Source organism: Bubalus kerabau, chromosome 15 (assembly GCF_029407905.1).
Source record: "Bubalus kerabau isolate K-KA32 ecotype Philippines breed swamp buffalo chromosome 15, PCC_UOA_SB_1v2, whole genome shotgun sequence".
NCBI lineage: Eukaryota > Metazoa > Chordata > Mammalia > Artiodactyla > Bovidae > Bubalus > Bubalus kerabau.
The window spans coordinates 78,099,595-78,201,343 of NC_073638.1; the positions used below are offsets into that span (position 1 = coordinate 78,099,595).

Here is a 101,749-nt window from a genome sequence, read left to right on the forward strand (position 1 = left end):
TCTGTTGTTCCATGTCCAATTCTAACTGTTGCTTCCTGACCTGCATACAGATTTCTCAGGAGGCACGTCAGATGGTCTGGTATTCCCATCTCTTTCAGAATTTTCCAGTTTGTTGTGATCCACACAGTCAAAGGCTTTGGCATAGTCAATAAAGCAAAAATAGATGTTTGTTTGGAACTCTCTCGCTTTTTCGATGATCCAATGGATGTTGGCAATTTGATCTCTGGTTCCTCTGCGTTTTCTAAAACCAGCTTGAACATGTGGAGGTTCACGGTTCATGTATTATTGAAGCCTGGCTTGGAGAATTTTGAGCATTACTTTACTGGCGTGTGAGATGAGTGCAACTGTGTGGTAGTTTGAGCATTCTTTGGCATTGCCTTTCTTTACTACTGGAATGAAAACTGACCTTTTCCGGTCCTGTGGCCACTGCTGAGTTTTCCAAATTTGCTGACATATTGAGTGCAGCACTTTCACAGCATCATCTTTTAGGACTTGAAATAGCTCAACTGGAATTCCATCACCTCCACTAGCTTTGTTTGTAGTGATGCTTCCTAAAGCCCACTTGATCACATTCCAGGATGTCTGGCTCTAATGAGTGGTCACACCATCATGATTATCTGGGTCATGAAGATCATTTTTATACAGTTCTTCTGTGTATTCTTGCCACTTCTTCTTAATATCTTCTGCTTCTGTTTGGTCCATACCATTTCTGTCCTTTATTGAACCCATCATTGCATGAAATATTCCCTGATAGCTCTAATTTTCTTCAAGAGATCTTTAGTCTTTCCCATTCTCTTGTTTTCCTCTATTTCTTTGCACTAATTACTAAGGAAGGCTTTCTTATCTCTCCTTGCTATGCTTTGGAACTCTGCATTCAAATGGGTATATCTTTCCTTTTCTCCTTTGCCTTTCACTTCTCTTCACAGGTATTTGTAAGGCCTCCTCAGACAGCCATTTTGGTTTTTTGCATTTCTTTTCCATGGGGATGGTCTTGATCCCTGTCTCCTGTACAGTGTCATGAACCTCTGCCCATAGTTCATCAGGCACTCTGTCTATCAGATCTAGTCCCTTAAATCTGTTTCTCACTTATACTGTATAATCATAAGGGATTTGATTTAGGTCATACCTGAATGGTCTAGTGGTTTTCCCTACTTTCTTCAATTTAAGTCTGAATTTGGCAATAAGGAGTTCATGATCTGAGCCACAGTCAGCTCCCAGTCTTGTTTTGCTGACTGTATAGAGCTTCTCCATCTATGGCTGCAAAGAATATAATCAATCTGATTTCGGTGTTGGCCATCTGGTGATGTCCATGTTTAGAGTCTTCTCTTGTGTTGTTGGAAGAGGGTGTTTGCTATGACCAGTGTGTCCTCTTGGCAAAACTCTATTAGACTTTGTTCTGCTTCATTCTGTACTCCAAGGCCAAATTTGCCTGTTACTCCAGGTGTTTCTTGACTTCCTACTTTTTCATTCCAGTCCCCTATAATGAAAAGGACATCTTTTTTGGGTGTTAGTTCTAGAAGGTCTTGTAGGTCTTCAACTTCAGTTTCTTCAGCATTACTGGTCAGGGCATAGACTTGGATTACCTTGATATTGAATTGAATGGTTTGCGTTGGAAACGAACAGAGATCATTCTGTCATTTTTGAGATTGCATCCAAGTACTGCATTTTGAACTCTTGTTGACTATGATGGCTACTCCATTTCTTCTAAGGGATTCTTGCCCACAGTAGTAGATATAATCGTCATCTGAGTTAAATTCACCCATTCCAGTCCATTTTAGTTCGCTGATTCCTAGAATGTCGATGTTCACTCTTGCCATCTCCTGTTTGACCACTTCCAATTTGCCTTGATTCATGGACCTAACATTCCAGGTTTCTATGCAATATTGCTCTTTAAAGCATCGGACCTTGCTTCTATCACCAGTCACATCCACAGCTGGGTATCGTTTTTGCTTTGGCTCCATCCCTTCATTCTTTCTGGAGTTATTTCTCCACTGATCTCCGGCAGCATACTGGGCACCTACCGACCTGGGAGTTCCTCTTTCAGGGTCCTATCTTCTTGCCTTTTCACACTGTTCATGGGGTTCTCAAGGCGAGAGTACTGAAGTGGTTTGCCATTCCCTTCTCCAGTGGACCACATTTTGTCAGAACTGTCCACCATGGGTGGCACCACAGGGCATGGCTCATAGTTTCATTGAGTTAGACAAGGCTGTGGTCCATGTGATTAGATTGGTTAGTTTTCTGTGATTGTGGTTTTCAGTCTGTCTGCCCTCTGATGGAAGAGGATAAGAGGCTTATGGAAGCTTCCTGATGGGAAAGACTGACTGAGGGAGAAACTGGATCTTATTCTGATGGGCGGGGCCATGCTCAGTAAATCTTTAATCCAATTTTCTGTTGATGGGTGTAGCTGTGGTGTTCCCTCTCTGCTATTTATCTGGAGCCGGGAGCTGGCTAAGCACGCCGTGTCCGAGGGCACTAAGGCTGTCACCAAGTATACCAGCTCCAAGTAAATATAATATGCCTAGCCGCTGTTAACGGAGAAGGCAATGGCACCCCACTCCAGTACTCTTGCCTGGAAAATCCCATGGATGGAGGGCCTGGTGGGCTGTAGTCCATGGGGTCGCTAAGAGTTGGACACGACTGAGCGAGTTCACTTTCACCAAACTATGGTGGAGGTAAAGAAGATAATGGCGACCTCCTTCAAAAGATCCTATGCATGCACTGCTACACTCAGTGCCCCCAACCCTGCAGCAGGCCACCGCCAGAGACTCCCGGACACCCACAGGCAAGTCCGGGTCAGTCTCCTGTGGGGTCACTGCTCCTTTCTCCTGGGTCCTTGTGCACAAGGTTCTGTTGTGCCCTCCAAGAGTCTATTTCCCAGTCCTGTGTAAGTTCTGGCAGCTCTATGGTGGGGTTAATGGCGACCTCCTCTAAGAGGGCTTTTTCCATACACAAGTCTGCTGCACCCAAAGCCCCTGTCCCTGCGGCAGACCACCGCCGGCCCGTACCTCCGCAGGAGATGCTCAAACACAGTTCTGTGCCAGTCTCTGTGCGCATAGGGTTTGTTTGAGCTCTCTGAGCATCTCTGGTGGTATCTGAGGTGGCGCTGCTCCACCATAGTTTGGCCCCAGGTAAACAGCAGGGAGGGAACACAGCTCCACCCCTCAACAGAAAATTGGATTAAGGACTTACTGAGCATGGCCCCGCCCATCAGAACAAGACCCAGTTTCCCCTCAGCCCTGCACCCTACCATGAGCTAAATGGGAGCAGCGGCCACACCTGTCCTGCTAACCTCTTCTCTCTCTGGTTCTCAAAGTGTCCAGCTCGATAGATAGTTCTGGACGGGCAACCAGAAACTTTCCCCTTCTATCTGCCGCTGGACGTTTGGCCAGTCCTTGCCGGACGCTAGTGTCACTCTTGAATCTAATTACCACTAAGCCCAGAGTTGGGCGGCAGAACAGTTACATGAGGGCTACAGATTCAACTTCAAAGGGCTTCACAATATAGACAAAAACACTCAGCAGCCCAAATGCAAAAAAAGCCTGGTGTGAGGTAAACAAGGATGAGAAGTTCCCATTTAATTTTTTGCCTTCCAAATTGATGAAGATTTGTTTTTAAAAATGTTAATGAGGGTTCAGGGAAGCAAGCCTTTTTCCACGTGCTGGTGGGAGTAAAATTCAGATAGTCTGTCTGGAGGAATCTGAAGGTTTACATATCTTTCTAGGAGCATTTCCTGAGAAAATAATCAGGATAAGAGCAGCGATGGATCATAACATTGTTGGAATTGCATAAAATTTGACACAAAAACAGAGTGATAAAGTATGATATATCCATAGCCTAGAATATTATATATACATATAATATATATATATGCTTTTTCAAATAATAGTACAGAAAAACGTTTAATTGTGAGCAAATGTTCATGACACATAGTGAATGAAACAGGTGATAGGACTTCCCTGGTAGTCCAGTGGTTAAGAACCTGCCTCGCAATGCAGGGGACTTGGGTTCAATCCCTAGTCAGGGAACTAGGAATCCCACCTGCTGTGGAGCAACTAAGCCTGAGTGTGTATCACAACTACCGATGCCACAACTAGGGAGTCCATTCACGGCAATGAAAATTCTGGCATGATGCAACGAAGATCTTGGGTGCCACAACTAAGATCCAACACAATCAAATCAATAAATAAAACAGGTGACAAATTAATAGGTACAGTAAGATCCCATTTTTGCTAAACAGCATGCTTGTTGAGAGAAAGAGATAAAACCCAGAAAGAGGGCTTCTCTGGCGGTCTAATTATTAAGAAAGTGAAAGTGAAGTCGCTCAGTCGTGTCTGACTCTTTGTGTCCCCATGGACTGTAGCCTACCAGGCTCCTCTGTCCATGGGATTTTCCAGGCAAGAATACTGGGGTGGGGTGCCATTTCCTTCTCCAGGGGATCTTCCCAACCCAGGGATTGAACCCGGGTCTCCCTCACTGTAGACAGACACTTTACCATCTGAGCTATCAGGGAAGTTATTAAGAACCACCTGCCAATGCAGGGAACATGGGTTCGATCCCAGGAAGAACCCACATGCCTTGGAGCAGCTAAGCCTGTGAGCTGAACCTACTGAGCCTAAGTGTTCCAACTACTGACTTGAAGCCAAAAATACATTTTTTTTAAAAAAAGATGATCATACCAAGTGAGGAATAGGAGGCTCGGTTAAATATTTTAATAAATACTTTTTCAGTGTTTTTTTAAATTAAGATTTATTATTATTATTATTTTCATTGTCCTGGTCGTTCTTGTTGGCGAATGGGCTTTCCCTAGTTTCCTTGAGCGAGGGCCACTCATTGCAGTGGCTTCTCTTCCTGCGCAGCTCGGGCTCAGCAGCGCTCCAGCTCAGTTGCTCTGAGGCATGTGGGATCTTCCCAGACCAGGGATCAAACCAGCGTCCCCTCCATTGGCACGTGGATTTTTCAACCACTCTGCTACCAGGGAAGCCCCTTTCAAATCCTTTAATTTTAGTCATTCTGATGCAAGTGGAGTGATATTTTATTGTGGTTTAATTTTTTTTCCCCCTAATGGCTACTTTACAAACACATAATTCTTATTGACCATTTGGATATTTTTGTGTGTGTGTGAATCGCCTATTCAATCTTTTTTTCTCTCTTTTCTCTCTCTCTTTTTTTTTTGTTTTGGTTTGGAGGTGTTCTTTACATATTTTGAATACAAGTTTCTTGTCAAATATATGGGCTTCCCAGGTGGCTCAGTGGTAAACAATCGGCCTGTGATGTAGACGCAGGAGACCTGGGTTCAATCCCTGAGTTGGGAAGATCCCCTGGAGACGGGAAAGGCTACCCAATCCAGTATTCTGGCCTGGAGAATTCCATGGACTGTATGGTCCATGGGGTCGCAAAGAGTCGGACAGGACTGAGCGACTTTCACTTTCACTAAACTCAAGGAACAAAGGTTCTTCTAGTCAAGGCTATGGTTTTTCCTGTGGTCATGTATGGATGTGAGAGTTGGACTGTGAAGAAGGCTGAGCACCGAAGAATTGATGCTTTTGAACTGTGGTGTTGGAGAAGACTCTTGAGAGTCCCTTGGACTGCAAGGAGATCCAACCAGTCCATTCTGAAGGAGATCAGCCCTGGGATTTCTTTGGAAGGAATGATGCTAAAGCTGAAACTCCAGTACTTTGGCCACCTCATGTGAAGAGTTGACTCATTGGAAAAGACTCTGATGCTGGGAGGGATTGGGGGCAGGAGGAGAAGGGGACGACAGAGGATGAGATGGCTGGACGGCATCACTGACTCGATGGACGTGAGTCTGAGTAAACTCCAGGAGTTGGTGATGGACAGGGAGGCCTGGTGTGCTGCGATTCATGGGGTTGCAAAGAGTCAGACAGGACTGAGCAACTGATCTGATCTGAAACTGAAGGAGTTAAATGACCTTGTACCCCATGTCATGGGCAGTTCTACTCCCAGTACAAGTGAATACTTATTCCCACCCCCCCAAAAAAAATGGTTTGTAGTACCCTTATTAATAATAGCCCAAACTGGAAATGATACATAAATAAATTATGGAATATACTTACAACAGGCTATTTATATAGCAATGAAAAGGAACAAACTACAACTGTATATAATATGGATGAACTGCACAGACATAAAATGGAGCAAAACAAGTCATAAGAAAAGAGCATATGTTGTATGAGTTTATTCAACTGAAATTTGAATATGGGCAAAAAAAAGAAGAAAAGTCAGAATAGAGGTTATCTTTGCTAGGGAGAGAACATTGACTATTGATTGGAGGGAGCTCCAGGGAGTTTTCTGGAGTATTGGAATGTTTTATGTCTTATTCTGGGTGGAGTTTACATGGGTGTGTAGATATGTACAATTTATCAAGCCATACACTTAGAATCTGTACAGGTTCTGTGGCCAGGGAGAGTAACAACAAAAAGCCATTAGCCAGACCTGCAAAAGAAATAAACACGCAGTGCATAGGAAGCATAGGAATAGTGACAAAGGTAAGGTGTTCAAACTTGACTCGTGAATAATTAAGGGATTCTAATTAAAACAATGTGCACTTTTTTTTACTGTCAGAATGGGAAACTAAGTAATTTTTTTTAGAAAACTTCTTGGCCACACCGCAGGGCATGTAGGAATCTTAAGTTTCTTAAGTTTCAAACCCAACTCCCCTGCCATAGAAACTCAGAGTCTTAACCACTGGACTGCCAGGTAAGTCCTCTAAATTAAATAATTAAATTTAGAAGGTTGTTAAAATTGTGAAAAAACGTACAACAGGTACTCAATGTATACAGATATAGTGATGTTAGAAGAAAATTTAACAGTAGTTATTAAAATTAAAAATAGTCTCTCAGGCTTCCCTGGTGGCTCAGTGGTAAAGAATTCCCCTGCAGGGAAAACAGATTCAGTCCTTGATCCAGGAAGATCCCACATGCCTCGGGACAAGTAAGTCCAGGCTGCAACTACTGAGCCAGAGTTCTAGAGCCTGTGAGCAGCAAGAGAAAGCACTGCAATGAGAAGCCTGAGCACTGCAAAGAGAGAATAGCCCCACTTGCTGCAACTGGAGACGGCTTGTGCACTGCAGTGAGGACCCATCGGTTCAGTTCAGTCGCTCAATCGTGTCCGACTCTTTGCCATTGCCAACTCCCAGAGCTTACTCAAACTCATGTCCACTGAGTCACTGATGGCATCCACCCATCTCATCTTCTGTCGTCTGCTTCTCCTCCTGCCTTCAATCTTTCCCAGCATCAGGGTCTTTTCCAATGAGTCAGTTCTTCGCATCAGGTGGCCAAAGTATTGGTGTTTCAGCTTCAGAATCAGTCCTTCCAATGAATATTCAGGACTGATTTCCTTTGGGATGGAATGGTTGAATCTCCTTGCAGTCCAAAGGACTCTCAAGAGTCTTCTCCAACACCACAGCCATAAATATTGAAAAAGAAAAAGAAAATTTCAATAGCTTTTTGCCCAAGCTAATTAAGGGCTGGGATTCACAACCCAAGGGATGAATGGATAAACAAAATGTGACCAGGCTCCTCTGTCCATGGGATTCTCCGGGCAAGAATACTGGAGTGGGTTGCTGTGTCCTCCTCCAGGGGATATTCCCGACCCAGGGATCGAACCCGAACCTGTATTTCTTAAGTCTCCTGCATTGGCAGGCAGGCTCTTTGCCACAAGAGCCACCTGGGAAGCCTATATATATATGTATATATGTATAGTATGTATATATATGTAAGAGTACTATTCAGCATTGAAAAGGAAGGAAGTTTTGACAGCTGCTGCAGCATAGGTGAAACTTCAGGGAAGTAAGCCTGTCACAAAAGGACAAATGCTGTATGATTCTACTTATATGAGGGACCTAGAGTACTCAGGGTCATACATAGAGACAGAAGCTACAGCCGTGTTTACAAAGAGCTGAGGGGAGGGAGACATGGGGAGTTTGTTCAATGGGTATGGAGTTTCAGTTTGGGAAGATGAGAAAAGTTCTGGAAATGGATGGTGGTGATGGCTTAACAACAATGTGAAAATACTTAATGAACTGTACACTTAAACATGGTTTAAATGGCGTATTTTATAGTATGTATATTTGGTATAGTAAAAAGAAAAAAAAAGTTGGACTTCACATTGCAACTGAGTAATGCGTTCTTGCCTGGAGAATCCCAGGGATAGGGCAGCCTGGTGGGCTTCCATCTATGGGGTCGCACAGAGTCGGACACGTCTGAGCGACTTAGCAGCAGCAGCAGCAGCAATGCACATACATTAGGATAGGTTAAGCTGTTGGAACAATTAGACCTAAAATAAATAGCTGAAACAAATTAGAAATTTATTTCTCTCTCCCTTAACAGATGAGAGCAGATACTCCCAGTTAGTGGGAGGATGAAGACAGGTGGTTTCTACTCTAAGTCGTTCTTAGTGACCCAGATTAATGAGGACTCTGCCGCCTGTAACTGCTTCCTGGCATGGTGATTCTAGCCATCACCATTGCTATTTCATCTCACAAGAAGAGAAAGAGGGTACGGGAGAGGTTTGTGGAGGATTTATGGACCAGATCCGCTGGTCCTCGTCCTTGCGTACATTACTGGTGCTCACATCCCATTGGAGATAGAACTGAGTCCTATATCACTTCCCATTCTAAGGGACATTGGGCATATGACTGCTCAGACATTGTAAAAAAAGTGAATAAAGTATTTTGGGGACTTCCCTGGAGGTACAGTGGTGAAGACTCTGGGTTCCCAATGTAGTGGGCATGGGTTAATCCCTAGTCAGGTGAGATCTCAAATGCTACATCGCTCAGCCAAAAAAAAAAAAGAATTTTGGTGGACAGTTCCTAAAAAGGAAAAAAAAAAATCACTGGGGGATATGCATATAAGAGTGGTTTTCTCTGGAGCTGAGATTGCAGCAGACATTTACTTTTTATACTATGTAATTTTGAAGTGCTTGCATTTTTTATAAGCATGTGTTATTATAATCAGAAACTAAAAAGCAAATCCAGGGTGGAGAGAATAACAACAAAAAAAATATTTGACTACGTAAAAGGTGAAACTGCTTACTGATACATTCTTCATTAATAAAAATGGAAACCAATCTAAATTTCCATCACAGGAGAATGGGGAGGTAAATGATGGTATAACCATATAATGGATTATTAGAAAGCAGGAAAATTTAATGAATAGCACCTACACACAACAATGCGGTTGAATCTTTAATGAAAAAGTCATACAAGATTATCTGCTGTACCTATCATTTTCATTAAGCCACATTGATGTGCTAAAAACCCTATTTAAAATTTTTAGCTTGAAAATACTTTTTTAAAAAATAGGCAGGAGGGCATCATGAACCCCCAGAGAACATCATTCTGGGGCTTCCCTGGCGGCTCAGTGGTAAAGAATCCACCTGCTGATGCAGGAGACATGTGTTCGATCCCTGGTCCGGAAGGATCCCACGTGCCTAGAAGCAAGTAGGCCCGTGTGTCACAACCACTGAGAGTGTGCTCTAGAGCTCGGCAGCTGCAGCTGCTGAAGCCCTAAAGCCCATGCTCTGCAACAGGAGAAGACCGCACACCACAGCTGGAGAGTAACCCCCACTCGTCACAACCAGAGAAGAGCCCGGGCAGCAGAGAAGACCCAGTACAGACCAAAATAAACAAAAACTAATAAAATTTTAAAGAACGTTACTCTGACTCAACAATGGTTCATATTTTGCCATATTTGTCTAATCCGTCTTTTTTCCTTGGTGCAGTATTTTGAGGCAAGTCCCACATGTGTCATCTATTTCTACTTACTTTAGTAAGCATGTAGTCAATATATTTAGAGACATTTTCTTACATTGTAACAATGCCATGATGACATTAACAAGTTAGCAGTCATTCTTTGGTATTATTTCAGTCCATAATCAATTGTCTTGTCATTTAGAAAAATGACTTTTAATAGCTGATTCATTTGAATTAGGATCTAAATGGCTTAAGTGTTTACTTCTGGTTGTCTTGCCTCTAGGACTCCTAATCTGAGGTAGCTGCTTTCTCATTCTTTTTTTTTTTTTAATTTTCATTGGAGTATAGTTGATTCACAAACATATTATTTTCAGGTATACAGCAAAGTGAGTCCGTTATACTCCCCTCTCCCCCTTTTTTTCATGTTTTTGACTTGTTGTAGAACTGAGTCAGCTGTTCCTGCCAAGTGTCCCAAATTCTGGATTTGTCTGTTGCTCCCCTATAATTACATCACTTACCCTTCTACCACCTAGGGCTTCCCTGATAGCTCAGTTGGTCAAGAATCTGCCTGCAATGCAGGAGACCCTGGTTCGATTCCTGGGTGGGGAAGATCTGCTGGAGAAGGGATAGGCTACCCACTCCAGTGCTTCACTTGTGACTCAGCTGGTAAAGAATCTGCCTGCAATTTGGGAGACCTGGGTTAGATCCCTGAGTTGGGAAGATTCCGCTGGAGAAGGGAAAGGCTACTTAGTCCAGTATTCTGGCCTGGAGAATTCCATGGACTGTAGAGACCATGGCGTCAGAGTCAGACAGGACTGAGCAACTTTCTTTTTTTTTTTTTTTGCTGACAAAGCAAGAGACTTTATTGGGAAAGGGCACCGGGGTGGAGAGCAGTAGGGTAAGTGAACCCAGGAGAACTGCTCTGCCACGTGGCTTGCAGTCTTGGGTTTTATGGTGATGGGATTAGTTTCCAGGTGGTCTTTGGCCAATCACTCTAATTCAGAGTCTTTCCTGGTGGCCCACGCATCACTCAGCCAAGATGGATGCTAGTGAGAGGGATTCTGGGGAGTGGAAGAACATGTGGTGTCTCCTTTAGACCTTTCCCGAACTCTTCCAGTTGGTGGTGGCTTATTAGTTCAGTATTCCTTATCAGGATCTCCTGGCGTTCCTCAGGTGTACTTAGGATGAGAGCTTGTGTGAGGACCCCCGGGCATCTTCAGTCCTGTTTGTCTTGAGAGTCTGACCCCTGAAACCTACACCTCAGCGGGCGATCTCTCTTCCATTGTGGTCTTTTGCAGACCGGACATGGAGCCGGGACGGTTTAGATCTGAGCAACTTTCACTTTCACTTTTCTATCACCTGTGTGTATGTATGTGTGTGTGTGTGTGTGTGTGTGTGTTTGTGTGTGTGTGCGCGCACTCAGTCATGTCTGACTCTTTGTGATCCCATGGACTATAGCCCACCAGGCTCCTCTGTCCATGGAATTTTCCAGGCAAGAACACTTGAGTCGAGGGGATCTTTCTGATTCTGGGATCAAAGGAGCGTCTTTTGGGTCTCCTGCATTGTGGGCGGATTCTTCACCACTGTGCAACCTGGGAAGGTCTTATCACCTACATCTCCTATAAATGAACTTTAGCCCTAGAGGCCTCGTAAAAGTCAGGCTTGACATTTTTGAGGTTGGTGGTGTGAGCATCACACTGCATTACATCTGGAAATGTGATGTTCAGGTAGGTTGTCCTGATTTCAGCAATGCAGAGATGTATCTGTGGTTCAGGTAAATCAGCCTGATCTGTCCATGGTAAAGTTTCCTATCATCACCTTATCTCATGCTTTTATACATTGGTGACCATTGACAGTATCAATTATTTCACTAGAAATTGCAAAATGCTGTCTTTCTAATCCTATCTTTCCTTCCACATTTATTGGCTGAAATGCACAATCCTGAGTTTCTAATTTCATTATTCCTTCCATATGCATTTACAGGAAGTCTGCTGTAAATAACTTTCCCTCACCAACTGGAGGTATTTGGTTACTCCAAAATATAGTTCATACAGGAAAGGCAAGAGAGAACAGAAATCTTCACTGATATTGTCCACTGACATATCCTAAGTATTGGAATATTGTTTGGAATATATAGAACATTCAATAAATATTTTTTAATTGAATGGGAATTCATATATTGGAATACGATGTGCGTCTGAAAAGAATGAAGAAAATGTACATCTTGACATAATACTTATAAATAATGTTGAGTGTAAAAAGCGGGAAATAGAACAATAGGTATAGGATGAGTCAATTTTTATAAAAATATATATAGTCTCAATGTAGCAAAAATAGGATTAGTGGATGAATGTGATAAAACAAACAATAAAATGCTAATTGTTGAGTTTGGATAGTGATTATATGAATTTTCCCTGTTGAATCTATTTAATTTTTTATTATGAAAAGGTTCATCACAAAATGTTAGAAAAAGATATGCATGTAAAAATCTGTATTTCTGAAGAGTGGGTTTGGGGGTAAGGATGAAACTTTTCAGGTTATATACTTTATATAGAGCAAAACTTGTAAACTATCTTTTGACACAGTAATTCCACTTTTAGGAACCTATCCTAATATAGTAATTCTAAATATTAAAAAAAGTAGAAAAAAATTTCATGTTGAAAATGTTTTATAATACAAATGTGGAATTATCCTGAATATCTAAGACTAGAATGATCACATTATGGTGTAATAATTAGGTTCGTTATAAATGATAAAAATAATGTAGTAATATTGAAAGTGCTTATGGGGACTTCCCTGGTGGCCCAGTGCTTGACTCCGGGCTTCCACTGCAGTGAGGCGTGGGCTCCATCTCTGGTCAAGGAAATAAGATCCCACACACCCCATGGCAGCAGCCAAAACGAACGAACGAACAAACACCGTGACACAAAATTTTACCAAAATGACACCATCGATTTTTTAAATGGTGTACATAAATCACATAGCACTATTATATGACTCCAAAATTCTGTGCTTGCATAGAAAAATGTGTATACAGAAACAGAAAGTAAACGAATGACTACCAAGGCCTGGTGGGTTGAGGGAAAACAGGGAGTGATTATTCTAATGGGCATAGGGCTGCTTTGGGGGATGATGAAAGCATTCTACAATTGACTGCGGTGATGGCTGTACAGCGCTGCAAATATACTAAAAGCCATTGAGCTGTGCACTTTAAATGCGTAATTTGTAAGGTATGTGAATTATATCTCAATAAAACTGTTATTAAAAAATTTAATGATAATACATGAAAAGAAAGTTGGAAGAAAAAAATGTGTTTGAGGTGGTAGGATTATGGGTGATTAAATTCTGCTTTCCTGTATGTTCTAGTTGTTATTCATATGTGTCCTTTGTACTAGGAGATAAGCTGTTTTAAAAAGCACAAGATGTGGAGAAGGAAATGCCAACCCACTCCAGTATTCTTGCCTGGAGAATGCCATGGATGGAGAAGCCTGGCGGGCTACAGTCCACAGGTCGCAAAGAGTGGGACACGACTGAGTGAGAAAAAAAAGCACAAGATGTACTTTTCAGAGTGCTATTTAACTATAAATAATCAGTGTGACAACTATTCCTCTTGCTTATTTGCAGGTTGTAGGTTTTATGTTTATCATAATATATATATTTTTAAACCTCTATTTATTTAATTTTTGGTCTAGCCTATTCAAGGCTGTGGGATCTTATTTCCCTGACAGGGATGGAACTGGTGCTCCTTGCCTGGGAGCACAGAGTCTTAACCACTAGATCGCCAGAAAAGTACCTACGATAATATTTTTAATATTAATATATTTTCATAAACAGAGCAGATATCACTTATATCTATTTTTCATTTGAAAAGACCCTGATGCTGGGAATGACTGAAGGCGGGAGGAGAAGGGGACGACAGAGGATGAGATGGTTGGATGGCATCACCGACTCCATGGACATGAGTTTGAGTAAATTCTGGGAGTTGAGGATGGACAGGGAGGCCTGGCGGGCTGCAGTCCATGGGGTCGCAGAGGGTTGAACACGACTGAGCGACTGAACTCAACTGATATCTATTTTTCACTATGTACATATACACACACACACATACTTACTGCAGTTTAGTTAGGAGGCGGGAGCCAGGACTTCAGGCAGATGTGGGAATGGGGTGGGAAGGGCCGGACGAACCCAGGTCCCCTATTTGTCCGGGATCAGGCCCCTCTCCTTACTATCCCTTCGGCTCTGAGCTCTGGACTCCCTGGCAGAGAGCCTCTTCCCGGTCCTGTCCCGCCCTTCGGTGGGGTCACCGTCGCCTCGGTCTGGCCGGTGGTTGGCGAAGGTGCCCCAGGTTCACTGGCCGGGGTCACAGTTCCACCCGCAGGGGTCAGGGCCCCCCACCCCCCCACTGGAGTCACAGCCCCTCCCTCGGGAGGCGGGGGCTCACTAGCCACAGGCCGGGGTCACAGTTCCCCACACGCGGTAGACTCACAACCTTGGGTCCACGGGACGGGCCCTCCCTCGGCCCGGGGCCCCCTTTCCCGCCCGGGAAGCCCGGGTCCCTCCCCCTGGCGGCCGGCGGCCCCTCCTCCCGAGCCACGGTGTGGGTCCCGGGGGCCCCCGGCGGTCCCGGCGACTCCCCGGGGGCCGGGCCCGAGGTCGCGACGCTCGAGAGGCCCGCGCCGGCCGGGTCGTCCTCACTGGGGGCCGCGGCCGCCTCGCCGCCCCCCTGGCCCGGCCCGCGGTCGCCCGCCTCCTGCCCGACGGTGGGCGGGTCGCCGCTGCGCCGCGCCGGCTGGGCAGGGATGGCGGCCGGCACGTTGCTGGAGGCCGGTCTGGCCCGGGTGCTCTACTACCCGACGCTGCTCTACACAGTGTTCCGCGGGAAGATGCCCGGCCGGGCGCACCGCGACTGGTACCACCGCATCGATTCCACCGTGCTGCTGGGCGCGCTGCCGCTGCGGAGCATGACGCGCCGGGTGAGCCGGGCCGGGCCGGGCCGCGGCGGGGCCTGCGAGCCCGGCGAGCGCCGCCCGGGCCTCGGCCGCCCTCCCCTTTCTGAGCTCCCCCTTTGCCTCGGCAGCTGGTCCAGGACGAGAACGTGCGCGGGGTGATCACCATGAACGAGGAGTATGAGACGAGGTTCCTGTGCAACTCCTCCAAGGTGAGGCTCCGGGGCCCGGCGCCCCGCCCGCCACCCCTCTACCTTGCCCCAGACACGGGCGTCCCAGGCTTTTTTTTTTTTGCCTCTGAGGAGCTAGTCTTGCGGCTGGATGGGGGTAGAATCTAATTTGTGAATTAGAAAATTGATGTGAAAGGTATTTCACAGTAGAGTTGCCCAACTTTGATTACTCCTTTCTGCACACGTGTATTCTCGGTTTTGGTAACTCACATCAGTAACCAAACTTGAAAGGCAACGTTTCTTTTTCGGCTACGCCTCGCAGCCTGTGGGATATTAGTTTCCCAATCAGGGATCAAACCTGCGACCCCTGCAGTTGGAAGAGCAGAGTGCTAACCATTGGACCACGAGGGAAGTCCTGAAAGGCAACTTTTCTCTGCCTTGCTTTCATTCATTCAGCACTTAATGAGCACTAAGTATGGATCGGACACTGTTAGATATTCAAGACGAAGGCCCTATAAACTGTAAAAAGGAAAGCTACCCCCAATCCCTGATAACTGTATCATAAAACTCTTTGTAAAAACTGCATAGAATTCATTTGGTTTTTATTCGAGAGAATTTCATTTATATGTTAGAGATGATAGTGGAACTCCAAAGCATGGTCATAAATGAAGTTCAAGCCTAAAACCTAGTTTTCATTAGATGTGAGTGGTTTTTTGGTGGAACTCTTCATGATGGTTATTAGGTGTTGCCCTGTCTTTCTAGTGTTTGACTTCTATTAGCACTGCACAATTATCTTCCCTGTTTACGGTACTGATAGAGCCTAATGAACATGCAGTTATTTCAAACCATAGATCTTTTTTGAAATCTAAAAAAATAATTGTGACTCACATTTTAAATCTATTGATCAGTGATGGCATACATTTTTAAAGAATAGATAGCAGTTCCTTGGATTTCCCACAGAATTTTGCCACAGAATCTCAGGAGTTATTAGCCAAAATGTGTTATTAGCCTCAGTGTGGTTGGTCCTGTGGAGCAAGCCACAGAAAGTGCTTGGTCTCTGGGTGTGAGGCATCAAGATCTGCTATCTTATCTCACTAGCCTAGAGAAAAGAAATCTCCAAGGCAATGGTTCTGATGTTTTAATATGGCTAAGCATTATCTAGTGGTAGTGGTGTTAGTCACTCAGTCATGCCCAACTCTTTGTAATCTCGTGGACTATAGCCCACTGGGCTCCTCTGTCCATGGAATTCTCCAGGCAAGAAGACTGGAGTTGTTTGCCGTTCCCTTCTGCAGGGAATTTTCCTGACCGGGGGATTGAACCCGGGTCTCCTGCATTGCCACCTGATGCAAAGAACTGACTCACTGGAAAAGACCTGATGCTGGGAAAGATTGAAGGCAGGAGAAGGAGGGGATGACAGAGGATGAGATGGTTGGATGGCATCACTGACTAGATGGACATAAGTTTGAGCAAGCTCCAGGAGTTGGTGATGGACAGGGAGGCCTGGCGTGCTGCAGTCCACGGGGTTGCAAAGAGACACGACTGAGCGACTGAACTGAACTGACTGACTCCTGTATTGCAGCAGATTCATTACCGTCTGAGCCCCAGGGAAGCCCAGGGAAGCATTATCCGGCTGTCTGTTAAGACAGCACATTCCTAGGTACAACCCCTAAGAGATTCTGACTCAGGAACTTCAAATCACGGCCTAAGAACGTGACTATCTGATCTGATCTGATCTGATGTAGCAGGCTCCCCAAGTGTTTGATGTAATTGATGTGTAAACACACACTGCCAGATTTAGCTGTTTTTGGTTAATTTCGTTAGCTGTATAATATGTTGACCTTCATTCAGAGTCATGTGTCTGATTTGCTAAAGAGATTAATAACAAAAAGTCTACCTCAAGTCTTAAGGCAAAAAATAAAAAAGTTACCCAGTTTGCCAGAGGCCTTATTTCTTCTGTTGATTCTTTTCTTTCTTCTAAGCAAAAACAAAAGTAGGTATGTTATTTTAATTTTAAAATAACTCTTATTTTCTACCACATACCCCTCTCCAAAAAAGTGGTAAAAAAGAGAATACTTACGGGCAGAGAAATAGAAGGCCTTGCAAAATGTAGTAGTCGAACCCTGCAGCTGGATCACCGCACAAGCACCAAGGTCATGCAAAAAAACTGTTTACGCAGCTTTCGTCAATGAATTTTATACAGTTTGTGTTTTGTCACTAAAGATTCAAATACTAAGAACGCTGTAAATCTTGGACATAATTCTAACTCAGAAGCATTGCTGTTGTTTGATGAAAGACCATGTAAGTCAGTCATTTTAAAGACATTTCTGAAAGAAGTTTCTTTTTAGGCCAACAGTATACCGCATATATTACCATACACCGTGAACCTTCCTTGTTGCTTTGCTGCCTCACTGGAGTCCCTCTTCCTGCCACTCACATCAGGCGTTTTTCCTTTTCTTTTCTGTGCTGGCGGACCTGGCCCCAGGAGTGGGAGAAAGCAGGAGTGGAGCAGCTGCGGCTCAGCACGGTAGACATGACTGGGGTCCCAACCCTGGCTAACCTCCAGAAAGGAGTCCAGTTTACCATCAAGTACCAGTCGCTAGGCCAGTCTGTCTACGTGCACTGTAAGGCCGGGCGTTCCAGGAGTGCCACTATGGTGGCCGCGTATCTCATTCAGGTAGGAAAGGGCTTTCTGGACTGGCGCCCTCTTCTCCCCCAGATTGTTCCTAAAAGCAATCTGATTTTTATTTTACTTTATTATTTTTAAATTTTTATCTTTTGGTTGCACTGGGTCCTCGCTGCTGACTGCCGGCTTTCTCTAGTTGCTGTGAGCGGGGGCTACTCTTCATCGAGGTGCACACGTTTCTCACTGTGGGGGCCTCTTTTTTATTGCCGAGTAAGGCACTGGACACTGTACACTGTACTTGGGTTTCACAGGTGGCGCTAGTGGTAAAGAACGCACCTGTCAATGCAGGAGACATTAAGAGACCTGGGTTCCATCCCTGGGTCGGGAAGATCCCGTGGAGAAGGGCATGGCAATCCACTCCAGTATTCTTGCCTGGAGAATTCCATGGTCAGAGGAGCGTGGCGGGCTACAGTCATGGGGTCGCAAAGAGTTGGACACGACTGAAGCGACTTAGCCCACATGCACAGGCACTAGGGCTCGGGGGCTTCGGTAGTTGTAGCTCCTGGGCTCTAGAGCGCAGGCTCAATAGCTCTTGGGCTCTTGGGCTTAGTTGCTCTGCATCACGTGGAATCTTCCTGAACTAGGGATCAAACCCATGTCCCCAGCATTGTCAGGTGGATTCTTAACCACTGTACCCCCAAGGAAGTCCCTCTTTTTATTTTGGCTGTGCTGGGTCTACATTGTAGTTCACGAGCTTCTCTTGTTGCAGGGTGGGCATAGTTGCCCTGCAGCATGTGGGATCTTAGTTCCCCAAGTGGGAGCGCATCCACATTGCCTACATTGGAAGGCGGATTCTTTACCACTGGGCCACCAGGGAATGGACTGGTCCCCTGTACAGCAGCTCTCCAATCTACTGGCGGACCTTGCTGGAAGGAGTCGCGTTCCCAATTTTAGGCCGTTGGGAGGTGGAAAACATCTGAAATTTGCAGACAGGCTGCAACTTGCCACCTGTGTGACCTTAGGCAAAAGTGGGTTACCCTCTCCAATGCTCAGTTTCCTCAAATTAAATGTGTTACAAAACTCAAATAAGAACTATGTCAAACACTGACCTAGAGCAGGCAAAGAATGGAATTGCAAAGGATGTTAATACAAGCGAAAGGCTAGAAACATTTGTTATAAACGGTCCGTCAGGAAATACATTGCTGTAGAGAACAGTGTTGATCATGGCTCTAAAGGACTCACATCTTGTTAAGTATTTCAGAGCACAGTCCTGGTTATTAGTTTCTAGAAACAGTGGCTCCAGCAGAATTTTGCCTATCAGTTTGATGACTGGCAGCAGGGATGCTTTTAAAAACATTTAGAAGCCAGCACTCTCTAGTCCGTCATTTCCTGTTACACACCCCAGCTCATTTTTGTTACCTGTGAGGCCCCTGAAGAGCACTGACTAAGTAATTTAGATAGTTTAAGGTAAAAGGAAATGTAAAGATAAACGGCCTGGCCTTGTGTTACTGTGGCCTGGTGAATATATGATTTAACAATACTAAAGCTTGGGTCATTAGGAGTCTGTTTTGCTGGAAACTGGGTGTCAGGAGATATTTTGGGCCAAGTGAGAAATGAACCAGCAGACTAAAAATCTACTTTCTTGGTTCTGTTGAGTTCTAAACAAATAAGTATCTTGAGGACACGAAGATAGCCCTCCTCAAAAAATTTTAAAAGTACTCTTTTCTAGCCACAGTGACAAGTTATGATATCAATTGTGTACTCTTTCCAGGAAACTCTCGTAACCAACAGCCTAGCTCAGAGAGGGTATCTAGTAGGCCTAGGCCCGTGTGAATTTAGGACCTGAGCTTCACGTGTTGAACCTCCTATTTTTCCAGGGTTTGGCAGAACAAGAATTAGGTAGAAAGACTGACTTGTGTCCCCTTCAACCCACCAGCCTGCTGCACAGAATTGTGGGACTGGCTGGCTGAGGGGGCTAAAGTGTTCTCCAACTTAAAATATGTGGGTCATGGTTTTCTGTTTTTGCTTTTAAAGAAAGACTGAGAGCCCTTGAGCACTGGTTATCAGGTCAAGGACCCCTTAACACCTGCTCCTTCCTTTCTCTGACTTCCCAACCCTGCGCTTCAGGTGTACAACTGGACTCCAGAGGAGGCCATAAGAGCCATCAGCAAGATCCGGTCCCACATCTACATCAGACCTGGCCAGCTAGAAGTTCTCAAAGAGTTCCACAAGGTGACCACTGCAGGGGCGGCCAAGAAGGAGATTCATCACACATCCCTGACATGACACAGGTGGATTGGGAAGAATGCGACACAGCGCTGCTTCCTACAGAATGAAAGTGCTTAACAGGACCAAGGGGGCTTAAGCCCAGACTTGACATAATGAATGTGCTAAGTGGGGGTTAATTTTGCTCCCTTTGTCTTGTTTCATTTTCCTGAAATAACGCTGTTGTGTGGCTAGATTTCGTGTGGCTCTGTTCATGGGGCATGGGGAAATGGGACCGAGCTGAGGGTTTATAAGATCAAAGAAACCTGTCGTGCACCTGATGTTGTGCCTAATATTTAGCCCCATAACTCAAAGACGTTTAACACTAGGAGAAGGGCAGAGAAATATGCAGCCCCAGCTCTTTCCCACCGTCAGAACCCTAACCCACTGGCCTTACGTGGCTGTCCTCGCGTTGGAGCAGTCGTCCTGTGTGTAGCAAAGGAAGCGCGGGATTCGGTCATTGTTGCGACTTAGAAGTGTGTGGGGATGTAGTCAGTTCCCCTTAGGAAGTCACCCCTTGAGAATTCAAAACACACACATATGCCTTCAAAAACTTTTATTTGTATGAACAGTTCCTAGCTCTTGATTTACCTTAGAGCTTTTAAAAGAGTAGTGACCTTATATATTTGAGTTTGAAAAAAGTTTCTGCTATTAACCAGAAATAATCCTTTCTACTTCTTTCTGGCTTACTCCTTGGAATAAGCCAAAAATAAAACCAAAGTGTACATTTTCTGACGGAGAGATGAAAAACAATGGACGGCACATCCTGAATTCTAGGGTAGACTCTTGCTGGTGAAGGACACCTTCGGTTTAGTCCATTTTTTCCAAGCAACACCTGAAGGAGAACTCTAACACCTAATTCTTTGTGGGAAAATGACCAACGAGCCACTTTGCAGGCTACAAAAAAAAAAAACAAAAAAAAAACCAGAGACTGGGCATCTTTCCTTCTGTCCTGGGATCAGGGGTGCTTCTATTTAACATTGATCAGGTAGAGAGGGGAGGCTGTGCCTAGGGGTGGAGAAGAGGCTGGCTCTAAGCGATCTGAAGTGAGTGAGGCTCAAGATTACAAGGGGGTGGCGAACAGGCTGGCCTACTCTCAGTTCTAGCAGCCGGCTGAGCAGCAGCAGTCTAAAAACCCCAGACAGAACTCTCTTGTAGGAGTTCAGGGAAGGGCTGGGGTGCTGCTTTTCTAACATGTATCAGAAAGTAACATAATAGCCGAGTTGGGGGGCCTCGGGGGACTTTTGAGTTTGGATGGGGAGGTGCTGGAAGGAGGGAGGGCAAACGCCAGCTGCTCCTGTCCTCAACAGCCTTAGGCCAACACGAACTGCAAATTGGTCAGCAGCACCTTAATGCCTCTGGTGACCGTTACAGCTGAAGTGGCAGGGTCAAGCTTGTAGGTGTGGGCATCCCCTTTTTTATACGGGTCCCGGAAAACATAGATGCTCCCGTTGCAGCTGGCGATCTTCCAGAGGGACGGGGCAGAGCTCCAGGCCTGGGGAAGGCAAAGCCGGGTGAAGCTGTCTAGCAGGGGGTTGTAGCACACCAGGGAGTCCCCCTCAGCCACGATGAACACCAGGTCCTTATGCACAGCCGCGTGCATGCGGCCCGCGAAGGGCAGCACGTAGGGCTTCACGTGGCACTTGTCTGTCTCTGTGTCAAAGCACTGGATGAGTCGGGACGGTTTGGTAAAGAAGTCCAGGTCATTCTCCTCCCCCCCCAGTAAGTAGATGATCCCGTTGAGGTTGGCACCAGCGGCTCCTGACACAGCCACCTCCAGCTGGGTGGTCTCAGTCCAGACATTATCACCCACCCGATAATAGATGACTGCGTTGGAGAGGGTGTCCTGCAGCGTCTTCCCACCCAGGGAATATATGGCGTCCTTCCCAGGCACAGACACCAGGGTGTGCTGGAGTCGGTCTCGGGGCAAAGGTGCACACCACTCCCAGTCCACGGTGGCGTTGTTGCACTTCCACATGCGCCGAGGGATGGACCCTCCCACCACGTACAAGTCTCCGCCATGCTTGCAGGCTGCTGTGATCTGGTGGCACAGGCTGTTTTGGCCACTTACACTGATGGAGTCATCTTCCGCACAGTGTAAGGACACAGCCAACGAGTGGGTACGAGAGGACTCTTTCCCGATCAGGTAAATGTGTACATTCTCCCCAATTTCCTATTGGCGAAATTAAAGTTATAAACGGTGTCTATCAGCTCGAGGCTAAAGGCGCAGCTGAGACGCACACCCTTGCGTCCTGGGCCACGCCCTGGATCCTGCTCTGACCCACCCTTCTAGCTACCGTGTGTCACCCTGACTCTCCTCTGACCACTGTCTTTCAGGCACCTTATGTTGGGACAGAAAACCTGTTACACTCATCCTCCCAGCTTTCTTTATAACTATGACGAGTTGGTACTTTGGTCATTAATGCAATGATGAAAGTAGTTCTCTCAAGGAGCTTTGGAGCCCAGAGGCTGCTGGCTTCTAGGCTCACATACATATCCTCCACCCCAGCTCTTATCAGCTTTAAGCCAGAGACTTACTTGCCAGCCATCAAAGAGGCCAAGCTGATAGATGGCTGGAATGCATGGATAGTATGGTGTCCCAACCCTAAAGAAATCTGCCTTACCTTCAAGCTAGTCCTGAGTGACTCTGAAAAAGCCTCTCTTTCTTCTTTATTAAAATTGATCCAGGATTCTATTGCCTCTGTTGGGTTCTGGGAACATGGAACTCCATCTGCAAGAGTCAGAGGAAAGGTATGGTCAACGGCAGTCTAAGGATCCACAAGGGAAATTTAGAGTCAGTGGCTTTAAAAATGTGAATCTCTTTGTTAGACTACCACCATGTATATATATGTATGTGTGTGTATGAGAAATTAACCTAAAATTGCCCTGTTTTTTTTCCTTAATCAAAATGGATGACTTGATATTCTCCTATTTGCCATGGAAGCAATCTACTGGGCTACAAAGCTCACACTTGAAGTACAGTTATACCTCATTTGCAGGGTTAGCATTGTTACCTAAAAGTTGGCCAGTCACTTGAGAAGCTTCTTATTTAGGTGTCTGACTCTTTGCAACCCTATGGACTGTAATCCGCCAGGCTCCTCTGTCCACGGGATTTTCCAGGCAAGAATACTGGAGTGGGTTGCCATTTCCTACTCCAGGGGATATTCCCAGCTCAGGGATCAAATCCATGTCTCTTGCGTCTCCTGCATTGGTAGGTGGATTTTTTTTTTTTAAACCACTGTGCCACCTGGGAAGCCCCTAACTATCTTGACTCACTGTCAGTTTACTCAGGTAACCAGTCCCACAAACACATGCCAAGTATAGAATGGAAGAGAACACTGATGCACAAGAAAGGTGAGAATACAAATGCAGGTAGCTCCTCACTACCTTTCGTGGCTAAGTGCAGCTTTTTTTTAAATTCAATATTTGCATATAATGTGAAACGCTGCTTTGGTTTCCTAAGCTCTTCCTCTAGAAGGACCTCTGTCTCTGACATTAACTACTAAATGTCAACTCAAGCTCTCTCTCAGAAGGTATCTAAGTAAACTCTTATCAAGAATAATAACGTAAACTAGCACCAGGAGTCTGAGGGTACCCTTGTCCTAAAGGAGAACTTTCAGCGGATGTCACACACCTGTGCAGCTGGGCATGACGTTCCCCCTCCCTCTGCTTACCCGAGATGATATCGGTGAGTAGATGGTGGGGCAAGTGAAGAAATTCCTCTGTGCTCTGCAGCTGGGCCAGATGGGCCTTGGCACAGTGCTTGGCAGCGGTGTAGAGCTCAGGATCACTGTGTCGATCTGCCAGCCACATCACCTGCAGGCAGTTGCCCACCTGCACTGTGCGGGCCAGAAACCGAGAACATTCCTCAAAGAGAGACGTCAGCTGATACATGTCTGACACCTCATAAATCTCCTGCAGCTCCTCCGCTCGGAGTTTCACGGTCCCGTGGTAGATATAATCAACCAGGAGCTGGAAGACAGACTCGCTGACATCCTGCAGTACAATCACCCGGTTGTGGGCCTCCTTCAGGTTGGAAGTGAACATGGACCGGAAGAAGCAGCTCTGAGCCGAGAGGACCAATCGGTGGAGCTGAAACTCCCGGCCTTCCACGGAGATGGTGACATCAGCAAAGAGCTCTTCCTCCAAACACAGTTTCATGATGCCCTGGGCCACACGGCCTGAGTGTGACCTATCTTTGAAAGTGTAGTTCACAAAGTAGTTCTCATCCATGGATGCTCCAGGTTCCTCTGGTGATTCCATGGTGGTAGCCAACTTCTCTCTCTGCCAGCTGTCTGTAAAACAACACCACCTTGAGTAACTGAAGGAAGCCACAGTCTATGAATCTAACTGTCCAATTCAGGGAGAGAGAAGGGAAAAGGGAGGAGGGCACGGTCAGCCCAGATTAGCCTTAGTCCTGGCCCTGCTAATGACAACTCTGATGATCCCCCTGAACCAAAGCTGGGCTCATTCTCTCACAGTGACATCACATACCTAATAAAATCAAGATTTCCTACGTGAGGTATTTCCCTGAGAAAACACAGAAAACTCCTTTTCCATGATGTAACAAAAGGCTTGGTATTCAGATCAACGTATGAGAGCAAGGGACTGGAGGAAGTCCGTGATTTTAAAAAGTCCAACCAAATAACCCCTGGACGTAAAACTTGTGGAGGCTCCCGGCAGCAGAACCCGACAAGAAGACCCCTATGTCCTTGCAGCCAGGCTCCTCTTCCCTGGCGCAGGGAATCCAGACCTTACAATATGAGATTCAGCCTGGGACATCTCTCAGCTCCCCATCTGCTCTTTTCTGAGCCTCTCCCTGGCACTCCCCTGCTCGCCCTAATGACTCCCCAAGGCTTCGTCCAGAACGCGAGACTGAGCTCGATCCTTCTCCGGCAAGGGGCCAGAGGCGGCCCATCGCCACCTGCAGTGTCCCTGCTCCACCTGGAGTCGCCCGGGAAACGGTCGCCAGGGAAACCGTTCTTCTCTTCCCCTCCCTCTAGCCTGGCCCGCCGGCCCTCAGCAAAAGCTTAGCTCTGGGAGCGGGGGAGGGGTGTGGAATGTGGAACCCAGACTTCTCGTCCCTTCTTCTCCTCTCATCCGACTGGTTCTTTAGGATCCTTGCCTTCTCTCCAGCCTCTGTCACACCAAGCTAGGGCCGCATTCGCCTCACGGTCTCCCCACCTGCGGGCTTTGCTTTCTCACCTGCCTTCCCTCCTTTCATTCCGAAGCCCGGAACCTGGAACCTCTGCTTCTGGCCCCGCGTCCGCCCGGAAGAACGTCTGATGCACACTTCCGCTTCCGGTCCGTGCCCTTGGGGGGTCCGTGTCCTACGGGCCTGGCCTCGGCTGCCTGGTGTACATCCGGGAAACATGGCGGCGGCGGCGGCTCGGGGTTGTTGGCAGAGGCTCGTGGGGTCCGCGGCGCCGGCCAGAGGTGACCAGTGGGCAGCCGGCTGAGGCCCGGGGCAGGAGCGGCGACGCGCCCAGCGGAGGGAGTCCCTCAGGCCTCATCCTGCGCCTCAGTGTCTCTGTCTTCCCATGCAGTGGCCGGGAGACCCTCGGTGCTGTTGCTGCCCGTGAGGCGGGAAAGCTCTGCGGCCGACACGCGCCGTGAGTATGTGCGAGACCGGGCCCTTCTCGGGACTGCAGGCGGGGCCGTGTTCATTCCTTTTGTCAGATGTTTGCTTTGCCCTTGTCCTGGCCCGTCCTTCTCTGCGTCCTCCCGGCAAGCCTTTGCTTGTCCTTGGAGAGCTGACTGCACGCGTCCTTCTTGTGTCCTTGGGCCTGTTACGGCCCTGTTGCCGCTTGTCCATTTCTGTCTGTCTGATTAAACTGTAAGCTCTTTAAAATGAGAAGCATAAACTCTGGGCCTCTGAGCCCTATTATAATAGTAGCTCACGTTAATTGAGTGCTTATTGTATGCCAGGCACCTTGCTAAGCGATTAATGAATGATCATAGTTCCCACAACAATCTTAGGAGGTAGATAGTATTATGCTCTTCTACAGTAGAGTAGGAAACAGTTCAGAGAGGTTGACCAGGATCACAGCACTAGTAAGTGATAGAGCAGGCCTGCCTGCTGCCAAAGGCGCAGAAAACAATTACTCTGCAGCCTATGATTTGTAGTTGCTCCAGTGATTTAGTGTGGCACGAATGAGCGTATGGAGATAAGTTCCAGTCAACATAAGCCGCCTGAGAATCAGGAGACCTGGTATTTCCCCCTTTCTGGGCCTCAGTTTCCTGGTCTGTGCCAAAAAAAAAAAAAAAAAAAAAAGGTTTCAACTACATAATCTGTGAGGACTTTTCAGCCCTGAAGTTCTTAGTTTGAGAACCTACTATGAGCCAGATGTTAAGGAGATACAGAGAATCATAAAAGTTCTAGTTCTCACACTGAAAGAGCTCCTGGTGTGGTAAGAGAACTGAGACCCATGCTGCTTTAGCAGAATTGCAGGCATTGAAAAGAACTATGGAGTAGTTTTGAGAAGAAGCAAACACCCCAGCTGTAATAATAGGTGAGTCTTTATGGATCGTGCAGGTAGCATTTCCCCAGAGTTTTCATCACTTCCTGTTCCGTGGAAGAGGAGCTTTCTATCTTCACCTTTCTCAGGGTTCTACAGGGAGTCCTGACTGGGGAACAGCGTGCCTCACAAGCTCAAGAGACTAAGCAGGCTCAGTCTGCAGGGCTGCCTGCTGCCTTCTACTTTCCTTTTCAAAATACGCCTTCTCCTTCCAGCCACTGTCAGACCACGGAATGATGTGGCCCACAAGCAGCTCTCAGCTTTTGGAGAGTATGTGGCTGAAATCCTGCCCAAGTATGTCCAGCAAGTTCAGGTAATATTCACTACTGGTGTTTGGATTTGGATCAAGAAAGAGCCATGTTCTCAGGGCATGTGGGAGTGGGCAGCCTGGAATCAAAGCGCAGACTCCTGCATCCCATCTTGGTCTTCTCTCTCTGCCTTAAACCAGGAGATTCCAGCTGAAGTTGTCTGCTCCGTCTGTAGCTTTGTTCCCTCTCCTCTCCTGTTCTGTGTCGTCAGGTGTCTTGCTTCAATGAGTTAGAGATCTGTATCCATCCTGATGGGGTCATCCCAGTGCTGACTTTCCTCAGGGATCACAGCAACGCACAATTCAAATCCTTGGCTGACTTGACGGCGGTGGACATCCCCACCCGGCAGAACCGTTTTGAGGTCAGTCAGGAGATTTGAGGTTTGGAGCATGAAGGAGGGAAGGGGACAGAACAGTTTCAGGGTGACAGCTGCCTGTGGGAACCGTAGCCGCCTTAGTTTCAGTTCAGGTTAAACAAATACAACACAGCAGTTAACGCGGGGTCTCTAAATCAGGGAGACCTTGAGTTTTAGTTGTAGCTTTGCCATTAATAAGCCGTGTGACTTCAAACATTTTGTTTGGTCTTTCTGAGCTTTAGTTTTTCTTATGTGCGAAATAAGTATTTTTAAAAAGTGTGAAACCACCCTACCTCACAGGGTGGTTGTGAGTATTCACTGAGATAGTTCAGGTAGGTTGCTAGCACACAGTACATTCTCAGTACATTTAGCTGTTGTTGTTTACTCGTCACCTACTCTTTTTGCCAGATCCTGGGATCGAAAGAGAAGTAACACCCGATACCTGCCGCCCTCCAGAAGTCCCCCACACTCTAGTGAGGGAGAAGGACACGTAGAACAGTGTACTGTTGGGGGAGGGAATAGCAGCCCGCTCCAGTGCTCTTGCCTGGGAAACCCCACGGACAGAGGAGCCTGGGAAACTGCAGTCCACGGGGCCGCAAGGGTCAGACACGACCGAGCAACTAAACCACCGCCACAAAGTAGATACAGTGACCGTTACTTACACTCCAGAAAAGCCTATGAAAACAAAACAGATTCAACATATTGATATGTATTTTTTTACAGTTTACTGTAATCACGTAATTCATGGGATGTTGTAAGGACACAGGAGGAGCACTTAGCCCATTCTAGAAGGCTTTTATGAAGGGAGAGAGAGAGTTTGTGCTGACTCTTGATGATAATTCGGAGAGCAGGTATTAGTCCCACGGAGGGTGGGGTGGCGGGGAGGAGTTGAGAGACGTCCAGTAGTGTGAGCAGAGATAAGCGTGCTGACAGGCTGAGCTAGTGTTGCTTAGGCGTCTGCAAGGAGTTGTGAGTCTTGGAGCATCTTGGGGTTTTGAGCTTCAGGACAGAAGGCAGGTTCACAAGGTGGAACTTTATCCCCTCATTATGGTCCCACTCAAGGACTTCGGTCCCAGACCCCTCAGCCTGTGGTCATCTTGGTCCTCCAGCTCCCTCCATTCTCCCTAGATCGTTTACAACCTGCTCTCTCTGCGCTTCAACTCGCGGATCCGTGTGAAGACCTATACGGACGAGCTAACGCCCATTGAGTCTTCTGTGCCTGTGTACAAGGCCGCCAACTGGTACGAGAGGGAGGTGAGTTTCCGCACGTGGTGGACCCGCACCTGGGCCAGCTGCGAATCGGGCTGGGTTCAGTGGGTGCAGTGCAGCCCTCACCTCTGTGATGGCCAGTCGCCTCTTTCTTCTAGATCTGGGACATGTTTGGAGTCTTCTTTGCTAACCACCCTGATCTAAGAAGAATCCTAACAGACTATGGCTTTGAGGGACATCCTTTCCGGAAAGACTTCCCCTTGTCTGGCTATGTTGAGGTAGGAGCCTTGGAAGTATGAGAGGGAGGGACTGGTAGGGATGCTGGGCAGGAATTATGGCCAGTGGATTGTGGTAGGTTAAGAGCATCGATGCTGCACTCTATCCAAGCTCCACTCTGACCCAGTTTTCTTATATGCAAAATGGGAACAAGAGTAGTACTTAACAACAGTAGATTTGTAGTAAACTAATTGGTGTTTTTAAAACTTGTTTAAAACTGGTGTATTGTAAATGCTCAGCTGTTGTCACCCGTTATTTTAATGGTTTTAATGGTCATTTTAATGACCGAGGCAGATTTCAGGACACAGCTTGTCACCAAGGTCTGAAAGTGGAGTGTCTCTTTACCCTGCCTGGATCTCTTGAGAAGGCAAGACACTAAATCTTCAGCCCTTGAATTCAGTGCTTCACTCACCACTGCAGCGTGTTGCAGCTTACTAGCAGGAAGGTGGTTTATTGTATATAGACATACATGGTTTCGTAGCAAAGTAACTTTAGAAATGTTGAGGTAGTGGCAATCTGGCCTTTTCTCTTCGGTGCCCAGATGCTTCTGTTTTCTTAATGTTCAGCATGGTCCCATGTGCAGCAGCTGATTGTCCTCGCCTTATCCAGCTGCTGATTTTCCAGGAACAGGAAGAGTCGTGCCAAGTTTACTACCTTGCATCTTGGCAGTGATAATGCCAAGGCCACCGGGCCTCAACTTGAGTGCTTGTCGGCTTAGGTTTATTTTTTTAAGCCACTGACTTGCTCCCTCATCCTGGGCAAATGCTTACCATCAACTTATAGGGTGTGTGGAGGGAATTCCCTGGCGGTCCAGTGGTTAGGCTTCCATGCTTTCACTGCCATGGGCCCGGGTTTGATCCCTGGTCAGAGAACGAAGGTCTCACCAAAAGGAGTATGTGGATAGGTGGGCAAGGTCAGTTCTGGTGGAAGAAGAGCTCAGAGCACAGGATGTAGGGTAACGGGCTGGGAAGCCTGCCTGGGTGATGGCAGAGCTTGAGGTAGAGGCCGTTTTAGATGGTGGTTGGGTTGTGACCTAATGGGTACCATAGATGAGGATGGAGACTTAAAAGAGGCTGGGACAGGAGTCCAGGGCAGAGGAGTAAGGGGCCTGAGGAAAGCTTTGGGAAAGTGGGCCTTTAGTGGCTGTCACAGGCTTTCCTCAATGCTCAAGCCTGCCTTTTTCTTCTCCAGTTACGCTATGACGATGAGGTGAAGCGGGTGGTGGCCGAGCCGGTGGAGTTGGCTCAAGAGTTCCGCAAGTTTGATCTGAACAGCCCATGGGAGGTTTTCCCTGCCTATCGCCAGCCCCCCGAGAGTCTCAAGCTTGAAGCCGGAGACAAGAAACCTGAAGCCAAGTAGTTTCAGGGAAGGCATGTGGATCCTAGAAAGCACCTTACCTATAATTGAGTGTCCTGTAAATAAAATCCTACTAGACTCACCACTTTCTGCGTGCTTACCATAAGTAGAAGTGAAGCTTGGACTCAGGAGAGGAGAGAGGTGCAGGCAGGGGTTTTGCTGACTCCCTTAGAGAGACTTCCAAACCGGGAATCTATTTCGATGGGGCTTAACTTGCACGCCTAGATATACTTCTGAGAGATCCTGGAACTGAAATGGAAAGTTCTCACAGTTCACAGGGCTTAGGACGGGTGTGGGGTGGAGTCTCGGCCACTGCTGGAGAAAGCCCTTTGTCACAGCAGACTATCTCGTGGCAGCTGATGGGTCCAGAGAGCCTGTGAAAATAGGGCAACCCTCACCCACCCTCATCCTGTTCAAGCCACAAGGTTCCCAGAACCAGGACGAGCTGCAGCCCATTCTGAACCTTGTGTCCTGCACCCTGACAGCGCATCAGGCCTGGGCTAAGGGAATCTTCCTGGACTCTGGTCTGAGCGGAGAATGTTGTAAACAAGCAAAGGAGGGTCCCAGTCGGGCCAAAGACAATCAGGAGCTGCTGATCTGTCTCCAGGAAACAGTACTCCCCATTCCAGCCAGTCTGGGGTCTGTTCAGCCAGCGGCTGAGTGCCTGAGGGGGAAGAGTTCTCGACCTGTCCAGGGGCCACTCAGCCAGCCCACCAGCAGCTGGAAGATCAGGCTTTGTGGCTGCTGTTCTTGGCTACTGAGGGGCTTCCTGGAGGCTGGGCCAGGCTGTACTGGGCCAGACTGAGTGTCAGGCTAGAGTCAGTTGCAGAGTGTTTTGGGGGTGAGGACAGATAGTAAGGCAGTCTTACTGCCTGGGGTCTTGCCTACCTCTTTGGGAGGGCCAAGCCTGAGCTGTTTGCTACCAAATGCCTTTTTCTATTAACTAAGCATCCCGCCCATCTGGGCAGGAATAGGCTTAGGGCCTGACAAGCTGGGAGCCAGGCTTCTACTGCCAACAACCAGATTCCACATTTCTCTGGGATGGAAAGAGCCCCTAGGAAGCCAGAGCCAGCCCCTCCCTGTTGAGCTCTGAAGACCGACACGCAACGCAGGGAGCAGCTGGAGCAGCCTAGTGGAAAGTTGGAGCCCCAGTGTGTGCCAGGCAGATGGAGGTGCAGAGAGACACCGCGAAGAACAAGACTCAGAGGGCCTGGTGGGGCATGGCCGGGACAATGCAGTTCCTGGCTTGGCTGACGGTAGCCATTTGCCTCCTCCCCGGGGTGACTACAACCTACCACCATGCAGGTACCCGGGCCTTAGGGTGGGGTGGAGGGAGCTAAGGAAGGCTGCTGGCTGACAGCAGTCACACTTGGTCCTCTCTGAGTCCAGCAGGGCTTAGGAACTGTGGGTGTGATAGCTGCCAGGCTGCCCTGTGCTGCGGAGTGGGGGACGGAATGATGTGGGCCTCACTCAGAACCAGAAAGGTCCAGGTGAAGTGAGGGTGGTTCGCCCTCGGTGCTCTCAACGGGCCTTGGGCTTCTTCCGGCTGATGTGCAAAGCAGGACCTCCTGAACTGCCCTGGGCTTAGGGCAGACATTCCAAGGGTTAGGCAGCACCGCAGAGAGATGCGGAAGCTGCGGCAGGCATCCTGCTTTGCCTGGCCTCCTGTCTTGCACACAGTCCCTTACTGAGGAGCAGGAAAGGACTAGGTCCTTCTCAAAGGAGTCTTCGCCTTTGGGGAGGGTCACTGGCACTGTTTCAGGTCACGCTGTCCCCAGATGATGATAGGGAGGGGTAATGGGAAGTGAAGTGTCTTGTGACTCGTTGGGCTGGAGCTCTTGGCCAGGGGAACTGTAGAAGTTCGAGGAGGAGTCATGGACATTTGCCGAGATGGTATCTGGGTTTGGGATGATGCCTGGGAGAGTGAATGTCTATGTGCATGTGTGTAGGGGGAGGTGGACATGGGGTGGCATTCCTCTTCTTTTGTAGTTGGAAGAACTGGGCACCCCTACCAGGCAGCTCAGGGGCACTCTGGGGATGCTGGGGTGTTCAGGGTAGAGCTTGGCAGGGCCCTGACTCCTCTCTGCTGCCCCAGGGCAGCCCATGGACAGCACCAGCGTGGGAGGTGGCCCGAAGGAGCCAGAGGCCCCGGAAGTGATGTTCGAGGTCTTTCCTCCAGCCTGGGACGTGGGGGTGGGAGTACCAGTGGTCCCCGAGCTCAGGGTCGGGAAGGGGGATGCCTCAAGCTGGGGCTGCTGGGGGAGGGGCAACCCAGCATGGGTCCTACTGCCTGCTTGGGGCCCCCGGCGCACTACTGCTCGCTGACCTGCTCCCTAGGCCCCAGCCTGCCCCTTACGTGGCTCCCCTTGCAGCTGCTCTGGGCGGGGCTGGAGCTGGATATCGTGGGACAGCTGCACCTCCAGGACGAGGAACTGGCATCCACACGTCCAGGTCGCCGGCTCAGGCTCCTCCTGCAGCACCAGGTGCCCAGGGACTTGGAGGGCGCTGAGCAGCGGCTGCAGCAGCTCCAGGACCTGCGGAAGGGACCTCCTCTTGGCCCTTGGGACTTTGAACATCTGCTCCTCACAGGCGTGTCCTGTGTCTACCGGCTCCATGTGGCTAGCGAGGCCGAGGAGAGAGGCCGCTGGTTCCAGGTCTTCACCCTCCTGGCACAGGAAACACTCTGGGACCTGTGCAAGGGCTTCTGCCCCCAGGGCCAGCCCCCTTCTCTAGGGCCCTGGGCCTCCATCGTTGACTCCTTCCCCTAACCCTCCCCTTTTGCTTGCCATCCTTCCTTCCTCCTCTCCCCCCATCCCCAACCTGAGCCAGACCCACCTTAGGCAGGGGCTTCCATCTGGCACCGGGTTCTTCCCACTGTGTTCGGGTCTCTGGGCTTGCCTTGTATAACCGGACCCCAGTCTACCCCTCCCCTATCTTCTTTCTCGGGCCCAGGTTCTGGGTCCCAGACCGGCAGGCACAGACCTAAGGGCAGGACTTGCAGGCAGTGTGTGTGTGTGTGTGTGTGTTTGAAAAGTGTGTTTAAGAGATGCTGAAAAGGAAGCTCCCAAGTAAGGCCAGGTCAGACCCTCCAACTCCTACCCCGGCAGCCCAGGTAACTTCTAAGTGCCCAGTGCCCAGTGCCCAGTCTTATGTCGATACCTCTTTTAAACCCAACCGAGGCTCTGGGGGTCCCTAAGTTGCCCAAGTATCCCATCTGGGCTAGGAGAATAGACTGGACATTTTTAGTTCAGTCTATTGGAAGAATGAGGGGAAGCAGGTGGAGGAACATTATCTCTTGGGGGGCAGGGAAGTGAGAAATGTTGTTTTGGTCCATCTCAACAAGGCTCAGAGAAGGGGGTGAGATTGGAAGGAGATTGAGGCTGGCTGGAGTGTTTCTGATCCTGTGTAGCTCATCCCATAAAATGTTCTGTTCTGGCCTCCTGGAGCCCTGTGTCGTTCTGTGTCAGATAAGTTTGTTAACCGCGACTCTGAGCAAACCCCCCTCCCCATCCTGGGAAGGCAGGAATCAGGGCAACCAGATACCAGCTGCCTTTCCCATTCACCACCGCCCGTTCCGGGAGCCAGAATGTACCGTTTCCTTGAACCCCATACACCCAGTGAGGCCGCGGGGTGTTGTCCCTTGCCACAAAAAAGGAACTAGATGGGCCCTAAAAATCACATCGGAGTTCAACGGGGAAGGACTACAGGGACCGACTGGAGACGGACATGGAGGGGAGACCCACGCGGAGTTAGACAAGAAGGGTCCAATCAAATTCTCACCTCCTCGCTCGCCCAGGGAGAATCCTGCCCTCGGCCTGCCGACCCCCCACCGGGGTGGTCCCTCTTCTCCCGCCCCGCCCCAAGACAACAGCGTCGCAGTGAGGACAAAGCGCAGGACCCCGGCAGACAGGAGCCGGCACAGGCCCACTTTATTGGCAGAGTCCGCCACGCTCGGCGGGCCGTCATGCTCGCGCCGGCGGGGCGTTCGGGCCGCGGGTCCGGCCTCGGCATGCACGCCCCCGACCCGACCCCACCCCACCCCACCCCGAGCGGCTCTCCGGGTTGGGGTTCAGAGCTCGGGCGGCCCAAGGCCCGGTGGGCCGGCGGGCGGGAGGTCGGGGTACACCAGGAAGCCGGAGAAGGTGATGTACTTGCCGTGGTTGCTGTAGGCGCCGTAGCCGTCGCGGTCGTGGCTGAGCAGCCAGACGGCGTCGCCACGCCGCAGCGCCAGCATCACGCTCTGGCTCTGCATCTCGCGGCGCCGCGACGCGCCGTCGTCGTAGATCATGGCCTGCACCTCGTCGCGGTTCTTCATCAGCTTCACCGACAGCGTCTTGCGCGGCAGCTTGCCCAGCGTGAAGGAGAAGAAGTAGGCGCCGGGCAGGCGGCAGCGGAACACGCCGGCCGCTGCGTCGAAGTCGCCGCCGATGTTGACCAGCTCGGTGTCGAAGGCCAGCGGCCGGTGGCGCGGCCCGGGGCCCGCGTCCGAGCCCACCAGGCTGCGCGTGCGCGCCGCCGAGAAGGCCGAGCGCGGCTCCGCGGGCGCGGGCGGGCCCCCGCGCGCGGGCGCGTCGGCGTCGGCGTACACCAGGTAGCCGCTGAAGGTGGCGCCCGGCGCGCCCAGCGCGTAGCGCGGGGCGCCGTGCAGCCGCAGCCACACCGAGTCGCCGTAGTCGAGCTGCAGCATGGCGCTCTGGCTGGCGGCGCGGCGCGTGCCCGGCCGCCGCTGCTCGTCGAAGGCCAGCGCCTGCACCTCGTCGCGGTTGCGCACCAGCATCACGGACAGGCTCTTGTGCGGCGCCTTGCCCGCCGTGAAGGAGAAGAAGTAGGCGCCCGGCACGCGGCAGCGGAACTGGCCGGTGGCCGGGTCGAAGTCGCCCCCGACGTTTACGTACACCTTGTCGAAGGTCACCGCCATCTCCGACGTGCCCTCCAGCGGGGTGGTGCGCGCCGCAGAGAAGGCCGAGCGCAGCTCCGCGGACCCCGGGGCCGGGCCCGGAGCCCCGTAGGCCGCCGGGCTCAGCAGGCCCAGCAGCAGCAGCAGCATGGCGCCTGGGACGGGAGGCACGAGAGGGAGGGAGATGAGGGTTTTGGCGGGGCGGCCAGGGGCCGGGTCCCCCTACACAACCCCGCCTTGGCCCACAAATCGGACTTCTGGTTTTCTACACACCGAGACTGGCTCAGAGGTTCTCAAAAGTTAAGCGGGCCTCGGTGTCACCTGGAGGGCCTGTTAAAACACATTGTTGGCCAGCACCCCTGCCTCGCCTGGGATGTGCTGTGCTTAGTCTGTCCGTCTCTTTGTGACCCCATGAACAGTAGCCCACCAGGCTCCTCTGTTCATTGGATTCTCCAGGCAAGAATACTGGAGTGGGTTGCCATTTCCTTCTCCACTTGTCTAGGATGAGGCCTGAGAATTTCCATTGCTCACAGGTTCCCAGGTAATGCAGAGATGCTGCTCGTCCAGGGACCACAGTTTGTGAACAATCAGATCAGTGACTTTTTTTTTCTTTTTCTTTTTGTAACCAAACCCCTTTGTGTGAAATTTTGCAGACAGATACCAGTGGAAATGCTCAGGTTCAAGGGTCCTAATGCCCTGTCTGCTGCGCTTGCCACATGCCCTCCTCCTTGACACCCAGGAGCCCTGGAAACACAGAAGGTGGTCAGGACGCCCCGGGGTTATCTTCAGCTTCCAATTGGCTACATTTTCCTGGTCTGTTCCATGGCCCTTAGCATGCCCCTCACTCAGGCACCGGCTGTCTGTACTGGCATCCTCCTTGATGGCTGCTGTTTAAACCTCCATCTTGGCAGGAAATAGCTGCTCCCTGACCTGACTCATTGGAAAAGACCCTGATGCTGGGAAGGATTGAAGGCAGGAGGAGAAGGGGACGACAGAGGATGAGATGGTTGGATGGCATCACCGACTCAATGTATATGAGTTTGAGTAAGCTCCGGGAGTTGGTGATGGACAAGGAGGCCTGGCGTGCTGCAGTCCATGGGGTCGCAAAGAGTCGGACACGACTGAGCGACTGAACTGAACTGAACTGACCCCTTTCCTGGCCTCTGACCCAGTCAAGGGTCAGCTCCCACACTGGACCTCCAGAATCACCAGGGGCCCTTCTTGGGCTGAAGAGGTCAGGACAGTTGGGTTTTGAGGTAGTTCCCTCCCTCCACAAAATCAGAGTAAGAAGAAAAAGGGACTCTTTCCTCTGGGCTTGGGGGTTGGTCCCTGAGGGGAAAGAGAGAGCCAGGGGCTGCTAAGGATACAGTGGGAGAGCGGTTCCAGCGGGCTTCGCCAGGTCTGTGAGGTCAGCAGCTCGGTTCCTCAGTAGGAGCAGTGGGGTGTACAAGACTGGCAGCTAAACCTGGGCTCAGGTCCTGGCGCTGCTCCTCTACATGCTGTGAAACCTTAGGCAAGTTCCCAAATGTCTCCGGGCATGGCCCCTTCTGTATAAACTGGGGGAGGATATCCACCTAACAAGCTTACTGAGGATGCTCTGAGATAGCAGGTGTGAGTACCTCTGTTGGATGGCAGTGCAGTTGATTTTGGGGGAAAACTGATCTGATCAAGTGTTTTTTTTTTTAATCTAATTTTTAAAAATTATATTGGAGTATAGTTGATGATCAAGTTCTTGACATAAGGGGTTAGAGTTCAGTAACCCTTACCCCTGGAAGCTAGGTGAAGGCACTACTTGATTCAGAGGATTGTCTCTTGGAAGATAGGGAGATGCTTCCTCCATAATGCTTCCTAGTAGGGCACAGGCTTTGGGGACTGAATTCCCTGAAGCCCTGAAGTGGAGGCAAAGCGGGAAAGAAAATGAGCTGGCAACAGCCTAGGATGTGGGCTTCTACAGGAAATGCCCTGGCAGTGTGTGTACCTTTGTGTTGCTTAGAGGTGCTGGGGGCCTGCCAAGAAGGAGTGCCAGGAGCAGGCGTCCAGATGCGCTGTACTCAACAAGGATGTTCACCTGAAGGCAGGTGGGCACTGGAGTGCGGCCCGCATCCTATTTGCCCAACTGTGTGGAACTGCTGCAGCTGGGGAAAGTGTGCCTTTTTCTGCTTCTCATAAGAAAGACCCCCAAGTGCCTAGCCCAGCTGAACACTCTCCTTCCAGAGACAGTACATTTTCTCATTCTTACAAAGGTGCCACTTGGGCTAGCCAGTCGCTTGTTGAGGGCAGCGGTGGGGGGAGTGGGGGGTCCCTGCAGCAGTGAAGATTGCATCTCACAGTATTCATCACAGTCCCTTTCCCAGGGCACTTCTTTCACCCATCTGGGTGTCACAGCTAACCTGCAAGATGGGTGGGCCCTCTCCCATTTTACAGGGGAGAAAGCTGAGGTCCAACCAGGGGAAGCGTTTTGGCCCAAGGTCACCCATGGAGCCCTGAGGCAAGCCTTGAATGGAGGTCTTTTGGCTCCAAATTCAGTGTGCTTTCCTCTCCACCACCTTTCCTTTCTAAACGTAGACATGTCCAGCCAACCTGTTATCTGCCTCAGTTTCCCTTTTTGCAAAAACAGGAGGGGAGAGAGGTGGACTGAGTCTTGGGATCTAGGGCGAAGGGGGAAGAAAGCAAAACCAACCCAGAAAACTAACGTTTTTGTCTCCTGGGAATATGGGAGCATCGCAACTCTTCCTGTGTGGCTCTCCTAGCAGGTCTTGCCCCGGGAGCATCCACCCACTGGATCCTTGGTAATCTCCCTGCTGCGCCTGGTGCACCCTGCCAGTGCCAGAGGGTCTTCCTGTGTGTTTGGTACCCGGCACTGCCCATTTCTCTGATCCCTAGGTCCCCATCCTTCCCTAAGCCCCCTTCCCAGAGCAGGTCAGAGGTGAGAGGGTGTCGGGTGGGCGTCACAGCTCCAGGGAAGGAAATAGCTGTTCCTGGCTTCGTGCAGGTGAGGCTCAAAACAATCATCTTCAAAGAGAAAAAAAATCTAGGACACGGTGCGCTGGACAGAGCCCCGGGACCGACCGTGGAGGTGCAGCCATGCCAGGCTAAGGGGATTCCAGAGACCCTCCCAGCGAACCCCACTCCCCAGTCACCCCCTCCCTCAAGCTCTGCCCAAAGCGCCCTCTCCACCTACCTTGAAAGCCCCTCGGGCTCCCAAGAAGATGAGTCCCCCTTTCACGGAAGAAGCCAATTAATCCTTTCTCATTAAAAAAAGGAAAAAAAAAAATCCCTCAGAAAATGGTACCTTAGACCCTCTCTCCCCCAGACCTTCCTTCATCCATCCTTTCGGATGAAAAGCCCTTGAGCCTCTTTCATGGAAGAAGCTCCCAGATCCTCCTTTCAGGGGGGAAAAAAAAAAAAAAAGGATTCAATTCCCGGCCCCCGCTTCCCGTCAAGAAGAAAGCCTGGCTCCCCGCGCCCCAGAGCAGCCCTCACCTGGCTGGGGGCGGCGGTCGGTCGGGTTCGCTCCGCGCCCGCGATCCGGCTCCGGGCTGCGGGCGGGCGCCGGGCTGCGCACTGGCCGCCCGCGCTGCGGCGGGGCCGGGCCTGGCGGGGGCGGCGGTGCCGGGGGCGGGCGGGGCGCGGGGACCCCGGGGTGGGTGGGCGCGGGGCGGCGAGGGAAAGGACTGCTGAAGAGCGAGCCGCCGGGCCCGTGCGGGGAGAGGCGGGCAGGGGGAGAGAGGGAGGGGCGCGCCTAGCGCCGGGGCCCAGGGGCACCGCACAGAGGCCCCCGCGCGGGCCGCGCGAGTGCCGGCCTCGTCCTCCTCCGTGACCTCCCTCGGGCTTCAGCCTCTGGGTGTGCAGAGCAGGCATCAGGAATCCAAGTTAGCAGATGGGGAAACTGAGGCAGAGGCCGACCCCCCCCCCCCAGCACCCCCCCCCCCACCCCCGCCCCCAGTCCCGGGGTGGCTCGGGGCTGTCTAGAGACCCAGACTCCTCCCTGGTTGGAGGAGAGGGGGCTGGAGTGGGGCGCGGAGACTGGACTAGCCTCGGGGCTGCAAGGGCAGCGGAAGGGGAGAGCGAGTTCGGTGGGGACAGATGTCCAGGCTCAGGGGAGGGGAGGGTCTGCGAGAAGAGAAGGATAAATGGGTCAGTGCTGCCAGGAAAGGAGGGGCTTACAGTGACCGCGTTTTCTTCCTCCCCTCCAAATCGGAAAAGGCCATGGTTGGTTAGGAAGGAAGGAGGAAGACCAAACTCCCAGGCATCAGAGAGTCAGCCCGGGGGACGTCCCCGGGGAGGGGGGGGCGACGCAGGAGGGGTGTCCTTGCAGAATTGCCTTGTGGCGGAAAGGCTGCGTTCACAGCATCTGCAAGGAGGGAAGGGGTTGAGAAAGGCGATGGGAGGCCTCAAGGGGCCTGTGTGCAGAGGGACACTGACACCCGGCCTAGCTGGGCCCGGGTAGGCAGGACTCAGCAGGACCCCCGGGCTGGGAGCAGCTGCCGTCCCACCGCGGCACTCACCGGGGCCCTTCCACAGCTTCCACCCTGGACTCTGACCACACCTCTGGGAGGCTGCAGTCCTCTCCTGAAGGCTGTGCTGGGTATGCACTGGCTGAATGGATGGTCGTGAAGAGCCCCACTCCCAGCTGCCAGAAGCAGGAGCCCTCGGACTCAGGAGGCCCAAGTTCTAGTCCTGGCTCTGCCCCAGCCCCTCTGTGACCCCCTGCGCTCTGGAGCTCTCCTGCAACTCTCAGAACCTACACGACCCCATTAATCTAACATGGGTTAGTCCTCATGAAGGTGTTGACAGTGATGAACTCATTAAATATTCTTCAGGTGTTGAGGGAAAGATGAAGTGAATGGATATGTACCTGAACAGAAAGGAATGGATGGAGGCATTTCTGGCTGGGCACAGGGTATTCGGGGGAACACAGGATGAAGCCCCTGTCTAGCCCTTCTGGACCATCCTTTGTCACCTCACCAGCCTGTAAAGGTCTAGGAGGGGTGTGGGGAGAGGCTTAGGCGGGCTGGGGAAGACCGGAAGCCGATCTGGGGCAGCCACAACCGTTCTTAGGGCATCAATGCCTCTTCTGAACCAGGAGGTTGAGGTTGCCATCATGAAGGTGCGCTTTGAAGGTGTGATTCCGACGGTGGGAGGACTGGGAAGAAGGCAGGACTCTAGAGGCAGAACAGCTAAGCCCAGTGGGGCTCTGTCTCAGGCTGAAAGCCATTTGACACTCCCTGGGTCCCCAAAAACGTTCAACCAGAGCAGTCAGGCTGGGGAGTGGAGACAGGCGGCTGAGGCAGATGGCAGCAGGGTTTGCGTCAAAGGATGGGATTGGGCCACTGTCAAGGAGATACTGAGGAGGAGGGTGCCATGTGCTAGTGGGCTTCTGGGGGTGGGGGCGCCCCGGAGGGGGCAGCAGGGTTCAGAGCAGACAGCCCCAGGGCTCAGTTGTAGCTCCTGCCTGCTCCAGCTCTGTCCTGGAACAAGTTGGAGCAACAGTAATAATTTTTATAGCAAGCTCCTTTCACTGCGTCTTGCACATGCTACCTGCGCCCCCTCTCAAGCCCCCAGGTCTACGTGGAGGTCACCTGCCGGCAGCTCCTGAGCTTGCTGTGTCTCTCCTGAGGCATTCCCAGCTATGGAGGCAAGGGTGGGGCAGGCTGCAAGTGGAAAATAAACACCTCCAGGGTAACCCTCAACAAGGAGGGTCCAGAGTTAAGTGAATAAATCCTCTAGCTTTCAGTCCCCCTGAAAGCAGGACAATCCTCAATTCCCAGGCGTGTTCCAGTCTCAGACTCCAGCAGAACGGACCAAAGTTGTCCATGGGGAAAACCTGCTTATCCCTGTAGGCTTTGCTTGCTTTCCTCTCTTGCCTCACTTCCCCACTTGCTCACCCTGCTCTGGGATCACCTCCTAAATAAACTGCTGCTGCTAAGTCACTTCAGTCGTGTCCGACTCTGTGCAACCCCATAGACGGCAGCCCACCAGGCTCCCCTGTCCCTGGGATTCTCCAGGCAAGAACACTGGAGTGGGTTGCCATTTCCTTCTCCAATTCATGAAAGTGAAAAGTGAATGTGAAGTTGCTCAGTCGTGTCCGACTCCTAGCGACCCCATGGACTGCAGCCTACCAGGCTCCTCCATCCATGGGTTTTTCCAGGCAAGAGTACTGGAGTGGGGTGCCATTGCCTTCTCCCCCAAATAAACTACTTGTATCCAAACCTCTCAGGGTCAACTTTTGGGGGATCTCAAATAGACAATGAACCATAACTGTGGTACGTGCTTTTTCATTTCACCCATTGTCTTATTTAATTCCTATTTATTTATGGCTGTGCTGTGAGGGATGTGGGATCTTAGTTCCCTGACCAGGAATGAAACCCATCCCCTGCAATGGAAGCACAGAGTCTTAACCACTGGATTGCCGGGGAAGTCCTCTTTTAATTTCTTAACATCCTCTGAAGTAGATGTCACAAACCCAATTTTACAAAGGAAGAGTAAAAAAGTTAATGCACAGAAAGGATTCAAACTCAGGTCGATCTAGCTCCAAAACCCAGTCCTTGACCACTATCCTCTGTAGCCTAATTCTTTGATCCTCTCTGGGCCTTACTTTTTCATCTGTAAAATGAGGAATGAGCCCTGGAGTTTGAAGGGAGGCAATGTACCCAGTGTCTCCTGCAGCTAGGCCTTGTCAGTGAGATGTAAGCAGAAATTATCAGGAAGGACTTCCCTGGTGGTCCAGTGGTTAAGACTGTGAGCTTCCACTGCAAGGGGGTATGGATTCGATACCCAGTGGGGGAACTAAGATTCCCCCATGCCTTATGGCTTGGCCAAAACAACAACAACAAAAATTATTAGGAGAGAAAGTGGTTTAAAGGGACTGACTAGGCCCACTCTTTTTGCCCTCCCTCTTCCCTTTTCCTGGAATGTATGCATGAAGGCTGGAGCTCCAGTTGCCACATTGGGCCAGGAGACAACAATGAGATTTTCTGAAACAGTGTTAAATAGGGTACTCAGGAGGAAGCTGAGATGAATAGGATGTAGAGATTCTGCTCTCAAGGAGCTGATCATTTAGGGAGAGCGGCGGGATTTGGGTATAAAGAACCACAATAGGTAAAAAGAGATCAGCACCAGGAGAGAGGTGCAGAAATTCCTCCTGGGGGAATCAGGGCAGTGTCAGAGAAGTTATTTCTAAATGATGGTGAGGATTTTACATAGTGCTGATAGAGGAGTAAGGGAGTGGGATCCAGTTTAAGTTAAAAGTTTGAGCAAAGGCATGGAAGTAGCATACATGCACCAGTGTGTGGCTAGTTGAAGGGGGAAGGGTTTGTGAAGGAGACGTGGCAGCTAAGGTGTATGGGCCTTAAATGCTGAGCTAAGGAGCTCGGTTCAACCTGCAGCAGGAGGGAGGAGTGCCCAGAGCAGTATTTTAAGATTATTCCAGCCACAGAGTAAAAGGCAGGAGACAGAAGAGGCAGGGAGATCTATAAGAATCTAATCAAAGTGTCCAATCTGAACTATACAGGGTTAGTAAGAAAAGAAAAGAAAGGGAAGAAACAGATGGAAGAGAGACTGAGAAGAGTTGCAGAGACAGAGGGCACACAGGCACACAAGCTCACAATTTAATTAGCTTCTTGGTTTGCCGATGGATTACAGGGGAATTAGCAGAGCTCAGAGTCAAGGGACCTTGCTGGGAGTTGAGGGGAAGCTAATGAGAAAGGCAACAACAAGCCCCGGGGAGAAATGAAATGGGAGGGATCATTAGCCAAGCAGAGAAGCTGGCAGGAGAAACAGATGTCAGGGCACTGAGTCCCTGCCTCCCCGGGAGATTTCAGCCTTCCGGGGGGAGCAGACGTTCAGAGCGCCTGGGCTGGGCTCCTGGCCCCATGGCGCCTGGTTCCAATCCCTCTGAGCACTTGGTAAACAGCCGGGAATGGGGGAAGTTGGGAGTGGCTGTGAGGAGCAAGTTCCTAACTCTCCGTTGGCCCTTTTGCCAAAAGCAGATCCCTAGGTCCTTCTGCAGATGGGGAGGTCAAGGCCTGCTCCTGACTAGACGTGGCAAATTGCATTTTCCAAAGACAGCTGTGACTCCCACCCTGCTCTTCTTACACTGGGACCATGCCACCACCCTCTAAGAGAGGATTGGGTTCACCTGTAAAAGGTGATGCTGCTTCTGTCTGGTGCTCGCTCTCTTGAAATTCACACTTGGAATCCAGCCGTCATGATGTGAGAAAGCCCAGGCCGCATGGAAAGGCTGTGTGTAGATGTGGTGGCCAGCAGCCCGAGGCAGGACCAGTTATCTAATTTGCAGGGTCCAGGGCAAAATGCAAAGACAGGGCTTTTTGTTCAAAAATTAAGAATTGAGGAGGTGAGAACCGCCTTACACCAAGCATAGAGACCACATGTGGGACTCTGTGCAGTGGTATAAGGCACCCTGTGAAGCTGGGCCTGACCCCAGCTGAGGTTCCAGCATCCGCTGTTTGCGGTATGAGTCCGGAAGCCTCCAAGATGACTCGGGGCCCAGGCACTGTCTGATGGCAACTGCGAAAGAACTCCAAGTGGGCCCCACCCGGCTGACCCAGTGCACTTCCAGATCCACTAGGGACAGAACTGACCGTTTTAAACCAGAAACTTTTGAGTTACTGCACAGCCTTAGATAGTTGGAAGGCTGGGGGAACTAGAACGTGTCACAGTCGGACTGAAGAGGCAGTACAGTGATTGAGTTTCCCCGCGAACCCAGACTCGTCATCTGAGCTGTTGTTTCAGGTCCTTCTTGGCCCATGTTGGCAGAGGGGATTGGAGGCACAGGTCACTCCACACCCTCCCGAGGGCCCTCTCACTGTGGAAGACGGTGGAGCCATTTTGAGCAGAGTTCTCTGTTTCTTGAGGTTAAAACACTCCAACTTTTACAAGTTATTTCCTCTCCCCAGGTCTTGGTTTCTGTGGATGTACACTGAGCAGACTTCATAATTTAGGGCTTGTGAGTCTCTGGAGGGAAAACACGGAGGACCTGGTGACTAGAAGGTGAGGGGCAAGTAAAGAAACTGGAAGAGTCAAAAGCGTTTACTCCGCCTCTTTCGCTGGCATCTGGGAGGACAGGAAGGGAAGAGTTCAGCCTGGGTCAGACGACGACTGGTTCCACTTTGGGCACTGAGATCACACTACCTTTGGGGGCTGGAAAATTGGGGCGGTGGGTACTTACATAGTGCATCAATTAGGTAGAGAATATAACTATGCAGCAATTGACTGGATGAACACCAAAATAGTTATTTATGGTGGGTTCAGGGACATTTTACTCTGTAAAATGTTTTCTATCTCCCAAATTTTCTACAATGAATATTTAGTCCTTTCATTTGAAAAGTAATTTAAAATATCAAGAAAAACTTTAATTTCTTTCAAATTTTCCAAATAAATATTGGAATACATATTATAAATACATATTTATATTATATATTATATATATTATACATATATTATATATTATAAATACATATGTATATGTATTGGAAGACAAATACATATTATAAAAGTGGGAGTTTAGAGAAGACACATGATTTAATAAACTGTGGGGCAACGACCAGGTGGCCACCTCGAAAGCTCTAAGTTGGACCCATACATCATATATACATACATGTGTGCGTGCTCAGCCAAGTTTGAAGTATGACATAAAACCCAGGATTCATTAAAAAAAAATTTAAGCTTTTTACTACAGCTTAAAAGGAAAACATATTAACATAGCAAACTGCCAGAAGCAAAGTCAAGACAAACTACAAACTGGAAAATATATTTGTAATTCATAGCACAAAGAGCAAATTTCTTTAATATATAAGAGCTCTAAGAAAAGACAACTCAGTAGGAAAGTGGGTAAAGGGTACAAACAGTTAATAAAAAAGAAAATACAAGTAACTCAGAATAAGATGCCATCCTTTTTTTACCTCTCACGTTATCTAAGATCAATAGGTTTATAACATATTCTGTTGGTGAGGAGGTAGAGAAACATTCATACCCTTTTAGTGGGATGGTCAACCAGTACCGCTGGATAATTGGACATTATCTACCGAATTTTAAAATATGCATGCCCTTCAACTCTTTGATTCTATTTCCTGAAAAGCTGTTATTCTGATATATACCCACATCTGAAATGACATGTTATTCACTGCAGCATTGTTTGCAATAACAATAGAGGACCCATCCAATAAATTCTGAGACATAGAATACTAATAACTCTGTTTATAGAAGAATGAGGACTCATTTTGCATACTGATATGAAATAATCTCTAAGATTTACTGTTAAGTGGAAAAAACAAGGGGTACGTTTGTTTTGAGGCAATCAGTATGTAGCTGAAATAAAGTTTGGCCAAGCTGTGGTCACCTGGTCTTTCAAAGATGCTTTGTGCATCGCCTCCACAAGTCATGGATTATAGCAGCTGCATTCTGCATGTGCCGTTTCTCTCCCTCACATTCGCTCCCCTGTCTAAAACATTATTGTTCAACTCTTGGCTGGCTTTTTGTTTTTGGCTTTCTACATGAGTCTTTCATCTCCTTTATGTCTTAGCTTGAATATCACCAAATGAGACAATATTTCCTAACAACTGTCTATAACACAGTCCTAATCCTATCACCCCTAAAAAAAAAAAAAAAAAAGGCAAACAACTTGCTATTTTCTGTTTATTTGTGGCATTTATCATTTCTAACATATCTTTCATCTATACACTCTAGAATATGACTTCCATATTAAATATTTGTTGAATGAATGCTGGTTAAGTCTTTTGCTCTAAAATCCTCATGTGTATTGTTTGAAAATTTTATTTTGTTGCTGTCGTGTAAAATCTGAACTCCAGTACAGGCTAGACTACTCATCAGCCTTCTTTTTCCATAAGTCTGCTCCGGCTGTACTTGGCCCTCAAAGTCATACCTTGCTATAAATGGAGAGGACAGTTTCATGGAAAGAAATAATTTTACCTCCTTTGCTTTCCCAATAAGATGACCTCTTTTCTCCTCTGACTCAAAGTTCCTAAAACTTTATTTTTTTTTTTAATCCAGAATTCCACTTTTCCACTGATGCTTTCCTGAAAGAGTTCCCCTGAGTTTCCACTTAAACAAGAAGAGGAGTTTAGGACCAACCCATTGCAATATATTGGAAAATCTGTTAAATCCTATGCATTTTGTATTCAAGACTTAGTTGAGAATTGCTTTAAGTTCAGGTCTCCATGCTGCAAGTGTTATAGCTATACTGTTAGTTATTATAATAACTTTTTTGGTAATTCTAATGTATAAAGTAGTAGTTTATTAGGTGAGAGAGATCTTTATGACCATTTCTGAGTATACATTGGGTCTATATCTTTGAGTAATGAATCAAACAGGTTAATGAATTATGAAATAAATATTGTTTTAAGGAAATAAAGAGTGTACAGTATACTACCATTTCTATTTTTTTTTTTAATATGCATTTGCTTTTTTTGTGCATAGAATACCTCTGAGAGAATCTTCTAGAAACCATTAATAGCAGGTGCCTCCAGGCAAGAGAAATGGTTATGGGAGAAAGACATACTTTTCACTGTTTCACCCTTTTGTACCTAAAATTTAAAAAGGCAGGGAGAATCACTATCTTTTTAAGCAGCGGCTGGGTTCCTGCTGGCTCCTATTCAACCTGAGTCAGCTGAAAGCCCTCAGCCTTTTTCATATGTACCATCAAGCCAAACTGCCTTCATCCTCAGCTAGCGCAGCTGATTTTTTAAAAATACATAAAAGCGCAGGTCTTTCCACTTCTTTCAAATTCACCCGGTTAGTTTCAGCCCACTGTTTTAAGATATTTTAGGGTCTTGATTCTGACATCCAAATATTAACTTTTCCTCCCCATAGTGGTGCCATCTGCATTTCCAGTGTGACAGGCACGATTAACCACTGAGCTGACCAAATGCAGAATCCAGAAGCATGAACTTTAAGGCTTCTCCTCGGATTTGCATCCCTTGAATAAGCAACCTGAGGGGAGCAGCACACAGTGGTTGAATGGGCTAGAAGCCCACCAGATGGGCGATCTAGGAGTAGCCATTGTTTTCCTGGTTGTCTAGATTGAAAGACATTTGATGTCTAACTGGAAACAGGGTACAATATGTCCAAGGATATGTTCCTAGTGGCTTTCCAAATAAATAATAACAAACTGGATTTCTGTTGGTAACATCTTGTTTTTAGTGAAGGTACCAACTCTTTTCATTTCTTGTTGTTCAGTTGCTAAGTCGTGTCCGACTCTTTGCAACCCCATGGACTATAGCAAGTCAGGCTTTTTTGTCCTCCACTATCTCCCAGAGATTGTTCAAACTCATTTCCATTGAGTCCGTGATGCCATCTAACCATGTCATCCTCTGCTACCCTCTTCTCCTTTTGCCTTCAGTCTTTCCCAGCATCAGGGTCTTTTCCAATGAGTCAGCTCTTCACATCAGGAGGCCAAAGTATTGGAGCTTCAACTTCAGCATCAATCCTTCCAATGAACATTCAGGGTTGATTTCCTTTAGGACTGACTGGTTTGATCTCCTTGCAGTCCAAGGGACTCTCGAGAGTCTTCTCCATAACCACAACCCACAATTCTCTGGTGCTCAGTCTTCTTTATGGTCCAACTCTCACATCCATACATGACTACTGGAAAAACCATAGCTTTGACTCTAAGGACCTTTGTCAGCAAAGTGATGTCTCTGCTTTTTAATATATGTCTAGGTTTGTCACAGGTTTTCTTCCAAGGAGCGTCTTTTAATTTCATGGCTGCAGTCACCAGTCTGCAGTGATTTTGGACCCCAAGGAAATAAGTCTGTCACTGTTTCCCTTTTTTCCCCATTTATTTGTCATGAAGTGATGGGACTGGGTGCCATGATCTTAGTTTTTTGAATGCTGAGTTTTAAGCCAGCTTTTTCACTCTCCTTTTTCATCTTCATCAAGAGGCTCTTTAGTTCCTCTTCACTTTCTGCCACTTTCTTTTTCTAGGTGTTCTCAAACCCAATTTAATTATATAAACCCAGTTCATTATATTCTAGAATAAGTTTGGGGATTCACCTGAAGCATGCCCACCTAGAGTTTCCAGAATCTATCTTTTCCTCTTTTCTAACACCAGGACAGGCACAGCCATCAGGCACTGGGGGCCCTTTCCCTTCTGCACGGCTTTCTCACGTACACTGGCAAGGGCTCCAGGATCTTCTCTGCAAAGTTTAACACCTTGGGATTTGCAACTCATTTTATTATTTTTTATTTTTGGCTGCACCATGCAGTATGTGGGATCTTAGTTCCCTGAACAGGGAATTGAACCTGTGTCCCCTGCATTGGGAGTGCGAAGTCCAAGCCACTGGACCACCAGGAAAGTCTTGCAACTTATTTAAATGGGTGCCTGGGTTTACTTACTGTCTTTTCTCTGGAGTTTTAGTTTCCTCTATCCCACATTTTCTTGCCTCACTCCAGTTTAGAAATGCTCTTCTTCGATGAAGAGCAAAGAAAATCGGGGTTGTGTATCCTGCTTTCCAACAACTGCTAACCTGACATGTTCACCCCCATCCTCTCCTTAGTTCTCCTTCTCTGAATGTAACCAAGAACGTCTTTTACTATCTGAACTCTTTCAAGTCTCAGCTTATCAAGGACTTCAACCTTCCTCCTCTTACACCTGCCTTTGGATTTGTGAGCCTGTCAGGGAGCTCTCTGCACAGCTCTGCTGGTTTCTTTGGGTTCCCCCCTTTTCCTGTCCGAGGATTTTCTGCAGATCAAAGTGTTAGTCATTCAGTTGTGTCCGACTCTTTTCAACTCCACGGACTGGAGCCCGCCAAGCTCCTCTGTCCATGGGATTCTCCAGGCAAGAATACTGGAGTGGGTGGCCATGCCCTCCTCCAGGGGATCTTCCCCACCCCAGGGACTGAACCTGGATCTACTGCATTGCTGGCTCAGATTCTTTATCATCTGAGCCATCAGAGAAGATGGGCTGTCCTCATTTTCTGTTTCAGAGACTCCTCTCTCTCTGGTGCCACATTCCCATTTAAATCTCTGAACGTGAGATCATAAGTTTTCTCTCTTTTCCTAGGACTCTACTATTTATTGTCTTGCCCAGTCATCCCACAGCCGACACGCCCCTCCTTCTTCCTTCACCTGTCCGTGGACCCTGTGTCACCGACAGCACTAGGCGGTTCTCTCCCACGGTCAGAGATCAGGCTGGTGGAGCCGCTCCCTGGTAGGAGGGTCCTCCCACTGGGAGAGACACTGGTTGCTGATGCTCGTCAAGGGCGGCTCAGCAGGGAGCTGTGCGGGACTGTGGCTGCCAGCCCCCACCCTGGGGCTGGGCAGGCATAAGTGGACTCCTGAGGGCTGGTAGCTCCAAGCGCTCACCTGTCAGTCTCACCTAGAGGCTTCTCCGGGGCTGGCATTCTGCTGCATGGAAAACACGCAGGATTCGGAGTCAAGCTTATCCAGATCTGAATTCTAGCTCTGTCCCTTCCCAGCAAACTGCATCTCTGAGTTTCCATTTTTTCTCACTTGAAAAATGGGGATATTATGGAGTTGATGGGGTGACTGAGTAACTATACACTCTCACACACACACACACCCCTGTGCATAAGTTTTTGGTACCCATCAACCCCTGTGCTGACCTCAGGCTCCTGGTTTTCACAGCGTACGTTCTTGGTGGACTGTGCTGCTGCTTCTTTCCCCTTTCTGGCCGAGCTGGGTCTTCCAGACACCCTGCAGTGTATGTCTGTGCCTGGTGAACCTGCCTGTGACGAGCCACGCCACTGTGACCCTTAGACCCTTGAATCTGCAGATACGGAGGGCCGACTGTTTATGGATTCACTGAGGCTGACTCAGCTCTGGCCAGTAGAGTACTCCATCCCCGAGACATACTGAATGGAATGGTTTACAGATGGAACTTCCCTAAGAGATCTGTACTCTGAAATTATAAGGTCTATGAGCACATGAGTGAAGCTGCTATTTATCATCTAGTTGCCTAGTGGAGTGAGCCTGTCTGAGGGAAACCTGGCTGAGGTGAGCTGGAGGGATGTGGCCCGCGGGAGTCCTGAGGCCTTTATTTGCATCAACAGGTTAACCTGGCCATTTTTGTTGCTTGAGCCAATAAATTTCTTTCCTTTTTATTGGCTGCACTGTGAGTTGTGTGGGATCTTAGTTCCCTGACCAAAGACTGAAACTGCACTCCTTGCATTGGACTCGACGCATCTTAACCACTGGACTGCCGGGGAAGTATCTAAATCCCATCTCTTAATTAAGCCAGTTTGTTGGGCTTGAGTATGCAACCATGATATACAATGATATATATATATATATCATATATATATATCTACATGGTTATAAAATCACAACTTCTCTCTCATCATTTCATTTTTACCTCCTTGTTTAAATTGGTTTCCTTATTTTTATGTAGAAAAATAGAACTCAGTATATGTGCATGACATATTAGAAATTCTCCAGGTTCGCAGGCCCAGATCTGGATCCTGGTTTTGTCATTTATCAGTCTTGGGCAAATCAGTTAAACCTGAACTCCACTTTTCTATCAATAAAATGGGATTGTTTTTTGTTTATATGGCTGTTTTATGGGTTGAAGCTAATGGATACATCGGCAGATCATGTAGTAGGCCACCAATTAATGCTCTACTATTAGGTGGTAAGTAGGGCTTCCCTGATGGCTTCCCTCAGTGGTGAAGAACCTACCTGCCAATGCAGGATACACAGGTTCAAACCCTATGTTGGGAAGATCCCCTGGAGTAGGAAATGGTAACCCACTCCAGTATTCTTGCCTGGAGAATTCCACGGACAGAGGAGCCTGGTGGGCTACAGCCCATGGATGCACAGAAGAGTCGAACCCAACTTAGTGACTAAACCACCACCACCACCTTACACTATCTTGACAGCTTTTACTCTGTATGGTTGTCTATAGGGGCACCTCTTTCCAGGCGACACCTCTTAACCACCATGGTTTCCAAGTTGATCATGGCCTTGACCAAGGACAGTGCAGAAAGTTTTGGGAAAAGATGAAAGATGAGGAGGTGGACAGGAATTTGAAAGCTCAAATGGTGGAGGAGATGGAATTAGCCTTTTTAAAAAACATTTGCCACTGCAGAATTCTACACCCACTTTCTATTTATAAATATCCTTGTCTCCCGGCTTTGCTCCTCCTGTGGAAGACTCCAGCGGAAGAGAACAGATACAAAGAGCAGCTGGGAGCAGGTACAGACGCGCAGAGCAGAGGCTGGAGAACCGCCTGCCCGACGTGGGTCAGGTACATTTTACGGATTCTGGGGCAGGACGTCTCAGGAAACTTACGTCAGAAAGTGCTTTGTCCCTTGCCAAAAGCCTGCGCCGGCAGAGGAAAGGGGCAGCCATCCTCCGTAACCGGATCCCGCCACAGAGCCCCGGCTTTACTGCCCACTGTCCTGCGTTGGTGGCAGGAACACAAGATCGAAGGCCGCCGCGACAGCTGAGCAGAGATGATGCGCTGAGGCGGTGGGGACAAAGGGAGGAAGACAAACTCAAGAGGCACCTGAGAGTCCAGCCCTGACTTCGGAGAAGAGGGAGGGGTAGACAAGACTCGGGGTCATCTCCAGGCTTTCAGCCTGGGAAACAGGGTGATCAGCAAGTGCGGAATAAAGTGTGAGAACGCGAGCACCAGCGCAGGCTTGGGGAGGTGGGCTGAGATGTCACTGAATCTGAAGATGCTGAATAAGCATTTAGTGAGGACTGTCAGTGGAGATGCAATCCCACTTTCCCTCAGCTTGCCGCCTTCACTAGTTCTGTGACTTTGCCCGCGTTATCTGCACGGGTACAGTATCACCTTGCCTTCTAGTGCTTAAATAACCGCAACAGCTACCACATTCCCAATAGTTACTGTGACACTGGACTCAAATTTATGCTCCAGTAAGAGGAGTATTGGGAGAAGACAATGGCACCCACTCCAGTGCTCCTGCCTGGAAAATCCCATGGACGGAGGGGCCTGGTAGGCTGCAGTCCATGGGGTCGCTAAGAGTCGGACACGACTGAGCAAGTTCACTTTCTCTTTTCACCTTCATGCATTGGAGGAGGAAATGGCAACCCACTCCAGTGTTCTTGCCTGGAGAATCCCAGGGACGGGGGAGCCTGGTGGGCTGCCGTCTACAGGGTCGCACAGAGTCAGACACGACTGAAGCGACTTAGCAGCAAGAGGAGTATTACCCTCATTTTAGAGATGAGGAGCCTGAAGTTAATACAATCAAATAACTAGTCCCAGGTCACAGGGCTGCTAAGTGACAGAGGCGGGAATTGCTCCCCTCCCGCCAACCTGCCCTTAGAGAACCAGCTCAAACTCTACTCCTCCATGAAGTCTTCCCGGAGTCCCCCCAGCTGGATGCGAGCTTTTCTTCTTGTGGATCCCAGGGAGCTTGGTTTCAACTTCTGGCACATTCTGCCTGTCCAACAGGCATCACTGCAAGTATACCAGGGTTTGCTTTTTTTTCTTTGGCCTCAAAGAAAAAAAATGCAGGGTGGGGCCTTAGTTCCCCAACAAGGGATCAAACCCATGTTCCCTGCACTGGAAGCGTGGAGTTTTAACCACTGGACCGGCAGGGAACTCCCAGGCCTTGGTTTTTCACACATGGTTCTATTTAATCCTCCCAACTTCCCTAGTTCTGATGCTCTCGTCAGACTCCGTCCTTTCCTCAGTGCACAGGAAGGCCCAGGGGGCTGTGGAGATGTAGTACCTTCCCACGGCCCCTGTGCAGGGCTTCGCGCGCTGAGTGGCTGAGGGTTCTGTATACACTCTCAGTGTGGTCCCCTCGGGAGCAAGGGCCTGAGATGCTGGACTGCAGGAGGTGGGGAGCTGTCTGACGTGAGGCGCGGCTGTCGCTGCGTTTTCACCTCCTTTTTCGCTTCCAGCCAGAGGACACTCACCAGTCTTTGGGGTGCCAGCAGGGCAGGGCCGCAGACAGGATGGAAAGTCGGTAGGCACACTTCTGCTTCTTGTCCTTACCTCACCTCTGGCTCTTCGTACTACTCAGTTTGGAAATAAAAACTGCAAAGCCTAATAGATTTTTCCGTGGAAATGTGGCATTACCAGGGAACAGTCCATTCTTCTGGCTGCCCGAGGGAGGCAAAAATTAGTGCTAGAAAAGGTTCTCTCACCCCAGGCGGCTTCTTGGATTTGGGATGGGGCGGGTTTATTTCCTTACTTACTCTCCCTCAGGTAGCTGGCGAGTCTTCAAAAACTCCTCCAGGTCGCATTTTTGTTTCTCCCCCTTTTCCAAAGCACTGCCTTCAGCCATTTTTGGTCTGTGGTACTAATCTGAATCTACTTGGAAACATGTTTTTTTGGGGTGGTAGTAAGTTGGTTCCAGAACAACTGTGGTTTTTAATACAAAATTTGACTAATTGATCCCAGACAGGAGACTGGGGCCCCGGCTGCAGAGGAATCCACTTATGAGACCAAGGCAAACGTGCTTTTCAACATTTCCTCTCATGACAGTGTGTTTGGAAGACCTGTCTCCCCAAGACAGCGTGGGAAGGCAGGAACAGAAGAGGAAGCTGACTCATATGGACAAAGTTGGTTGGAAGGGAAACAGTTGCTTTAGAAAACCAATTGCTGCTACTAGCCAAGATATTCTTCTGCAAAGATTTCTTTTTGGGGGGGGGGCACTGCTGGCAAAAGGATCTTTCATTTGCAACTTTCTCTCTAGGACAAAAATCAGAATTCAAGACTCTGATTCTCTCAAGTCTGATGAGACAATAAAATGAGGGGTCAAGAGAGGGAGAAAAAAATGAGATGTCACATGTGACATCCTTAACCCTAAAAAAAAAAATCTCTCTAGAGGAGTGAGACACCCATCTTTGTTTACTTTCAAAAACAAACTCCAGAGCAATTCTCTGGCAGCCCAGTGATCAGAACTCTGTGCTCACTGCCAAGGGTGCAGGTTTGATCCTTGGTCGGGGAACTAAGACCCCAGAGCTGCATGGCTCCACCGAAACTAAAAAGAAAGCAAAAAAAAAAAAACAAAAAACCAAAACAAACCACCCAAAAGTCCAAAGATACAAATTACTATGGCACTAAGGGAGGCAGCACGAATGAACCCATCCAATAGGCAAGTATGTTTCAGAAGAATCCACTGAGGGAATTCCCTGGTGGTCCGGTGGTTATGAGTCCATGCTTTCACTGCTGAGGGTCCAGGTTTCATTTCTAGTTACAGAACTAAGATCCCATGAGCCAAGGCAAAAAAAAAAAAGAATCCAGTGAGGAGCTGACATGTAAATAAATCACTTTCAAAAACTGTTAGCCTTCAAATGGGGAGTAGATGTACTGGACTGATGTGCCCATAGGAATAAAGCCTATGGGACTGTATGGGACATACAGTAAGTGTCCCATCTGTATAAATCCCAATAGCCTAGACAAGTAACGGTGATCATTTCTATCTTCAGTTGTTTCACCTATTTATCATTCTGCAGAGGCAAAAGACCAGGTCTCTTCTAATCGAAGACCGTTTTACACTATCCTGCAGAAGGCTCTTTTCTTTGGTCCACTGATTTGACTACAAGGGAGGGCACCCGTCCTCAGATGGATGGACCCCTTACCATTCGGTTGACTGGCTACTTTCTCTCAGCACTCCATTGCTCCTAGGAAGCAGCAAACATATGTGCCTTGGAATGTGACTCGGGCTTGAACCTGGCTCTGAAACACACTAGCTATATAATTCTGAATGAGTTACTTGAGTCTCATTTTCTTTATTTCTAAAGTGGAGATACCTACTGTACCAAAGATTATGAGAAGTCAAGCCTGCATGGCAGGCGGGACAGTCACTACCATTGTTCTCCTCACTTGCCGTGTCTGCCACGCACGGCACCTTCAACTGACCAACTTCATGCACTCTCACTTCACCAGCTACACTTTTCCCATAAAGCCCAGGGAGGCTGCTGTTTCAGTGGGCCTGTTTTAAAGGGATCAATATAATTTTTTCCCACAGATTTTCAGATCAGAGAGAAGCGATGCCGCTGCTGTGTAAGCCCTGAACTCAGTGTGGGGTGTAGTTTCTCTTCTGTCCGTTTAGTTGGCAATATCATTACAAGCCTTGGGGGAGGAAGAGTTTGAAGGCAAAGATCTTGTCCAGCTGAGAGGACTTAAGAGAGACCTCACAAAGAGATGACCCTAGAACTGAATTTTACCATATAGGGAACACTTCAAGGGGGAGAGGGAAGGAGGACGTTCCTAGAAGAGGAACTACGTTCCTAGAAGAGCAAAACTACGGTGTGTTTAGGTAACATGAGAAGCTGGGATCCAGGACTAGGTTTAAAGTTTCTTTCATCCTAAAGTTGTCTGTATAGCCTGGTACTTTTACAAGCACCCAAGTCCCAGGAAACCCCACATTCTCTCCTTCAGTCAAGCTTCAGTGACCAGCGCACTCCCCAGAGGGAATACTTCCTGGCAACTTAGCTCAGCCCTGCCAAGCCAAACCACCTGTACCAGCTTCACAAGTACAGCCCACAAGATAATCCTTATCTAGGTTTACATGATTTACATATGAGTCACTTCATTATTTCTTTTGTGTGTCTCTTAAAAGTCCCTACCTACCTGCATTTACCAGCCCCGGAATAAACTTCTGAGTATGTTAATGGCTTATAAAATTTCATGGAGGACCACAAATGTAGTCCTCTTGCCTGAAAAATCCCATGGACAGAGGAGCCTGGGGGGCTACAGTCCACGGGGTCACAGAGAGTTGGACACGACCGAACAATAAGCACAGGTGTAGCGCCCTTATGGGACTGACAGCCTGGATGCAGTGAGCTGGGTCGGCCAGTGCGCTGATTAATCCCAGGCCTTGGTGAAATTTTTCCACAGCCCAACTTTCAAAGGCAAAACCGGAGCCTTGGCGCCCTCTGGTGGCAGACTGGTTCTCATAGTCAGACAAGCTCCCCAACTAGGCAGGCGTGTGTGAAGACAGAAGCCAAAGGTCATAAACAGGGCAGTTTCCTAGATCATCTTTACTTGAAGATTTTTTTTGGGGGAAAAAAAAAGTAGGTAATGCAAAACATTTTTATATTAAAACAAATGCAGATAATATTGAATAGAATATAAAATTTACATTGCTTTTTGAGACAAAGAGACATCAAAGACATTTCAAGGTAAGCTACTCACGAGCTTCAGGCTATACTCTTAAACTCGGCGTGTGGGGGCGAGGAGAGGAGACCCTGCATGCTCAGTCTAACACTGTGGGTGCTGCTGCTTTGACGGGAAGTAGCGAATTCTTCTGAGAAACAGCAAATGACGCGTTTACTCATTTGGCAACAACCCAGTGGATTATTTAAATAAGTAAAACCAAATGCTTTCTCATTTTAAGAGCATTTTAACCTGCTTGGAAAAGGCCTGAGTAAAATAAGAGCTTTATGTTTGAGTGGAAATTTATTTCCTTCTAAAATGATTTTTCCCCTACTATGAATGTTAACATGCCTGACTGAGGGTATGACATGCGAGCTGGTCAGTAGTCTAAGAAACCTACGGATATAAGTCTGCACCATCAGACGTGAGGTTACAAGTACACCTTCCAAGGGCGTCATGAGGAATGGAAAACAAACTGCTCACCTTCTGCAAGGACAAAATGCAAACAAAACAAAAACCGGAGAACAAGAGATTACATGCAATTAGAACTGTATAATGATGTAATTTAGGGACTGGCAAAGCTAACGCTACAGTATTTGCTTTTCATACTTCATATGACAATAAGAACCTCTGTGAGGGGTGAAAAAGGAGACATTACACTTCCTTTCCAAATCCTGCTTTTTCTCTGTAACTGTCCTTTTTTCTTGTTGTTGGCAACACAATTTCTTGCTTTGCAATTAACAGCGTGCAGATTTTCTAGGGTAGGTTAGGCGTGTATTGTCCTTTCTGTGAGGTATGAGAGCCAGGGTTAATTGAATGTGCTAAGAAGAATATGCTGGGAGGCAGGTTCCAGTGGATGCCGCTGAGTTTTAAGGTCTACCAAAGAAAAGGTAGTTTATGACTTCCCGTATCATTTGCCTTATTCATTTTCTTAAGTTTTACAGAGTTATTTCTCTTTCTTCATGGGACTGTACTCTCTTCATTTTACAAAACCTTAAATTGAGACTCAAATTGCGTGACAACTTGCCGGTACCTTTAGGTAAATGCAACTTCTTAAGTAAAATAACCTGGGGTAAAAATGTCCCATTTCAGTGCGAGTATCAGTGATAAATCATGTGCTGGGAAAAAGAACAAAAAAGGCAGACACCAAACACCTCCATTTTCCCAAGATTAAATGATTATTAAAAAAAACGCGCCACACTGTATAGAAATCAACATTCTCTCCCATAATTCTGTGCATCTGGGACTATAGAAATGTCACTGTCCCTGCCCCACATCTTCAAATTAACATTCTCAGGTCACAACAGTAAGTCTTCCCAAAGGGGACCTTCCGGAAAAACAAGCTATTTCCTCGGCTCATATTTCCCTGAAAGAAAAATAAAATAAATACAAATAAAGTCTAGTGTGAAAATGAGGTCAGCTAGTCCAAAGCAGCAAAGACATCCAACTGGACATATTTCTGAGAAACGAAATGATGCAAACGACCAGACTGTCTATCGCCATCGCTGTGCAGATGCCGCTGTACTACGGGGCAGCGACGTGTCATCCCCGACGCAAGCTGAGCCTCTGTGGAACTACCTACCATTTGACACGTGGATAAAGGCAAGTATTTCTTATTTAGACAGATGTTCCCAGTCCAGATTCTGGCTCTGCTATGCGCCAGTTAGCTGGGCTATCAAGTGTGTCAATTCAGACCAAGTGTCACGAACAGTCCTAACACGTAGCAAGCGCCAGCTTTTATTTGTATTTTGTTTTTTGGCTGCATGCATGTGGAATCTTAGTGCCCTGATCAGGGCTGGAACTCGTGCCCCTTGCAGTAAACTGCGGAGTCAACCTCTGGACCACCGAGGAAGTCTCCATGTCAGCTTTTATTTGTTTTGAACCGAACGGTCAGATCTCTAGGGAGTACTTATAAAATCTTATAATTAAAGTAGTCATGTTGTGAGTTTAACTGAGCAGACTTAAGTGAGACAACCTGTTCATAGATCCTGCTCTCCCAAATACAAGCTGTGTGATTGTGGGTTACGCAATTGGCATTATTTAACTGTTCAAAGTCCCAGTTTCTTCATATGTGAGGCGGAACAGTAAAGTACAGTATCTCTCCTCACAAGGTTACTTTGAGGGTTGCATGAGCTGAAACATGGAGAACTCTTAGCATGATGCCTCGTATACAGTGAATGGTCAATTAACATTTGCTGTTGTCTTAAGCACTTAAAGGTTCAACTGTGAAGTGTCTGATACCCTAACAATTTTCTGTTTGGTTTCTTTCTATAGCAGAGAGTTGAATGTTCACGTTAGGTCTGTCTGGCAACCATCCAAGCGTCCTGGCCTGGGTTCACAGAGGGCTTGTTGGGTCCACTAAGCAAAAGCCCTCCAGCTTAGGCCTCTGCATTCCAAGTTCAGGCTGGGAAGCCTGAGCCCCGTGAACAAAGGCCTTTCTCATTGGTGTCTCCAGCGCTCTAACAGCGTACAACAAAGAGCTTCCTCACAGGCTTTCCTCTGCAGTCCTCTACAAAGTGCTTCCCACTCAAAAACAGCTTTCAACTGATGGCCACTCTAAGTGATTCCATGTTAAATTTAGTGCTCAGCCACTCATTATTTTGGTTCCTATTAAAGCTCTGCCTAGACCGATCAAGAATTTTTGGTTGGAGATGACCTACCCCATAGCAAAAGCAAACAATACACTGGAATCTGGACGCCGCATCCACTTAACATGACTGCAGAAGAGAGCAGCTCTGCTGACATCACTGTGACAGACAATGCTGTAAACAAACAACTATTGCTCAGCTTCTCTAAATATACTAGAAAATACATTTCAGAATATATTCTGACAAGTTACAAGAAGATGAGGTTGGAAAAAGTAATCTGAAATTGAGGGTATCATTTTAATAACCAGAATAACTGACCGCCCAGACCTTATTTGTAATTCGAATGTAACCACTCAAACGGGTTCCAGATCACATCCAAGAATTCTTCCTTCTTTACCTCTCCTGATGATTTCTAAGCAGCATATTTTACAGCTATGCCAGAGCGACATATGGACCACTGAAAAGGATACATTTAACTGGTAACTAAAGGATAACCTATAAGAATTAACCTGGGATCCCAGAGACTTTTAAGAAAACAAGCAAAAAAACCCCACAAAATATCAAGAGGGGAGCAGAGAGGGAGGGAGGAAGAGAGAGAGAATTAGAGAGAAGTACCTCTTTCTGTAGCATGCACCAGCAATCTATCCAAGAAGAATATATTGGGGCATAGGGAGGGCATCCACCAGCAAGCCTGAAATAGAAAAAGAGATTAGTTACCGAAGTCAATATTTATAAAACATTCTCTCAAGAGCTCAATAGATCTTGGTCAAAATATTCTGCCTGGAAGGTTTCCTGAGAAGCAATTTTAGCGGTTCTATAGAAACAAATTCTGTTGGCAAAGGGGAAAGACTGAGCATCCAAAACAGATCCCACTTTCTTACATTTAGGTTTTGAATCAACACATCAAGAGAAACTTTAGTTATGTATTTTCTAAAACATCTAGGTTTTAATTAGTGAACAAATGAAATTCTATAACATAGTAGTTATATGATTAAAGAGCTGAGAAAGGGAATTTAAAACTATGTGGTGTTTAAAAGACTCCAAATGTAACAATGGGTAGCGGTGTGAAACTGGCGACTACACGCTCTTCCTCAGGCGCGACTCCCACCCACGTCTTCTCTGGAAGTGAAGTTAGGCACTTAGTGGTGTCTGACTCTTTGTGACCCCATGGACCACAGTCCACCAGGCTCCTCTGTCCATGGAATTCTCCAGACAAGAATACTGGAGTGGGTTCCATTTCCTTCTCTAGAGGATCTTCTCGACCCAGGGATCAAGCCCAGGTCTCCGGCATTGTGGGCAGATGCTTTACCGACTGAGCCATCAGGGAAGCCACTCACTTCTCTAAAAAACTGCAAATAACAACAACACACTTAATTCATCCTTCAAGCCTGCTCTGGGCTACAACGTGGCAGCCGATCCGCAAATCACAGAACAAACACAATATGGTAACTGTGCTCAAAACTCTACACAGCTATCAACTGGATACCCTGTCTGAAAACAGTGATATGTCTAATGGCGTGCTGTGACAGGTACCCTAGTGTAACAGAATTAAATCAAGACGTTAAAACTTCTGTCCAACCTGGCAGTCACCTGGCATCTGGAAATCAGTGGTGTCCATCCCCACCCTCGGCCCTCCTTCCCAGTCAATACATGAAAGGTCAAGAAACTTTGCATTTTCAACCAAATTTTCTACTTTTCTAACTTTAAAACACTTTTTCCATGAAGCCCTGATGCAAAACAGGTACAGGTTGTCATTCAATCCCTAACATACCTTTCATAATGTTCATAAGAGAGGATAAGGATTAATATAAAGAAAAGACGTGAGAGTGGTCATTATTCCACTATTTTCAGAAAAGAACCTAGACTACTGACAAGTACATACTATTTATAAGTACTTAAGAAATATTATTTGTGCCCTTCTCTGTTGCAAAGCGGGCTGTGAAGAGGCCGCTTATAATACAACTCGATGGCACTGCCGGTGCATGGGGCAGACGGGAAACCAGGGAACCTATCATGGCACCGCCTGCGCCTCTCCCTGCCAAATTTCCACCAGGACTGCTCTGCCCGTCAGGCATACAGGCAGCCAATTCCTAGGACAAGAAATGCAAGGCACTTACCCACAGTTGTTGACAGCCATAAGATTAGAGACAAGCACGAAGGGATAGGTCAACATACTGGCAAAAAACTGTAAGGAGGAAAAAGCAGCTCAGTTACTAAGTCATGCCTGGCCTCTCTCATGCCCCTCCTTCTCAGCCTTAGCCCCACTGCTGCTGTGCTCAAATGTGCCACAATGCTTCTGCCTTCTCTGTATCCCCGGTCAAGACTAAAGTACACATTCTGGAGTCTGGAGATATTTCTCCCCTTACCCTGCAACCTTTTCACCAAAGGTCAGAAGACTTCTCTTATTCTGTGACTGAGACTCATTCACATACAACTGAACTTCAACATTTAAAACTAAGTACAATAAGCGTTTCAAAACAGCCCTGAAGAAAACAAGAAAACACAAACATCCTTCCAAAGACAATGGAAGCTACTTCAAAAGTCAACCACTGGAAGACTCCACGTAAGTAAAGAGACTGAAGCTTTCAGTATACGTTCAGCAGGACACAGGAGGAGGCAGGGGCAGATCTGTGTTGAGAAATGCCCGCTGACCCCTCTGGAAGTTGACCAGCACCAAACCATGTGGGTTTGTTATTTCTGCCACTGTGATGCAGGGACTCTGGGTTGTTCCTACCTCTGACCAAAAAACAATAATGACACATTCCAAATTTCAAAGAAAACAATACTCCTCAAAGGTTAAGAGGATGTTTAAAAACTTACTCCTGTGACAGCCTGGGAATAACTCTTCATTTCATTCATGGTGGAAACCTATAACAGGAAGAAAGCCTTTATTAGAACGAGTGAGAAAATTAAGCTGGTATTAACAGCTAATTGTCCTCCCCGTATCAAAACAGTCTATTTTTTAATTCAAGTTCTTTGACAACCTGAAAATTAATTTACAGGATGAAAACATAAAAGACTGGCTAGGAGCATAAAAAGGCAGTGGTCAAAATGATCACCTTGACTCAACATTAATAGGCAAGTTCATATAAGACTAGGATGGCTTCTAGGAACTAATGGCCTCAGGATTTCAAAAGCACCAGGAAGTGAGACTGGGAATCTTTTCCCAGGTCCTAGAAATACAACCCCCGGAAACCACGTTGATGGTACTCTTCGTGCCAAGTCACTCCTTCTGTATATACCCAGCTGTATCCCAGATGCTGTGGGGAAGATCAGTCCTTACTCAAGTAACCAAGTGCATGGATTTCTGGTCCTACCTCTGGCCTGGGTGTGTTCTCGTTTCCACCATGCTATGGAACTCTCTTGGGTTCAAAGAGGTCTACAGCTGCTGAGGCTGCAGAAACATGACTTTTAGGGAAAGCTGATTCTCAAACCCCCGGCCCAGGCTGAAGTTTCCAGAAAGCCCAATGTAAGAGTCCCCTGAGCACTTCCAATTAGATGAAACCCCTGAATATACGATAGAACTGTCCTGCTTCATGGTGTCCTCTAACATTAGGCATCAACAAAGAAGCAATCTCCTTGCAGACGCTTAGGCTCACCCTGCCACACCCTTTCCAGGTGCCTCTGTGTGAGGTAAGCAGCGTAGATCATTCCATTACCCTCTGAAAATCTGACCGTTAATATTTAGCTATATAATGGTGAGCCTCATGTCACCAGCTGCCATCTGACTGGAAAGCTAACCTAGCTGCCAGGTGGGGGCCATGCAGTCAGCGCCAGCACGTCTCATCAGGAGCCCAACCTACCCCACTGTCCAGTGCGTAGGTATTGACGAGGTAGGCCAGCGAGTTACAAAGCCACAAGGAGATGATGTCACCGAGCAGGCGAGGGATAAGGCCCCTGTGTGACGAAGCAACAAAGACAAGAGCCAAGAGGTGTGATCAGCTGAAAGGTAATTCACTCATTTATATTTATTTATATAAATCATACAAGAATTCATTTATCCTTCAATTAAAAAATTAACAAATAAAGATTTTAAAACATGCTAGAGAACTGAAAGGAACTGAATACCAGAACGTAACCAGTTCATTCTAATTAACACAACTGTTCTTGAAGCTAATATCTAATAACTTGTATTCTCATTTTTAAAATGAGAATTTTAAAGGCTACATCCCTCTGAGCTATGGCCAATGGCTCAACTTACTATTAATAACTATAATCAGGGAGGCAAATAATTTGCCTACTTCAGAGAAGAGACTGAACTATGATTATTGCTAGACTACTTGATATCCAAATTTGGCCTGCAAAAGATGAGAAAAGGACAAAGTGAAAACGGCCCAAACGTGGACACAGGTGGGAGGCATCAGAAGACACATTTCCAGGGCCTAGGTACGCTAGGCGAGGCCGTGTGGAGCACCGGGACAAAGGTTACCTCACAGACTGAGACCAAGGATTAAATGCCACTTCTACCACTTATCAGCAAATGAACTTCCCAGAGCATCAGTTTTGTTTTTTTTAATCTCTAAAATGAGAATAATAATAGCTATCTTGTCTATTTCCCAGAATATTTATGATACTCAAACAAAAATCAACGATGTGGAAACACTGAAAATCAAAAAGGACCATTTAGCTAATAATGCAGTTTTTGTCATTAACAGAACTAAGGTAGTAGCCTAAGTTCTTCTAAAGTAAATTCAAGGGAATGAACACAGTGCATATACTCTGAGGATAAGAAAGACACCTATTAGATACCTTTCCATTTCTCCAAAATGAACTTTCCTCATTTCATCAATTATATAGCAAATGAGAACTTACTTTCACGGTAGAGACTTGGAATGAATTTATTACTTAAAAAAACCCTCTCCTTTCAACCGTTTCAGATGTGCAGAGCAAAAGTTTGGGATCTCTTACAAGAGCATTTAAGTCAGAGGGGCCAAAACAGAGTTTAACATGAAATAAACCTGGAGAGTACATTTTCCCTGAGGCTGAAACAAGGAGTCATGTCCTCGTTCTCATTCAAGTGTCCTACTCACACAAAAATCACATCCACAAATCAGTAATTTACTCACGCAAAAAATCCTAGGACGCCCTCTTCCCGATAGATTGTTGCTATGGAGTCACAAAGTCCACTAGGTTTAGAAGGAGGAAAGGTAAAGTACATTCAGATTACAAGGTTCAACTGCCACTTTGGACAAGGTTATACCCCCACCCCTCCTCCCCTTTCTACCTCCCTCATTCCGCAAAGACAGATGAATTCAGAAACAGAAGGGGAGATACTGCTTATGGCAGAAAGTGAAAGATACCCTTATGGCAGAAAGTGAAGAGGAACTAAAAAGCCTCTTGGTGAAAGTGAAAGAGGAGAGTGAAAAAGCTGGCTTAAAGCTCAACATTCAGAAAACGAAGATCATGGCATCTGGTCCCATCACTTCATGGGAAATAGATGGGGAAACAGTGGAAACAGTGTCAGACTTTATTTTTTGGGCTCCAAAATCACTGCAGATGGTGACTGCAGCCATGAAATTAAAAGACGCTTACTCCTTGGAAGGAAAGTTACGACCAACCTAGATAGCATATTCAAAAGCAGAGACATTACTTTGCCAACAAAGGTTCGTCTAGTCAAGGCTATGGTTTTTCCAGTGGTCATGTATGGATGTGAGAGTTAAGACTGTGAAGAAGGCTGAGCGCCGAAGAATTGATGCTTTTGAACTGTGGTGTTGGAGAGGACTCTTGAGGGTCCTTTGGACTGCAAGGAGATCCAACCAGTCCATTCTAAAGGATGATCAGTCCTGGGTGTTCTTTGGAAGGAATGATGCTGAAGCTGAAACTCCAGTACTTTGGCCACCTCATGAGAAGAGTTGACTCACTGGAAAAGACTCTGATGCTGGGAGGGATTGGAGATAGGAGAAGGGGACAACAGAGGATGAGATGGCTGGATGGCATCACTGACTCGATGGACGTGAGTCTGAGTTAACTCCGGGAGTTGGTGATGGACAGGGAGGCCTGGCATGCTGCGATTCATGGGGTTGCAAAGAGTCGGACATGACTGAGCAACTGAACTGAACTGAACTGAAGGGTGTAGTCACATGGAAGTCAGGGTGAATTCTGGCTTCAGTGGTTGTGTGTGTCTGTGTAGGTCAAATGATATAAGATATATGCATCTGCTTTGCAAGCTCTAAGGCATCACAGACATGTAAAGTATTTGGCATTAACAGATCTCCTTGAAGACTTGAAAACAGAAACACTTACCAGTACTTGGATTCTCTGCCAATGAATTGTACCATAGATCTCAGAGTGATCACTAAAGAATACAGAGGAAAGATTTTTAACCTACCTCCAGATAAATTTTAATAGCCCTGAAAAAAAGTTTTGCCCACCTACAGACACTTTTGGTATCTGGATAAATTGGATAAAAACCAAAACAAGCAAACCAAAAACACACAGGCAAGGCACTTTAGTGAACTCTCATGTCAACCTATGGAAGTAGACAGGAGAGATCATGATACAGAGAGAGATAAAGAGTCGAATTTCAGTTGTTCACTGCAGACCTACCGTGGAAGGGATGTGTGATGAGGGTAGCAGCAGAACGAGCCATCATCTCCCGAGTTGTCTAGAAACAATCAACACACACACTTGTGAAATCTGAATAAATGACACTTAAATTCCTGCAAGAAGTCACTTTCTTACTGAAGAGTAAGAAAGGGGGTGACACAGCACTCCTGAGTCAGGAAGAGCAGCCCGAATAGGAAGCAATATGATACAGTATCTTCCGGCACAGCTTTCACTCAGGGATTTCAACGTTATGTCTCAAAACTTCTCTGTAAAGCAGATTTCTATTATCATCTCAAAGAAAAACAAAAGCAAAGAAACAGGTAAAGGGACTTTCCTGGAGGTCTGTGCTTGAAATGCAGGAGATGTGGTATCCCAGCTGGGATAAAACTATGAGGACTGTATTTAGATTATTAACTGGATCTCTCATTGTGAGTGATTTCAGAGACTCTGATATCTGCACTAGGCAAATGTCAGGCTCTATTTAATCTACACCAACAGCTTGAGGACAGCAGAACAACTTTGGTTTGGTTTTTTGACCACAACCCTATAACTAACTGTGCAGTATCCTGGAGCTCCTATATTTATCCCAGTTTATCTTTCTTACCCAGGATTCTGTAAAGAGGTTAGTAAAAAAATTCAACCACAACACTTGGAGGTAGGCTGTAAACACAGAAGGTCTGTCGTTCATTTTTGCACTTAGTTAGGAGATCCCTCACCTCTACTCTAATGGTAGTTCTAAGAGCCACAGGATGAACTCAATGAAGTTCAGAAAATATAAAACACATATTAATACATGTATCTCTGTGCTCCTTGCTCAGTCACTACTCAGTTGTGTTCGACTCTTTGTGACCCCATGGACTGTAGCCCAGCAGGATCCTCTGTCCATGGGATTTCCCAGGCAAGAATACTGGAGTGGGTTGCCATTTCCTTCTCCAGGGGATCCTTCCGACCCAGGGATCGAATCCAAATCTCTTGAGGCTCCTGCACTGGCAGATGGATTCTCTACCACTGTGCCATCCAGAAAGCCACAATATTATGTTTTTGAAGGCAGCTTTTACTGAAAATCATGACCTTACTATAGACAATTAGATAATATCAAGACTAAGAAATAAAAAACAGTATTATTAAGTTAGGTGTGCAACCAACTCCAATGGCAGAAGATAGGGGTGGGAAATGAATGAGGGCATTTCAAAGTCAGAATAATGTTGTAAAAGCATTTCTAGATATATAATGTTCAACACACGCAGGGCCTCGGCTACTATATGTTAACACTTTTGGGCCAGAGATTTTCAACTCTAAGAAGTTTCAATAGAAACCTCTTCAATATTAAAGATGAAATGAGTGGGAAAAATATGTTTCCTTGAAATGCATCAATTCCAAACAGCAAGCAATGCTTTCTTCTTTCTATTCTGCATCCAGTAAAGCCCGTATTAAATCAAAGGTTTAATTTCCCTTGGAACACTGAACATACAGGCCTGATGATCCTGATTTCATAACTGCCACTCCACTCTGATTTAGAGAGATCATAATCATCTCACCTCCTTGATAACATGGTCAAAGGAAGATGAAACTTCTTTCTGTACATTTCCAGATCCTGACTCCTGGAAATCAAAACAAAAGATTGCTATTGTGATGGTTTTCAACAGAACTGGTCAAACCGGTGGCCCCTGTATAAAAACACTCTCCAGGATGAAAGGAAAGCTGACTGCTTGTCCCTTTTCCTAAAGAGGACACTGAGCAGCAGCGGCTTTCGGGGAAAATGGGCTCAAGTGTACACATTGGCTTCAACATACCTCAGCCTTGTCACACTCCTGGTAATGCTACAAAGGAAGAGAAAAGAAAAGAATGATTAGGTCTATCGTAGTGTCACTGAGACAGGACATAAAAGGAAAACCCTATTGATTGGCAGATATTAAAATGGTTGATTTTGGGGGGGCTGGGGCTGTAAATTTCCCATTAACTTCTATTTCTAATTAACACTTGGAAATATTAACATTAACAAGTGTCTTTAAGATGATCCTGTTGCTAAGTTTAACATACTGATTGGGCAACTCACAAAAACTCATATCTAAAAAGAAAAAGGAGGGACTTCCCAGGTGGTCCAGTGGTTAAGACCTGGGTCCTGATCAGGGAACTAGATCCTCCCGCTCCAACTAAGAGCTCGCACGCTGCAAGTAAAAGATCTCACAGGCCGCAACTAAGACTAGGTGCAGCCAAATAGATTAAATATTAAAAAAGAAGAAAAAGGAAAACAAAACACAACTCCAACAGCGTTATTTACTAAACACACACTAACAAAATAAACTGGTAAAAACAGTGCTTCCCAGGTGGCGCTGGTATAAGGAACCTCCTGTCAGTTCAGGAGATGGAAGAGACACAGTTTGCTCCCTGAGTCAGGAAGATCCACTGGAGGAGGGCACGGCAACCTACCCCCAATATTCTTACCTGGAGAATCCCAGGGACAGATGTGTCTGACAGGCTACAGTCCATGGGGTCGCAAAGAATCAGACACAAGTGAAACAACTTAGTACATACTCAGAGGACTAAGGCCACAGAAAAAGCCTCAGGACTTTTTCATGGGAAAACTCAGGTCCGATACCAAATTAGGGCAAGATGCTTTCCTTCCCTACAAAGAACAGAGAATTGGTACTAAGCCTGAATAGCTAAACCTGCCTCCCTTTTCCTTTTGAATTTGACTGTTTCTGAGCCAAACAAGAGAGAAGATGCTTTCTTAATTCTGGCAAAGATACATGAAACTGCCAGAGCTTAGGCTGCATTGGAAGAGGAAATATTATTTGTGGGATATTTCAGAAATAGAAGATGGGCTAGGTGAAATATAAGAACCAGACAACTGACTTCCTAGACATAATGAGGTTTAAAAAATAGACAACACTTGTCTTTTGCAAAAAGAACTGCATTTCTTAAAAAGAAAATCAGAGGGAAGAGGACAAACATCACAAAGTGAAATGATGGGTTTTGGCCAAATTCCAGATCTTTGGCCAGAAATTAATTCTAACAGTTTCAGGCATCTTTAAAAATTCTCACTCATTTCTAGACTTTGGTTTTCACTGATAATAAAATTTTCAACAGTCTCTTCTACATTATCCTGAACAGATTTCAATTTAATTCTTGTTCAGATATACAGAACTCAAGTTCCAAAGAATAGCAAGAAGAGATAAGAAAGCCTTCCACAGCGATCAATGCAAATAAACAGAGGAAAACAACAGAATGGGAAAGACCAGAGATCTCTTCAAGAAAATTAGAGATACCAAGGGAACATTTCATGCAAAGATGGGCTCGATAAAGGACAGAAATGGTATGGACCTAACAGAAGCAGAAGATATTAAGAAGAGGTGGCAAGAATACACAGAAGAACTGTACAAAAAAGATCTTCATGACCCAGATAATCACGATGGTATAATCACTCACCTAGAGCCAGACATCCTGGAATGCAAAGTCAAGACTTAGGAAGCATCACTACAAACAAAGCTAGTGGAGGTGGATGGAATTACAGCTGAGCTATTTCAGTTCCTAAAAGATAATGCTGTGAAAGGGCTGCACTCAATATGCCAGCAAATTTGGAAAACTCAGCAGTGGCCACAGGGCTGGAAAAGGTCAGTTTTCATTCCAATAGTAAAGGCAACACCAAAGAATGTTCAAACTACCGCACAATTGCACTTATCTCACACGCTAGTAAAGTAATGCTCAAAATTCTCCGAGCCAGGCTTCAGCAATATGTGAACCGGGAACTTCCAGATGTTCAAGCTGGTTTTAGAAAAGGCAGAGGAACCAGAGATCAAATTGCCAACATCCGCTGGATCATGGAAAAAGCAAGAGAGTACCATAAAAACATCTATTTCTGTTTATTGACTATGCCAAAGCCTTTGACTGTGGATCACAATAAACTGTGGAAGATTCTTCAAGAGATGAGAATACCAGACCACCTGACCTGCCTCTTGAGAAACCTATATGCAGGTCAGGAAGCAACTGTTAGAACTGGACATGGAACAACAGACTGGTTCCAAATAGGAAAAGGAGTACGTCAAGGCTGTATATTGTCACCCTGTTTATTTAACTTATATGCAGAGTGCATCATGAGAAACGTTGGGCTGGAAGAAGCACAAGCTGGAATCAAGATTTCCGGGAGAAATATTAATAACCTCAGATATGCAGATACCACCACCCTTATGGCAGAAAGTGAAGAGGAACTCAAAAGCCTCTTGATGAAAGTGAAAGTGGAGAGTGAAAAAGTTGGCTTAAAGCTCAACATTCAGAAAACGAAGATCATGGCATCTGGTCCCATCACTTCATGGGAAATAGATGGGGAAACAGTGGAAACAGAGTCAGACTTTATTTTTTGGGCTCCAAAATCACTGCAGATGGTGACTGCAGCCATGAAATTAAAAGACGCTTACTCCTTGGAAGGAAAGTTATGACCAACCTAGATAGCATATTGAAAAGCAGAGACATTACTTTGCCAACAAAGGTCTGTCTAGTCAAGGCTATGGTTTTTCCAGTGGTCAGTATGGATGTGAGACTTGGACTGTGAAGTAAGCTGAGTGCCAAAAAATTGATGCTTTTGAACTGTGGTGTTGGAGAAGACTCTTGAGAGTCCCTTGGACTGCAAGGAGATCCAACCAGTCCATCTTGAAGGAGATCAGCGCTGGGATTTCTTTGGAGGGAATGATGCTGAAGCTGAAACTCCAGTACTTTGGCCACCTCATGTGAAGAGTTGACTCATTGGAAAAGACTCTGATGCTGGGAGGGATTGGGTGCAGGAGAAGGGGACGACAGAGGATGAGATGGCTGGATGGCATCACTGACTTGATGGACATGAGTCTGAGTGAACTCCGGGAGTTCGTGATGGACAGGGAGGCCTGGCATGCTGCGATTCATGGGGTCGCAAGGAGTTGGACACGACTGAACTGAACAAAGTCTAAAACAGTCTTGTCATTCCTAAATTGGTCTTTCTTCTTGACTGTGTAAAGTGCTTTTGATTCTAAGTGTAGTACCAAGACCCCATTCTATTTCACTTGGCTACATGTGAACACATATTCCAGAAACCTGGCTACCTCAAGTTTGTCTTACTTTTCCTTTACATAAAGGAACTTGAGTAATTCAAGAGTAATTACAAGAGTAATTTCACTCTTGCTCTAAAACTACACATTAACCTCTTTGAACCAGATGACAACTGTTTTCCCACAGGAAAACTTCCCTGGAGGTCCAGTGGTGAAGACTCTGAGCTTCCACTGCAAGAGGCATGCGTTTTTCCTGGTTGGAGAACGAAGATTCAACATGGTGTCTGCAGCACAGATTGAAAAAAAATATCTAAACCTCACTTGGGTAACAGCAACACTTTCACTGCATCGGATAATGGTGTGGCTGGAAAAGAGAGTACTATCCAGGCCCAAAAAAATCAGCCCATTAACACTCCATCACTCTGACCCACGTCAAAGTCACTCAGCTGTGTCCAACTCTTTGCGACCCCATGGACTATGCAGTGCATGGAATTCTCCAAGCCAGAATAATGGAATACCATTTTGGGTGACCCTGACCAAGGGCCACCCAAAATAGTGGCTCATCAGTACACAGGCATGATGACAAGAGTAAGTATAATGAATAACAAAACAGTTTCCACAAGAGGAACTGACTGGAAAACCTCTCCAAATCAACTCAACAAAGTCTGAAGAGAATTTAAAACCTAAGCTAATCAGATCATGAAACTGTTCAACAAAATCATGATTTGCTCATCAAATGATAACACATTTTTATCCAGTAGAAATGGGGCACCATTAAAGCTACTTTAAAAAGTGTATAGAGGACTGTACTGAGTAGTGCCTGAAATAAACAGTTTGCAAACATTTGGAATTTAACACATTTGATATATAGATTGAAAATACTACATAGATTTGGTTAGCAAATACTGCTACACTTTTAAGAACTAGAGCACAGAAGGTAATATATCTTTGGCGCCAGTGGGAGACAGACTAATGAACAAGAAAACCTATTAATTTTATATTCTCAACCCTACTCATACTGAACAACCTTCCCACGAACTGTTCTAAATGGTACAGAATTTGTATGTATAACACCTCCACAAATATACCAAGAGGCAATTCTGCTGACCTGCACTGCAGCTGGAGCAACTGAGAGACAAGTACAGCCAAAGTATCTAAAGTTAAAAGAAGACAGCAAAGCAGAAGGATAACCACGAAAAAGATGTAACTGTGATGTTTTTAAAAACACTTTATGAGACAACTCAAACAGAATAATTAAGGAAACGACTCATTACCTCTGTATCACCTGCCAAGCTTAAACAGATGTTAACATTTTGACCTTTCTGCTTACAATTTCTTGCCTTTGTAAAATAAACTGCCACAGATACAGCTAAAGTTCCACCCTTCATTTCCTTCCCTCTTCTCAAAAGTAACCATCACCCTTATAGTCAATGCACACACGTGGGTGAGGTTTTCTTAAAAAACAAACATTCAGATTTACGCAGTATAACACAAAAACAAAGAGTGCACAGAATACAAATGTACAGTGCAACAAATAATTAAATGGCAAATATCCACACAGCCATGATCCAGATCAGGGAAGATCATTTCCATTACCCTCGCATCCCATGCCTGGTCTCCCTTCTTCTTCCCATAAATAAACACTATCCTGACTTTAACGTTTATCTTAAGTTAAAAAAAAAAAAAAGTTTGTCACAGAAAATATTTTACTAGGAGTAACACTAGGAATAAGAGGAAAATAAAATCAGAAATGTATGTTTTAATCAGCTTCCTTCGTCTTTTGAAGAAATAAGATGAGTTATGCATGAATGCTTAGCCTTTAAGTCAAGTTTGACTGCAACCCCATGGACTGTAGCCCGCCAGGCTTCTCTGTCAATGGGATTTTCCAGGCAAGAATACTGGAGTGGGTTGCCATTTCTTTTTCCAGAGGATCTTCCCAATCCAGGGATTGAACCTGAGGCTCCTGTCCCATCTCCCCTATTGCAGGAGTATTCTTTTTTTTTTTTTTTTTTAGGCGTATTCTTTACTAATGAAGGAAGCCCCAAGTAAGCTATTCAGGAGCGCTATTCAGGAGCTCAAATAAGTGCACTTAATTTCTGCTCAGAACACCTGGTCCAGAGGAAGCTTGTGTAGATCAAAATCAATTACTTCATCTTAGACAAATTCTCTTTGCTTCCCAGAAAAGAATTAACAACGAGTATTTCAAGTACATGTTTTTCAAGAGGAAGAAAAGCCTTGAATATAAATATATCTTTGCAATTGCTCTTAATCAGTAAGACAAACTGTTGTTAAAAGGTAATCTAAATCTATGGAAAGATGGATTTTCTTATTACCTGTAAAACTTTACCATGGACCACAGTTCCAAGGATGCCTGAACACAGTCTTGGAGTTAAGCCTGTGAACAATCCACGCTTCCCATCAATGCTTGCAATGTGCTGAGCTAAGAACACAAATCAGAGATTTACATTCTAGCTGAAAGAAATGGTCACACAGAAATTTCAAGAAAACATGTTTTCTATATATTTTTTTCAGTGACTCCTGCCTATCACATTTGCCAATGTCATTCATCCAATTCTAAATAAATCAAAAGACACTCACCATAACAAAAGAGACCAGGAAGTTGACAGACTTGCCGCCCAAAAATATTTCGTCCTACTGTTGGAGCAAGAGGCTCATATCCCACCTTTGAAAATAAGAGGATATATCAATACTAGGCAACATTCCCAGGAATCCCTGGGTTGCAAGGTCTTGAATAAAGAACAAATTCAGAGTTATAATTTTTAACACAAGTTAAAATGCCGTGTGTTTTCCAAGACAGTAACGAAGTTATCACCCCTGTCCATTTTTTTTTTTGGGGGGGAGGGTCTTGTTTTGTCTTAAATTTTGGCACTCGGTTAAGACTGGTTTCAATGAACTCCAAGTTTTCTTTCGGTTCACATTCTACAAAAAAAAAAAACATGTAGCTGAGATAGACTAGTATTAAACTGAAAACAGAATAAGGGAATTTTTGTGTTAAGAAAGCTACAGTTTACTGAGGATGCTCAAAAGTATTTTCTAAAGAAAATCTATGGAGAAGGAAATGGCAACCCACTCCAGTACTCTTGCCTGGAGAATCCCACGGAGGGAGGAGCCTGGTAGGCTACAGTCCATGGGGTCGCAAAGAGTCGGACACGACTGAGCGACTTCACTCACTCACAGCCAAATACATTAAATAAATAAATAAGTATTTAAAAAAATAAGAAAATCTAGCATTTTTTTTTTAATATTTGGACAAAGTGAGATGACTAAGCCAGTGTCAACTTCGTATTTGGCTAGCAAGACAAACCATTCACAGGCAAACGCAGATACAGCTTAATAATTCATTTAGGAAACAATTATAAGCTAAATGTATTAAAGGAGCAGACAGTCATGAAAAATCTAATGAAGGCCATTTTAGAGTTAATTTCATCATGTTATCTCTACAATATATTCAGAGTCTTTAGTGCCAAAGAGATCCTTGAGTGAATGAATGCTGTTGGACATGGTCTTGACTCTCTATTGCTGTGATTCTCAACCTATTCAACTCAAGAACTCCGGAAAGGCTCACAGTGCAACTATTTTTAAAACTGAGTATTTGGGAAGTTCACCAAAACCCCTGAGACACTTGGCAACACAAGGATGTTGTGTAATCAGGATTAAGGAGTTTCTGAGGCAACCGTTCTGATTGTCACTAGAAAACCTTGCCTCCTGGATAATGACTGGGTAATGGGCTTATACCAGATTTATGGCAAAATGCTTTCATCTCAGATATTATCCAGCTAAAAATGTGCCAATTCTGTTATAGAGATATCAGAGTACATTTCAAAGATTTGATCTTTTTGTATTTTTTGGACACGTTATGCAGCTTGTGGGGATCTTAGTTCCCTGATCATGGGCTGAACCTCGGCCCTTGGTAGTGAAAGTGCAGACCTCCAGAGATTTCCCTTTGTTCTTAATTTTAAAAAATATTTATTTACTTGGCTGTGCCAGGTCTTAGTAGTAGCACTCGGCAATCTTTGTTGTGGCATGCGGGATCTAGCTCCCTGATCAAGGATTCCCCCAAGGGGGGATGGGTGGGGGTCTCCAAGACTTAGCCACTGGACCACCAGGGAAGTCCCCCCACTGTTCTTAAATAACTCATTTTACAATAGTTTTTTATTTATAGGTTCTGAATCCACATGGGTCAACTCAGCAACATGTTGTATGAATTGAGTATCATAAACTCAAAAGTAAGAAATGGGGCCTTCCCTAATGTCATGCCTATTTCTGACAGAAAGGTGGATGGTGGGGGACAGGGCTTCTATCCTTGGTACCATGCATGATGTAATGACCTCAACACTCAACAAAAGTTTCAAAAATTAAAAGACCTGTCTATGGAAATTTAGAAAGGCAATTGAAAACACTCGTCAGTTAAAACTTGGCATACCTGCCTATGAATAGAAAATACCCCGTAAGAATTATTTCACAGAAGATTAGAAACTAATACATGTACTTAAAACTCTCTAACAAAACTTGGGCTGAACTGATGTCTAGCTCTGACAGGTGGGATTTTCACTGTCATGAGCCACACGGGCTGCTGTTGGAGAGCGCTCAGTGCGTCCTTCCGAAATTTGACTCAGCAATCACTTCTGAATGAGCTCCTTGTGTTTCTCCGGGTATCTGGTGCTAAAATCTCGGAACAGAAAAGCAGCAATAACAGCAGCCAAAAAAAAAAAAAAAAAGAAGAAGAAGAAAAAGAGGAAACAAAAGCTAATAAAACGTGGGCTCCCCTTAAATCTCAAATTTGTCTTTAACAGATTTCACATCTTGCGTTTGGGGCGGGGGACAAGAGAAGAACGCTCATTTCAGAGGAGCGCAGAGGGGAAAGGTTGGGAAGTCCTTGGCGGCGCCCGGCCAGGATCGACCTCGTGGAAGAGAAAACAAAGTTCAGGGGAGCCACCGGGCAGAGCAGGGCAGGGCAGGGCGGCAGTTGGGCTACCGGGAAAGGCGCGGGCCTCACGGCTCGGCTGAAGGCGAGACCTCGGGAAGGCCCACGGGCAGTGGGAGCTCCGCGGACGACGGGAGTAGTCCCTGCAGGGAAGGAAGGGGCGAGCAGCAAAGAAGGAGCAGCAGCATCCCAGGAGACTGAAGGCCCGGAAGGCTGGAGCCGGTCCTCAGGCGCCCTGGGCAGCGGCCACCGAACAGGGTGCCGAACGGGGGAGGGAATGGCGACGACTCGTACCTGGATGAGCACCTTCACGTACATGAGCGGCTGGGACAGGATGGTGAGACCGGAGCCCAGGAGCACCTGACTGGCCGCGTCCGCCATGATGGCACCCGCGGACGGACAGACAGACCGAGCCACCAAGCCACCGAGCCGGTCCCGGGTCACGTGCCAGGGCCGCCGGCTTCACTGGCCCGCCCGCGGCGCGCGCGCACGCACGCTCCGGAGCGCGCCTCCCCGCTCAGTCCCCGCCCACCGCCCCGCCCTCAGAAACGGCAGGCGCTTGCGAGCCGGCGCAGACGTCGGGGCGGGGCTTACGGGCCCGGGCGCACGCGTCACGTGCTGGGATTCCCCCGCCCTCCGCTAGGAACGGGCCACTTCTCCTGCGCTTGCGCAGGCAGGGAGCTTCCGGGTGGGGAAGAATGGGCGTGGCAATAGGGCCTGGCACTTGTCAGCCAAGGCAAGGTCAGAGGAATAAAAGGAATTGTAACAGGATTCTTCGATGTGCTTGCCTCTGAACTTGAGCTTTTGGGATCACCAATGTAAGGTCCAAAGAATATTCAGCGTCAGAATCATAAATAATCTCAGTTCAGTTCATTCGCTCAGTCGCGTCCGACTCTTTGCGACCCCATGGACTGTAGCACGCCAGGCCTCCCTGTCCATCACCAACTCCCAGAGTTTACGCAAACTCATGTCCATCGCGTCGGTGATGCCATCCAACCATCTCATCCTCTGTCGTCCCCTTCTCCTCCTGCCTTTATTCTTTCCCAGCATCAGGGTCTTTTCCAATGAGTCAGTTCTTCGCATCAGGTGGCCAAAGTATTGGAGTTTCAGTTTCTGCATCAATCCTTCCAATGGATATTCAGGACTGGATTCCTTTAGGATGGACTGGTTGGATCTCCTTGCTTCAGTCCAAGGGACTCTCAAGAGTCTTCTTCAACACCACAGTTCAAAAGCATCAATTCTTCGAAGCTCAGCTTTCTTTATAGTCCAACTATAAATAAACAATCTAATGACCTGCAAAACCTAGATGAGTTTGAATATTGAACCCATCAGGGTGTTGTTATTCATGCAGTCATTCATTCTCCTTGGAAACACCTTCTTTGAATTTACCTTAAATTTACCACCCCCCACCCCCACTTTATTCCTACCACAGCGTCTTGTAATACTTATAATTATCTGGAATTTATCTTTTAATCTCCTCCACCAGAATATAGACCCCCAGTGAGTTCAGGAACCAGGACAGTTTTTGATTCTTGTCTAGTCAGTGAAGGACACATATGAGATGCTCAATAAATACTTATTGGATAAACGAACAGTTACTAAAGTGACTACCAGGCCACAGGTTGTTAGGGACAAAAAAAAAACACAGAGCATTGTCCTCGACCTTTCAGTTCCAGCTTCTACTTTCTAAATCAAACAACACTTAGAACCTGGCGCAGAGAAAGAAGAGGAGACTTGCATTTCAGTCCTGGCTCTCCTTTGTATCAAAATGATTTGTAAATGACATGGAACAACAGACTGGTTCCAAATAGGAAAAGGAGTACATCAAGGCTGTATATTGTCACCCTGTTTATTTAACTTATATGCAGAGTACATCATGAGAAACACTGGACTGGAAGAAACACAAGCTGGAATCAAGATTGCCGGGAGAAATATTAATAACCTCAGATATGCAGATACCACCACCCTTATGGCAGAAAGTGAAGAGGAACTAAAGAGCCTCTTGATGAAAGTGAAAGTGGAGAGTGAAAAAGTTGGCTTAAAGCTCAACATTCAGAAAACGAAGATCACGGCATCCGGTCCCACCACTTCATGGGAAATAGATGGGGAAACAGTGGAAACAGTGTCAGACTTTATTTTTCTGGGCTCCAAAATCACTGCAGTTGGTGACTGCAGCCATGAAATTAAAAGACGCTTACTCCTTGGAAGGAAAGTTATGACCAACTTAGATAGCATATTCAAAAGCAGAGACATTACTTTGCCAACAAAGGTTCGTCTAGTCAAGGCTATGGTTTTTCCAGTGGTCATCTATGGATGTGAGAGTTGGACTGTGAAGAAGGCTGAGCGCCGAAGAATTGATGCTTTTGAACTGTGGTGTTGGAGAAGACTCTTGAGAGTCCCTTGGACTGCAAGGAGATCCAACCAGTCCATTCTGAAGGAGATCAGCCCTGGGGTTTCTTTGGAAGGAATGATGCTAAAGCTGAAACTCCAGTACTTTGGCCACCTCATGTGAAGAGCTGACTCATTGGAAAAGACTCTGATGCTGGGAGGGATTGGGGGCAGGAGGAGAAGGGGATGACAGAGGATGAGATGGCTGGATGGCATCACTGACTCGATGGACGTGAGTCTGGGTGAACTCCGGGAGTTGGTGATGGACAGGCAGGCCTGGTGTGCTTCGATTCATGGGGTCGCAAAGAGTCAGACACGACTGAGCGACTGATCTGATCTGATTTTTAATTTTTGTATCTAAATCTAAAACTACTACCTGCCTCTCAGGATTATTATGGAGCCTTAAATGAAATTGTGCATAGGATAAGATTTTTAAAAACTGTATATTGAAATCCAAATGTTAGTTTTAATTAATATTGTTCTGTACTCAGCATGGTGCTAGGGAGGCAGTTTACAGAGTGGGAGGGAGAATGGACTTGGAAATCTATGGTCCGAATTTCACCTCTACCAATTATTAACTCTGTGACCTTAGGCTGATCACACGATGTCTTTGAACCTTAGAAAAATGAGTCTAGTACTGTCTACTTCATTCCATTGCTGTGAGAATTGAATGAAATGATATGCCTACACAACTTGGCACATGAAAATATAATATCAAATTGTAACTTTCTGAGTTATAATGCACAAGTTGATTCTAATTAAATCCAGAAACTGTTTCAACATCAAAATGATTGATGTTTAACAACACTGTCTAACCAGAGGATGTTTAATGTCTAACCATAGAGACCATTTAGCAAGAGGACTTTTTTTTCTGATTTTTTTGAAGTATAGTACAATATTATATGTTACAAGTGTACAACATAGTGATTCACAACTTTTAAAGGTTGTACTTTCTGGTTTCCCTGGTAGCTCAGCTGGTAAAGAATCTGCCTGCAATGTGGGAGACGTGGGTTTGATCCCTGGCTTGGGAAGATCCCCTGGAGAAGGGAATGGCAACCCACTCCAGTGTTCTTGCCTGGAGAATTCCATGGACAGAGGAGCCTGGCAGGCTACAGTCCATGGGGTTGAAAAGAGTTGGACATGACTGAGCAACTTTCACTTTTCACTTTCATACTTTATTTGTATGAATATTATAAAATATTGGCTATATTCCCTGTGTTGTACAATATATCCTTATAGTTTACTTATTTTATACATAAAAGTTTGTACGTCTTAGTCCCCTACGCCTACTTTGCCCCTCCCCCCATCGAGTGGGGTCTTCATTCATGGATTTGTGCGTTAGTGGTGCTACGAAAGCATGTTTGCCTTAATGATGTCTGTGGGCACTGGGAGGTACAGAGCCTCTTGCAAGAGCGTGTGGTTGAGTGGGGGTGTTGCAGGCTGCTGCACCATGTTCTCCAATGGTGTAGGGTAGAACCTGCCCATGAAATTTTGGGAAGAACCTGTAGAGAGGGAACTAAAGTCAGTGGCATAAATAAGAGAAGTGCAAAAGTATAGGGCTGCCGTATATAGCTCCCCAAGCTGTGCACTGAGCGACTCCAAAGAGTGCTATTCTCAAGGACTATGATTTAAACGAGTGGTGTTGGACTTGCCCAGGGGTTCAGTGGTTAAGACCCCACACTTCCAATGCAAGGGGTGCAAGGTTCAATGCCTGGCCGAGGAACTAAGATCCCACATGCCGGAGGGTGCAGCCAAAAAGTAAGACAAATAAATAAATAAAATAAGTAAATAAATGGTGTTCCCAATACAGTTCAATATGGTGACCATATTTGGTGACCCGTATTCAGGTGGTGAGAGGAAAAAGTGAAAAGAGGGAGAGATAACTGGGAAAGGAACAGAGCTAGAACAGAAGAGTCACTGAAGTCAAAGTTTTGGAAGAGAAAGGAAGTGAGTAACGTCAAAAGCTGCTGAAAGATCTGTAGTCATAATGAAACCCAGAGAAAGATTTGGGGATTTGCCGGATAAAAGACTCCTGGGGTGGAAGGCAGTTTGAGAGAGATCAGAACTCCTGTACATTTTTCCCATTTTCCAAATCTGATTCTTCCACTTAGCTAGTTGACAATCTTGGGTGAGTCATTTAAACACTTTGTGCTGAAGTTGGGGTGAATAAACCCTCCTTCTCTGGCTCACTGGGATAAATTTCAAAAGCTACCTGGCACTTCCCTACTCCCCCTCTCTTCTTTATTTTTCTCTCTAGCCTTTATCACCTTCTAAAGGATTATATAATTAATTTTAAAGCTTGTCCCTTCCCACAAAATACTAAACTATGAGCTATTCTAGGAGGGCAGGGATTTTGTCTTTTTTGCTCACTGCCACATTCTCAGTGCCAGGTAAACAGGTACTCAGGAAGTATTCGTTGGAATAGTCCAGTGGAAACCTCTGGAACTTACTAGACAGTGAGTGTGTCAGTTTCCTTCCCACCAGATCACTAGAGAATTCTCTCTGCTGGCTTTTCAATGGGGAACAGATAGTAAATGGGAAGCCCACTTGGCTAGGAGTAAGAAACCCAGGAGTGCTGAACTTATTAATAACATTTGCTTTACGACCTTGCGTTCACGCCCCTCGCCAAGCTTGAGTTCCCCCATCTGACAGAATCAGGAGGCTGAGGAGTTCCAGTATTCTGCGCAGGTGAAGATCTCTGAGTCTGTAGGACTTTGGCAGAAGATGAGTCCTGGGCTTATGAGAGGGGTGGACGGGACAGCAGAGATGCCATCCTGCTTCTTTCCCAAGACCACCCTCACCTGCAGGCTGGCTTTCCAGCCCTGCTCGTCCCCCTTCAAAGAGGAACCATCTTCTCCCTAAGCTGGTCTTGCTCTCTCTCCAGCAGTAACATAGTCAGAGAAAGACAAGGTTGGGAGGGGGGGTGGGTCTTTTTCTATGCCTCTGTTTTTGGAGAAAGAAAACTTTTCCAGATTCCTTCCCTGGTAGACTGCTCATAAATCACTGGGCAGAAGTGGGTCACCTGCCACCTGCTGACCCAGTGGTTGGCGGGGACCAGTGATTCTCAACAAGGAGTGATTTTGTCCCCTGGGGGATATTTGGCAATATCTGGACACAGCAACAGTGCAGCTGTTGAGAAATCCTGGCCTAGTCTAAGGTGTGTTATTCTTTTAAATTCTCTTAGATTCAATTTGATAATATTTTATTTGGGATTTTAGAATTTGATACAATTGACACAAGTGTGGTTGGTCTGTAATTTTCTTTGTGCTGGTATTGTCATTTGGCAACAATGTTATACAATATAGTTTTGTTTTTTTTTTAAAGAATGTGTTCTTTTTTAGGGCTTCCCTTGTGGCTCAGTCAGTAAAGAATCTGCCTGTAGTTCAGGCAGACCTGGATTCGATCCCTGGGTTGGGGGAGGGCATGGCAACCCACTCCGGTATTCTTGCCTGGAGAATCCCCACAGAGAGAAGAGCCTGGTGGGCTATAGTCCATGGGGTCAAAAAAGGGATGGACACGACTGAACGACTAAGCACACACACAGCACACGTTCTTCTTTAATCCTCTACAACATTTAAAATAACAATTCTTAAAGTTTTGGTAGAGTAACCCTATGAAACTATCTGGACTTGGTGTTCTTTTTTTTTCGGGGGGGTTGCTTTCTGACAACATTCCTTATTTCTTTTAAAGTACTTTGTTCTAATTTTCCATCTCTTTTGATAATTTGTATTGTCTAGAAAATTATTTCATCCATGCTTTCAAATTCAATCACATAGAGCTAAGCAAAGTAGCCTTTTATGATTCTTTTTTCAGTTCCTATACCTTCTTTTTCATATTCTTTTCCATTATGGTTTATTATAGGATATTGAATAAAGTTCCCCATGCTATACAATAGGATCTTGCTTATCCAGCCTAAATGTCATGTTTTGCATCTGTTGTTCCCTAAGTCCCAGTCCAACCCTTCCTTACTCTCCCTCACCCCCCAGCAACCACAAGTCTCTTCTCTATGTCAGAGAGTCTGTTTCGTTTCACACCTAAGTCCATTTGTGTATGATTTCTTCCTCAGTTCAGTTCAGTCGCTGAATCGTGTCCGACTCTTTGCCACCCCATGAACCGCAGCACGCCAGGCCTCCCTGTCCATCACCAACTCCCAGAGTCCACCCAAACCCATGTCCGTCGAGTATGGTGAGTCTGTGGTTATTTCCCATTGGAATCATTGTTTCTTTGGTGCCTTTATATGCACTCTTTTTTTTTTTTCCTGATTAGGTTTTCCAACATTTTAACTCTTTCATTGCCCTTTTTTTCTTCCAAATGATCAGTATACTCTTGGAAAATCTCAGTGAGGGCAAATGAAAGCTCTTGAGACTGGCAGATAAACTAAAAAAAAAATTTTTTTTAATGTTTGTTTATTTGGCTGCACCAGGTCTCAGCTGTGGCGTGTGGGACCTAGTTCCTCGACTAGGGATTGAAGCTGGGCCCCCTGCATTGGGAGTGTGAGTCTCAGCCACTGGATCACCAGGGAAGTCCAAAAACAAAAGTTTTAATACAGGAGACAGAAAAGCTAGAAAGAAGAGAGTTAAATCAATTTGCTAGAATCAGAGCCCATACTCACAACTCAGAAAGACAGAAGACCATATAGCAGAGTGAGTGGCGCTTAAATTCTTCTCACGGCAAAGAGAGAAAAAATATTTCTGCAGCCTACCTACTAGTTGGGCTTACTTTAGTGATTACCAACATGGCTATTTTCAGAGCTAAGCTTGCCTGTTTTATAAAGGCTTTTCTTGTTTAAGAATATGCATTTTGTCCTTTGCTGTTTTGCCCATCCTTGGCCACTGGTGCAGTAAAGGCTCATGAAATTGAGGAAACACATTGAACTCCCTGCCAGGTTATGAGGATTCGTTACAGTTCAACCAGCTCTCAGACACATTGACTGCTTTCTGTTGGTCTCCCAATCAATTATGTCTATTACTAACTGCAGTAATTCCTTCCATCTGCCTTCTTTGACTTCATTTCAGTTCAGTTCAGTCGCTCAGTCGTGTCCGACTCTTTGTGACCCCATGAATCGCAGCATGCCAGGCCTCCCTGTCCATCACCAACTCCGGAGTTCACCCAGACTCACGTCCATCGAGTCAATGATGCCATCCAGCCATCTCATCCTCTGTCATCCCCTTCTCCTCCTGCCCTCAATCCCTCCCAGCATCAGAGTTTTTTCCAATGAGTCAACTCTGCATGAGGTGGCCAAAGTACTGGAGTTTCAGCTTTAGCATCATTCCTTCCAAAGAAATCCCAGGGCTGATCTCCTTCAGAATGGACTGGTTGGATCTCCTTGCAGTCCAAGGGACTCTCAAGAGTCTTCTCCAACACCACAGTTCAAAAGCATCAATTCTTTGGCACTCAGCTTTCTTCACAGTCCAACTCTCACATCCATACCTGACCACTGGAAAAACCATAGCCTTGACTAGATGGACCTTTGTTGGCAAAGTAATGTCTCTGCTTTTGAATATGCTATCTAAGTTGGTCATAACTTTTCTTCCAAGGAGTAAGAGTCTTTTAATTTCATGGCTGCAATCACCATCTGCAGTGATTTTGGAGCCCAAAAAATAAAGTCTGACACTGTTTCCCCTGTTTCCCATCTATTTCCCATGAAGTGAGGGGACCAGATGCCATGATCTTCGTTTTCTGAATGTTGAGCTTTAAGCCAATTTTTTCACTCTCCTCTTTCACTTTCATCAAGAGGCTCTTTAGTTCCTCTTCACTTTCTGCCATAAGGGTGGTGGTATCTGCATATCTGAGGTTATTGATATTTCTCCCGGCAATCTTGATTCCAGCTTGTGCTTCTTCCAGCCCAGCGTTTCTCATGATGTACTCTGCATATAAGTTAAATAAGCAGGGTGACAATATACAGCCTTGATGTACTCCTTTTCCTATTTGGAACCAGTCTGTTGTTCCATGTCCAGTTCTAACTGTTGCTGCCTGACCTTATTGTGATCCACACAGTCAAAGGCTTTGGCATAGTCAATAAAGCAGAAATAGATGTTTTTCTGGAACTCTCTTGCTTTTTCGATGATCCAGCGGAGGTTGGCAATTTGATCTCTGGTTCCTCTGCCTTTTCTAAAACCAGCTTGAACATCTGGAAGTTCACGGTTCACATAGTGCTGAAGCCTGGCTTGGAGAATTTTGAGCATTACTTTACTAGCATGTGAGATGAGTGCAATTGTGCAGTAGTTTGAGCATTCTTTGGCATTGCCTTTCTTTGGGATTGGAATGAAAACTGACCTTTTCCAGTCCTGTGGCCACTGCTGAGTTTTCCAAATTTGCTGGCATATTGAGTGCATCATCTTTCAGGATTTGAAATAGCTCAACTGGAATTCCATCACCTCCACCAGCTTTGTTCATAGTGATGCTTTCTAAGGCCCACTTGACTTCACGTTCCAGGACGTCTGGCTCTAGATGAGTGATCACACCATCGTGATTATCTGGGTCATGAAGATCTTTTTTGTACAGTTCTTCTGTGTATTCTTGCCACCTCTTAATATCTTCTGCTTCTGTTAAGTCTATACCATTTCTGTCCTTTATCGAGCCCATCTTTGCATGAAATGTTCCCTTGATATCTCTAATTTTCTTGAAGAGATCTCTAGTCTTTCCCATTCTGTTGTTTTCCTCTATTTCTTTGCATTGATCACTGAGGAAGGCTTTCTTATCTCTCCTTGCTATTCTTTGGAACTCTGCATTCAGATGCTTATATTTTTCCTTTTCTCCTTTGCTTTTTGCTTCTCTGCTTTTCACAGCTATTTGTAAGGCCTCCTCAGCCAGCCAATTGCTTTTTTGCATTTCTTTTCCATGGGGATGGTCTTGATCCCTGTCTCCTGTACAATGTCACGAACCTCCATCCATAGTTCATCAGGCACTCTTATCTATCAGATCTAGTCCCTTATATCTGTTTATCACTTCCACTGTATAATCATAAGGGATTTGATTTAGGTCATACCTGAATGGTCTAGTGGTTTTCCCTACTTTCTTCCATTTAAGTATGCATTTTGCAATAAGGAGTTCATGATCTGAGCCACAGTCAGCTCCTGGTCTTGTTTTTGCTGACTGTATAGAGCTTCTTCATCTATGGCTGCAAAGAATATAATCAATCTGATTTCGGTGTTGACCATCTGGTGATGTTCATGTGTAGAGTCTTGTGTTGTTGGAAGAGGGTGTTTGCTATGACCAGTGCATTCTCTCAGCAAAACTCTATTAGCCTTTGCCCTGCTTCATTCTGTATTCAGTGTCCTATCATTTTGCCTTTTCATACTGTTCATGGGGTTCTCAAGGCATTGAGAATACCTCAATACTGAAGTGGTTTGCCATTCCCTTCTCCAGTGGACCACATTATGTCAGACCTCTCCACCATGACCTGCCCGTCTTGGGTGGCCCCACAGGGCAGGGCTTAGTTTCGTTGAGTTAGACAAAGCTGTGGTCCATGTGATCAGATTGACTAGATTTCTGTGATTATGGTTTCAGTGTGTCTGCCCTCTGATGTCCTCTTGCAACACCTTGCCGGGGTCCAGCCCCGGCTGATCCAGGGTCTTCGAAGGAGAGACGGCTAGGCGAGGGTCAGGGAATAACTGCTTAATTACACTTTAATTAAGGATACAAAGAGTAATAGAATAAGGATAGCTCAGTGAGGAAATTCAGTGGAGAAAAGCGGCTGAAATAAGGATAGCTCAGTAAGAAAATTCAGTGGAGAAAAGAAGCTGAGTGGCTTGGTTTACGCGGAAAATCAATATAACCCGTGACACCAGGTTAGCTCTGACCACGGAGGCCGCAGGCGCCCTCTCGAATAGCGGAAGGTGCCCCACCTTAGACACCTTCTCGAGTGGGTCTTAGAAGCCCAGGCAAATAAATGGTCGCAGAGGACATCCACGCTCCAGATGGACGCTCAGCCAGAAGTTAAAGGGAAGAATGACATGGGGAGACCAAGTTTCAGTGAACAAGGCCCGCACTTTATTTTCCAAAGTAGTTTTTATACCTTAAGGTATGCATAGAGGATAATGGGGGAAGGGGTAGAGTCATGCAGCAAGCCAGGCTTTCTTCCTGCAAACTTATCATATGCAAAAGTTCAGGTGATAGACATCATCTTCTGGCCCGGAGGCCTGTTAACATTTAAGAAACTTATCTTTCTCTAAAGGTGATTATTCCAAAGTCAGGCGCCAGCCTTTCAAAAAGCATTGAACAAAGCTGCATTTTACATTTCTATACACCCATTATATCAGTCAATACACTGCCAAGGACACAGTAGGTAAGGAGTGTGGAGACTTAGCAGCAAACATTGGCCCAACAAGTGAAAAACCCTTCACCAATACAATTTCTAATCAATCTTTTAACTACTCAAAGGAATCTGTGTTTAGGCAGTTTAGAACATCTCCTGCCTCTCACAATTGGGAGGCTCTGAACAATCACATGTGGCCGGAAAAACCCATTCAGGCAGGCTAGAGGATTTTCAAAGGAGTTTGTAGGTTGAAACACTGTCACATCCAAGAATTATTAACTGGAGCTGTAAGCTAACTCTCTTTTCAGAGAGAGGTAGTGGGGGACAGCCCCCCGTAAAGTCAGAGGTGTAGGTGAAAGCACAAAGCAGAAAGTAGGCAGACTCTGGTTTTGGGGGTAGATGCTCGAGAATTTCCAGGGGGACTCCTGAGGCTCGATCCCGCCTTTGCGTATGCCGAGCCTCCTTCCTCATGACCTTTGTCATGGGCGGAGTTCCTCGCGCTGGCTCCAGGCAGTGATAGAATTCCAGTTGAGCTATTACAGATCCTCACTCAATATGCAATATGCACTCAATATGCAATATGCCGGCTCCCGGCATCTCCCCCTTTTTTATTTCTTAAAACAGCCAGATGCAGCTCAGTCGCGAGCTTCTGAATGTTCTGCCAAAGAATCTGGACAATACAAGGAAGACTGATTATGAGAAGATTAGACAGAATGTTTTTTCCAGAAATAAAAGTTAGAGAAAGTGTGAAAAAAGTCATTAGCTGCCCCAGCGGCAGTAAAATCCAGTCGAGAGTGTTCCAGGGTCTGTATTTGATTATGAAGTTTCCCTAAGTCCAGGCCAATGTCAGAGCTGTTCCAAACACCTGAGATATGATTTTTGATTTTTTCCCATTCATAATCTGTCTCGTTTACCTTTAAAGATGTCACGCATATCCACCGGTAATCAGCATGGCAAGACAAAGCCATTTTCACTTTTAAAGCCTGTAAATCAGTCCCAATATGCATTATTGCCTCTTCTAAGGCGTCTACTCTCATCTCTAATTTCCTATCTATAGCTTCCTGTGTTGTTAGAGTTAGTGAAACATTTTTAGACATGGTATCAACATATTGGGCAGTATGCACTTGTTGACTCAATGATATTGCTGCCACAGTAACAGAAGTAATTGCGGTTATTAAAGCTGATATTCCTAAAATAAGTAAGCCCACAAGTCGTCGCAATCGCATTAAATCCTGAAGTTGTTGTAATACAGCAAGACTATAGTTATATCAATAAGTGGTTACATTATAAGATAAGGTGGACGTTGTAACACTACAAAGGAGCAAACATTATATTGAGGGTTTAAATAAGATGAGAGGATACATTATTCACAGGTCACTACATTGGGTCCACCAGTTTAAAGTCACATGTACATTAAGTTTTCCAGAATCATTGGTAAAGGGAAAAAACATAAGAGGGTAGACAAGCCAAAACAGAATAAGTAGAATTATTTTCTGGTTGGAGTTCGGGCTGCAGCAGCCCCGTCGGTCCTGCCGGGATCTCGATGTTTATCTTGCCTCCCCTTCTGGCGGGCTCCTCTTTTGTGATCGAAGCAATGGGTGAACTGGATGTCTGGGGGCCTGCAACATGGCGAATCAGCCTGTCTAAATTGGAGAATCTGCATCCTGTGGAAAAATATAAGCACATCCTCGACCGATAGTTAATAATGGGTCAGGACCCTTCCATTGTCCTGAGAGGGCCTTCAATTTGACTAATGGTTTTGCATTTAATTGCTCCAGGCACCAATGAGGAAGCATTGCAGTAGTTCCGGCTGAAATCAGTATTTAGAATATTTATTATGAAAAGAGCATGTTGCAAGATTTGATGGGGAGAACTATACTTAAACTCCCCTTCTTTTAGTTTTTGAATTTGGATTTTTAATGTTTGATGCGCTCTTTCAACAATGGCTTGTCCCTGTGGGTAATAAGGGATGCCTGTATTATGTTTAATTTGAAACTTTATACAAAATTTCTGAAAAGACTTAGAAGTGTAAGCAGGAGCATTGTCAGTTTTCAAAACTTTTGGCAGGCCCAAATATGAAAAACAAGTAAAGAGATGTTGTATTACATCTTTACCTGTCTCTCCGGTACGAGCAGTTGTAATAATAATGTGAGAAAAGGTATCTACAGTTACATGAACAAAGGACAGTTTTCCAAATGAAGAAACATGAGTTACATCCATTTGTCAGAGTACGTTAGGTTTGAGACCATGAGGATTAACTCCCATAGGTAGACTATTATAAACAGTGGGGCAGTGTAAGCAAGAACGCACAATCTCTCGAGCAGTCTCTCTGGGAATTTGGAATTGATATCTTAAAGCAGTAGTGTATTGATGATGAAGTGAGTGAGAGGCTCTGGCCTCCTCAATCACAGCAGCCACTGTATTTCTGGTTAACAAGTCAGCCAAATCATTAAAGGCATTTAAAGGGCCAGGCAATCCGGAATGAGCCCGAATGTGTCCAATGAAAAATATTTTATTCCTTTTTCAAATTTGTTGCTATAATTTAGTTAACAAATGAAATATGGTGGTTTTATTTTCAGGCAAAACCGCAGTTTCAATGTGTGGAATCAGCCTGACCACATACTGAGAATCAGAGTAAAGATTAAATTCCTCATCTGCAAACATAGCAAAAGCCTCTATGACTGTTGTTATTTCAGCTCTTTGAGCTGAAGTTTTTTGTGTTTTTAAAACTTTTTGGTGACCCATCAGTAAAAACTATTTGAACATTTGGAACAGGAGATTGTTTATATCTGACAGGAAAATTAACTGGATGTCTGGATATAAAATTCAGCAAAACATGCGAAGGTAAATGATGCAAAAATTTTGACCAAAATAGTTTCCTATAGCAATCTGCCAATTTTCAAACATTAGAAGAGCATCAAATTGTTTTTTATTATATGGAATTACAATTTCTGATGGCTCTTTACCAAATAATTCAATGTTCCGCCTTTTTTCTTTAATATCAAAGTAGCTATCAATCCTGGATAAGAAGCCGCTACTTTTTTAGTTTGAGCGGGAAGATGGACCCACTCTAGGGGGCCGTTTTGCCAGAAAACCAATTTTTTGTCTGGCTTCCCCAATTACACCTATGGGGGTTTTATGGCAAAGGAATTGTCAAGCAGTTGTCAATTTAATTTTTTAATTTTTAAAATTTACATTTTAACAACATGAATTTAAAGATATGTTAATTTAGGTCTAATGTCTAGTTTAAGTCTCTGTATAAATTTAAATAATAAATGTATAACCTCCTTATCTCATTTTAGTATACAGATATACCTAAATGCAAAATGTATTTATATATGGCAACAAGTATAAACTTATTGACATATATATAAATCAATATACTTGAATTAATCGTTATAATTAATATATTAATTAATATATATACTACAGCAATACAACACGTACACAGCTAATACCAACCAACACAAACCAATGCACTGCAATAATACATGTCACACATATATAATTATACGGTATATAGAACATATATCATCACAGCACATCAATCTATACCAATTAATATCAGCCACTCACACACATTATATTACTGCAATATATATTTATATAGTATATATATAATATGCATATATAGTATACATATTAATTTATATACAAATTAATCAAGTATAGATCCATAAATAGAATTAGGTATATCTTTATTATATTTTATTTATACCCATACCTAACTAGGCAAACTGTAATTATGTAAATATATATTTATATTATGTATTTATAACAACATATAAAGTATTGTTAATTGTACCGCCTGTTGATGACTAAGAAATTGAGAAAACTCTTTCTCTGAATATCTCTTATTTGAGACAGCACGTCCCTCCCCCATAGGGTAAAGGGGAGCATAGGAACTACATAGGGTTGAAAAGTTCCACAGGTATCTTCAAACTTCTAATCTAACATTTTTGAACTTTTAACTACTGTGGGGGCTTGAGGGCAAATGAAACAAAATTTGACTCCTGAAATCTATCAGGGCAACTTGCCAATCATCACTATTTTGTAAAAGACTTGCAGTTTTACTTGGGTTTCTCTTACCATGGACTTGGGGTATTTCTTCACGGCTGCTCCAGCAAAGCGCAGCCGCTGCTCCTTACCTTGGACGAGGGGTATCTCCTCACTGCCGCCCCTCTGACCTTGAACGTGGAGTAGCTCCTCTAGGCCCTCCTGTGCCCGCGCAGCCACCGCTCCTTGGACGTGGGGTTTCTCCTCCCGGCCGCCGCCCCTGACCTCGGACGTGGGGAAGCTCCTCTTGGCTGCTCCTGTGCTGTTGCAGCCTGGCTCTCTCGGCCGCCGCCCCTGACCTCGGACCCGGGGTAGCTCCTCTTGGCCGCTGCCCCTCGGGCATGGGATCCTCCTGGCTTCTGCCCCTGATCTTGGATGTGGGGTAGCTGACTTCATTTAGTTGTTCTAATTCCTTCAGTTAGATGCTGTATTCATTGTCTATTGCTACCATAATGAACTGCCACAGATTTGGTGGCTTAAAACAACAGTTTACTATCTGGCAGTTCTGCAGCTTAGAAGTCCAGTAGGAGTGGCGGATATCAGCTCCGGGTCCCACAGGTTGAAATCAAGTCATTGACCCACTGGGTCCTTATCTAGAAGCTCTCAGGGAGAAGTTATTTCCGGGCTCATTCAGGTTGTTGGCAGAATTCAAATTCAGTTCCACATGGTCATAGGACTGAGGTTCACATTTCCTTGTTCGCTGTTGGCCAGGGGTTTGTCTCAGCTTCTGGAGACTGCTAACATTCCCTGACTTCATCTTCATAAACTGGCAATGATGGATCCAATCTTTCTCATCCTTCAGAAATCTCTGGTCTCCTGTCTACTAGGGCTTCCCTCGTGGGTCAGATGGTAAAGAATTTGCCTGCAGTGCAGGAGACTTGGGTTCCATCCCTGAGTCTGGACAATTCCCTGGAGAAGGGAATGGCAACCCACTCCAGTATTCTTACCTGGAGAATTCCAAGGACAGAGGAGCCTGTGGGGCTGCAGTTGATGGGGTCGAAAAGAGTCGGACACCTGAGTGACTAACACTTCTACTTTCTGTCTACTAATCTCTTCTGCCTCTTATTCTACCCTACCTCTTTGATGAAGTCTTCTGTTTTCCTCTTCTAATTTAAGATTTCATGTGACTATACTTGACCTACCTGGATAATCCAGAATAATCTCCCTATTTTAATGTCAGCTGATTAATAACCTTAATTCCATCTGCAAAACCCTTTTATAGCAGTACCTAGATTAGTGCTTGATTAAATAAGCAAAAGATGGGGACCTTGGGGGAGACTTTTACTTTGGGCCACATGGCATGTGGGACCTTGGTTCCTTCTACCAGGGATCAAACCTGGGCTGCCTGGAATGGAAGCACAGAGTCTTAACAACTGAACTGCCAGGGAAGTACCATGGAGACCTTTAGAATTCTGCCTACTATTCTTTGTTACCCTTACTTCATTCACTGTTACCCTTTCGTGTTCATTACCGTAAGAATTTAAGTGTGAATTTCCTTTCAAACACTGCTTTAGCTCACATATTCTAATACGTCCTTCAGTAGTTAAAAATTTTGGTTTTGACTCTTTTTTGACCAAAGATTTGCTTGAGAGAACTTTTTGATAGCTGAATGGCAGATCAAATTCACAGATTGAAATTTTCTTTTAATAGACAAATTTAGTCAATTTACATTTCTTGATATGACAAATACTTTTGGTCATAGTTATATTATTGTTTTATAATTTTTTTCAATATTAAAAAAGTGTTTACAACTTTAAAAATAGATTTTTGTGGATAGCTTCAAAATAAACTTTTACTATATGAACTATTTCTTTTTGAGTGTGCATAGGTATATTTGATGGAGAAGGCAATGGCACCCCACTCCAGTGTTCTTGCCTGGAGAATCCCAGGGATGGGGGAGCCTGGTGGGCTGCCATCTATGGGGTCTCACAGAGTCGGACATAACTGAAGCGACTTAGCAGCAGCAGCAGATATATTTGAAAGGTTCTGTTGTAATCATGTGAAATAAATTTATATTCATTGTTTTCCCTTCCCCATCTTCATCATCTTCCTTACTTCCAGGTCCCACACAACTGTATTCTTGTATTTCACAGTGTTCACACAAAGTACCAATAGAGTTCATATTTATATCTTTAAATATACTTGCCACTTGATTTATCAACTTTACATTTTTTCTTATGAAATCAGCATCATCACAATACTTTTCACCTTTACTCCTCCTTCTCTCTCAACTATTGTTATAAATATAATTTACATATTGCTAGGTTTGGGAATTCCCTGACAGTCCAGTAGTTAGGATTCTGCACTCTAACTCCTGGGGGCACAGGTTCAGTCCTTGGTCGGGACTAAGATTCCACAAGCTGTTTGGCCAAAAACATATTGCTAGGTTTATAATATTTTCATTCCATTTTATAATAAAAGGCATTCACATTTTTTAAAGTCCCAAGACTGGAATAAAATAAAATGGCTTTTATATTCTCTATGAGTTCTTTTGGTGAAGTTGTCTCTATTCATCTCTTGGTTGACTCAAGTTCATTTTCTAGTAGATTTTTCAAAAAAGGAGTATGGAAAATATATTATATATATTTACAATATATGAATATTAAATATATGCTTGTTAAAATTTTAATCTTTCTGCCTGGATGCCTTACTTTCACCTTGAATTTCAATAACTTCACTAAGGCATGTCTTATTTTTGTTGTCATTAATATTTCTGAGAGAAGGTGTGATCTTTCACTGTGCAGATTTTTTTAATACTGGTAGATTGATTGAATTATGTCTTTTTAAAAATAAATTAAAACTATGTTTTGAAAGTAGGTTATAAAGCAGTGTGTAGAATGTGATCTTATTTAACAGAAAACCATTTTTACAAAAGACTTGAAAAGATTAAAAACAATTTGTTAACTCTGATCATCTCTGGGTGACAGTGATGTTGTTTTTATTTCCTTATTATTGCTTAACTGATTCCTTAATTTTCTGTGATAAACCTATATATTTTTTTACAGTAATAAAAGGCACGAAGGGGACTACCCTCATGATCCAGTGGCTAAGACTCTGCTCTCCCAATGCAGGAGGCAAGGGTCTGATCCCTGGTCAGGAAACTAGATCCCACAGGCCACAGTGAAGATCCCATATGCTGCAACTAAGACCCGCAGCCCAATAAATAAACATTTTTCTTAAAAAAAGGCATGAAGGGAAATCTTCTCCAGGGCTTTTGGGAAGGCGTTCCTAGCCATCACTAGGGATGTCACATGGGCAGCAAGTGTTCCTGACATAAAATGATGAGAAGGGCACTTTGCCTCTATGGCATTCTTTCTAAAAACCCATCAAAGTGAAAGTCTTTCAGTCCTGTCCGACTCTTTGTGACCCCATGGACTGTATAGTCCACAGAATTCTCCAGACCAGAACACTAGAGTGGGTAGCCTATCCCTTCTCCAGGGCATCTTCCGGAACCATGAATCGAACCGGGATCTCCTGCATTGCAGGTGGATTCTTTACCATGTGAGCTACCAGGGAACCCAAAAACCGATAACCCCGATCAAATTATAAGAAAAACTTTAGACCAGCCCTGCTGGAGGAACCATTCTACAAAACACCTAACTGGTATTCTTCAAAACTGTCAAAATCATGAAAAATAAGGAAAGACTGGAAAAGGGCCACAGACCAGAGGAGACTGTGGAGATAGGGCAGAGAAAAGCAATGTAATGTCTGGATTGTATCCTGGAATAGAAAAAGGACATTAAAGGGAAAACTGGTGAAATTCCAGTGAAGTCTGGAGTTCAGACTTAGCAATGTCCCGATATTTTGTTGGCTGCGATGTACGGTAGCATGCGGGGAAACTGAAGCCGAGTGAGGGGGTGTAGGGGAGCTCTACAGTTGTGACTTTTCTGTAAATTAAAAATTAGTCCAAAGTAAAACCGTTATTTTAGGACTTCCCTGGTGGCCCAGTGGTAGCCCATCTGCCTACCAATGCAGGGGACCTAGTTTCAATCACTGGGCTAGGAAGATTCCACATGCTACGAGGCAACCAAACCCTGCACACCACAACTACTGAGTCCACACTCTAGAGTCCTCAAGCCACACCTAGAGAAAGCCCACATGCAGCAACAGAGACCTCAGTTCACTCACGTCCGACTCTTTGCAACCCCACGGACTGCAGCACGCCAGGCCTCCCTGTCCAACACCAACTCCCTGGAGCTTACTCAAACTCATGTCCGTCGAGTTGGTGATGTCATCCAACCATCTTGTCCTCTGTTGTCCCCTTCTCCCACCTTCAATCTTTCCCAGCATCAGGGTCTTTTCCAGTCAGTCAGCTCTTCGCATCAGGTGGCCAAAGTATTGGAGTTTCAGCTTTTGCATCAGTTCTTCCAATGAATATTCAGGACTGATCTCCCTTAGGATGGACTGGTTGGATCTCCTCTCAGTCCAAGGGACTCTCAAGAGTCTTCTCCAGCACCACAGTTCAAAAGCATCAATTATTTGTCGGTCAGCTAACACAGCCAAAAATAAATAGGTAAATAAAAAAATTTTTTTAAAGAAAAAGAAAGACATCCAGGGACAGAGGTTCTTTCACTGGGTGTTTTTGGATCTGGTGGTTTGCCTGGATTTGCTATAGTCATACAACTATAGGGCAGAGTTAACTTGAGAACAAAGTTGGCATCAAAGGTGACAGATGGAAGACGGTAAGGCCTGGATCTTTGATGGTGCCAGTGAGCTGCTAAATAAATTAAGCACTCCTGGAGCTGCCTGACATCTAGACTGAATGTATGAAGTAATAACTCTTTTGTGTGAAATTTGTTTTTCCCCCGTGGGCTGTGGTTGAAATCACTGTAGTTGGGAAAGGCAGCTGAGTAAACAAATTGGTACAGTGAAGTGTTTCAAGTGCAGAGATCAGAGTCTCCAGGAGGTGAAGAAGGACTGGCAAGTTCCGCCTGCAAACAGCATCAAAACAGCTTTGCAGGCTAAGTTACTATTTGACTTGGTCTTGAAAGGTGACAGGTGTTTGCTAAGTAATGAGGTGACAGGGTGGTATGCAGGGATCTGGGAGGGGTGGTTAATGTTCCTAGAGACTCAAAGGGAGGTTGAGGGGGCAGAAGGGCCATGTCAGAGATGGGCCCCTGCAAGGGGACCAACATGATCAGACGGCCTTGTAATGCGCTCATCTTGGCTGCTCTGCCAAAGTTTGGATGGGAGACCAGATTTAACAGTGGAGACACTTTGAACCCATGCATGTATCCTGCTCCTCATGTTTCCTTCTAAATTTAGCCTCCATTGATGCTTCTTGCCTGATCCATTTTACTATGGTGGTTGTGAAACGTTGGTCCCATCTCCAGCACTCCATCTGCCTCACTGGTTGACTCTCAGCATTCATTCTGTTGGGTTGGTCAAAAAGGTCATTCAGGTTTTCCCGTAAGATATGGAAAAACTTGAACAAACTTTTTGGCAACCCAATACTTTCTTTTTCTTCTCTCTCTCTCTCCCTTTTTCATTAATATGAAGTAAATGATTCCTGATTTTTCTAATGGGTTTATTATTTATAAATGTCCTTAATCATTTTGGTACCTAATATCCCATACAACAAAATGTGGAAAATTCTTAAAGAGATGGGAATACCAGACCACCCTACCTGCCTCCTGAGAAACCTGAATGCAGGTCAAGAAGCAAGTTAGAACCTTTGGACTGGTTCAAAATTTCAAAAGGAGTATGCCAAGGTAGTACATTGTCACCCTATTTATTTAACTTATATGCAGAGCACATCAAGTGAAATGCCAGGCTGGGTGAATCTTAAGCTAGAATTAAGATTGCTGGGAGAGATATTAACAACCTCAGATATGCAGATGACACCACTCTAATGGCAGAAAGTGAAGAGGAACTAAAGATCCTCTTGATGAGGGTGAAAGAGGAGAGTGGAAAAGCTGGCTTAAAACTCAACATTCAAAAAACCTAAGATCATGGCATCTGGTCCCATCACTTCATGGCAAATAGATGGGGAAAAAAGTGGAAACAGTGACAGAGTTTCTTTTCTTGGGCTCCAAAATCACTGCAGACAGTGAATGCAGCCATTCAATTAAGACTCTTGTTCCTTGGAAGAAAAGCTATGACAAACCTAGACAGCATATTAAAAAACAAAGATACCATTTTGCCAACAAAGGTCCTTATTGTCAAAGCTATGTATGGAGAGTTGGACCATAAAGAAGTTTAAGTGCCAAAGAATTGATGTTTTCAAATTGTTGGGCTGGAGAAGGCTCTTGAGAGTCCCTTGGACTGCAAGGAGATCCAGCTAGTCAATCCTAAAGGAAATCAGTCTTGAATATTCACTGGAAGGACTGATGCTGAAATTGAAGTTCCAATACTTTAGCCACCTGATGTGAAGAGCTGACTCATTGGAAAAAAAACGTGATGCTGGGAAAGCTTGGGGGCAAAAGGAGAATAGGGCAGCAGAGGATGAGATGGTTAGATAGCATCACTGATTCAATGACCATGAATCTGAGCAAACTCTGGGAGATAGTGAAGGACAGGGAAGCCTGGCATGCTGCAGTCCATGGGATTGCAGAGTTGGACACGACTGAGCAACTGAACACCACTACCACCATTTAATATCCCAGATTTGGCTGGTGGCAGCCTCTTCAAGCTGCCTCCTTTCTCTTGTGAAATGCTTCCTAATATTTCTAATTTTTTAAGTGCTTTCTTACGTTTTCGCATTACAAAATGTTCCAGGCCGCTCATCTCGTATTTGTGATGTACTAGCCCCTGGAATCAGCCATTTCTCTAATGATCCCTGATTCCTTTAAGTGCGAAATGGCATGGAAGAACAAATCTCAGTGCAAAATATGCTTATTGCTAATGAGGTGTGTTTGGTTTTAGACCCTCCTTCCTAGCAGACACAGCTGAATATATATATATATATATGAATATACATACCCATACGTATTTTAGAAATCATGAATGCACACTGATATCTCCAATTCCAATCCATTTCCACAAGTTTTTTTTTTTTTAATCTGTTTCCTTCCATTAAATATTTGTATGTTTCTTCTTCCAGAGTAAACACTCTGGCTCTTAAAGCATCAACACATTTATTAATTTGCCCAATCACATAATATATCAAAAATAGTTTCAGAACCATTTTGCAAATACAAGTACATAGACAAACCTGCAAAAAGCGTTCACAATTCCTTTGCAGTTTTCTCTCTACCCCCAGCCCACCAGCACTTAGCTTCTTAACCACTTCTTTCTAACAAGACTGTTTGCCATGGGGCTTCCCTGGTGGCTAAGTGGTAAGGACTCTGCCTGCCAATGCAGGAGAAAAGAGTTGGATCCCCGATCTGGAAATTTCCCACAGGCTGCAATGGCATCCCATTCCAGTACTCTTGCCTGGAAAATTCCATGGGCGGAGGAGCCTGGTGGGCTGCAGTCCATGGGGTCACTAAGAGCTGGACACAACTGAGTGACTTCACTTTCACTTTTCACTTTCATGCATTGGAGAAGGAAATGGCAACCCACTCCAGTGTTCTTGCCTGGAGAATCCCAGGGACGGCAGAGCCTGGTGGGCTGCCGTCTCTAGGGTCGCACAGAGTCGGACACGACTGAGTGACTTAGCAGCAGCAGCAGCAGCGGAGCAACCAAGCCCGGGAGCCACAACTACCGAAGCCCGAGCACCCTGGAGCCTGTGCTCCACAACAAGTGAAACCACTACCATGAGAAGACCACGCGCTGCAACAGAGAGTAGGCCCCGCTCTCTGCAGCTGGAGAAAAGCCTGCAGAGCAGTGAAGACCCAGCACAGTCAAGTAAATAAAATTTTTAAAAATTACTTAAAAAAAAAAGGATTGTTTGCTGGAAGAGGGCAGGGCACTTGAGAAAAGGGAGGAGGAGGAAGGGAAAGAGCTCTTCAGTTTCAGAAGCAGAGGATACATTTCCGAGGCTGGAGGAGACGCATGAGCAGGGGCCCCGGTGCACTTGACGCTGGTTTTCCTGCAGCCATTTTGGCAGCCCGGGTGTAGGAGTAGAGAAGACAGATGGTCGGTGGGGGCGGAGGTGGGGGGGGCGCTGGAAGGATCTGAAGCTGGGGAACTACCAGGTGGATGTGCAGAAGGATGGAGGGTGAGGAGTCTGGTGCACTGGCAAAAGAGTGGTTGACGCAATGCACCCTGTGTCTGGGCTGCATGGGGGAGGAAGAGAAGCAGAGAGAGAGAGAGAGAGACAGGAAGGGGAGTGGCTGGAGTTTGAGCTCGGCGGAGCCTGGTGGGCTGCTGTCTATGGGGTCGCGTAGAGTCAGACACGACTGAAGTAACTTAGCAGCGGCAGCAGAGAAGGTGTTTACTGACTTCTGGTCACCGAATCTGATGGTTCAGGGGACTAGTGGGAGAGATGGCTTGTGCCAGACTTGGTGGGGACAGGATGGGAGGGGATCTACTTAGAGCAACCGAAGTGTCTTCATTTCCCCAAGGACCAGAGGCCATGAGAGAGGGTCTAGCTGGCCCAGGCCAAAGAAGAATGTTGTTTCAGGCACCTTATTGCAATCCCTGATCAACAGCTGGGAGAAGTATTCAAACCATCATGATTTTGTGAAAAATGAAGGGACCTTAGGGATCATTTCACTTGGACCGTCACTTCACTTTTCAGGTCAGAGAACGAAGGTCCAGAGCTGTTGTTAAGCAACTGCACTCCCTCTGCCCCGAGCCTGGGTGGCACTCAAACCCAGGTATCTGACATTTCAATTAGTGGCTCTCTCTAACCCATAACAATGTTCTCGAGCTACAGCAGAATGTCTTACCGGCGGGCTTGTTTGGGTTCACTGGTCTGTTCCCACCTGGGCTTGGAGCACAGGAATAGAGTCTGACACATCTTTGCCCTCTCTGTGGTTCCTTAGTCACTGCTCACTGCATTCTTTTTGATCAAAGAGTCTGGGGGAAGAGACTATGTCATAGGGTAGGAGTGCCAACAGGAAGCTGGAATTTTCATGGAGCATTCTTTCTTTCTATATTCTGAAGGGTCTTCCTTTCTTTTGACCCTTCCTAAGCAAGAATTACTCTAGACATGTGGTGCACACTTTGTCAGTAGGGCTTTGTCTATAAGCATGCTAATTAAATACTGGCTCTCTGAATCTAATTTCAGAAGAAAGTTTGTTTCTCAGAGACCACATGACTCAGCTGCACAGAGTCAAGGTGAAACACACTTAAAGGGGAAAATAAATTCCAAGCTTCTTTTTAGCCGATCAGGTGGCATCAAGGTGAGGAAAAGGGGTAAAGCTGTCAGACCTCAGGAGGCATTCAGAGATGAGCTCATCTTCCCCAGGAAGATTCTGCTAGGAATGGACAGAGGTGTCACTGGTGGGATGTAGTTCAACTAAGCCGAGCCAGGCCACACAGATTTATCTTTGTTGTTTACAAAGGACAGAGTAGGCTTTGCAGCTTCAAAGGCATCCTGTGCAGAAGGGCCAAGTCTCTGTGTCCTGGGAACATTGCTGCTACTCTAGGTAATCAAGACAGAGCTAGTCTGAGAGCAGCCTGGAAAACCAGAAGGTAGCAGTTCTATTTCCGCAAAGCAGAGCCTTTTGTGTGACGTTTTTGTCAACAGCTGGGATTCAATCTGCTGACATTAGGGACTTCCCTGGTGCTCCAGGGGTTAAGGCTCTGTGCTTCCACTGCAGGGGGCATGGGTTCAATCCCTGGTTGGGGAACTCAGATTCCGCACGCTGCACAGCTAAAAGATAAAACACTTGGTGACAACATCGTTAAACTGGTGAGCAAGGGTTGTTTCAGAGTGGCTGGGTGCCAGATTTCTCAAATTCTTGCACTTTATTTGGGCCACACCACACGGCTTGCAGGATCACAGTTCCCCCATGAGGGATCGCACTTGGACCCCAGCAGTGAAAACTCCAAGTCCTAACCACTGAGCCACTAGGGAATTCCCAAATCCTTGTACTTTAAAAATGACAAATGGAAAAAACACCTAGAATTCTTGCTTTCGATGAAACTCTTATGTCTACACAGAGTTGCAGTGTCTGATGGTCCATCAGAAAACTTCCAGAGAGGAGGGCAATGGCCACTGTGGCCACCTCACCTCACGAGACCTCTACCAGAGCTGTCATGTCTCAAAACAGAAACGGGCTGTGATGGCGCCAGAGGGCAGCAGGAGCTCAGCTGCGACCATGTGCTCCAAAAAGTGACGCTTCGAAAGAAAACCTGTTCACCTGAAATCCATTTTAAATCTTAAAAAAACTACTTGTTACTGACTATGCATTCAGTTTATAAAGAAAAAGTATACTCAAAAAGCATGACATAACTAAAAAGAAAACCAAGTATGAAGCACATTATTATTTCCCCCCGTATCCTTCACCTTTGTTTACAACTGTCCAGTGTAGGGTTTTTTTTTTCTTTTTTTAAATTGGAAGAGCACTCCTTTATGTTCAGTAAAGTCGATCTTGTTCTCTGACCCAAATAAATCACTATGTTTCGACTTTTCTCTCATTTCATTCTCAAGGTTCACTCTTAGAGGTCAAGATGGTTTGCGCTGTTTCTCCTGCACCCTGAGACTTTTCATATCCACACAGAATTAATTACCTGTTTCTCATTTCACAGCTTCTTCCCAGGGTCATCTCTCCCAGCATCCCATCAAAAGCAGAAGGAGAAATGACAGGCACGGTGGCTCAGCTGCTGAGCGTGTACATTCCCTGTGGGGCACTTTTTCTTAATCTAAGCAGGAAGATTTGCCCCTCTTTTCTAAAGAACACGAGTAGCTACTCCTTTCCGGAGCTGGTGTGGGCTGGGCGGGGCCCAGCACTGAACTGCCTTGGCCTTTTGACAATTATTGGATGTGGAGGCTGTGCCTGGATGACATGGGATTCTCTCCTTTTTGCTCCTTTGGCATCTTAGCAGCCAAACCACAGCTCTCAGGAAGCTTTCACTCTCAAAAAGCACTTCTAAAAATCTGATCATGTATTCTGATTTTTATTCCAAAAATATCATACTTTTTAAAAATTCAGTCAGTTCAGTTCAGCCGCTCAGTCGTGTCCGACTCTCTGACTCCATGGACTGCAGCACGCCTGCCCCACAGGAGATGTATATGCTGCAGACAGACAGGCCTCCCTGTCCATCACCAACTCCCAGAGCTTGCCCAAACTCATGTCCATCGAGTCGGTGATGCCATCCAACCATCTCATCCTCTGTCATCCCCTTCTCCTACTGCCTTCAATTTTTCCTAGCATCAGGGTCTTTTCCAATAAGTCAGTTCTGCGCATCAGGTGGCCAAAGTATTGGAGCTTCAGCTTCAGCGTCAGTCCTTCCAATGAATATTCAGGACTGATTTCCTTTAGGATTGACTGGTTTGATCTTGCAGTCCAAGGGATTCTCAGGAGTCTTCTCCAACACTACAATTCAAAAGCATAAATTCTTCAGTGCTCAACTTTCTGTATAGCCCAACTCTCACATCCATATACAACTAATGAAAAAACCATAGCCTTGACTAGACAGACATTTGTTATCAAAGTAGTATCTCTGCTTTTTAATATGCTGTCTAGGTTGGGTTATAGCTTTTCTTCCAAGGAGCAACCGTCTTTTAATTTCATGGCTGCGATCACCATCTGCAGTGATTTTGGAGCCCCCCCAAAATAAAGTCTCTCACTGTTTCCATTGTTTCCCCATCTATTTCCCATGAAGTGATGGGGCCAGATGCCATGATCTTAGTTTTCTGAATGTTGAGTTTTAAGCCAACTTTTTCACTCTCCTCTTTCACTTTAATCAAGAGGCTCTTCAGTTCTTCACTTTCTGCCATAAGGATGGTGTCATTTGTGTATCTGCAGTTATTGATATTTCTCCTGGTAATCTGATTCCAGCTTGTGCTTCATATAGCCTGGCATTTCTCATGATGTATACTCTGCATAGAAGTTAAATAAGCAAGGTGTCAATATACAGCCTTGACATATTTCTTACCCAATTTGGAACCAGTCTGTTCCATGTCTGGTTCTAACTGTTTCTTATTGACTTGCATACAGATTTCTTAGGAGGCAGGTAAGGTGGTCTGGTATTCCCATCTCTTGAAGAATTTTCCACAGTTTGTTGTGATCCACACAAAGGCTTTGGTGTAGTCAATAAATCAGAAGTAGATGTTTTTCTGGAACTCTCTTTTTTGATGATCCAATGGATGTTGGCAAATTTGATCTCTGGTTCCTCTGCCTTTTCTAAATCCAGCTTGAACATCTGGAAGTTCATGGTTCATGTACTGTTGAAGCCTGGCCTGGA

At 46.0% G+C, this 101,749-nt stretch overlaps 6 protein-coding genes and 1 long non-coding RNA gene across 9 annotated transcripts; 4 read left to right on the top strand and 3 right to left on the bottom strand.

The window, feature by feature from the left end:
• The first annotated feature begins 279 nt into the window (after positions 1-279).
• Positions 280-9,674, top strand: LOC129628410 (uncharacterized). Its single transcript, XR_008702815.1, has 2 exons — positions 280-2,786; positions 9,327-9,674. It is a non-coding gene; the product is annotated as an uncharacterized LOC129628410 (long non-coding RNA).
• A 4,198-nt stretch (positions 9,675-13,872) lies between these two features.
• On the top strand, positions 13,873-19,910 carry PTPMT1 (protein tyrosine phosphatase mitochondrial 1). The gene is made up of 4 exons (XM_055547333.1): positions 13,873-14,685; positions 14,790-14,870; positions 17,311-17,502; positions 19,579-19,910. The coding sequence occupies exons 1-4, from the start codon at positions 13,873-13,875 to the stop codon at positions 19,735-19,737; spliced, it is 1,245 nt and encodes a 414-aa protein (XP_055403308.1). The 3' UTR covers positions 19,738-19,910.
• A 347-nt stretch (positions 19,911-20,257) lies between these two features.
• Positions 20,258-24,991, bottom strand: KBTBD4 (kelch repeat and BTB domain containing 4). 2 transcript variants are annotated; one of them, XM_055547109.1, is made up of 4 exons: positions 24,922-24,991; positions 23,391-24,011; positions 22,341-22,447; positions 20,258-21,889 (listed from the first exon to the last, which is right to left on the bottom strand). In XM_055547109.1, the coding sequence occupies exons 1-4, from the start codon at positions 24,938-24,940 to the stop codon at positions 21,029-21,031; spliced, it is 1,608 nt and encodes a 535-aa protein (XP_055403084.1). In that variant the 5' UTR covers positions 24,941-24,991; the 3' UTR covers positions 20,258-21,028. The 2 variants fall into 2 exon arrangements, with proteins under 2 accessions (XP_055403084.1, XP_055403083.1); XM_055547108.1 differs by having other exon boundaries at positions 24,792-24,932.
• A 5-nt stretch (positions 24,992-24,996) lies between these two features.
• Positions 24,997-29,823, top strand: NDUFS3 (NADH:ubiquinone oxidoreductase core subunit S3). The gene is made up of 7 exons (XM_055547111.1): positions 24,997-25,152; positions 25,263-25,328; positions 26,450-26,547; positions 26,754-26,903; positions 28,026-28,151; positions 28,265-28,384; positions 29,574-29,823. The coding sequence occupies exons 1-7, from the start codon at positions 25,002-25,004 to the stop codon at positions 29,739-29,741; spliced, it is 879 nt and encodes a 292-aa protein (XP_055403086.1). The 5' UTR covers positions 24,997-25,001; the 3' UTR covers positions 29,742-29,823.
• A 133-nt stretch (positions 29,824-29,956) lies between these two features.
• On the top strand, positions 29,957-33,442 carry FAM180B (family with sequence similarity 180 member B). Of its 2 annotated transcripts, XM_055547112.1 has the most exons (3): positions 29,957-31,043; positions 31,834-31,904; positions 32,111-33,436. In XM_055547112.1, exons 1-3 carry the CDS (start codon positions 30,905-30,907, stop codon positions 32,504-32,506), a joined length of 606 nt encoding a protein of 201 aa, XP_055403087.1. In that variant the 5' UTR covers positions 29,957-30,904; the 3' UTR covers positions 32,507-33,436. The 2 variants fall into 2 exon arrangements, with proteins under 2 accessions (XP_055403087.1, XP_055403088.1); XM_055547113.1 differs by lacking the exon at positions 31,834-31,904 and having other exon boundaries at positions 30,906-31,043; positions 32,111-33,442.
• Positions 33,443-33,677: 235 nt separating this feature from the next.
• On the bottom strand, positions 33,678-38,230 carry C1QTNF4 (C1q and TNF related 4). Its single transcript, XM_055547110.1, has 2 exons — positions 38,119-38,230; positions 33,678-34,790 (listed from the first exon to the last, which is right to left on the bottom strand). Exon 2 carries the CDS (start codon positions 34,783-34,785, stop codon positions 33,808-33,810), a length of 978 nt encoding a protein of 325 aa, XP_055403085.1. The 5' UTR covers positions 34,786-34,790; positions 38,119-38,230; the 3' UTR covers positions 33,678-33,807.
• Positions 38,231-55,578: 17,348 nt separating this feature from the next.
• Positions 55,579-75,346, bottom strand: MTCH2 (mitochondrial carrier 2). The gene is made up of 13 exons (XM_055547114.1): positions 75,103-75,346; positions 72,462-72,546; positions 72,197-72,303; positions 66,639-66,665; positions 66,384-66,446; positions 64,846-64,903; positions 64,543-64,594; positions 63,366-63,425; positions 62,103-62,196; positions 61,120-61,167; positions 60,417-60,484; positions 58,915-58,990; positions 55,579-57,077 (listed from the first exon to the last, which is right to left on the bottom strand). Exons 1-13 carry the CDS (start codon positions 75,187-75,189, stop codon positions 56,991-56,993), a joined length of 912 nt encoding a protein of 303 aa, XP_055403089.1. The 5' UTR covers positions 75,190-75,346; the 3' UTR covers positions 55,579-56,990.
• Between the last annotated feature and the right edge of the window lie 26,403 nt (positions 75,347-101,749).

Coding starts and splice junctions, on each gene's coding strand:
- PTPMT1 (XM_055547333.1), top strand. CDS start 13,873: ATGGGGTGGGAAGGGCCGGACGAACCCAGGTCCCCTATTTGTCCGGGA. Junction 14,686..14,789: donor TGCGGAGCATGACGCGCCGG/GTGAGCCGGGCC, acceptor TTGCCTCGGCAG/CTGGTCCAGGACGAGAACGT. Junction 17,503..19,578: donor TGGCCGCGTATCTCATTCAG/GTAGGAAAGGGC, acceptor CCTGCGCTTCAG/GTGTACAACTGGACTCCAGA.
- KBTBD4 (XM_055547108.1), bottom strand. CDS start 24,816: ATGAGAGGAGAAGAAGGGACGAGAA. Junction 24,012..24,791: donor AGGAGAAGAAGGGACGAGAA/GTCTGGGTTCCA, acceptor GTTGTTTTACAG/ACAGCTGGCAGAGAGAGAAG. Junction 21,890..22,340: donor CACTCAGGACTAGCTTGAAG/GTAAGGCAGATT, acceptor TTTCGCCAATAG/GAAATTGGGGAGAATGTACA.
- NDUFS3 (XM_055547111.1), top strand. CDS start 25,002: ATGCACACTTCCGCTTCCGGTCCGTGCCCTTGGGGGGTCCGTGTCCTA. Junction 26,548..26,753: donor AGTATGTCCAGCAAGTTCAG/GTAATATTCACT, acceptor CTGTGTCGTCAG/GTGTCTTGCTTCAATGAGTT. Junction 28,152..28,264: donor CCAACTGGTACGAGAGGGAG/GTGAGTTTCCGC, acceptor TCTTTCTTCTAG/ATCTGGGACATGTTTGGAGT.
- FAM180B (XM_055547112.1), top strand. CDS start 30,905: ATGGAGGTGCAGAGAGACACCGCGAAGAACAAGACTCAGAGGGCCTGG. Junction 31,044..31,833: donor TACAACCTACCACCATGCAG/GTACCCGGGCCT, acceptor CTGCTGCCCCAG/GGCAGCCCATGGACAGCACC. Junction 31,905..32,110: donor CCCCGGAAGTGATGTTCGAG/GTCTTTCCTCCA, acceptor CTCCCCTTGCAG/CTGCTCTGGGCGGGGCTGGA.
- C1QTNF4 (XM_055547110.1), bottom strand. CDS start 34,785: ATGCTGCTGCTGCTGCTGGGCCTGCTGAGCCCGGCGGCCTACGGGGCT.
- MTCH2 (XM_055547114.1), bottom strand. CDS start 75,189: ATGGCGGACGCGGCCAGTCAGGTGCTCCTGGGCTCCGGTCTCACCATC. Junction 62,197..63,365: donor GGCGTCCTAGGATTTTTTGC/GTGAGTAAATTA, acceptor TTCGTCACACAG/GGGCCTTATCCCTCGCCTGC. Junction 58,991..60,416: donor ATGGCTGTCAACAACTGTGG/GTAAGTGCCTTG, acceptor TTTCTATTTCAG/GCTTGCTGGTGGATGCCCTC.